Raw genomic sequence first — 144,179 nt, 5'->3', positions numbered from 1 at the left:
ATTTGAAGGAAAAATAAGAAATGGTGACAGTGTTTAAGTAGATTACATTGTATTTGGATTCTGTTAATTACTGCTACCAGTCCACAAGCTGTTGCACAGGTCCCCTGGAGATTATTTCCAATCTATTTATGGAATCTTCAGAGGAGAAGCTATGAGAATGTCTTTTTATGACATTCTCTTTAGACTTTCATTTTCAATAGCTCACAATTAGTTGCCTGGAATGAGGATGTAGATTAGGCTAAATATACAGAGGTCATAATTTTCTGACCCACTTCCTTCTTCATGTCCAAATACATTTGGAAAGAATTCTTTCCAGATTCTGTTTGTCTGTTGTATTAACTCACAATGACATCTTTTCAACTGCCTTGGCTTTAAGTGTCTGTATCTTTAAACTAGCAATTTCCTATTTGAAGGGATCCATTACCATGCCTACAAGAATGTGGGTGGATTGGAAAAGCTACTCCATGCTAGTAACTTGTGGAGAAAGCTTAGACCTGAAATGAGCAGCTAGAACAAAGATGGGAGAAAATTAATGCTGAGAAAGGAGGTGGATTGTACACGGAAGCTGGGCGTGACCATCTTGGAGAATGAACTCGTTTAGGCAGATTGCTTTCTTCAGGTTCCAGTAGAAGTTTTTGTCTCCTTTATTAGAAAATTGTAATTGATAATTCCATTTATTTACAGTTCTTCTGTAAGTAAAAAAGAAATATTTTGGCTTTATTCACCAGTTTCCACAAAGTAAAATTTTATACCTTCCTCTTTGGCACCATATGTTCATTTGAGAAGTACAGGGTTTCCTTAATTCTCTAAAATGGGCTTTGTGTATGCCAGAGGGCAGCATGCGACACTCTCCCATCTGGCATGCAAGTTGCCACTTGGCTGCCACCTGTGCTGCTACCCAGGACCCTTGCCATTCTTCCCCCATCCAGTGCTGTTGATTCTAAGTCCCCACAGCCCCTTACTGGCTACTGTCTTTTCTCCTGTGGCAGATGTTGGGGTGGGAAACGTTTTGAAGGCCAAGCATTTGCTATTACTGGCCTGGCATGGACTCAAATCTTCCTCTACTGGAAAAATATAAGAACATGAACTATGTTTGCTTCTAAGTATATGATGACGTCCCTCCTTTCTCCCTAACCCCCTTATGTTCCACACAGGTAAACCCTACTTATTTCGACTCCTTGCTCTAACTTGGAGTGTATCTGATTGGATTTACATTGCACTCTGTGCTTGCCATCCCTAGTCTTCACCGAAGAGCTCTTTTGTGAGCCCTCCCTTGGGTGGGAAGGAGTATTGACTTATGCTGTCTCTAATCAGCCGAGCTTAGGTCCTTTTTGAAGTACTCCTGGTTTTTGGACATGCACATCCCAGATCATTAAGTTTCCGCAGTCTGAATTCAATCACCTGGCTGGTGAAAGTGCCACAGAAGCCATCAGAAGAACAGGTGGAGTTGTGAATGCATTTGATCACTTTGATGATAAGAGAACAACTTTAGGGTCATAAACTCATATCATTTTTGGAACTGGAAGTAATCTTTGAAGCATTCATTTAATTTATTTTACAAATGACAGAACCAAACTGTCCTCTGGCTTGGTTAAACATTGTTGATATGTTGCTACTATTCTTATTGATATTCTATAAAAATATATGTCATGAAATTTATTGTTATAAATACCTGGGATTTATGCTCATACTCATTGTTTATTCACATACCCTTTGATAGAACCTGGGAAATCTTAGGAAAAAAGTATTTCATTGAAATGAGACCATATGAGCGCTAGGATTCCTGCCTTGGCATGGGGTTGGGACATTTTACAGACTGAGAAAATGTTATCTTTCCACTACTTGAAAGTCTAAGGGAATATAAAAAAATAAAAACAACAACAAAAAACAAAACCAGCATTCAAATCCATAACTATTCACTAATTCAACATGTATTTAATGAATATTTATTGGAAAATCTCAGGCACTAGACTAGGTCCTACAGATATAAGGGGGCACAAAACAAATAAGATTCTAGATGCTAAAAACAAATGGCTTCCATTTTTATTTAATGGGCCAGTGGATATGGCCTTATAAGCTTAGTTTTTGTTTTGTTTTTGTTTCAATTTCTTTAACATCACCATCATTACAAAGTTTTTGTTATGTATTCAAGTGTATTCGAATGTATTTAGCTATGAGTGAAAGAAAAGTCAATTACATTCAAACTGACTTAAATAATAAAGGGACTTTATTGGCTCAGTAACTTAAAAGTCCAGCTGGAAGGTGGGCTTCCAGCATGGCTTAATCAGGGCTCTGGGTCAATTGCTCTGTGACTATTCCAGCTCTGTCCAAGTCCATGCATGCATCATGTTAGTCCCTGGCAGGCTTCTCTTATGGTTGCAAGATAAATACCAGAGAAAACAGTGTTTTGATGTTCTCTTACCGATATACAAGGGAGAAAAGGTTATTTCTATCTTAGGATTTCAAACAAGATCTTAAGATTACTCTTATTGAAATTGATGAGATCATATGTATATACCTGAACCAATTTTTGTGACCTGAAAACTGAAACGTGACATTTGATTTAAACTATTCCATGGCCTAAGATTGGAATTGGAGATGAAATCAGTTTCCCTCCAGGTACTTCAGCTGGAGGGAGAATAGCAGATACTTGAACCCAATCTGAGTGCTGCTAAAAAGTGGGAGGTAGATAATGGATACCAGGTAGAAAATGATCAAATATTTACTAGGTTAATTTTGGGGCATCACATCATGGTCTATGACCTTGCTGGTCACTATTCATGGACACTTATTTAACAATTTTAAAATGAATTTATATGAAAGGCAATGATACAACCACTAAAGAAAAGATAAACAGACTAAATATTTAACTCAGTAAGCAAAACTACAATAAAACAAACCAAAGAAAATAGGAAATGGTTAAAGAAAGAAGCAGAAATTAACTGGTGAGAAAACAGAATGAAAAATTTCCCTTTGTGGTCATGGCAGACTATTTACTTTTAAACCAATGCTACACACTGGAAAAACTTAAATAATGGAAATATCAACAACAAAATCTTTTTGAAGACGTTGAAAATCTACCAAGGCAGCAAGGACTTGAGGGCCAGGATCCTGGAGAAAAGAAGAGCACAGAGAGATGAACCCTATTTTTGGCACCACTTTTCATCTTAAGGCATTTGCTGATTAGGAGCTTGGGTGAATTCTGAGAGGCTAGAAGTTTTGCAGAAAATAGTATATGAGAGCCTGAGGAGCTGAGCAGAGTTTGGGGTCTTCTGATGAGGCTGGTGACCCCAACTAGAGTTGAGAGCCCACTAAAGAAGAGTTGCCATGGGAAATACTTAAGGCTTTCAAATGGAACTCCCAAAAGGTCACACCTTAGGACTATGGGTTAACTTCATCAGCTTTCACAAGGGAAAAAGATCCCAGTTTTGAGTCAGTTCAATGAACTTTAATCAACTGGATTAAAGTGATATACCTTTGCCTTATTTCACTGCCAGAAGCAGAAGTAAATCCTCTCTGGACAAAGACAACATTATCCAGAGCTTCAAATTATGTTTCATATACAATGTCCAGCATTACATTAAAAAAAAAAAAAAAAGCTGGTCATATTGGTCAAAACCCAAAAGAAAAAAAATTAAACAGACAATAAAATCAGACTCACGGTTGATCTAGATTTTGAAATGATCAGGCACGGATATTAAAATATCTGTGATTCATTCACTAAGAAACAAAATGGAGAATTTAAGCAGGAGACTGGAAAAAGTTGAAAAGAAACTAGAGAACTGAAAAAAATGTGATAATTGCAAGTAAGAACAGAATAGGTAGGTTTCATTAAAATAGAATTAGAGAACTGGAAAATAGGAAAGAAGTCATCCAAGTTCTAGACCAAAGTATCAAGAGACAAGAGGGAAAATACATAAACAAAACAGATGGTAGTAATAAAAAATCCAAAAGTGCTTTTTTTTTAACCAGACAAAATAAACAACAACAACAAAGTGACAGAACTTTAACTGATATAATCAATGGGCGATCAAAGCTAAAATAAGAACCTGAAAATGAAATAACTATATATATAAAGGAGAGTAAAATTATAAAAATAAATCTATACTTGTAAACTCAATTTTTGTTGAAATGGATAATTTCTAGAAAAATTTAAAGTAATGACATTGACTTAAAAGAAATAGAAAACTAAATAGTCCAATAATTGTAAAGGGGAAAAAAAAAAAGAACCCACCAGAAGTTGTTGACACATTATCTCCATAAAAGCATGGCTTAGATGCTTTCATGGGTGAAATCCTATAAACTTTCAAGGAAAAGATTTTCACATTATATATAAAATTGTTTAAGATCAGAGGAAAAAAGATGTATAATTAATTTTCCAACTTACTTTCAATAATTATGATGATACAGTGATATGAACATCTGCCCCCAAATGGCATAGAAATCTATGAAAGGATCTCATTTATAAATAGAGATACCAAAAGTTTTGTAACTCACATCTGTTGGTTTATTAAAACAAAAGGGAAGTGTATTTCAGCAATACAAGAATGGTTTAATATTAGGAATAGCATATTTTATTACATCTTTGGATAAAAGAAGAAAAATTATAGTGTTGTCTATTTGGCAGTAAGCAAAAAAAAATTTTTTTTAATTGGCTCACACCTTCATTGATTCTAAAATAGAAGTAATCCATACCACCCCTCTTACCTTAGGAAAGAAGAAAGTGACAGGATTGATCAGAATCTCACGGATGTGAGAGAAGAGTCTAGTTTGAAAAAAAAAACCCATGATTGATTCTGCTATAACCTCCTATACAGTATTTTCTTTCCTTCTCCCTAAATTTTCCCCATTAAGATTACTGAAATAGAAAGTTCCAAATTTGTTTTATAAAGTTAAACATTCATCTTTAATCTTAAAACAAACAGAAACAGCAACCAACACAAAGTCTTATAAAAACAGAAGAATAGTTCGATAACTTGGTAAATAATATACATCAAGCTAAAGGCCAAGAAATATGCAATGTCACTATTATTATTTACTATTCAACATTATTCTGGACATACTGATCTGTACCATAAGGCAAGAAAAAAAAGTCACTATAAGTATTGCAAATTATCACTATTTGTAGATAAAATGAAAGTCTAATTAAACATAACAATAAATTCAACTACCATTCTGTTGAAAATTAGAGTTAAGTGTCTGGGGTAAAATAAATTATGTTTAAATAATTAATTTTCCTATATATCAGTTATAACCAGTTGAACAATATAAAACAGGGTGAAAAACTGTCCCAGTTTACCTACAACTTTCCCAAAGTTCTATGTCCTTAGAGACCTCGCAATCTAGGTAAAGTAGTCCCCATAAAAAGGGAAAAATTCACAATCATAGCAAAAACATTGATTAAAGCTCTGCAGGAACTTTATGGGGAAAGCCGTGAGACTTTACTGAGCACTGTACATAAAATTTTAAAATAATTGAGTGTTTTATGAGTTCTAGTAATAGCATGACATTAGATAGGAAAAATTCAGCATAGCAAATACATAAATTTTCCTGTATTGACTCATAATTTGAATGTAATTCTAATAAGAACTCAAATGGATTTTATTTTTAATTTAGCAAAATTACTCCAAAGTTTATATGAATGAAACAAATATAAAACAGAATAATGAAAGGAAGAGAATTTGGGTTGTGAGATAATGAAAATAATTCTGATTGTGATATATGTGTAAAAAACTAGACAGGAAACTGGAAGAAACAGAAATTCTGTGGTGTAGAAAACTAAGAAACAGGCCCAGATACAGGTAAATGCTCAGTATAAAAATAAGCATTTCAACTCAGGAGGAAAATAGATTAGTCAAAAATGGTGCTGGACTAATTGGTTATAATTTGAAATATAATACTGTGAAATTCCTACCTTAAAAGTAGCCATAAAATTAATAGCAGTTAAATTAATTAAATGTAAACAAACAACTATCTGTTTCCCTCCCTAAAAGAGAACTTAAAGTAGATCTAAATAGAACAGAATCATCTTTTAAAGTAATGAAGCATAGAAACCTCTCAATGATAACATTGAGATTATTTGATTGTATGCATAAAAATTAAGAATATCTACAGATCCCTAATAAACACCATAAGCTAAATCTAAATGCGTTTGGCCAATTAGGTATCACGAGTTAAATTAACTATGACAGTTTTTATATTCTAAATTTGAAAATAGCATTTATAATATTCTATAAGCCAATTATATACATCCCCCAAAAATTTAGACAAAGAACGTAAACTGGAAATTCACAAAAGAACAACAAATGACCAATACACTTATGGAAACATGTTCAATGTCGTTAGCAATCAAAGGAGTGGGAAATAAAGCACTGATGAGATTATATGGTTTCTATGTCTTTGATTAGGTTTGACCGTTGTGTCTAACACATTGACATAACTGAAGTGCTTTTATTGTATTTAATGTGAACATTTAACTGATAAAAGGGTATTTTAAAACGTGGCTGCTTGGTGCTGTTTGCCAACATTTTGGTTTCAGCAGTGTATCTTGTACCCATATAATAGTGCTTATAAAATTATTTGAATATTTTATCATATTTTGCTTTATTTTACAAAAATGAGTGGAAATGGAAAAATTAGCATTATTCATGTTATTGATAAAAGATATATAGCTCAACCCTGAGGCGATAGAGACAAAGATGGAAATCATTTGGCATTTTGAAAGCATTCAGTATTTAGTCTTAATTATTAATTGTTTGTTAGACTTAAGTCAGGCTGTCCAATTCAGTGTACATTTGTGAAGGGTATTATAAAAAGAATATATACCATTGAGAGAAGTGGAAAAAGCAAAGGACAATAAGGCATTTCATATTTTTTGTCTTCTTTGGAACCCATAATGATATGTTGCTTTATTATTCAATTTTTGTACATTTGAATTTTGTATTGGTCAGCAGACATGCATCATGTGGGAAAGTAATGCAGAGGATACATCCCAACTCATCATATGTGTAGATATGAAATAATTTACTCTATTTTAATAAAGTTTTAGGCAAAAAAATCCATTTAACAGATTGTTGGTGGCAGTATAAAATTGATAAAGTCTTCTTGGAGGGCAACATGGCTACATGTATCAGTTTTAAAAAATATTAAGTCCCAATGCCTTAGCAATTCCATTTCTAGGTATTAATGTCAAGGAAATAACTGTAGTGCATAAAATGTTTTATGTACCAGGATATCCTTTTCATTGAAGCATTATTATGATAGTGATAAACTGGAAACCACCTAAATGTCAACAACAGGGGATTGATTAAGTAGATTCTGATGTAACCAAGATTGGATACTACGCCTTAAAATAATATTTTAATGGCATGAAAAATAGTGGTTATGTATTGATTAAAAGATCAAGTCATAACTTTGTCAACATCCCCAAATTTATATGTGACATAAAGACAGAAAATACATAAAACAAAATCATAACAGGGATTATTTCTTTAAATAGTATAGTTGCAGGTGATTTTCATTTTTTCCTTTGGGTGTTTGTATAATTCCAAAATCTCCACAATAAACATGTCCTGTGTCTATCTATGTCTTTTAACATCAAAATCTCTGTGGTTGCTGCCTTGAACTTGGACCGTGGTCTTCAAATTCTGTAAACTGGTCACTCTACCATGTCATCTCAAAATCATTTGGTAGATTAGTTGATGTAAAAGCAACTTATTCCATTGAAATGATTTTTCTTTTCTGCAACTCTTGGCAATGAAGATTTAACTACTGGGCTCTCCCAGAACTGGCTTGGTGCTAAGCAGTCCACCCAATTAGTAATATTAAGAATTCAATGTCTTTCTGTCTCTCATGTTCCAAGGCCTAGTCTTTGCTCTGGCTGGCACTGCATCATTGGGCTGTTAACCCTTAAGTGTATGGCTTTGATTCTGGCAAAATGCATAGAACTATGGGAAGACTATTTCAACATGATTAGTAGCCATTGACATAGAAAATATTTGTAAAGATTCAAAGGACAGATTTGGAGTATGTTTTTTGTGGGGGTTGGTTTGGAGGATGGAGTAGGAAGGGAAGAATTTGAGAGGATACACTGAGGAGAGTGTTTGGGGCACAAATCTATTAAGCTTTGCAGCCAGGTGTTTTGCCTGATAGCCCTTAATAGCAGAGCTCTTTGGAATTTCTTTATATCTGTGATAATAGGAAAATAAAAAGAAAAGTATATCATTGTTTTTTGACTTAGATTCTTATCCACAATGGAGAATGTGACAGCTCCTTTGCAAATCATTTGTTCTCAACTAAAGGAGCCCCTATTGTTAATGGCTTCTGGAGCCAACTGAATACTCTAGGATTTTGCTTAAAGCCATTTGCCCTCCTGAGAGAGAAACATAAATTTAGCTTGGACCTCAAGGCAAATGTTCTAAGAAATACTGCTTTGGTGCATTTGAAAAAGCTCTTACCTCTTCTCTTTATCCTGGGTCCTTCATGGTGGAATTCAGAACAGGCTGGAGCTTCACTCTATTTCATGCCAGATACATTACTGAAAGTTAAAATGCTGCTAAAGGCAAAATGATGAGAGTACTCGCCACAGCCAAATTCTCTCAACTTGGTTGGCAAAGAAAAAAAAAATTGCAAGATATTTTAACAGCTAAATAGATTTGTCCTGGTCAGCCTCAGGTGGGAATGTGTGATCTCAGTTAGGACTTCTCATGACTATTAAGAACTAAGGAAACCAAATGATCATGTGACATTATTTAATTCATGACCATCTTGAATTTTTTCTTTGTAATTTGGGTTGTATCCAATCATGTGACAATTTAATTTTAAAGAGTTAACATTCTACCAAACTTAATTTGCTTTAAACACTTACTTTTATACTTGTGACAAACAATGAAGTAGATCCAGTTAGTTGGGAAAAATTAAAATACTTGTGTGATTATGTGTTTTGTTTTTCTCTTGGGTTGGTGATATAACATTTCTAGAATCTTCTAAGATCACGTCATCTAAGAAGAACCAATAATATGTTCCAATCTCCATTTTCTAAATACCCACAGGTTACTCTCTATCATCAGTCAAATTTCTTCTCCTAGTATTGTGGGTATTTGCTACCTAGTGATCTGTGTCTCTAGAGCTAAGCTAATAACCATGAGATGAAGGGCATTTGTTGTATTTTGTATAAAAGTATGTGTTCTCTGTTTTCAAATCATTTTTCCTCAACCATTAGAGTGTCCACGTCTGTTTCAAGTTCAAAATGACATTGCATATTCTTATACCAGTGTATAAGCCTTAAGGTTACAAATAACTTTCTTGCCCAATTACTTCAAATATTTTATTAATAATATGGCCAAGTTTCATAACATGCTCCTATGCTTTCTATGACATAAATACATGCATATTTACATAAACGGTAGGGGTAGGGTATTGGGGATTGAGTTGGTTTCAGCCCTAAAAGAACTGGTAGAGAGAGATTTTAAATTGGTGGTGTGCAAAAATAATTTATTATTTCCCCCTCTTGTTCTCTCCCTTTCTTCTACCTTCTATATATACATACACGCATACACATTTATGCACACGTCCATTCCCTCCATTGTGCCTTACATTGTGTATGTCTGATAAAATGCAAAATAAAAAAAAAAATGGTGCTGGAAAACTGCAGGATCAAGGACTAGAACTGCAAACTATCCCTTATTTTCTCATCGGAAATTGTCAACCTCTTTTCTTCTAAGGCAAATCCATTTTGGTTTTCCTTAAACAAAGTAAAAATGAGTGGTTATCTGTCATTCTTTTCATATTAGACTCATAGTTCCTCCCTCCTTGGCCTTATCTGGTTTTAACTGCTCCTTAGAATGAACATTGCTTATTTTCTTAGTCCACAAATACAGACAAAGCTCCTACTCTTCTGACTTGCCCAAGAGCAATTCGGTCTGCATCTCAGAGCAGTGCTGTAATATATTTGTATGAACAAGAGCATCCTTGGGTGAGTCACTCCACCTTCCACAGACCCCTCTGCAAACACATGTAGTTTCAGAGCCCTGGTCAAAGGAGAGAAGCCAATTCTTGCCTTGTCTGAGCTCACTGTGAACCCTGCAAACAACATCAGTGCCTGGGGTCACTTTAAACTTCAGCATTTTAGTGTCTGACTATTCTTTTTCACTACTATGAGTAATTTAACAAGGGTTAGTTTTAACAGACTAGGATATTAAAGAGCCTTTTGTATTTATGAATGAATTATTTAAAATACACTCTATCTTTAAAGCAAGCAATTATCTTTTTTCTAAAGACAATTTCCAAAGACGGAGATTTTAATGTACATTTTAACTTTTTACACTCTATAATAAGTACCATTTTAGAAACACATACTTATTTCCAAAAGGAAAAAAATAATAAGCAAAGCAAAAAGTGTTATTTCTAAAGTTTTTTTTTTTTTAGTCACCTGTTTGTTAAGAATTCCTTCCACAGAGTATTTGTACCCTCTATGAATACAGTATTAAACCCAACTTTAAGTTGTAGCATGCCCCTAAAATATATATTTGGTTTAAGGGGCTATTAATGCTTATTTCTAACAGTAACAAAATTTTTTTCATTAAAGAATGCATATCATTAAAAAATACATTTCATCAATACAAATTGGAACTATAATGTTTTCCTCTATTAACTTAAAGATAACTGTTTTTGAGGTTGTTATATTCAAGACATTGTGTTATTCATTTAGGTTTCAAAAAGCAATTACTACTATCCATGTAGTGGTGTTATTAAAAAATTAGGTTCTAGCTCTTAAAGGGCTGATGTTTTAATTGGGTACCATTAAAGTTCAGAGAAGTAAGAGCCAACTGTGTTTGGCTTTGAAAAATGGAAAGAATTGGAGAAAAAGAGGAAAGGGAGTTCAGGAAGGGGTAATAGAGTGAGCAAAAGTATGGAGACAAGAAATAGGAAGAGAGCTGTTATGGAGTGAATGTTTATACCCCCCCATCCCCCACCCCACCCGCCAAATTCATATGTTGAAGCCCTAACTCTCAATGTGGTGGTGTTAGGAAGTGGGAGGTAATTAGGGTGAGATTAGGTCATGAAAACGGAGCTCTATGATGGGATTCGTGCGCTTAGAAAAAGAGAAAGAGACGCCAGAGTTTCTCTCTCCACCATGGCGGACACAACAAGAACGCAGCTTCTGTACGCCAGGAAGAGAACCTTTACTAAGAATTAAATGTGTGTACACATTTTGGACTTCCCAGCCTCCAGAACTGTGAGAAATGTTTATTGTTTAAGCCACCCCGTTTATGGTATTTTGTGATAGCAGTCCAAGATGACTAAAACAAGAAGAAAGAAATAAATTTGACTTAAGTGGATAGTTTAAGGATTATATTACTTGTCTATTGCTGTATAACAATATCAGCACAAACATAGAAGGTTAAGAAAACACACATTTATTGTCTCACAGTTTCTGACATCCAAATTTGGGGCACAGTTTAGCTAATATCTCTTCTTGAGTGTCTCACCAGCCTGCAATCACTATTGGATGAGTTTGGGACTCACCTGACGCTTGATAAGGGGAAGATCCAATTCTAAGCTCAAGTGGTTGTTGGCAGTGGTTATTTCATTCCTTGTGGGCTGTCAGATTCCATTTCTTTGCTGGCTATTGGTCATCCTTCAACTCCTTACAACGTAGATCTTCTAAACATGGCTGCCTGCTTCCCCAAACCAGGATGGAAGGGATAGTCTCCTAGTATGAAAGGCATTACAGTTTATGGAATGTAACCACAAACATGTAATCACAAGCATCCCATCACCTTTGTTGTGTTCTATTGGTAAGACACAAGTCATAGATCCCACCTACACTCAAGTGTAGGGGACTACATACAGGTACACCAGCACCATGGGGGCAATGATCAAGGGGGGCACTTGAGGGCTTGTCCACCACAGTGATCAAAAAATACTGCCAAGAAATAAATAAGGGTCATTTTTCAAAGGGGAAATGGGTAAATGTAAATGATAATCTTCATTTTGAGTGGAAAAGCATCTGATTTCTTATCTCTTAATGATTTCCAACTTGAACTGATCACTGAGATATAGGTAAGTGATAGTACCCTGAATTTATGAATAGATACTGTCCAACTCTATGTAGGCAATTTGACAAGCAATGCTTCAGTATTTCAAGCCCTCCCTGTTATGTCATATGCCCTGCAGCCTTGGGATGTTGGGCTATGTGGAGAGGAAGTGTTGTGAAGTGTTCAAAGAGAATCTGGTGACAAGGGGAGAAAGACCATTTGGGAAAGGATTCGCTACACATGCATCTGAGCAGAGTGTGAGGGACATGAGGGCCATATTTGGGGAGAGAATAAAGAACATATTACAGAAATTACAGCAGGGAAGTGGTGGAACCAAGAGTCAAAACAAAGCAGTTTAACCCCAGAGCCTGCACTCTTAATCACGTAGGGCCTCCAAAGTACCAGGGTTGCCAGTGAGAGGGGTCCCTGTCCCACCTCATTGACGTTCAGATGAGGATGCTGAGGGGCCACAAGGGTTAAGTGTCAGCTCCAAATCATGAAAACAGTGAGTTGTCTGGCATAGCCAGTGCCAAAAGTTAAAATAAAATGAAACTCAAAGCACTGCTTTAAAACTTCCTTGGATTCTTATTTTAGAGAGGGAGGATCCTCAGAATAACATTGATCATATCTTATGGTTTCTAAAGGAGAGGCAATCCACGTAGTTGAAAGGAACTGGGTATCTGAAGAACTTCCTCAGACCTCTTCCTCTTGGGAGATTAAATGTAAGATATAAAGTAATTAGGATATAAAGTAACTCTGTGAAAGCAATGTTTTAATAGTAACAGCACCATGTCTCTGGAAAGAAGGTATATATATATATATATATCAATGATAAGCATATCATTTCTCAGCCTTTTTTCTTCTTCATCCCTCCACCTCTTCATTACAAATCCAATGTCAGGCTTTTGAAAGCAATGTGGGATGAGGGTCAGGGGAGAAGCTTAAAATATCTAATCAAGCATTCTTGTCTGCTCACTTCAAAGGGAAACCAAGCAGGAGGGACTTTTGTGAAGATTCAGCAGGCAGGAGGCTTTGAGACATCTTAAGACAGTTGGCTTGAGTATGTAGCATTTTTAAGTGTTGGGAGCATCTAATGAAGCAAGAGGAAGCCTTGGGGGAAAATAGGTACTACCAGAATCTAATCACTTAAGAGGTTCAGGTGTCTTAGTAATAATCAAATCAGTTTGATAGATTTTCTGAAAGCTCTGTGTGAAGTGTTTGTTATTCAAAACAATGATCTGATTATATCTTCATTGGTTTGAACCAGTTAATCACTGTCTCATTACCATTCATTTTCACTAGATCAATAGGTTGAGAGTTTTGGTGGCAAAGACCAGATACAGAACAGGAGATGAAAGGCTTAGGGAGAGAACATGCATTTGAATGGCAGTGCAGGTGTTTTCAATTTAATCTTCCCATCAGTCTGAGTCAGTTCGTATTTACCTCCCCTATTGATGCTCTAACCCAAAGCTCCAGTGGCCCCAGGCCCTTCCCATGTGCACAGTCTGAGGCCCAGAAAGGTGAAGTGGCGTGGCCTTAGGTCCAGATGGCTGCAAAGCCAGAACTGGTGCCCAGATCTTTAACAGTTTGCCCACCGTGTCAAGGCTCTTCGTTCCCAAGTCAGTTCATGTACATTGACTCCACAAATGAGGAAAAGAAGTAAAAATGAGGTGCTGTCCTCTACCTGAGAGGGGGAATGAACTCAGTGAACGATGTATCCCTCCCATCCAGGCACAGATCCTTAGCCTTAATGTTCTGCAACTTTTCTAAAATTTAGGAGGCTGACTTGGTACTATAAGACTTAATTACTGACTAAAATATATTTAGAAATCCTTAGATGGAAGGTAATGCATAACATTAAAGCATTCTTATTCTAGAGTAGCCGCATGGAGCCGGGGATGTGTTTGTATTGGATGTGCATCACCTGATTAACTGGCAGACAGGTTATTTCGGGAGATTGAGTCTACCTGTTGGAAAAGCAAGAACAGAGAGAGGGCAGCACTGACACTCAGTCTTCTTAGAACAAGCCCCCCCCTGGGTAAACCTGACCCAAACTTCTCCTCTCTTAATTATGTTAGTCCGTCCTTCCTTCCTTCCTTCCTTCCTTCCTTCCTTCCTTCCTTCCTTCTTTTTTGCCTTGTATTAAATATCTTTATGTTTCAAGGTTATAACAGTGTATTTGCTCTCAGCATCTTATAGTTAATAAAATGTTCATATAGATGATCTCTTTTGAGAATCTCAGTCTATAAGGTGCGCAGGTAAGTGTCACCATCCTGTTTGTGTGTATAAGTACAGGCAATTATTAGAGACGCATGTCAGAAAATGAAATTCCTTTCCAGAACAAGGCTGCTTCCCTAACTGAGGTTCAGCCCTGCACAGAGGTAACATTGATGTCATCCTAGGGCATGTTAGGGCATCACCACTGAGTGGGAGGTTGGCAGCTCCAGGAGGATTACTGAGAATTCAGGTTATCCTGGTCATAAGTGCCAGGAAGTTAAATTTCTCCCTTTTTGTTTTATCATTGTGTGTTACGAGGTTTTATGGAAGAGTTGCCTCATTCCTCTGGGCCTCAGGTCTTACCTCATCTAGGTGACTCTGTGCACTGGAGCAGAGAGAGAAAGGCACCAGGAGCAACTTCCCAGGCCTTCTGTGTGTGGTTGTGCAGGCTGCATAATACACAACTCTAGGGGCACCACTCACATCAGAGATGTTATAGATGTCCACATTTATTACATTGTTCCAAAAGATTGAAGCAAAGTGTTGAAGAAGAGGGTTTTTGCTCAAAGCAAGTAGGGCCTGAATCAGAACAAAGTTATGGGAAAAAGGTGAGACTTAAGCTAAAAAGAAAGGTTGTTAGGATTCTTATTTCATGGTCAATTCATTTAGAAGGCAATTAATAAGAATATAATCCAATTTATATTTGAGGTCAAGAAGGCAGTCAGTAAATTCTGTGTCCATCAGACAATACCGTGAATACCAAAATTTCAGGTGTCACACTTAGTTTTCAAAAAAAAAATTAGAATTACTTAGAAAATAAGTCTACATAGTTTCAGGTTTCAAGCAATTTAGGAAAAGAGGAATTCTTTCCCACTTAAGTTTCACAGGTGACTGAGGGGTCTAGTTCTACGTTTCCTAGGTCATTGGAGGAACTTCTCTGAAGGATATTTCCATTTTTTCCCCATTTCTGTAATCCCATTAAGAGCAACTTCTTTCATATCCAATATTTCCCCAAATTATGTCATAGTGAAAAACGAATCTATTCATAAAGGAGTAATAGTTTAAAATATTTTAGTTAGCTTGGATGGGACTTGATTGAACTGAACTTGACTAATAGGAGTTTGGAGTCAAAACTGAGTTAAAATTATAAACAGTAAACCAAGGAAAGCCCAGAGATACCAAGAATGAGAGTATCAAAGAGACATGAAATGATGAGCTTTGCATGTTGAATTCAACAATAAATAAATGCAGCAGAAAAGCAGCCACCAAGCACCTTTCTCCAAAATCCTATAAAATTCCTATTTTCTTTCTTTTTTTAGCTGATATATAGGTGGCATCCAGTGTTACATTAGTTTCAGGTGTACAATGCAGTTATTCGACAATTCTATATATTACGTTATGCTCAACACCGTAAGTGTAGTTACCATCTGTCACCATGTAACATTGTCACAATGCTGTACTTCTCATCCCCATGAATTATTTATTTTATAACTGGAGTTTTGTACCTTCACCTATAAGTGGAAGTTTATACCTCTTAAACCCTTTTACCTATTTTTCCCATCCTTACCAACCCCTATCCCTCTGGTAACTACCAGTTTGTTCTTTCTCTGTTTCTGTTTGTTTGTTTTCTGGATTCCACGTACAAGTGAAATCATATGGTATTTGTCTTTCTCTGACTTATTTCACTTAGTATAATACCATCTAGTTCTATCCATATTGTTCCATATGGTAAGATCTCAGTATTTTTATGGTTAAGTAATATTCCATTGCATATACATATCACATCTTCTTTATCCATTCTTCTAAAAATGGACACTTGGGTTGCTTCCGTATCTTGGCTACTGAAAATAATGTGGCAATAAACATAGGGGTGCCTATATCTTTTTGAATTACTGTTTTTGTTTTCTTTGGGTAAATAAGCAGCAGTGGAATTACTGGATTATTATGGTATTTCTATTTTAAAATTTTTGAGGAATCCCCATACTGTTTTCTACAGTGGTTGGGCCGAATTTTGGTCCCACCAACAGCGCACAAAGGTTCCTTTTTCTCCACATCCTCACCAACTTGTTATTTGTTGTCTTTTTGATACTAGCCACTCTGACAGGTGTGAGGTGACATCTCATTGTGTTTTTGATTTGTCTCCCTGACGATGAGTGATGTTGAGCATCTTTTCCTGTGTCTGTTGGCCATCTGGATGTCTTCTTTGAAAAAAAGTCTATTCAGGTCCTCTGTTTTTAAATGGGGTTTTTTAATGAAGTTGATTTTTGGTATTGAATTGTAGAAATTCTTTATATATTTTGAATATTAACCTCTTATCAAATATATCATTTGCAAATATTTTCTCCCATTCGATATGTTGCTTTTTTGTTTTGTTGAATGTTTCCTTTGCTGTGCAAATAAAATTCCCATTTTCTGATTATTTTTCCAATTGATTCCTTACGTCATTTGCAAAGGATCACAGGTATTTCTCTAAAGACTGCAGTATCAGCATTTTTCATAACCATATTTACCAAAAAAATGGCTTCAGTTGCTCACTCAAGATGAAACCTCTTCGTGAATTCCCTCAAGCCAAATGTATTCTTTTCCTTCTCAGGCTTGATGCTGTTCTAACACCACTGACCCCTTTCTCATCTTAGATGCTCCTCATTGCAAATTACTCTGCTCTTTTCATCATCTGCACACCTCTTATTTTTCCTTCATTTACATTTCCCTGGACTCTCCTAATGTCCCATCTTGTGTTCTATCTACACGCCTGCATTTTTTCATGTCCTTCCTGAGCATCATCGTCCATGCTGACTTTTTTCCAGGTTTTTTTGATCCCTTTCCCCATCCCTACGTTGTTGGACTCATCACTGTGTTGTTTTGCTTGACTTCTAGCGATCAGTACACTGTCCATCCTGTATATCTTCCCCTCAGCTGTTTCCTAAGTCCACTCTTGGCATATTTTCTTCCTACAGCCATGCGGCCTTGAGCTTGCTGCCTTCAGAAACTTCCTTGCCAATTTCCCTGCCTTTAGTCTGTCTTCATCTGATCAGCTAGCTGCATTCACACCAAAAATACCATTTTCTTTATCTTACGTGACCTCTTTTGTAGTAGTTTCTAGTGACCTATGACATCAAATTTAAGCAGCTCGTCAAGAGATTCTGGTCCTCCTATTGCCCTTTTCCTTCAAATCTCATTACCCTCTGCTCTCTGTAAGGAGTTATATATCCTGGCTTGCCCAAGATAGTCCTGGTTTATGCCTGCTGCCCCAGAGCAATTGTTAATTGTGCCCTCTTACTCTCAAAAGTGTCCTGTTTGGATATTAAATTATAGTCTCACTCTATCTATGTGGGACTTAGGTCATGACTATGCATGCCATACAAATTTACTTTGCAATTCTCTGTATTTGAGTTGCCCCTGTGCTTGTCAGTAATAATATATGCCATCTGCTTTGATTTTTTTTTTCTCATGCTCTCTTTATCATGACTCTCATGTCTATTAAACTGTGCTCAAGAGTGGTCATGTGGTCTTTCTCTCCAGAAACCCTAGTGTTTTTCATCTTCCATAGCTTATTTCATTAAGGCTGCACCCCACACAACAGTGAGGACCTGGAAGTCCTACTTTCTCTTTTTATTAATGAACCAGGGTCCTTTTTTTTTTTAAATTGGGGCTATAATCACTTCCTGTATATGACTCATTATTAAATCACTACTTGTAAAGTCCTTATAGATTAAAAATGGTGAATAGAAATAAGTAGAATACAAAGCAAAAAATGAGATTTTGATCTTACTTAATCCACTTATGCTTTAACAATACAAATATTCAGAAACCATTTTTGACCCATGTCTTAATCAACTTGTAATGTTACCTGATGTATTTCTGTGTGACATGATGTAGGTCTGAGCTCTTTTATTTCATATTTTCTGGAAAAGAGTCCTATACCTCTTACAGTTAAATAGTATCCCAGCTATAAAGAATTATAAAATAATACTGTATTTTTGCCATTTCTAATAAATACAGGAAATTAGACCGTTTCCTTTTACAAAACATAGGGTTTTAGCACCTTTAGTTTGCACACCGAAGGTCAAACATAATCTAGAAGTGGTCTTACTTCCCTCCTGGGTTCTTGCCTTTATAAAATAGCTAGGTTGCCAAGTATTCAGTTAGGATCATACAGATTTGACATTATCTACAAAGTGTTTCAGTGGAATTCAGGACAAATGTTAGTCAGCATTAGCGAGGGACAGATGACTGAAATCTACAATTTCTGTCTCTTTTCTTATTCCTAAAGGAATTCTGCAGGGCCTTATCAGTGCTGCTAGAAGAAAACAGCTGAGGACTGAGCACAGTGAACTCATTTCCTCACATCCTTTAATAAGCAGTAGTTGGTGAAAAGGAATGTAAACATTCTTATGGTAAAAAGAGTTCAAAAAGAAGCCCTAAATCCTTAAAATTAATCAACTAGTAAACCAAAACATAAAACTGCACAACTATTTGCACGGCTGATAAGAAGAAGGAAAATAATTTCAGATAGCTTTTTGAAGAAAGGAACAGTAAAATAAGTATATTAAAAGTGAAAGCAACATTGAATACTGTACAATAAGAAAAAAACAGAGAAGGCACCAAATGAAAGTAAACATGACCTTCTATTGACAGATAATGCCTCTAAGATCGATGAGTCAAGTTGTTGACTTCCTTGACTTCCTGATCCATCACCCAGAACTTCTAATTTTTTCCTTTTCTTTCTTTCCTTTTTTTTTTTTTTAAACTTCTCTTGCACCTTTCATCTTTCCCTGTTCATCAGGGCATTTCAGAAAGTTATTTTCTGAGTTACTTATTCCCTACCCACTGCACGCATGGTTACATGTTTTTCAGTTATTAGCACTCTTACTGAACCCTCAGTAGCTCGCTTCCTCCTCTTCTTTTTAAAAATGTAATCCTTTATTTTTCGAAGATGACTCAACTGATGAGCCGTCAATATTAAGTGCTTCAGGTTGATTTCTAGAAGTGCTGATGGGTCTACGTGACCCATTCATATTTTCCCAACATTGTGCCCTGGCAACTAAGGGCATTGACTGAAGTGAGCTTTTTTTCAGGGTTAGGGGTGTAGTCTAGGGTCATGGAACTGAACAGTGGTTCCTAAATTTTGCTGCATACCAGAATCATGTAAGGAATCTTGATAGCTAGGTCATACTATTTATCAATTAAATCCAAATTTTGGGGCAAAGGATCCAGAATCAGGTTTATTGTTGTTGTTTAATCTATGTTCATGAGGGATATGGGTCTGTACTTTCGTTTTCTTGTAATGTCTTTCTTTTCAAAACAGCTTTATTGAGGTGTGATTAATATGTAATAAGTTTTGATGTATGCATATTCCCATGAAACCATTACCGCAACCAAGAATGAACATATCCATGTTTCCTCATGTCCCTTTGTAAACTCTTCCTTCTGTCTCTTGCTGCCATCCCCAGGCAATCTCCAACCTGCTTTCTGTCACTGTAGTTTAGTCTGCATTTTCTATAATTACATATAAGTAGAATTGTATAGTATGTACTGGTGTCTTTTACCGGAAGGAGGTTTCATGTATCAACGACTCATTTAATAAAAAAATTAAAAAAAAACTATTATTATATTTTGCTAAATAGTATTCCATTGCATGGAAAAACTATAATTTGCCTCTCAGTTCATTTACTGATAAATATTTGATTTGAGCCGCTGTGTCTTTGTATGGGTGTATGCTTCCATTTTTCTTGCTCAAATATCTAAAAGTACGCATGGTAAATATATATTTAAGTTTTAAACATCTGACAAACTGTTTTCCAAAGTGTACGATTTCATATTTTTATCAACAGTGTATTAGAGCTCTGGTTCCTTCACATTTTTGCCAACACTTGATATGACCACTTTTTAAATTTTTAATCATTTCTAATAGATTCATAGTCATGTCTTATTGTGGCTTTAACTTGTATTTGTCTAATGACTAATGACAGTGAGCATACTTTCATCTGCTTATTTGCTAATCATATATATTCTTTTGTGGAGTGTCTGTTCAACTTTTTAAAACTGGGTCGTTTGTCCTTTTATTATTCAGTAGGAAGGTTTTTAAGATATTATAGATAAAAGTCCATTCTGTGAACTTGCCTTTTCATTTTCTTAACAGTATCTTTTGAAGAGCAAAATTTGTAATTTTGATTAAGTCAACTTATTGACTTTTCCTTTTGTGGTTTTTGCTTTTGCCAAACTCAAGGTCACTAAGATTTTCCTTGAAATTTCTTCTGGATGTTGTTTGGTTTTTGCTCTTCTGTTGAGGTCTATGATCCTTTTGAGTTAGTTATGAGGAAAGGGTCAAGATTTATATGTATTTTTCCATATAAATGTCTAATTGTTCCAGAACCCCTTGCCAAAAAGATTATCTTTTCCCCAATTGAATTATCTTGGCAACTTTGTTGAAAATAAATGAATTACAGCCATACTTTATTTTATTGCACTTTGCTTTATTGTGCTTTGCAGATATTGTGTTTTTTACAAATTGAAGCTCCGTGGCATCCTGTGGCAAACAAGTCTATTGGCACCATTTTTCTAGCAGCATTTTTGCTCACTTCATGTCTCTGTGCCACATTTTGGTAATTTTCATAACATTTTAAACATTTTCTTTACTAGTATATTTGTTATGGTGATCTGTGATCAGTGATTATGACTTGCTGAAAGCTCAGATGATGGCTAGCATCTTTTAGTAATAAAGTACTTTTAAATTATGGCATGTACGTTGTTTTTTTAGACATAATGCTATTACACACTTAAAAGACTATAGTATATGTAAACATAACTTTTATATGCATTGGGAAACCAAAAAATTCATTAAACTCCCTTTATTGTGATATTTGCTTTATTGTGGTGGTCTGGAACCAAACCTGCAGTATCTCAGAGGTATGCCTGTACACGCGTGTGGGTCTATATCTGCTCTCTATTCTATTGCATTGATCTTTTGCCTATTTTTATACCAATGCCACACTGTCTTGACTCTTGTAGCTTCACAAGCTTTACAAGTCTTTAAAGATTTTATTTATTTATTTATTTATTTATTTATTTATTTGAAAGAGAGAAAGAGAGAGTGCATGAGTGGGGTGGAGGGGTAAGGGGAGAAGGAAAAGCAGGCTCCCTGCAGGAGCCCAATGCCCTGGACCCTGGGATCATGACCTGAGCCCGAAGGCAGACGCTTAACCAACTGAGCCACCCAGGCGCCCCCAGGCTTTGCAAGTCTTAATCGGGTAGTGCTAGTTCTCTCTCTTCTTTTTCAAAAATTTTTGGCTATTTTGGTTCCTTTGAATTTCCATATAAATTTTAGAAAGTCAACAAGCTTGTCGAACAGATCATATCAACAACGCATGTATTGAAAAGACAAAAACCATTATATTAGCAGACAGACTAGGGGAAGCACATTATGAGCCAGGTTCAAAGATCACCTAGTGGTGGTTTTCAATCCTGAGTACAAATTAGAATCACCTGGGTTTGTTTCTCAGCGTCCATGGTCTCTCATGGTGATGGGTAGTAAGGAGGGCACATATTGCATGGTGCACTGGGTGTTATACGCAACTAATGAATCATCGAACTTTACATCAAAAACCAGGGATGTACTGTATGGTGACTAACATAATATAATAAAAAAACATTAAAAAAAAGAATCACCTGGGAGCTTACAAAAATTTGATCCATATGTTCATACTAACATAATTAAATAAATGAATAGTTAAACAAATGGGAGGAGAAGGGATAGTGTTTCCCTCCAGATGAATTTAATAACTGTGGAAGGAACAAGGGAAATAGAAAATTACCATTAGAACGCTATAGTAGGAATTGTTGCAGGCAAGATCCACAGATATGTGCTAAAGTCAGTTTCAATGTTTGAAGGGAAAAATTGAGGAGAAAGAGTATATTTGCAGAGTCTCAAATTATTTTCCCCAGGAATTTCATTAATTACATTGGTGAAACTAGTAGCATTGCAGGGGAGAAACGCAGAAGATACAACCTCAACCAAGTAATCAAGATTAATATCACCAGAAATAAGACATATTGACATAATGTACTGGCTGACATTATGTTCTGAGAGGGGCATGCCACTTCTGTGGTATTCTGACAAAAATGAAAAGCCTCAATCTAATAATCAGAAAATGAAATGCTCCCAAATTGGGGTGCATTCTACAAATCAACGGATCAATACTCTTCTTAAGTGGTAAGGCCGTGAAAGACCAGGAAAGAATGGGAAATGTCACAGACTGAAGGAGACTAAGGAGATGTGACAACTAAACACAATATAGGATCTGGGATTGGATCCTGGAACAGAGAAAGCACGTTCCTGCAAAGCCGGTAAAATCCACATTACCTCTGGAGTTTAGTTAAGAGTTTTGTACCAAGTTAATTTGTTAGTTTTGATAGTTGAATATGGTTTTATAAGATGTTAACATTAGGGAAGCTGGGTGAAAAGTATATAGAGGCTCTCTGCTCTATTTTTGCAACTTTTCTGTAAGTCTAAATTTATTGCAAGATAAAAAATTAAAGAGAGGTTTTTAAAAAATAGATGCCTGAGCCTCATCACAGACCAATTAAATAAGGATTTCTGGGTTGGGAGTTGGAATTTTTGAAGATCTTCAATGTGACTCAAGATTGAGAACCACTGATTTAGGGTAACAAAACAGCAATCCCTGGAAGGTTTGAAAACCCATGGTATTCGACATTCTTTTATGGAAACAATATGTACTTACACATTTTTTTTAAAGCTTCAGCAACATTGCCCTTATAAGAAAAAGAAAAAAAATAGAATAATCCAATGTTTGTTAAGCATCTTCTATGTTGTAGCCATTAGGGATGAAAAGACGGCTGAACCCTCCACTCTTGCCATTGAGTATGAAGTTTAGCAGAAGAGATAGACAAGTAAACAATGAACTGTGGAACGTGTTGTATTTGAACTTTGTACAGGACAAGTGGGACAGGAAAGATGGGATAGGTGATACCTTCCAAGTAGAAGTGAGCTTTAGAAATGCTCTAACTTGAGAGTTCCACTGGAAAGATCATGAATTCATTCACCTGAAAAGAGTTACTCAAGTGCTTTTGGTCTGCCTGACAAGAACATGATGTAAGGGGCGCCTGGGTGGCACAGCGGTTAAGCATCTGCCTTTGGCTCAGGGCGAGATCCCGGCGTTATGGGATCAAGCCCCACATCAGGCTCTTCTGCTATGAGCCTGCTTCTTCCTCTCCCACTCCCCCTGCTTGTGTTCCCTCTCGCTGGCTGTCTCTATCTCTGTCAAATAAATAAATAAAATCTTTAAAAAAAAAAAAAAAGAACATGATGTAAAAGCGAGATAACTCCAGAGCCATGAAAGAACAACATTTAAGGACCTTGTGCATTGCAAAAGGAATAGAGATGCTTTGAAGTGACCTTGACATTGTCAGGGGCCTTGGGATTCATTATTTTGTGGTTAAGAGAGTAGGGCACCTTTTGGAAAATGTGATTGTGTGGTGTCAAAATGCTAAAAACCACGGCTTAGAATCAAACTCATTGGTTGAATTGTTCATAGAGACTTCTCAGTCCCAGTGAATCAATGTTAAACCCATTTAAAAATGTTTAAATTCCATCCATACCATCCAGGTGAAAACAGACGAAATATCTTTCAACTTCCCCCCCCCAACAACCAAAAAAAATGTTTCTTTTAAACTAAATAATTAAATCCTGTACTTTCAAATGCTTTACATTTCAGCCAGGATTTTTAAAGGGTAATGTAATTACAGAAGCTTTCTTTTGTGTGCGTGGGGGGTAGTTAGTGTGCAAGATGGGGGAAGGATTGTTGTTATAATAGATGAACTGAAATCTGGCAGTTTTAAAACATGTCCTCAAATTCTATGACATTCCTCCCATAGAGAGGTGGGGTCTCTGTATGTTTTCTTATGGAATTTGGGAGAAGCACTGTAACCAGTTTGTAAGCACCAAAATGCAGGGGAAGGGACACTGGGCAGCTTCTATAGCTTGATCATAAAAAGCCACACAACTTCCTCTAGTTTTCTTGGGATCCTCACTCCAGGGAAAGCAGCTGCCATCCAGTCTCATCCTGAGATTGCCAGGCTGGAGAGGCCGTGGGCTGGCGCTCTGTTCAGCCCCAGTGGAAAGCCCAGCAATAGCCCGAGTCAACTGCCAGCCTGTGGAGACAGACACCTGGGATGACCAGCCGAGTAGACCCCTAAGTTGGCTCCAACTCTAACCCACATCCTGCTGAGACCTCCTGAGAGTCCCCAGTAGAGAACTACCAGCCGAGCCTTTCTAGTGTTCCCGATCCACAGAATACTGCCCTAAATAGTTGTTTTAAAGCCCCAAGTTTTGTGATGATTTGTGATGAAGCAAGTGTAAATAGAGGCACATCAGAAAATTTATATGAGACTAAAAAAAAAAAGAAAGAAAATTTATATGAAACTATTTACCCGTTCATTTATGTATTTTTGGACCAATTTGTGGATTTGAAGGATCCCATACGGTCCACAAAAATTGGTTTAGTATATGGACCAATTTTTGTCAAATTTAATTGTATTGTAAATTTTACATGTATTTATCTAAAAGCAGCCACTGATTAATTGTATTGTTAGTGGGAGGATTCACAGTTTAAAAAACACTCAGAAGGGCAGCGGCTGCTAGGGAGGAAATGTATTTCAATGGGCTAGAGACTTGGGCCCCGGTTTTTCTGGCTCCGGCCAGCTGTTTCAACTAAGCTACAATTGCCCGTATGCAGAGGTTCTGGAAGTTGTCATTAGGAAAGAAGAAAACCTATACTCATGTAGAAAACTCAATTTTATAGAGAGAAAAAATTTGAAGGCCCAATTTAGGGTATAGTTATGAAAGCAATTTGCAAATGAGTTAGGATTTCTTAGTGGAGAATTTTATATCCAAATGGTAAAACATTTGGCACTGCCGATTGCACTAAAAATGTGAGGTTGTGTTGAGAAAGATGCGTGGTGAGGGACAGTTTCATGAAGCTGCATTGTTGAGAGTGAGGTAGTCTGAGTAAGTCACTCTGGTGTATAAAGCTTCTGTTCTCAGGGAGTATGTCCTCCAGCAGGGCATGGAATACGGTGCTGCATACACAAGTGAGTGAATTCACTGTTGTATGAAAATGTCTCCATAACCACATGATTATAACTTCTATTCCCAATGAATCTAGAAGTTGTACTGATTTTTCTGAAACTTACATACTCTCACTTTTACTGTCTTTTTTTTTCCTTTTCCTCTAGTTAAACTAAATAGAAAAAAATAAATTAAAAATGGGATAATCTGGGAAAGGAGAAGGAAGAGGGAAGGTCAATCATTTATCTGAGAAAGAGAAAAGTTAAGGCGTGAGATTTCACTATCAATATAATTTTTAAATAACACGCGTAAGTGTTCTGAGGAGAATATAGGTAGTTTATATTATTAGGTATCCCAGTCTTTTGGGGGGGGGTGATGTTTCAATTGTTTTGTTTTTATTTTGACTTGAAATACTTAAAGTTATGTGGTTATGTAAATGATTTATTGAATGGGCTTGATCTGAGGGCATCTAAATCATGAAAAACTTATTTCCCCCACCATCTTTTAGTTTTTCCACCCCAGGACCAGAGATCCCACTGCTTTTGAAGTCACGTTTAGGTATTATAGCAATATTTTTTTTTCCTAGCTATAAAAATGTTTAATTAAAATTAAAAACACAATTACGTTGGCACTCAATTCAAAGGCATCCTCCTTCTCCCTAACTGCAGCCGAACCCAGGCACGGCTTCTGCTTCCCCAGGCGCCAGAGGCAAAGGAGCAAAAGCGCCCCTCCCTGCCTGTTGTGCACACTCCAGGGGTCAGCATTCTTTGGGGCAGATGCCCAATGCTTATTCCTCTGCCAGGTGTATTGGTGGGATCTTTGGGAAGGCCCTTCTGGGGATGTTCACACTGAGATTTCCTGACACAGGGAGGATTCCACTCGTTCACCTCTCAGAACTCTCCTCTCTTACCACAGATGCCCACCCCCCGGGGTTTCCTCCACCTGGCTAGTAGTCCCTTCTACTGGGATCCTTTTGAGCTGCCTAGAGTCTGGCTACCTTCTGCAACTTCCGCTTGACCTGAAGGAAAACTCTGGAAGAGCAGGTCATCCCCACTGCTGTCCTCTCTTCTCATCCTTTCTTAGAGTTTCCTCCAGCCAGCCTCCCATCCTCAGACTTCTCTATGGAGAGGCAGCCTCAGTGTCTATCTTCCTGCATAGCGCCAAACTCCTGGAGACACTTCACATGTCAGGTTCTGCCCAGTCTTCTCTAAAGGTGCAGGCACCCACGAGTCTGCAGCTCAGCAAATATCCATCTGGAGGCTGAGGTGTCAGTTGCATCTTCGAGAAGATGATTCCAAACTCTATGAGAGCTTCCTTCAGGGCCTTCTGTCTTAGTTTGAGGGGTGTGTGTGCATGTGTGCGTGCGTGTGTGTGTGCACACGTGTGTGTGTGTGTGTGTGTGTTTAGGAGAGGAAGCATCCCAGGAGGAGGCAAGAGAAAACATCAATGGCTTTCCATTCCTCCTAGCGCGTTTCAAAAAAAAAATCTCGTCTATTGCTTCAGCTGCTTCAGGCTGGTGTTGGCTGATTGACAGACTCGGTAGTTGAAGAAACCAGTTCAGCTACTTCTTTGTGAGTTCTGTGGGGATGTGTCTAGACCATTTTTTTAGAATGGGGAAGGGGATAATAGTGAACTTGGTTCTTAGATTAGAAGCTTTCAGATTCGAAACCAAACTTCTGAGACAGTAAGAAAAGCTTCATTCCATATCTTGTTATACATTCCATGTCTTGGACATAATTAAATAGCAACCGATAATGAGCAATACATGTAGAGAGTTCCCGATTTTTCGTTTTGAAATGATTTTTATATAATTCACGCCTGTAATTATCTATACTTCCGTTTCTACGTCCCTTTTACTATTTGAATCCTGTGAGACTCTCATTTCAGTTTATTACCACAAAAATGTAGCCCCTTCCCTTCCTTGCCTTACACTTTCTTTTTTTCTTAATTTCCTTCCTCCCTTCCTCCTGCTTCTCCCTTGATCTGTTTCCCATCTATTCTTTTTCCATTCTCTTTCTACCTGATATCTTCTTTCGGTAACAACTGAGGTATTTTACGATGCGATATAATATAAACTATAAGTAGTTGAGAAAAGAGAAAGCAAACTAGAGAGGGGGATAGCATGGAGCTAAGAACAAACCGAGTATAAAAACACATCCCATAAAAGCCTACACAGTTGGTACAAAAGGACTATGAATCTGGTACTAATTGGCATCCTAGCAGCCAGGAAGAAAGAGAAAGCTGCGTGATCACTTGTACAATTTACAGCGTCCACGGCATAAAGAGAGACTAATTGGACAGGAAAAACTAAACTATTGCTTGTATTAAGGACAGGCAGGAATTTTCCCCAGGGTAAGAATGTTATGAACAACAAGGCCAACAAACTACCTCCTCGCAGACGTAAGAATGGGTTTTGTGGGGCTTTTTCATAGGGCGGGGCTCCGTGTGAGCTGATGGCATGTGGCCAAAGCTCAGTTTAGTCACGACAAGTTGGTGAGCCTGAGTCACTACTCTGCCTCTTCTTACCTGCTGGGTAGACGAGAGCGTGACTCAAAGCGCTCAGGAGAGGAAATGAAAGCAGACAGGCTAGGTATCCTAGTTTGACCGTAAGCAAACACCTAGCCCCTCACCTACATGAAATGTAAGCCAACTAAGAGTCATAGTGTGCCCAGAGAGGAAGAAAGTATGTCTATAAAATTAATTGAGTTCCAGAGAAGATAAATCGTGGCATGACATTCTTATGTGCAGTCTTTACTAGGCGATAAATAATGCCTGGAGTGTAGTTGGCCCCTCCTAAGATGTAGAAAGGCCGGGTCCGGCCTAGAGCGCACCACTCGCTAACATTTAGATCTGAGCCTGGAAATGGTAGGAAATATAAAACTACTGTTGCCCTACATTTGAGTTCAAGAATATACTTTTAATTCAATAACATCAAGAAGACTTTCCAAGAAATAAAGTTATGTTTTCTATGGCAACTGTCAAGCAGAAAGAGTTTCGAAAATGTCTTAGGTGTTCTGTTTATTGTTAAATCTCTTTAGGATATCTCATTCCCAGGGCCTCAAATTCTTAAGGGCAGCATCTTAATCTGACATTTCATTTGCGGTCTCTGCTTCTTAGTCTTGATTGGGAAAGAGATTCTGACTTGGGCAGTGTTTTTCAAAACATCTGTGGCAAGGACCAGAGTATTTCCCTCTTCCCCCTGTCTGTCATGAACTCCTAATTTTATAAAATCTAATGAAAATGAATGACTAGAGAAATGATCATGTGGTTGGATATTGTGGTAATGTCAAATTGTTAGAAAAAATTTCTGGGGCGCCTGGGAGGCTCAGTTGGTTAAGTGACTGATTCACGGTTTTAGCTCAGGTCATGATCTCAGGGTCATGGGAAGGAGCCCTGCACTGGGCTCCACGCTCAGTGTGAGTCTGCTTGAGATGTCCTTTCCCTCTTTCTCTGCCCCCCCTCACTCAGGTGCATGCGGGCACTCTCTCTCTCTCTCTTTCAAAATTAATAAAAATTTTAAGAAAATTTCTAAATGCTTACTCTCAGTTTCTGTATTTGTCTCTCTGAGGACTCACAGTTTGCAGATGGGCTTGAAGTTTCCGGGCTCCATCCCGGAGGAGCATGGCTCCAGCTTAACTGAAACTGTTCAAAGTCAGATTCTAGTTGGTGTGTGATCAGACTGAGAGGCTGTTTGGCTTAATATCTTCTGACAGTTTTAGCTCACCTTCCTGTCCATTTAGAAGGTATTATGCGGACTAGCACATGAGAAGATGGATGTAAGGCAGCTACTAGGGCCAGTACTGGCTACATAATGTGTGGGGCTCAGTGCCAAGTGAAAACATGGGGCTCCTTATGCAAAACTATTAAGAATTTCAAGACAGTGACAACAGAGCATTAAACCAAACGTGGAGCTCTTCTGAAGGCAGGGCCTGTGCAATTGCACAGGTCATATGCATATGACGCTGCCCCTGAATGCGGTCCTCAAATTTTTCTCACTGAATTTAGCCCCTGAGCAAGATGCCAGGTGCCCGCACTGCAGACGTTGTAAGGGGCGTCCTAGTGCAACTGATCCTGGTGTCCACTTGGGCCCATGTGGTATCTAAATTCAAAGGAGCTGTTGTGGACAGAGTTGTCCCTTAACACGTGTGCATGACCTACAAAACCACAAAAATATGACCAACAGTCCTTTTCACATTGCATTCCGGTGAAGCCAGGTCTGCCTTAGGGCCTGTTTATATAATTCCAGGTTCTTAGCCCTTTTAGAGGGCACTTACTTAAAACTGGCTCTTGGTTTTCTCTGGTATCTGAATGCCAGGGCAACAGGGGTTAAAAAAAATGATTATCTTGGTGGCAAATGCCAAAATTATTTTTAGGGACCAAACTGGTTTTTTTCTTTCTTTATGAACAAAGTTAAATGGGCCATGAAGATGTAAAAAAAGGGTCCCAGTTTCAGTCTGGAAGGTTAGGACAGGGGGGAAAAAAAGAAAAAGAAAAAAAGAAGGCTTTTTACGTACACTGGCATTTCCAATTCGATTTTGAGTGTTTTAATTGCTGTAAGGCAGACTTGTTCTATCCATGTTTTCAAACCTTTAATAAAGTCAGCTACACACATACATGTCTTGTATGATAAACTTTTCTTTTTTCTTTCCTTTTTTTGGTGAATCAAATAATGGGGCCATTGTAGAGTGCATGAGGTAGACAACAGAAACAACGCATGCAGGCAGCATTAAGTCAGCAAAACGCAGTGAACAAGAACCCGGGCTCTAGAGCCAAGCTGCCTGGGCTTGAACCTCAAACCCACACTTACCAGCGCTGTTATCTTGGGAGCCTATCACTTTCTCTGTGCTTTAGTTTCCTCTGATCCTAACTCCCTAAGGTTATTGTTACTAGTTAATGAGTTACAGTTTGTAAAACGCAGGGAAAAGTGTCTAGGTCAGGGTAAGTAATATATGTGTTAGCTGTTATTATTAATCAATAAACTACCTTAATCGGATGAGGGCCATAACAACCTAAATCTCCTGGAAAGACATGGAAGTCTTGGCAGGGCATTGAGCCATGAGAATTTATAACAATCTCATCTGCATCTTAAGAGACCAGGTGACTGCAGAGGTCATTGTGATTGTTCTAGTTCAGATTTGTCCTTACTCTGTCCTTGTTGGCTCTAGAATGTCAGCATGGCCATTTTGACGAGGCCATGTTGATAAGGCAATTTTGCCATGGACGAAAACAAATCATTGAACTTCCCCACCCTTTAAACGTACAGAAGTGATGGGGCCATCTTCGATTCCTGACATTCATCCTGTCTTCCCTGATGCTCCCTCCTTTGTTTCTTTATTAACTCCTTCTGCAGAAAATATCCTGTTTGGGTCTCCATAGCTATGCCACATGGCTTACTTTTGTTTCCCTACACCGCTTATTTCTTCAGTGTTTCTTTACAACTTTTCCCTTAGCTGTTTGCCATCCATCTCCCACTTCCCCAGTAATTGAGTGCCTGTGTAAGAGCACTCTCTCCTCCTTCACCGGCTCTCAGTATCTTGTCCCATGAGGCTGGCTCATCACATCCTTTTCACACTGTGCACCTGTGAGGAGAGTTCATTACCAGTGGCCCTGTTGGGCTAGACAATGAAGAACCTATGTGTAGAGCTTACCTCGGGGTTGAAATTTTACTATCATTGCAACAAGTACAAACACTTCCCCACAAAAAGAATTTAAGAGCAGTTAACAGAATCCAAGTTCAGTTGTTCCAACATTGTTTTTAAATTATGCTCATGAACCATTTCAAAGTGCTGGTTAACTATAATGGTAGCAATGGTATTGACAATAGCGAATATTTAATAGGTGCATTTATGCCAGGCTTTGTTTGCAGTATTTTATATGTACTAAGTCATTGTCATAGCACTTGTAAATAGGTACTGCTCTCCCATTTTTAGATGATTGAACTCTTGATCCCTGCAGTTGGTCTGTGTGTGTGTGAACGACCTGGCCCGAGAATGCAGTGGCGCTATCCTCTAAACCAGTGGTCCTCAGACTTTGGTTTGTATCAGAATCACTTGGAGGGCTTATTAAAAGACAGATTTTCTGATTCAGTGGGCTTGGGTGGTGCCTAAGAATGTGCATTCCTTTTAAGTTCCTAGGAGATGCTTTTGCTGCATTGGCCTGAGCCCAGCAATGGGGAGTTGTGATGTCATTCAAGACCAGAGAAAATTAAGGCAGAAATCCATGGCTATGGGATCACTTCTCACATAAATGAGTTAAGTTGAAAGACCAGTGGTGTGTGTGTGTGTGTGTGTGTGTGTGTATGTGTGTGTGTGTGTGTGTGTGTGTGTATGTGTATATATATATATATATATATATATATATATATATATATTTCTATTTATTCTACTGGAATGAGAAAAACATTGTTTACTTCTTTGTAAAACCTAGAAGTACGTTTATTTGTGTCAATCCAGTCTGCTCTAAAAAAAAAAAAAAGGACTTTTTAGGCCAATTTTAACTTCATAGCAAAAATGAGTAGAACGTACAGAGTTCCCAGATACCTCTTGCCCACAAACACACACAGCCTCCCCCACTATCCGTATCCCCCCTTAGAATAGTACATTTGTTACAATTGATGAGCCTGACATATCATTGTTGTATCATATTGACATATCATTATCACCCACAGTCCATAGTTTATATTAGGATTGACCTTTGGTGTTGTGCATTCTGTAGGTTTTGACAAATGTATAACAACATGTATCCAAAATCCTGCTTTTTAAAAAAATAAATTATCTTTCACTACAATTAAGTGATCAGATTTTCTTTGCTTTTATGGGATATGCCGCAGTTCTTCTCAGAGGTAAAATAGTATTCGTTTTGTTGAAAGAATCCATCTGCTTCCCCCTTCCATCCTCACCCTCCCAAACACACACACACAAGCCTTTTTTTTTTGAAAGTTAAGAAAGGAGCAATAAAAAGACCTTTTGGCTAATTTAAATTTTTTTCAAAGTTAAGAAATTCCTGATAAAGGACTCTGTGCCTCAGATTTCAATGGCAAATCAGCCATGGGATTAAGTGGATTATTGTAAAAAGCTTTCTCAAAAAGAAAAAGAAATCCACTCATTTTCTTCTGAGTAAGTGTGTCTATGATTTCAGTGACCCCGACGGTACCAGTATGAAACAGCCACCACACGGAGGGATGGCAACAGCTGTTCTCTACCACCAGGGAGGACGGTGGTTGTCTGCGCAGTGCACGGCTGTGAAAGGCTTCTTGTCATTATGTAACTCCCTGTATTGTAGGTGGTGGGGATGTCCTTTCGACAAAGCCTCACTTCAGTATATTAGCCATATTTGAAAGGCAGTGTGTTATGGTGGAAAGAGCCTACATGTTTTTCAATTCAGTCAGGTCTGGGTTTGAATCTTTTTTTTTTTTTTTAGATTTTTTATTTATTTATTTGACAGAGATAGAGACAGCCAACGAGAGAGGGAACACAGCAGGGGAGTAGGAGAGGAAGAAGCAGGCTCCCAGCAGAGGAGCCTGATGTGGGGCTCGATCCCAGAACGCCGGGATCACTCCCCGAGCCAAAGGCAGACGCTTAACGACTGAGCCACCCAGGCGCCCCTGGGTTTGAATCTTAACTTCAACACTTGGGCAGGTTTTTCAGTGTCTCAGAGATCATTGAAATGGTGGCGATAAATGACAAAACCCATCTCCTCAGGTTACTGTGAACCTTAGCAACGTGCTAAAAAAAATGCCAATAAGTGAGTACTAATGTCTATCATCGTTTTTGCCAAAAGCACTTCATGAAAGCAATCATTCAGACTCCCACAAAGATAATTATTTGGGTGTTAATTTATGAATTCACTTGTTCGCTTCTTCACTCATTTATTCATTTTTATGGAGCATTTGCGTAAGAGCTCCCCACGAGGCACTGGAGCATGTCTACCGCTTCCTTCTTCATAATGATAGGAAGATATTCTTGAAGTATCAACATTAAATATTTCAAATGGTTATAAAAATATAGGCATAACATGATATTTTATTTTTAAGTTTGAAGAGTTGGAGAGAGAGAGATAAGGACCATCTCTAAATGTTGCAGTGATTTTCTAGGGAAGTGAGATTACACGTATTTTACATTCTCTTCCTTGTTTTTATTTACATTTTCTAACAGTTTTTACAATGACTGATGAATTGGGGATGAGGAAAAAAACATCAATTTTTATTAAAATTTTTGAAAAGTGGCTGAGTCTGATCATAATCATTAATGGTAATCATTGCTTGGTTCCCTCTGTGTATAGGACTTTGTTGGGGGACAGAGGGAGAGATAAGAAAGTGTTTAAGAGTCTTTTTTAAAAGTTATAAAGGGAGATAATTCTTACAAGAATTTTAAAAAAGTTATAAGGGGGGATGCTTCTCATATGCTTATAATATGGTTACAGAACCCGCATGTATAGTAACAATACAAGTTGCATTGTTATTATTTTTGTTGCTTGCCACATCTAATTTGATCAATGATATTCCACTCTCTTAATCAATTTTTAAAAGGACAAAAGATAAAGTTTAAAATTTAGAAATAAAGGACAATCAAAATTATGAGAAATATAACACATATCTTGCCTAGAGAAAAAAATCCTCTTAAAAAAATCTTAGAAACCTTCTTGATGTTCCAAAGTTAAATATTACATATGTTTGCTCTCTTAGGATAAGGAGTTTAACAAATTTAGTTTCATTTTATCCAGGTTAATGTGAACATTAATAGGCTCGTCCATTCTAAAAGTATTTACCCTGTTCCTGATGATGTCATTTACCACGTCTGAGTGATTATGGGAAGAAAGTCAAACTAGATAGGAGATGAAATCACATTGGAGCTCTCCACTATTATTAAGCTTGTGACAAATAGTGGGGGTTGTCCTTTGTATAAAATATCTTGCTATTTCCCATCACATGTCAGATGTCAATTGTTCTGAGATCACAAATATAAAAACAACATGAATTTAACAAGAACAATTTCTTAGGTATAAACCAATTCAACAGCTGGAGTTAGACTATTTTAGAATGTTGAGGTATATGCAAGGACTGGGAAGACTTAGCAGAGTTATGGGTTCTGGAGACACAATATTACAGTTGTGGTATTTGCCAATAGTTGGGAAATTTCTACCTATTCCTGCTACTGGACACCTGGGTCACTTGTTGATATTGCAAAAGCCTCAGCATTTATATTTGTAGTTTGAGACCCGAGAAAGCCTCGTAACAGCTGATACATTCTTTCCAGCAGGAAATCCAATTATACTTCAAGGGCTCATACCAGCAAAAATAATTATTTCTTTTTCAAACTTGATTCAAATCATTACCACAACTGTCAGGCCTAAAGTGGAAAAAAATGTTACATCAGGGATTATGATTATTTTTTAAAGGAAAACAAAATGTGATGAATATTATTTATTCCCCAATTCCGTATCTTTGAAGAAAAATTGTGTATAAACGGTATGATTCTTACCAACTTAAACTGGTTTTATTATGGATTTGATTAGTCAATTATAAAAAAAGAGGAAAATGTATCCTGTTGAATGCAAACATGTCTGTGGTTGATAAGAGGCAGTTTCAGGTAAAATGGCCAGCAGATGATCCGTTTAGTGGTTCATGGTGGTCAAAGGTGGGTGATATGGTGGACATCTGTGCACTTGGGCTCAGGGATGCAGCTGACAAGAGAGCAGTGATGGTTCTAACACTGGGTACCATAAAAGGTTGAGGCCCATCGACCACAATGCAACTCATTCCACAAACATCTTTTGGGCTCTCTGAGCTAGGCATCACCCTTTATTGGGTATCAAAACCCAAGGCACATCTCTATTTTGAGGAGCTGCCAGCACAGGGGGGAGATTAGATAGATATCAACACTCTGGGAGAGGGTACTGCCTTGAGTAAGGAGTGCTAAGATTCCTAAGGTGGTGAGAAGAGGGTTTTAGTTTTGTTTTGTTTCATTATTGTCTTTTTCTTATAGGAAGAAAGGGTACCGAGGCTTACAAAGGTCATATAACCAAAAAGTGACCAAGAAAGGACATGAAGCCCGTGTCCTTTCTGCATACTATGCCAACCTCTCTGAGGGTAGGAAGATCTTGCTCAGGCATTAGATGGAAGCAATGGGACAGACATGAATTGAAAGATTTTAAGAGATAAGATGGGGGACTGGTTGAATGTTGAATGTGACTTAGGGGAACAAGCCAGGATGACTCTTGGGTGGAGCTCTGGCTTGGACAACAGGGAAGATAGTGACACCATTTACCAAGGAAGGGAAACAGTGCGTAGGAAAGACAGCAGGCAGGGTAGCGATCTCAGTTTTAGATCTTAGAGCTGCTACTGCTTGTGAGTCTAGCTGATATTTGGAGCCCACAGAAGAGGCAAATGTGTTTTGGAAGTCCTCGGCATACAGGGAGTGGTTGAAGTTGTGCGTGAGGATGGCATTTCTCAAGGAGAACATGTAGAGAAAAAAGTGATATGAAGCTAAGATCCTGAGAAACACAGGAGTGGGAAGAGGAAAGTCAGCCAAAGATGAGTTAGTAAAGAGATGATCTGCAAAGAAGACAGGGAACTAAAAGTATATGGTGGTAAAGAAGTAAGAGACATTGGTTTCAAGAATGGTGATAGTTGGTAACAAAGGCTAATAGTTGCATATTGCAGGTGAAGCACTGTTCTAGACACTTTATATAATTCTTCTTTGACTCTCACAACAACTCCATGAGGTAGGTGCCATTGTTATCTTCATTTTATAGCTGTAGCTTGACAAGAGTCATGCAGTTAGAAGACTGTAAAACTGAGATTTGAACCCAGACAGTCTGGCTCCAGACCTCATGCATTACACTGCACGATACCAAGAATTTGGCCTTTAGAGTTTCCATAGAGGCTGCAAAATGGGGTGGTTTCTTTATCTTACTTTTTGCTTTTTATACTTATTTTCCCTTTCAAGGTTAACCTTGAAATTCTTTCAAGCCCATCTTTTTTTTTTTTTTCTATGAAAACTCCCATAAGAGTGACTTTTTAGAGTGCCCATTGCCCTGGGGACTGCTCGGCTTTCATCATTCTCCTGGTATAAGCTCAAATGGGAGTACTTAACACGGCATCTGGTCCATAACAAATGGTTGTTGAATGAAAAAAAAATGAAGTTGCCTCATTAGACAACTATCTGTGATGTTTTCAACACATTCGTCTAGTATCCATACCATACCATACCATACCATACCATACCATACCATACCATACCATACCATAGCCAGCGTCCAAGATAACTAAAGGGATCCTTGTTTCCTGGTATGCATGCCCTTCTCTAATCTCCTGCCCTCTGTGGTCTGAGCTTAGTATCTTGCTTCTAACAAATAGACTAAAGCAGAAGTTAGGTTGCATGCCTTGGAGATTAGGCCATAAAATGCAGGGTGGCCTCACTCTCTCTGAGGGAAGCCATGTTGTAAGCTTGCTGTGTGGAGAGGTTTACACAGCAAGGAACTGAAGCCTCCTGCCAACAACCATGTGAGTAAACTGGAAAGTGGATCCTCCAACCCCAATCGTCTTTAGAGATTACAGCCCCAAATGACACTCGATTTATGGGAACCAACTCTCTAGGGTTTCCAGGGACTTTTTCAGTTTTAGCACTGACATTCTGTTTCCTGGGAAACTCCTCTGTTTCATGAAAACTGGGAGTGTTGGTCACCCTAGCTTGATCACAAACCTCATGAGATCCCCTGAGCTAGAACCATCAGCTAAACTGCTGTCGGGTCCCTGACTTTCCAGAAACTGTATGAGATATTGTTTATTTTTTATGGTAATTTAGGGGCAATTTGTAACCAGCATTGGGTAAGTAATATACACACCATATCATCCTCTACCAAGAAGCCAGATTCTGTTCCTATCAAAAATGATGTTGAACCAGCAAAATACAGGGGAATAGGCTCTATTTTTCTACACTTCTGCTTAGATTTTTCGGATCCTATTTTCCTGTATGGCAGAGAATGTTTTGTTTTTTCCTGATACCTTAGTTTTTCTTTCAACTGCTATGAAGAAATGTTATTAGAAGAACTTCTCACTGGATTAGTAGGAATACCCTACATGAAAATTAAAGAAATTACTGCCTGGGACATCCTAAAACAAAAAGAAATGCTTAAAGCAAATAAAATATTAAGTACTGACGCTTTTTCTTCTATCTTTTGCTCTTTTTCTCTATAGCTCACGGAGAACAGCCTGGAGTAAGGGTTTCATGATAGAGTAAGCTGATTTAGTCATCAATGGGATGTTGTATTTGTTAAGTTTTACAGGTGTGTTTATAGTTTAGAAATGAAAAAGATGGCTGTTTTGCATAATTAGAGGATGAATCTAGGATTCCACAGTATAGCAATAAATGTGACTTTTTCAATACCATGCTTTCCCCCACCCATGCTAGGCTTAAAACATTTGTGGATTATACATTGTTTTATGTAGGGCTTTGGCTTCCAGTATATAAAATGACTTGGTGATACTAAATTTTAAAGATATTGTCTAAATATCTAAAGATACAGCTTTTATTAATGGTACGTAGGTACTGTGGTACTGCAAATTATTAACCCAACCCCATATAATGAACTTTTCAAGCTTAGACCAACACATTTGCATGTAATCTAAAAGAATATGTGCATTTATTTTTTCTATTTTTTTCATCTACTCTCTCTACCTATAATTGTCTACTTGTATAAGCTTTATTCTATTATGGAAACTTGAGTCTTTAGAAACTGTTATTTAAGAAACTTATGGCACTCTGAATGACCGAGTCAAATGCCTTTGGAGGAAGGGCATGGAAAATGAAGAGCACACTGAGTCCTTGAGGTAGCTGAAGGGATCCATGAGTCTGGAGGGTTTTAGGGTTGGGTTTCACGAGGGTGTTTGGATTGGAGGCTCCCCAGTGGATGAAAGTGGAATGTAAATCTCCAAATGCTAATATTGCAAAATTAGAAAATAAACCAGTGTAGGTGGAAGAATGTATTGAGTTCTATCTAATCTAGAATAAAATATTCAAGGCAATTTTAAAATTCTTTATTTTTAAAGTTTAAGTGAACATTAGTGATATGTAACATAAGATTTAACAAAGGAAGTATTATGCAGGTACAGAACTAAAGACTTTCTTGTCTATAAAACTGGAAAACTTTTTGACAAAAACGACTATTATTCTCCCTTCCAGTATTTCCTTGTTCCCCATCATCTCCCAAAGGATGTTAGATGCATCATCCAAGGTTGCTGCTGCATTCCTTCCGGCCTTTTTTTTTTTTTTAAGTTAAAAACTCTGTCTCTTAATTTTTCCCTTTCTGTCATTTTTAACACAGTGGGTAGTAATTATCTGACTTGTTGTGTTTTTATTTCTTGAAGGCTCTTGGTTTCTTTTTCAGATCTCTTCCGAGAGTTCTTCCGTTGTCTATGCTTCTTTGCTCTTGTCTTAAAAATTATTCACATCCTATTCCCTGAAACTTCCAGTTTCCACATGCTTAATCACTGCCTGTGAAACCTGCCTGTTGTAACCTTTCTCGCCTCTGACCTGCAGCGCCCAGATGCTTCCTGTGAGACAAAGCCCAGGCGCTGACTTGTGAGTTACAGGAAGCACTGTTCTTTTTTCTGGAGTTGAAAATGCTAAAATAGTGTAAAAATGCACTATGTTATCTCTTGATTATTGGAAGGGTGGTTCCCATGCTTTTAGATTTTCCTTCTTTCCTTTCTGGTGGCCAACTTTAACCAAGTTTCACATCAGTTACCACCCCTGTACCGGGGCGGGAGAGAAAGTAGACAGACAGGTGAAACTCGTCCTACTTGTTGGTGTCTCCTATGGAAAAAGTGTAACAGAAGGACATGAAAACTATAGGCGACCTCTGACTGTGTCCTCTCCTGTCACACCATTTCCACAATGGGAGCTATTTTAAAATTATTACTTTTGAAACACAATTTGAGGGCCACATTTAGATCTGGATGCATTTGATATTCTGCAAGTCTATAACATTTCAAACAAAATCATGAGGCTGAACTGTTAAAAGGAAATGTGACAAAATCATTTGTCATATTCCTCTCTGCCTTCTCTACAATGGAAAGAAAGGACATCATATCTTAGACTGATACAATGCTAAAAGCCCAGTCAGCCGGAAGCCAACCTGTTGTTCCACACTCATTCATTCAACAAGTACCCATGAGAGCCAGTTCTTGTCAGGTATGATGCTGAAGACTGAGGATGAGTATGCAAATGGAGATAAACAAGACATCTAAGGTCTTGGAGGAGAGAAGTTCAACTACCCTGCAGTGCAAAGGAGGGTGTTGCTGTCAGAATAGTTTTAGGAGATTACAATGAGCTCATTCTCAAAGGATGAGTAGAAGCTAGGCATAGGGGGTGTTGGCCAAGGTGAGGGGAAGATAAGAAGAGATAGGAATGGAGACAGCTTAAACAAATATGAAGGCAAGAAATTGAACGCTGTGTGGGAAATGACAGACATTTTGAATTTTCTGAAATATGAAGTGTGAGATGGAGTGGTAAAAAAATTAAAGGTGTGAAATCGAGTGGCAAGAAATGAAGGCATGGAGGTGGGCAAGGGGCTCTGTTCTATGTAAAAGAGCTTGGTCTTCAATGTGAGGAGATAGGGAGCCATTACAGAGAGAGATATTGTAGATCTAATTCTGGTGGCTAGTGGAAGGTGAGAAGAACGTCAGTGAGATGGTTGAGGAGGTTAGCACACTGTGTAGGAGGAGACAAGAGCCTTAGTATTAATACTAGCAATCAGGATAATAATGGATACATTTTAGAAGTAAAATCATCATAATTTTGTGATTTTAATGATTACATGTGAGGGTTGAGGGAGGGGACAGTCAAGAATGATACACAGGTTTCTAGTCTAAAGATTTGTTTCAATGGCAATCCCATAACAACGAAATAGAAAATAAAAGAAGAGGAACAAATTTAAGGGAGAAATAGATAATTTCAGCTTTGGACATGTTGAATTGAAAGTTCTGTTGTATATTCTGATGGAGTTATGCAGCCTATAGTTCAGCGTAAGAATCTCAATCTTCAGTGCGAGATTTGGAAGCTATTAGCAGACATATAACCCTTGAACTACATGGGTAGATAAAACCACAGAGGGACAGAACATAGACGGAAAATGGTGAGATAAAGCTCTATATGCCTGGGCAATACTGAATGGTTGTGCAGAGAAAACAGGCTAAAGGAAGACTCACAGAAATATCAGGAAAACCGGGAAGATGCAGGAGCACGGAGGCCAAGGGCATAGAGTTTTAAGAAGCAAGAGGAAACAACAGTATTAAAATCCAGTTGCCTTCTACAGGTGAAGACTGAAAAATATCCTTTGGGTGTAGTAACTTAGAAGTTGCTTGTAACGTTAGGAGGAACAATAGAGCAATTTCAATCAAGTAATGAAGCAGATGTCAGATTTCACTTGCATTCTTAAGCAAATGGGAGTGTGGGTTGCACTTCTGATAAATTTGGAAAAAGGAATAAAAGATTTGAATGGTAGTCCATGAGATAGAATGGGGGCAAAGGAGAATTTTTTTTGTTTTTGTTTTTTTTAATGATTATGGGAGAGTTTTTTGGTTTTTTTTTAAGATTTTATTTATTTATTTGACAGAGGGAGAGAGAGAGCACAAGTAGGGGGAGTGGGAGAGGGAGAAGCAGGCTCCTTGCTGAACAGGAAGCACGATTTGAGCGAGACTCGATCCCAGGACCCTGAGATCATGACCTGAGCCAAAGGCAGATGCTTAACTGACTGAGCCACCCAGGGTCCACTATGGGAGTCTTATACATGTTTAAAAACTATTGGAAGAGAGAGGTAGAGAGGAAGAAGCCAGAAATGAACTTAAGCTTCCAGTGTTTCTAATACACTGCCCTAACCTAGCAGAGCTGTGCTGAGTACAGAAATTCAGAAACCTGGGCCTTGGCAGTGCAGAATCTGGTTAATCCAGTTCTGCAAACCACTGTTAACTCACTAAGGAAATACGTTGTCTTTCTGGTTAGCACATTGCTTGGGGGTGAGTTGGGTAATTAGATGGATTATTTGTGGAGGTGTGATTTAACTCCTTTGTGTTTATGGAACACTGCTGGGGTCTTAGGAAACAAAAATTGAATGGAAATTTAGGAAAGAGAATTGGTGAAGGTATTAAAAAGAAATGAAAAGCAATACTTATCATGAATGAATTGCTTGAAAAGTTGAATGTAGTATCTAAAATAAAAGTTTTTGGATTAAGTAAACTAATCTTGCCCCTTATTAACATGGATTATTGAGGGCTGTTTCTACTCTACTTTCATCCTATTTTCAAAATAAATGTTTAATAAATAAATGCTTAAACTTACGACTTCCTCTAGGCAGTGGTTTCTTACTTTTACCTATAAGAAAGAGGGTTTATCTAGGGGCGCCTGGGTGGCACAGCGGTTAAGCGTCTGCCTTCGGCTCAGGGCGTGATCCCGGCGTTGTGGGATCGAGCCCCACATCAGGCTCTTCTGCTATGAGCCTGCTTCTTCCTCTCCCACTCCCCCTGCTTGTGTTCCCTCTCTCGCTGGCTGTCTCTCTCTCTGTTGAATAAATAAATAAAATCTTAAAAAAAAAAAAAAGAAAGAGGGTTTATCTTAAAAACAAAAACAAAACAAAAATAAATGATTCTGGATACATCAGGTGTCAAGTCCAAACAACTAGAATGCGAAAGACAGTGGAGTGGCCGTGCCATGTTTGGATAGAGCTTTAACAAGACTTGGGAAAAAATGAGGCCATTTTCTTCTTTTGGTATTTTTTCTTATGCTTTTCAAGCAGGCCTTTTAAATTTTTTTTAACAATATTTACTTATTTCCTTCAGAGAGAGAGAGACAGAATGCATGAGCAAGAGGGGCAGAGGGAGAGGAAAGAGCATCTCAAGCAGACCTCCCACTGAGCACAGAGCCCAATGTAGGGCTCGATCTCATGACCCTGAGATCACGACCCTGAGATCACAATCCTGAGATCACAATCCGAGAGGAAGCCAAGTTGGTGGCTTAACAGACTGCACCACCCAGGCGCCCCAGCAGGCCTTTAAACTTTTAAGGATATTCTTCCTGCACTCTTCTTATGCAGGAATACCCCACTTTACCTGTGATAGATGTGTTCCTGAAAATTGGCAAATAAAATCTCATTCAAATGCAGTAAAAGACCTATTTGAAGAAATCGTGTAGCAAATCTTTTCATAAACCCAAGGAGCCTTTTTAAATGGATCCGTTTAAAAGGTAGGCATTTTTGTGAATCAGGCTTTGTCAGGTGGGTGTGTAGCAATGTCTATAGCAGACAAAATCCTACTGTAGACAAAGCCGGAGAACTTTAACCAGAGTCATCTCCAAATTCACTCCCATGACTGATGTTCTGATCAGCAATAATTGATCCTGAAGATCAGGACCCAGGTCTTTTTCACCCAAGTGTAATTCTGCTGAGCTGTCGGAGGACAAAGAGAGCAGGATGCCCCCTGGAATGTTAGTAAGGTGAACTGAACTAAGACAAATAGAGTCCAGAGCACAGATGAGCCTCGCCTGCATGTGGATGAGAAACAACTGTGGTTCACAGAGCATTCTAAAGCACAATCACTAGGGTGATCTTGGGCCAAAGGTTCCAAGTGATTTCACAACACAAGGACCTGAGACAGGTTCTGCAAAGAACCTCTGAAAAGAGCATTGACATAGTTCTTTGATTTATACAATTCCTAAATATCACTTCATATGCATCTTGGAGAAGTTAGATACCATATACTCATAATGGCTTTACTGCTACATTTGATGAGCACAATTATATTTCATTTGTTATCATCTCTACCGACTCCTCCGTTTTCCCAGTTTTTCTAGTTGACCTTTCTTTTCTCTGCCTTTACCCTTAGCTTCAGTAACACCTTCCGTCAAGTATCATCGTGACATACGTTTTGTCAACACACACTCTTTTGGACATGGTTTATCTTATTTTTTACCCCCTGACATGAAATATAGAGCAATTTGAGAGAAATACCACACATCGTATTCACATATTCAGATGCAGACATTTAGTGATATCCTGCTCTCTGCACTCATTTCGGCTTTTCTGTTTTTAAGGATAACAAAAAATATTTTGCCATGCCTTAAAATTAATAAAGGACTTTCACATTCACTAGTCTATTCACTTTTCATAACCATCCCAAGAGAAAATATTACGAATTTTATTTTTCAGAGAAAACGGATGCTCTCAGAGGTCAAGCAACTCTGAGTGGGTGGACCAAGAACCTGTATGTGTCCTGAATATTCTCCTAGGGAATCAATGAGGCTATTCCCCCAAGTAGATTTAAGAAATTCCCATTGTTACTTTGAGATAACAACAAGGAAGTTTGGAAAGCAAGTGACTTAAGGAAGAATCAAAATCATTGTCAGCAGCAGTCACAGCTGCATGTTGGGCCACCAACAAGCTCCCGGGACAAATGCCTGTTGACTGCAAGGTATTTAGAACTCAGAGAAGATAAAAAATTAATCCAGGGACTATATTGGTCAAATCAGGCCTTAATTAGCTTTGAACGCAACTAATATAAAAACGGCAGAGTAAAAGGAAACCTAGGATGCATTTCTTGGGTAGATGAAGATTTCCAGTGGAGGGCTGGTGTCCATTTGATTAATTATGAAACAAATTCTCAAGAAATTATTCCCTCCCTAAGTGTCAGCACCTTCCAACTGTGGATTTGGGCCTGGGTCCGGTTGGTTGTGAGAGACCTAGCTGAGGTGAAGGGCACATGACAGTTGCGTCATCGACATTGTTGCACATTTGAGGTGTGTTGAGGAGCTGTGGGGGCTCAAGTGACTACCTCTCTGGGTGGGGCATCTCTTTGGCTCTGATTCTGGTGCTGACCTGGCACATAGTTTCAGTTCAGGCCCAACAGTGGGCCTCATGCCAGGGGCCTCCTGTGGGCAACCTCATTACCGTGGCTACTTCTGTTGCTCAACTCCCAGTGCCGGCCATGAAGGTCCAGACAGGGTGATAACACTTTATCTCCCTAACTGTTATGGGCTGCAGTGAGAGAGCCAGTGAGGGTGTGAAATCACAAAATACCCTTCAAGCGTGAGGGATTCTGAAAATGAGCAATCAAGTAATAAAAACGTCAAGCGAAATGAAAAACTTTTCCTTCAGGCATGCACAACAGTAGCAGCCCACATAGAAAAATTCCATTTGGATAAAGGATTCCAAGCTTTTGTGGTAAATTCTTTTTCTGATATCTGAAAAGGAAAATCTATCTTGAGCTTCTAGTGTTTAGAAGCCTATAGGCATATAAAAATCATCATCGTACAAATAAAATGTTCTCTGTCAATTATATCTCAATTAAAAAAAATCGTTGTTTAACCTGAACACAGGAACTAAGTTATGCTCGCCATAGGACTAGATTTGATTGGCTCATGGACTTTCAGGAATTCACTGGGAAGACAATGAAATACCACCACATACTTTTCTGTATGTGGAACAACTGGCACTTATCTACTGTTGGCAGGAATATAAAATGGTACCTCATTTTGTAAAACCATTTGGCAGGGTCTAATAAAAAGATGTTTACACTATGGCTTATCCATTTCATTTTTAGATATACATCCATAAAAAGACTTTTACAAAAATATTCATGGTAGCATTATCTATAATAGGCCTCTGATGAAAACAACGCAAATGTCCATTGACAGAAGAATGAAGAAACCGGGGTGGGGAGGGATGGGGTAACTGGGTGATGGACATTGGGGAGGGTATGTGCTATAATGAGCACTGGTTATTATATAAGACTGATGAATCATAGACCTCTATCCCTGAAACAAATAAATACATTATATGTTAATTAATTGAATTTAAATGTAAAAAATAAATTTAAAAAAATTTTTAAAAAGAATGGATAAGCCAGCTGTAGCATATATATACATATATATGATTATTATTCAGCTAATGCATTCAAAAATGTTTTGAGCAAAAGAATCTTGATACAAAAAGTAGGTGTATGATTCTATTTACATAAAATTCAAGAATAGGTCAAACTCCTCTATGGTTATAGAATTTCGAATAGTGCTTACCTATAGAGGTGAGAGGAATATGGGAATTATTGATTGTGAAAGGACTGAAGAAACTTTCTGGAGTTGTGGAAATATTTTCGATCTTGACCAGGCTACATTGAAATTTACACAATTCATCAGGCTGTAGACCTAAGGTTTTTATTATACTGCATGTAAATTACACTTCTATAGAGCACTATGAGCATAAATTAAAGAAAACTCTTAAGTAAAGAAATATTTGTAAGAGTGACAGGGGAAATTCGTGTTGGTCCTCAATGAGGACGACCTGAATAAGTGGTTTAGCTGGTGATGAGTTTAACCCATGTTACGGTTTTTGTGGGAGACAGCTTTTTCATCATTCCTAGGAGGGTTGGGAGGATAGAAATAAAGATAGTTTATGGTGGCATATTGATTCAGATCCCTAGCTTAGAAAGGATGGAACACAGCCATATTTCAGTGTCTTGAGGGCCATATAATTTCAATACATGAAGAGACAACACCTTTATCAAGACAGTGTCATCTAGAAGGAGTGGAAATAACAGTGGAGACAGGCGATGTTCCTGAGCATGCTGGTTTTCCACTAGAAGCCTGGGAAGGATTATCCTATGCCCAGTGGATTAAACTTGTTCCAGAATGCACAGGAGATCGTTGCTGGGGATACTTCCCAACTACATCTTGGGGACAGGGATGTCGTGTTAAAGAAGGCTGAAATTTTGCATGAAAAAGGGAGAGAGAAGTTAGAGACACTGACTTCAGCTATACTCAAGGCTGATGAGCAACCAGGGGCTAACACAGGGGCACTAGGCTGCCTTAAAAAAGGAGATAGTACATACACGTGTTCGTATTCATGTGTGTGCTCTTGGGACCCAAGGTCAAAACTTAATGAGTTTGACAAGGATTGATTGTCAATTTAATTCTATAACGTTGAGTGGTTAGAAACTAACTTTTAGTTTCCAGACTTTCAAAATAGTAAAGGTGAGCTTGCCAGGAATTTTCTAAAATCCTATAGAAAGTCCAGTAGGATCTGCCAAGGGTTAGAGTCTCCATGGCGGCAAATAGCTATGCCCAGTAGGAGAGGATCCCCATTTCTTTAGAAATGGCTTGCTGATAGGTCTGAGCCATCTCGAGTGCTAGGACTGAGAGCTTCCCACCCATGGCGTGCCGAGGCAAAAGCAGAAGGCTTAAAAAAGACTATTTCCTTATCCACAGAAATGGTTCACAGATAGGAAGTGGCACATACCCACGAGCTCAATTAATCTTCCCAAAGCAAAAAGGCAGGGGATTCACTTTATTATGGGTTTTCTATCTGAACACTCAGGTGATAGAGCTAATCTAACACATGAAATCTTTGCGAGGTGTCCATCAGGAGGCACGAGTGACAATTTCCAGGGTATTAGATTAAATCTTTGAAATTACTTGTCTTATAACAGGAGATACAGGGATCATGGTGAGACAAAATACTAGACATTTCAGTTTTGCATTTAGAAAACATCCCTGATCCGCAGGAGCTATTGTTTTATTAAACATTCTGGCTCAGCGTAAAAATAAATTTCATCAAAAAAACTGAAAAATTAAGGAGAGTGAAGTCATGAAAAGAGCATGGATGTTGGAGCCAAACAGACTTGGGTTTGCGTGTTGTCCTCGCCGGTTGCTAGTGAGTCTTAGTGAGCAGAGGTTAGGTTAGGATATGCAGCTGCCCGGTCTCAGTAGTTTCCAACAGAGATTTATTGCTCGCTCACGTTACATGTTTTATTGGGTTGGCTATGTCTTTGCTCTATGGTTTCTTTATTCCAGAAACCAAAATAAAGACACAGCCTGTATCTTGTTATTGAGGACGTTGTTGGCCTCATGGGAGAGGAAGAAAAGAGGACTCGTGGTGAACAATGTGATGTTTCTGCTCATTGGCTTAAACAAGGCCCAACGCCAAGCCTGGGTCAATGATGGATTGTGGAACTTCACGTAGGGAAGGGCCCAACTGGAAGCAGAGCATTTGGAGAGTACTTGGAATATAATTGACTTCAGTGATGTCAGCGAAGTTACTTTTCTAAATCTTAACACCCTCCAACTGTAAAGCAAGGTTAACTATCCCTGCCTCATACAATAGTTCCTAGTAAATAAATGTAAATTAACTGACGTTTAACACACTGAACAAATCTAGCTCTGTTCTTTCTTCCTTTGTAATGTCTATACATGAGCACCGATTTGCATTACTGTGAATTTCAAAAATTAATCCTCGTAAATCATAATTTCTTGACAACTGTCTATTGGCCATGTGCCCTGGAATTCAGTAATCTGAAAGAAATATAAGACATTGTCATTTTTTCTTTAAAATGTCACTAACCTGTGGAGGAAACTAATACTAACAATTAGAGTGTGGAGTGTAATAGTGTTTCCGTTGAGCTTTATGCAGGAGAACATGGGAGGGGAAACAGTCTTATTAGTTCTGTTTTATAGTTAAACTAGTTCGATAACATTTTTTAAAAATTCATCAGTTTACTAATTAGCAAAATTTTAAGACATTTTTCTTCTGATTATTAAGCAGTCATGAATGTACATTACAAAAAGTGAAAATATAGAAGAGTATTTAAAAGAAAAATAATCATGCATAATCTCACTCCAAAAATATTCCTGGTTAACATTTCACTATATTTTCAGTCTTTTGTGTGTGTATGTGTATGTGTGTGTGTTTATAATGTTGTACTACTGGAATCATAATGCATACAGCTTTTTAAAACTTGATTTCTTCACTTAGTAGTATGTTTTACTTCCCTGTCCATAGAAACATCATTTTATAAGAATGCTTAATATCCTTCCATCATATATCATATATTTGTGTACGTAAATCTTCTACATTGGCTATTTCGTGAATCACTCAGCCCTCTGCTCTTGATTCTTTGTGTTGTTTCATTGTTTTGACTTGGTTTTTTGTTTTTTGGTTTTGTTCTGTTTTGCAACTGTACTAGATTGAACATTTATGCACATATATTCTTGTTTGCATTTGGAATTAGTTATTAAGATTAGGGTTCTAAAAGAATAATTTGTTCAAAGAATATGTTTCTTTTTAAAGCACTTGATACATATGACCACTTTGTTTTCCAGAAAGTTTTGGGGGAATATTTTAACAAACATTTTTTATTTTTTAACTACATGCCTAATAGTGAAGGGGTGGGTTTGGGAGTAGGGAGGGATGAGGAGTTGGGGAGGAAGATGAGATGTAGACATGAATAAGACCTGGCCTAGGAAGATCTGGCTTAAGGGGGGAAAATTATAAACAAATAATAAGGGGTACTGTGGGGAAAAAAAAACTGAATGTGGGCTAAATCTAAGAGCAGCCAATGTCAAGGTACTAAATAGGAAGAAGAGCAGCATTTTAAGATCCTACTCGGAAAGAATGGTTTTGAGGCCTAGTTGGTTTGGAGGGCAGGAGACAGATGAGTCAGCAGAGTGGGATGTATAGTTGTTCCCCAATGTCACAAAGGTAGTTAATGACCCAGGATCTGGGTGTTTGCACCACACCACACTGCCTTTCAAGAGGAAGCACACGCATGTACGTTAGAGTCAAATTATTGCAGCAGGTGTGGTGCAATTAAATAACGAAAGGTACACCAGAAACACGTGCTTCCTGACCCAGTGGTTCTCTATCCAGGGACTCAGAGTTGGGTCAGCTGGATTTCAAAACAATTGCTAAAAATTTATTCTGTCTTAGTCCCCATGACTTCCTACAAATTGGCTGTTTTCTGCTAACCTTAACTCTGACCCAAATCATCCCTCTGGGGATTCTAACGGCTGCTATCTTCTCCAAATTGGTATTTCTCTTGATGTTCCCATCCCCCGTCCTCCAACAAATATTTTGGCTATACCTCCTCATGTTTCGTGGACAGCTTAGTATTTATCATTATTAGTTAATATTTAACAATGAGCATACCTCTGCACCAGCACTGTTCCAGCTCCGGAAGTGGAGCTGTGAACAAGAAAGACACAGCTGCTCTTCAGAGGGTGTTTACATTTTCGTGAGGGGAGACAGACAAAAACCAAAAAAGCTAACCAATGCAATAACTTTAGAGGGTAATATATGTTATAAAGAAAGCCAAAATAGGATGTTGTGATAGTGATGGGGCATTGGCCTTGTTTAGTTTCATGGATGGGGAGATACTCTCTGAGGCGATGTCTTTGACTTAAGACCAGAAGGGCAAGAAGGCACCAACCTTATGACGACAGAGGTAGAGTATTCTGTACAGAAGGAATATCCATGGCAAAGTCTCCCAAATCAGGAACAAGCTTGGAATGTTCAAGAAATGGTAAGAAGGTCTGTGTAGCTATAAGTGAGTGAGGGTGAGAAAAGGAAAAGAGGATCTTAGACACAGAAAAGGATCCGCTCCTGTGGGGTCAGGTAAGCTATGGTAGGTTTTGATTTTGTATTAGTCTCAGTAGGAAGTTATTAGAATGCTTAACAGACCACAATGAATGTGCCTGCTTAAAACGAATAGTCATTATAGTAACGGCAGCAGCAGCAGCGAAAAAATAATGAAAAATAATTTGTGTCTTCTGTCTGTATCCCTCCCCCTCTTCCATACGAGATGGGGAGGTAGAGTGAGTGCCAGGGAGGGAGGATACCAGCAAAGGAGCAGAGACCTAGGTAGGGCCCTGAGCATGGGCAGGCTCTGGCCAGGTGGCCAGCAAGGGGCTAGTTGTGCAGTCAGCAACAGAGGGAGTCTGGAAGAGCAGCAGGCTCCGGATGATGGAGATGGAGGATTCATTTTGGACATTTCAGGTGTGGGACAGCTATGGAGTGAGTACCCTGGTGGATTTTTCAGTAGATTTCGGCTGGACAGTCTGAAACTATGATGAAGAATTTGAGACCGAGCTGTAGATTTGGGAGCCCTAAGCATATGTAGTAATCAGCATACACTTTTTATAGGTTGTGGATTAAATGTGGTTTTCAAAAATGTTCAGCAGAGTATTTATTGAAAAAACGCAATTTCCGTGAAGTAATATTTTAGAAGATATTTATCATCTGGAGGCTGCAACAGCTTACACAGTGGTTACTACAGTTTGGGGACCCCTCTTTCTTACCAAACAGACATGAGGCTACAAAGCTGGCCAGGGAGAGCTGTCATTCTGTGGGTGTGAACGCAAATTGCAAATGATGTTTTTTGAGGACAGAAAGTTTTGTTGTTTTGTTTTTTTGGTTTTTTTTTTTTTTAATGAGTATTTTGACTCTACCATCTGTGAGCTGTGAGAGAAAAAAAAACATTACCATGTGGGAAGAAGGAAAATGGCAGTGTGGGAAAAGGCAATGGCAGTGAAGGGCAGGGGCCAACCAGCAAAAATGAGATGAGCCATGGACACGAGCTTTGTGATGGGAGCAGTCACCGGACCATTTAAAAGGTACAGAGGAGAATGTGTTCAGAGTGAGAAGGATTGTGTGTCATCTTTGTTTTCATATCGGGGCAAAGGAAGAGCTCAGCTCTGACAGACAGTAATATGAGGACGACAGCTTTGAAATTTTTGACCAATTTTCTTTAAATAATGTAATTTTAAACCACTGCCCTTGCATTAAGACTTCTGAATGATGTCTGTAGAATGATATATGTGTCTCTGAATATTTCAAGTGAGTCTTTCTAAATAAATGGGCTTTAAAACTATTTTGCAGTATATTTTGTCTATTCATATTCTCTCTACGACTTGATCATCCAGGATTTTCTTCCCCTCTTGCGCTGGCTAACCCAACATTGACAACGGATAGTAAGCAGTTCTGGAAGTGGACAGACTTACACAAGACAACTCTATAGAGCAGTGGTTCTTTGCTATAGTTGTGCACCAGAATCACCGGTGAGACTTATTTTTATTTTACTTTTTTAAGATTAATTAATTAATTAATTTAGGGAGAGAGAGAGCACGAATGGGATGGGCAGGAGGAGAGGGAGAGAGACTCTCAAGCGGACTCCCCACTGAGCTCAGAGCCCACATGGGGCTCCATCTCACAACCCTGAGATCATGATCTCAGTGCTGAAACCAAGAGTCAGACAGACGCTTAACCAACTGCACCACCCAGGCATCCCTATTTTATTTCAATATTGATGGATGAACAACTCCAGATCAAATGAATGAAAATCTCTGGGAAGGAGGACTAGGCATTAATAATTACAAATAAGTCTCTGAGGTGATTCCAACATGCAATCAGGGTTGGAAACTATATAATACAAAGGGAAGAGAATCGAGGAAATGATCCTTAGAAATATCTCGGAGGAACAAGATGGGGCCTAAAATAGGATGGCCAGAGAGACAGACAAAAAACCAGAAGGGGTGGGTTCCTGGAAACCAGGAGACAGACAGAGAATAGCCAACAGCATTAGATACCGAAATCAGGAAAGGCAAAGACTAAATATTCCTCCGGATGTCATTGGTGCCATTTGCATGAGCCACTCCAATGGGACACAGGGTTTTCAAGTGTGTTTGCAGTGATACACAGTAAATATGGGAGTAAAGAAATTGGAGAGAGTGTGTATAGACCACTTTTTCATGTAGCATGGCCATAAGTGGATACAAATATGTGCCCATAGATGAATGAGACATAGAATCAAGGGAGAGCTTCATTTTCTTCTTTTTAAAAAAATATGGACACCTTAGAGCATGTTCATAAGTTTAGGGAGAAGAGTGGTAGAGAGTGAGGAGTTGATGATATGGGAAGGAGGGAGAAAAAGAACAAGGTTCTTGAGGAAGCAGAGGACGATGATATATAACATGAAATATATAACATGATTAACTCTGGTTGAAAAGGAAATCATTCATCTGGATTGAAGAAAAGCAGGAACATAGGAATAAATAGATTTATTCAGAGAAGGGAGGCCCGATGTTATAGGAGGTGAGGCTAAATAACTTCTATTTTCTTTGTGAATTAGAAGGTGAACCTCTCCTATGAGTGAGAAGAGTATTGGTGGAGCTAGTGCCTAGAGGAGAGTGGAAACATTTTGGAAAGGTTGTAGTGTGGAGTGGGAAAAATGGGTGACAGGGTCAAATGGAAAGATGGCAGTGCATCGTTGTGACAGGAGACCCCAGTGCTGATGTTTGGGGGATGTTAGCAATCTGGACACAGTAGTGGAGGTGAATGATGGCTGGATGGATTGAAGCCATGCATTTTCTTGGGTGGACGACTTTGAACAAGAAGGAAGCTGATAATGTTGACAACATTATGGTCTAAGAGGTGGACCATGTGATCCAGATTGTCTAGAAAAGGAAACAAAAGGAAGTGACTGATAGATTGAGAGAAAATGCAGGGAAGGATGAGTCAAAAAGGATGAAAGAGGAGAACATTTGTGGTGGGAAGAAAGGGAAGAGAACACGGATACAGAGAGGATTGTTTGCCAGGGATGGAAACTTTGGAGATGGTATTACAGAGTAGTGATGGGAAGGAGGGGGCACACAGAAGTGTAGGAAGGGATTTTAGCTATATTGAGTTTACAAATCAAATTGGAGGCTAGACAAAAAATTTTAAAAAATATAATAAAGCTGCTGTTTGCAGGTACTGGAAGAGTGATCTGAGCAATGCCTGCTCTGGAGGTTCCGGTAAGACATCATTATAAGGAAGGGCTCCCAGTGACTTCACGGAGAAGAAGAAATACCATCTGTGTCTTGAGGGTGAATATGATACAGAAAAATATGAGCGGGGAAGGGATTTTAGGCAAGGTAGAGTAGGTTTTAATACAGAAGGAAATAAAATTGTATTTGAATAGACCAGTTTGACTAGAGAAGGACTCTTATAGATAAAGTTGAATAAAGGGAAATGACACTGACAGGCTTAGGAGGGCCTTAAATGTATAGCTAACAAGTTTTGATAATGTTATAATATTCCTTATCAATACCTTAGGTAAATAGAACTTCTGCCAAAATGAATACAGAAAGTCCTACCTAATGGTTAGCTCTTCAATTACTATTGACAGACACAGAAAACCAGAAAATTGCCTTCCATTTTAAATGGCTCTAAATTTAATTTTCATGACAAGTATTTAACTTCCAGCAAGATAAATTCTAAAATTCTTTCAGTGTGTAGTACTCAGTGCTGGGTGACATGGATGAATGTGTTTCTACAAGAGCCTTCTTCTTCACCTGATTAGTTAAATTAGGATTCATTTTTTCCGGAAATTGCTTGGAACTCTGACACTCTTTGGGACCCAGTGTTTCTGGGAGGTAACTTCCTTCTGTCTCCTCCATCCTGTCCTCCTATTGCCACAGTTGCCACCTTCCAGATAAATCATTTGGTATTTCCTAGTGGAGTCTCATCCCCACACAGTGAAGTTCACCATTGAAGTTATTCAGAACAAAGGGGATCCTTTAGCAGCTCTGGCCCCACAAGGTTGTGCCTTTTAATTATTAGCCTCTGGTCACAAGGTTGTTACATTCCTCGTGTCACCCAAGGAAGAGATTGCAACAGTGGGGCCTTCAAGATGCTCCGCTTCATAAGATGACTCAGACCATAGAGAAAATTGGTGATGCAGGAGAAGGCCTTCAACTTCCTGTCCCTTCCCCCAAATACATTAACATTTGCATCCACTCAATGCTTTTCCCTCCCCCTCTTAGGAGAAGCAGTGTCCTTCTCTCTGTTTAACTCCAAATCCGTTCCCTACACATTCTTCTCCCATTCTGTACAGCCTTCTCAGAAACCTCACCTATTTATTATTTCCTCTGGCTTATGCTTTCCAATCTTTATTTTAGTGCCTCTTTCCTCTAGGGAGATAAACAACTTCTCTCACAAAACAGTAAAATAAAAACTACCTTGGTGTCGCCTCATTTCTCTTCTGGTGGCATCCATGCTGTCTCCTCTCTTGTGGTCTAGCTTCATAGTCCACATTCATTGCCTCTGCCCTTAATTCACTATTCTAGACTAATCTGGCGGCTGCCCATATGTAATGCTGAAATTCTCTTCTGAAGTTCCTAATGAACTCCTTGTTGCTATTTTTAAGGAACACTCTTCAGTCCTTGCTTCTCCCCCAAACTATCCCAATTTATTCTCCTCTGTGGGTGGTTTTCATTTACTTCTCCCTTGAATGTTGGCTTTCCTCAGAGTTCTGTTCTCAGGCTACCTCCATGCTCACTGGACAACTTTCCAGATTGATCTTATTCTCTCTCACATCTTCACTTGCCACCTGTATGCAGAAGTTTCCCGACATCGCCAGCCCTCAGCTGTCTTCTCAGTCCAGATTGACATCCCCCTACCCAATGGAAACCTCTACTGGAGGTTCCACAGGTGCCTAAACTTAACATGAAAAAACTGAACTCAGCACCTTCCCTTTCTCCCCACCTTCCTCCACCTCTTTACTTCTTTCTGTTATATTAGGTGGAGGTACCACCCTCTGTGTTGTTTCTCCAACTGGAAAATTACCAGTCATCCCTGATTCCTCTTTTCTTTGCATCCTCCACCTAAAATTCGTCACCTCAAATCTCAAACTCATCCCCTCCTTATTCCTGCTGGCACTCCCCCTTTGTGGACCTTTATCATGGCTCTCTATGACACAGATAGTCTTCTAACCTTTTCCTTAACTTCAGATTTCTTCACCTGAATTCATTCTCACATTATCACTGGAGGGGTGGTTCTTTTTTGGGGGGGAGGGACAGAGAGAGAGAGAGAGAATTTCAAGCAGGCTCCACACTCAACGTGGAGCCTGATGCAGGGCTTGATCTCACAACCCCAAGATCATGACCTGAGCCAAAATCGAGAGCTGGCCTCTCAACTGACAGAGCCACCCAGGTGCCCGTTGAGGGCTGGTTCTGAAATGCAGTCTGACTGTGCCCATTTAATGTTCAAGCAACATGCAGAAAAGTCTTTGCAAAGCAAGTAAACCCCTCCTTATTTCTAACTACACTCTTCTCCTGTCTTCATGTTCCTCTCTCTTTATCCCTCCTCATATTTGCTTTCTCTGAAGCCACCCAGAGCTACTCTTCCCAGATTTGCCATGCCTGTTTTTGCACTTGCATTAACATTTCCTTCTGCCATGCACACCTGGTCTTTCTTTCCTACTCTTTATGTCTCTTTCAATGCCCCTGCTGTCATGAGAGATGGAGCTGGCTGACCTCCCTGTACTCCCAGCACTCTGCACCTGCAATGATTACAGCTTCTGGCACACACGTAGCATTTCTTACATGTCCAGCTCCCTCGCTGATATGGTAGCTCTAGGAGGTAGGATCTGAGTCTGATTTATCACTCTATTTCCAGAATTAGGATGAGGGCAGTGCTGGGCACAGAAGATGTGTTCTATGAACAGGAGAAAGAGTCCCATTGTGGGAGATTCATTTGAGCTGGAGGGGCCTTGAGGTACTTCTGAGCTTTCCTCTGATTTGGAGGGCGGTGACAACTCCACAGTCTCAAGAAATCTACTCAAAAAACTATTGTAGTATCAGTCATGGTTTACATGGGAAGATACTAAAAATCTCCCTAGTACAAAGGTTCTGTCTAGACATAGAAAAGGTTAAATAAATATTTAGTAAATTAATGATTGAACAATTTAGTGACTGTAATATTAATTTTTTCTATTCCAAAATAGCCTTGTCAAGGAGAGTACTTTATTAAAGAATGAAACATCACTTTTATTCTCTAGGGCAAAGGAGGAGTCTATTTTTTTCAAGTTTTTTTCTTACAGCAGTCAGAATTTATTTGATGTTTGGAGATTGTTTCCATTCCATTCCATAATAGCTTGCTTAAACACTTCTCAGGAGACTTTACATACTGATCCTAAATGCATTGTGTGTGTGTGTGTGTGTGTGTGTGCTCGTGCACACGCACACACACATGCAAGCCTGATGCTTATTTATTCTTTTATGTTTGTGGAAAGGAAATACTGTATTTACATCTCACTTCAGCTTTCTCAGCACTCCCTTCCTTTAGTCCAGGGAATATGCATCATGCTGAGGTTAACTCTTTCTTGACAAACCCAGAGCGCATGTTCACATGGACAAAGAAGTCAGAATGACAACATTATTCAAGGTAAACACGTCTGCACTGACATATTATTTCCTCAGAATTCAGGGGTTTTTTGTTGCTAATGTTATCACATCTAAATGGATGGACTTTCAAAAATTAAAGTATTGGCTAAATGAATCTAAGAAAAATGCTCTGAGAAAAATTAAGACTAAAGCAGATTATTGATTCATAAAATTAAGAAGCTGATCAAATATAATGTAGTGATCTATTAGAAAATTCATCACAAAGGGAGCAGATGTGCTAGATTTAATTGATACTGACTTACCATCACCACATTTAAAACAATTCTCGAGATTTATTGAACAAAAAATCAATGACTGAAGATATATGAAGGATGCCTTCATTCTTATTGTGACTAGGATGTTATATGAAAGTTGAAAAGTTATGACTAGTTCTCTGAAACTGGCAGAATAAGGAGGGTGCAACTTGTATATATTATGAAAACCATAATTCTTGTCAAATGAAATGCATCTCTTCTGCATAAAACACTCAAATATGTTAGTGAATGTGATGTTTCTTTTTCCTCCCATATTTTAGTGTCAGCCAATAAAGGTGGTATTTTGTGGATGTGTATTCCCAAATCAAGATCTCTCTTGGCATGTAGATATATAAGAATTTTGATTAGTATTTAAGGAAACTACCATATCCAAGTCAGAAGAGAAGGAGGAACCAAAAACAAGGGGAGTTCTAAAAATACAAATTCATGAACCTAAGTCAAGACCACAGGAGTGGGCCCAGGTCTATATTTTTTTGAGTTCTCCAGGTAATGTTGAAGCATAGCCAGGTTTGGGAAGCACTAGCCAGAACCCAGTTCTCTCTGCCTGGAATTAATTTTCCCATCTGTCAGAATGCCCTACTGTACTAGGTATGGGTGTGAAACAGTGTTCCTAGCTGGTGGCAAGGGAAAGGGAGCAGGTGTTTCCCTGTTCTTTCCCTTATGTGGTAGTTAAGTATGTCTATGGTAGGTGCATTAGCTGGCTGCAACGCCTACCTTCTGCTTGGAATCATAGATTAATGGAGCTGGTGGGAAACATGGAGATTACTTTAGTATAATTTATCATTTTACAGGTGAGGACACATTTATATAGATATTAAATTACTCGGTAAGATCCCATAGGTAATTCCAGAAAGATTTGGGAATAGAACTCGGGTCTTCTGAGACCACATGCAGTACTTTTCTCATTAAAAAGAGAAGAAGAAGAAGAAGGAGGAGGAGGAGGAGGAGGAAAGCTCTTTATAATCAGACCCAAACTAATTTTCCATTCTCATTTCCTATCACTTTACTTTAGACACGCTGTTAACTTTTTCTCAGAACTCTGGGCATTTCATAATACAGTAGACATCAGTTGTAATGCCAACCCAGTGCCCCTTCTTCCTTATTTTGGTAAAAGTACTTGACTTGTCATTGTGAAACCACTTATCCGTCACTCTCATCTGGTTTGAGCGGGTTCACACCAGCCCCTGGCCTGAGGAACAGGATATGACTTAAGACAGGGCAATTGAAGGCTGAGCGATTGGTTTGAGAAGGGCAGCAATTCATCCAGGGCGGTGAGAGTCAGTCAGGGAACTCTATTGGAACCACTGGGAAAGAGTGGCTTTCTCCACTGTGGTCCTCATGAGCAGGAAGGAAGCTATTGCTGCTGGTGGCCAGGTCTGGCAGCAGTTAGGGAGTCCCTGCCTGAGTCACATGGTAGAGAGAGACTGATTCTTGGGGTTACAACTAGAGTATCTAGATCTAGTAATACCATTTCCAATTCTTGGATTTTTCACTTGTACAGTCAACAAATCCCTTTTTTTCAAAAATTTATTTATTTATCTGAGAGACAGAGCACGTAGGAGCAGGGCAGAGGGAGAGGGACAGAGAGAGAGAAGCAGACTCCCCACTGAGTGTGGAGTGGGTGGTGGGGCTTGAACCCACAATCCTGAGATCCTGACCTGAACTGAAATCAAGAGTCACACACTTTAAGTGACTGAGCGACCCAAGTGTCCCAGTAAATCACCTTTGGACTTAAGCTGGTTTGATGGGTTTTTGTTCCTGCAGATGAGAGAGATCCTCCTGAGATACTTGATTCTGTCACTTGACAGCTACCCTACCATTTCACGGCAACACCCATTTTCTATTTTTCTTCCTATAAACGTATTTACCAGAAAAGGCATGAAAGTAAAGTTTAACTGTTAAAAATATAAATAAGAAAAGGCATGAAACAGTTACCTGCAGCTGTTCTATCCTTTGCACAAAACAATTGCCTGGTCAGTAGCCTTGACTTGATATTCATTAGGGCAAGCATGTGGGAAATTGTTTTCATTACTTTTAAAACACTGGCCTAGGCCTATGAAATGGCGTTGAACAAAGATTCATGCTTTTGTGGGGTTTATCTTTTCATGCAGGGAGAGATCATTTAAAACACACACACACACAAACTAAACATGTAAAGTGTTCTGTGGGTTAGTAGGTGATAAGTGCTAAGATAAAAATGCTACCAACAACAAAAAAATCAGAGTAGGTTTTTTGTTTGTTTGTTTGTTTGTTTTTTAGGATTTCTGGACTTCATTGCAATGTGGGGGGAGATTCCCGCCAACAAAACACCAAGCAATTCTTGGACACCCTGCTGGTGTCAACTCATTTTTGATACTATCTACCTGGAGATAGCATTAGCTTCCACAGATTAAGGGTTCAATCCTATAAGACCGCCTGCATCCCTCTTCCCATTTCAGAAACCGCTCACAAGCCCCAGGCTGTTACCTGCACTTCTAACCAACCAGCTATAGTTGGGAGGTTCCAAAGACCTCCTCCTTAGGTTCCTTTAACTTGCTAAAGCAGCTCACAGAGCTCAGGGAAATACCTATGTTTACCGTTTTACTAAAGGATATGATAAAGGATATAAATCAACAGCCAGATGAAGAGATAGAGAGGGCAAGGTATGTGGAAAGGGTGCAGAGCTGTCATGACCTCTCTAGGCACACTCTCCCTGTATCTGAAGTGTTCACCAACCCGGAAGCTCTCCAAACACTGTCCTTTTGAACTTTTATGGAAGCTTCATTACATTGGCACGATTGATGAACTAATTGACCATTGGCTAATTCAACATCCAGCCCCTCTCTGATCCTTGGAGATTGGGGATGAGGGGAGCAGAACCGAAAATTTCAACCCTTTAATCACGTGGTTGGTTCTGGCAGCTAGCCCATACCCTTGGGTGGGGTCCAAGAGTCACCTCATTAACATAATAAAGACCTTCATCACTCCTATCACAGGAAATTCCAAGGGTTTTAGGAGCTGTGAATGAAGAACTAGGGATAAAGACCAATACACAGAAGATACGCATTTTGGTATCTGACTCAGACAGGATCTCTTAAGATCACAATATGGCGCAGGTACTAGAAATGAATTTCATTAGAAAAGTAACAACTAAGCAAAGACGTAGTGGCGAGGATGACCACCTGGGGAAAGAGTGTTTTAGGCTTTTAGAACAACCAGTGCCAAGGGCAAAAGGGAGCTAGAGGTTCCAGGAACACGAAGCTGGGGTTGCTGCCACAGAGCTAAGTCAGAAAGACCACAGATGTTAGATCCCATTCCATTTGTAGCCATCTGTGAGCACTTTGTCTTTTACTCAGTGAAACAGAGAGCAAATAAAGTTTGTTTTATTTTATTCTATTCTAGCAGAGGAGTGACATCTGATTTGCATTTTTTAAAGCATCCCTCTGGGTGCCATGTTGAGAGTAATCAAGGGGATAGGGTGGAAGCAGGAAGACGAGTTAGGCTGTGGCAGAGAGTGTCCACAGATGCTCAGCTCCACGCTTGGGCTTCTAAACTCTCCTTTGTGTATCATGAGTCTGGAAGCTTTGGGCCAATATTCCTAGACTCTCCTGCCAGCTGGTTTCCACATAGAATCTGCCAATGGAGAGGATGGTAGGAGGATGAATGTAGGAAGAAGAGAAGTCATTAATTCTGCTTCTGATGGCACCTGCAGTCTCGTGGTTGTAGGAGCAGCGGGTGACTGAGCACCTAGAGGACAGGAAAGCCATGAACTGATAGGGAGATGAGTACAGGTGGGGCGTGCTGGCGGTAGAAGTGGGTATGCGAGTAGGCGGGAGAGTAGGAGTTCAATTTTGGACACAGGAAGTTTGAGATGCCTAGTAGTTGTGTGAATGGGGATATCAAAAAGTGACTGGACAGTCTGGAATGGGCTGTGGAAATAAATCTGGAAGTTCGTGATGTCATTAAAGACATGAGATTGGGTGAGCTCATTGAAGAATAGAAAAAAAAAAAAAGCACCCCTTAGATCCAGGCTCTCTGACATTAAAACTCAGGGAGGAGAAGAGAAACTAAAAAAAGGGATTAAGAAAGAGTGACCAGTATTGTAGGATGAAGATCTCAGAGAAGAGAGCATGACCAACTTTGTCAAGTAGGCTGATGAGTCAAAAAGATGAGGACACCCAACGGACAGCTGGCTTCTGCACCATGGAGGTAATTGGGGACCCTGACAAAAGCAGTTTTTATAGGGTGTGGGAGTGAAAATCTGGGCACTAGTTTATTCATTCACTAATTCATTTAAAAATATTTATTGAGCTCCTGCTTTGTGCCAATCACTGGGGACTTGAGGTCAATAAGAAAGACGCCGCCATTGTCCTGTTGAAGTTTAGAGTGTTCTACTGTAATGACAGGCTATGATCTGATGCAGAGACAAACTTCAAAACAGATTCTTCTTATATGTGTGTGTGTGCACATACACATACACACACTTGGAGGACTGAAGAAAGGAAGAAGGATGCAGGCTAAGGAAGTTTGCTGTCAGGGCCAAAGGACCCACTGGAACAGACACTGCCTCTGAGCGGGGACTTGCTAAATGCTGTTTATCTTGTGAGCTGAAGCACCTGGCATCTTTAAAAAGGGATTATCGACTCTTTTTGTTTTTATTTGGACAAGTGTTTGACCAGGTGCCATAATTTGATTTTAATCTGATTTTATCTTTGTAGTACTTAGATAGTTTAATTGCTGGTTTGATCCAGTACCTAGAATATGAATTGGAAAATTAACACCTTGCATTCTTATAGTCAGAATTCTCTTTTGAATACAGTGGTTATTCATAACTCTTCAGGGAGTAGGACGTGAAAAACAGTATTTTGATCATCTAAATATTGTTTGATAGAACATATCTGAAACCCCAATATTTTCTGGAATAAATTTTGGCATGAGGTCCTGTGCAAATTAAAATAACGGCAACTGAAACAAAACTTATTTGCCTGATGCTCTAATGCGCGTTTCGTTCTGAAACCTAAATATTAGCCTCCTGTAATTCTCAACAGCAAAGTAATCACTAGTAAGACAGTAAAAATGTTAGTATAGTTTGGAAGTTTTTCCTTCATAAACAAGAGACCTCTTGTAAACTATAGAGAAACTTTACTCTTGCAAATATAAAGTACATCAATATCTTGAGTTTTCTATTTGAATTCTCTAAAGACAGTTAGTAACCTATGTACAAGTGCTCTCAGGCCATGACAAAGTCACACTGTGATAAAGCATATGTATTTTGTTAATTCAGGCAATGCAGTTGTCCTGTAAAGAATTTCCTTTCACAAGCATTGATATGATCCATTTTGAACTAATCCTAGGAATATTAACAAGTAGCTGGATATAACTTACACTCACATTCGGAAATCTGAAATGTAAATAAACTATTTGTACACTAAACATGGGCATTTCGAGAAAAAGATTCCATCGTTGGGAACTTTTATCAGAAGATGGGTGAATAAATGAAAAATTACTGTGCTAACAAGAAAAGAAAAAAAAAAGAAAAAGAAAAACAGAAAAGAAAAAGCTATTAAATATTTCATTTTGACAGGAGCCCTGATGAACTTCATGGTCTGGTTTTGGCTCAGAGGATTTGAAATAATTAGCCATGGCGCCCCATGGTCAAGGTGTTTTCTTAGATTTCAGTAATGAAGCCCATGGAACTAGTGGCTAGAATAAAAACTTCTTAGTATTTTGTTTTTAGTTCTGTTGACTTGTCCTTATGGATTTGTTTAATTTTTTCATGTCCTTTATGATGTGGGAAGCAAAGAGAAAAGAAAAATCAAATTTCTTTACTTCTTAAGGCCCACTGACAAGTCCTTGAAACAGGCAGGGTGACATTCCTCTAGGAACTCAGCTGCCTAGATGTTAATACTTTGCTAAGGGCAAAAGGCATTCTTAGCCTGTTGCCCCAGGATCCTGTAAGTTTCCTTTAACATATAAAAATTCCTTTGGAAACTTTCTTTATCTCTACCCCCCAAGATACACATTAGCAATCATTCCCCAAGCATATGACCCACTGATATACATCTGAAGGGTCTCATGACTAAGGTTTTATTAGACAGTAATAAATGACCTTTACCTAATAATAGTTAGCCCCCTCGAGGTACTGGAAATCTTGCTTCCAAATTCCTTAGAGACTTACACTATCCCTAACCCACTCCCAATGTGAAAGTATAAAATCAGCCACTCCTCAGACCCCAATGCAGCTCTTTCTGCCCACGGGTGCTGTCCCTATGCTTTAATAAAACCACCTTTTTGTACCGAAGACGCCTCAAGAATTCTTTCTTGGTTGTTGGCTCCAAACCCCACCACTTCAAACCACATCACTCTATTCTTGAAATGAAGATAAAAAGTTGTTTCCAGGAGCATTAGGCATAATTTGACATCATTTCTATCCCTAAATGCAATTTCAATCTAGATAGTTTATTAGCTAATGAGACATAATGTTATTCCATTTGTCAAGATTAGATTTGTGGGGAAGAATCACAGAAATATCCTCCCCTTTTACCCTTTGCATTAAAGTGATTATCAATTCCCACTTGGCAGGGTGTTCAGCAAGGTCAGAAGCTCTCTGAGAACAGACTGGGAAATGGCTCTGTGCTCACTTGTTCACTTAGCTGTCAAGATGGATGTAACTCAGGACTTGAAGAGGACTTTTGATTATGTAAGTGGGAGAGAGTAATTTTCACTGGTTGTCTTTGACTGCTTAGGAAGCATAACATATTTTAATTTTAAAGATTTTATTTATTTATTTGAGATGGGGAGGGAGAGAGAGAGGGAGAGAGAAGGCGCACATGGTGGGGGGGGGCGGAGGAGCAGAGGGAGAAGCAGACTCCCTGCTGAGCAAGGAGCCAGATGCAGGGCTCCAATCCCAGGACCCTGGGATCATGACCTGAGCCGAAGACAGATGCTTAACCAACTAAGCCACCCTGGCGCCCCTGATCTCTCAGAATTAAGGAACTCCCACGAAGTGAGGTGTGGAAAGAAAAAAGGACACTTGGATGCTTTTCCTGGGCCCTCACTTCCAACTTTAACCAAAGCAGCTCTCCCCTTCAGCTCTTTAATTTATTTCAAGAAACTGGAACAGCAACAGAGGGACAGGCCTAACCCACTGACAAGGAAGGAGTTGACCAAGATTAGAGCAGAAATCAATGAATTAGAGACCAGAACCACAGTAGAGCAGATCAACAGGACTAGAAGCTGGTTCTTTGAGAGAATCCATAAAATTGATAGACCACTGGCAAAACTTGTCCAAAAACAAAGAGAAAGGACTGAGATTATTAAAATTATGACTGAAAAGGGAGAGGTCACGACCAGCACCATTGAAATTGCAAGGATTATTAGAAACTTTTATCAACAGCTATATGCCAAAAAACTAAACAATCTGGAAGAGATGGAGGCCTTCCTGGAAACCTATAAACTACCAAGACTGAAACAGGAAGAAATAGATTTCTTAAATAGGCCAATTAACTATGAAGAAATTGAGTCAGTGATAAACAACCTTCCAAATAATAAAACTCCAGGCCCAGACGGTTTTCCTGGGGAATTCTACCAAACATTCAAAGAAGAAATAATACCTATTCTCCTAAAGCTATTTCAAAAAATAGAAACAGAAGGAAAGCTACCAAACTCATTCTATGAGGCTAATATTACCTTGATCCCCAAACCAGGCAAAGACCCCCTCAAAAAGGAGAATTACAGACCGATTTCTCTAATGAATATGGATGCCAAAATCCTCAACAAGATCCTTGCTAATAGAATCCAACAGTACATTAAAAGGATTATCCATCATGACCAAGTGGGATTCATACCTGGGATGCAAGCATGGTTCAACACTCGCAAATCAATCAATGTGATACATCATATCAACAAGAAAAGACTCAAGAACCATATGATCCTCTCAATTGATGCAGAAAAAGCATTTGACAAAATACAGCATCCTTTCCTGATTAAAACCCTTCAGAGTGTAGGAATAGAGGGTACATTTCTCAATCTCATAAAAGCCATCTATGAAAAGCCTACTGCAAGCATTATTCTCAATGGGGAAAAGCTGGAAGCCTTTCCCTTAAGATCAGGAACACGACAAGGATGCCCACTCTCGCCACTATTATTCAACATAGTACTAGAAGTCCTTGCAACAGCAATCAGACAACGAAAAGGGATAAAAGGTATCCAAATCGGCAAAGAAGAAGTCAAACTGTCTCTCTTTGCAGATGACATGATACTCTATATGGAAAACCCAAAGGAATCCACTCCCAAACTATTAGAAGTTATAGAACAATTCAGTAAGGTGGCAGGATACAAAATCAATGCCCAGAAATCAGTTGCATTTCTATACACGAATAACGAGACTGAAGAAAGAGAAATTAGGGAATCCATCCCATTTACAATAGCACCAAAAACCATACGTTACCTTGGAATTAACTTAACCAGAGACGTAAAGGATCTATATTCTAGAAACTATAAATCACTCTTGAAAGACATTGAGGAAGACACAAAAAGATGGAAAAATATTCCATGCTCATGGATCGGAAGAATTAACATAGTTAAAATGTCCATGCTACCCAGAGCAATCTACACTTTCAATGCTATCCCGATCAAAATACCGATGACATTTTTCGAAGAACTGGAACAAATAGTCTTTAAATTTGTATGGAACCAGAAAAGGCCCAGAATCTCCAAGGAACTGTTGAAAAGGAAAAACAAAGCTGGGGGCATCACAATGCCGGATTTGGAGCTGTACTACAAAGCTGTGATCACAAAGACAGCATGGTACTGGCACAAAAACAAACACATAGACCTTCAGCTCTTTTAAATCGTAATAATGTTCCATTTGAAAACAATACTACAAAATGGATTAGTTGCTGCAAAAATTGATTTGACACCTGGAGAGGGAGGTCTTGTTAAATGAAGAGAACAGCATAATGAGGAGTGGGGATCTGGAACCAGCTGTGGTAGAGTTTGCTAATGGTTCCCACAAATGCATTCTCCCCTTTTTCTTTTTAATAATAAAGCCCTGAACTCCTGCTCTCCTCTGATTGTAGCTGGTACAAGGCCCCCCAAGTAGAAGCCATATTTTCCGGCTTTCCTTGAGCTAGCCCTGAGTCACATGACTGAGTCCAGAACAATGAGGTATGAGTAGAGGTGACCTGTGTACATTCTGTGTCAATTCTTTGCAAAAAAGAAGCTGATTGCCCTGTCTTTCTTTTTTCCCCTTTGCAATGACTGGGAATAGCCACCTTAGTCTCTAAGACAGAAGCAAGGCCTGATGATGATGTCAGAGCCACCCCACCAGACCTTGACTGCTATTTTTGAACTATGATATAGGTGAAAAATAAAATTCCATGTAGTCGAGTCCCTGCATTTTGAGGCATTTTTTTGTTTTTTTTGTTTTTGTTTTTTGGTTTCTAATAGTCGCTCAGCTTGTACCCACAGTAATACAACAAAGGTCGTACAAAGAGTTGTGAGGTCAGTCTCATTAGAAATGCTGACTTTAAAGAATTTAATCTTCGATGTAATTGAGTTTAATGTCATGTTTACTATGAAATAACATGGTATGGAAGTATATCACTCCAATTAGTGCTGTATAGGCCAAAACAGGCAGATTCCAGTCATTATTGTCCTTATTATTTGAGACAGCAGGAAAGAAAAGCAGGATTAAAGGCAAAGACGCATCTAAACAAATAAACATGGTCAGAAATTAAGAAGTGGGGGTAGTATTACAACACAAATGCCTGGCGGCCAGTGTGAAAGCATGACATGAAGAGAAATTTGGGAAAAGTGGCAGCTGGGAGAAATGTTCTCATTATTTATTTTGCACTTATGATCTATTTTGCCCTATAAAAGGCTTCTGAGACTTTACCAAATAATAACAGTTATCTTACGAACACCCTGATGATTCAGTTTCCACAGCTTCACAGAGATCTTAGTGTGGTCTCTTTTCCAAGGGTTTCTCCATACTTATGATACACCTGCCTTCATATGTCCTGCCATTGCCCCCAAATAAACACATTAAAACTTGAACTCCCTTTCTGTCCATAGAGATTGCTTCCTTGTCTGTTGTCTGCTTGCCAGTTTTCTTTTCTTTTTCTTTTCTTTTCTTTTCTTTTCTTTTCTTTTCTTTTCTTTTCTTTTCTTTTCTTTTCTTTCTCTCTCTCTTTCTTTCTTTCTTTCTTTCTTTCTTTCTTTCTTTCTTTCTTTCTTTCTTTGCCATTTCCCTCTAAGACTTTTTTTGACTTTTCTTCCCCCTTCATTTGGTTAGCCAATGTCAACATGTCCTCCTTTTCTTCCTTTAGACTGGTTTTTAGACTTACCCATTGTCCTCTGTTCTCACACCCACCACTTGGTCTCAGAACAGAACACGTCAAACCCTGGATATGGCCCACAATATTCTACTGGGTCCAACTGACTTGGTCATAACCAAATTCTGTTTGTTCCCCCAGGTCAAGACCTGAGAAATTGCTCTAACAGCTGTTGTTAGCATTTCACTTCCTTCCTCAAGAACCCATGAGGGTGGGCTGCATTTGCCTATTGCTGATAAACCCTATTTACCTTCTTGCCAGGCCTCCCATAAAATGCCCCTAATGAAATCATTCTGGGGTAGTAGCTAAGAGCACAGGTTTTGGAGTCCTCATGAACTGGCTTCAAATTTCAGTTGCACTACTTACAGGCTCTGTGGTATGGCCTCAATTGATGATCTGCAACTGATGGTAATGCCCCCTGGCAAGGCCTTGCGAGGTGTCTAAAATTGGGTAGCCTCTATGTGATGCGTAGAATAGTATACAACCCACAGTGGGCATTCAGTTCATTTACTTACTGTAATTGTGCAGCCGTGCTCCCTCTTCTCCTGTCCTCTGGAACATTCCTTGCTTTCCTGCACAGCATCTCCCCTCCTCTTTCTCTGGTACTTTAGTGTCTGTCACCCTCCCTTCCCAGTAGAAGTCCTATTTTCCTCATGCAGTCTTCTCTGAATTCCCATTGTTTCTCTAACTGATTAATATGTTTTCATTTATTTTCTTCAGCTACAGATGAAGTGTACCCTGAGGGATAGGAATCATTATTGTTCTCTTTTTTTACTCTCTTCAGCATCTGGCTAATACTGGTCACATATCATCTGCTCAACATCTAGTAATGAAGGTATTAAAATAGATGGATTCACAAATATTCTGAAATAACAAATTCTTCAAAATCACTATTCTAGGAAAAATTTTGGAACACATGTCCTAAAGTCGTCTTGATGTTGTTATGATCCCACTTTGCCCCTGCTTTATACAATTTCCTGTGTAACATGACTAAACTTGAGACTAATTCATAATATGGTGAAGCAGCTCTTGGGAAGGCTATTAGGTGAATGGGATTGAGAGAGGAAGTTGAATCTGAGAGTTAAAGGGAGAAGGGGGCAAAGGGAAAAAGGAAAAGATACAAAACTGAGAGCAAGAAAGGAAGGTAACATGAGTAAGGCTAACATCAGACTAATGCAACATTATGCTGAAACCTTGGTATGAGTGGTCTCATCAAACTCAAATCAGAAGCTTGAACAACAGGTGTTAACAAACTTTGCAGAAGTGGGATATAAGACACTTATGAAAGGGTACATTAAGTCTAAAAGCTTGCATTATGAGTGAACATTTATTGAGCCATCCTTGTCCCAGAGGCATAGTGGGGATACCCAAAGCACTGCTGGTCTGTGGAATGGCTGGGTGACTTTCAGGTCCCCTCATCCTGAGGATAGAGAGTTCTAGGTTGGACTGGTGGTGGTTTACCAGAGTCCCCAGCTTTGGTAAACTCTGGGCTTTAACTTTTCCCTCTGAGTCTCTACAACTGTCAAAACTCAGCTCAGTTTTGCTACTATTTTATTTTTTCTAGATCAGCAAATAACTTCAGAACAAAAGTGGCTTTACTTCTTTGGAATCCTGTCTTTCAGACTTCGGTTCGGTAATTCCTCAGTATCTTATTATCTCTTTGATGTTTTTAAGAAGCAATTATTATTATTATCATTATCATAAATAATTTGTCCAGCAAGTTTCACTTGTTCTCAATAAAAGCGTAGGTCTCAATTACTTCGATTGTAATTATTAGAAGGAAGCATGTCATTGCATTTAATGGATATAGAAATTGAAATTTAAAGAGTTATCCCTCCAACAGAACCAGAATTTGAATCCAATTTGTTCTTGTCTTAAACCTGCTCATTTTCCTCTGTCATATAGGCTGGCAAGTGAATTTGGTAAAATTTGGCTACCAGGTTAATGTAGTGAATAAAAATTATAGGAAGCAGCTCTCTGCCTTTATCTCACTTTTAGCCTTGGTTCATAACACTCCCTCCTCCAATAGCATTAGTTACTAAAGAGATAAAAGAAAGAAGATTAATAAAGGCTGCTGGCTATTGCTGACTCTATACTTCCTGCCTCAAAGAAAACTATTTTTTTTTCTTTTTTTATCATGCACCCAGGTGGTGAAATGATGGAATCTATCTCCGAAGGGCTTAGAGCGCTTAACCAATGTGATCTCATTAATCCTCACAACACGATCTTAATGTCTCTGTTTTATAATGGGTGCAATTTACCAGTAGGAAGAAATTAACTCGACTCAAATCTTGATTTTAAAAACTCTTCTTTTTGGATCCCCTGATTGTTAAGCACATGTCCTGGGCTGCCTCTCCATATTGCGTACTTTGAGGTTTATCTAGTGTGACATTTAAAAGTAAGGCTTTTTGTGAACACTTTGTAAGACCCAAGGTAAATGATGTTAAACGGGTGGAGTTAAAAAGATGCGTTAAAGGGATGGTGTTAAGGGGTGGTTCTGGGGCTGGGGTAGACATTTCTCCTCGTCTGATATGAAATGAAACATAGACTTGGAGGCAACTCAACCATGAATCAGGCCAACAGCACAACATTATCTTCGATAAATGTAGAAAATTGTGATTAAGGATCTTCTCCTTCGACTCTATGGACAATTATCCTAATTCTATGCTGTCACTTTTCAGCAATAAGCAAATGGCACTGTTACACATTTCTGTGCAGTATGCTTTGAAACTGAAGAATGTGGCACTTTAATATTGTTTCTTATAACCATACCAAGGAGATGAGATGCTCATCAAATATTGACAGAGTGCACCTGAGGGCAAAGACTTTTTCACACACCTTTAAAAAAGGTCAATAAAAATATTTTCTTCAAAGTTTAAAAGTCACCCACTCTCTTGTTCAAAACTTGCTTACGTGCCTGGTATCTACACACCAGAAATGACGCATACCGGAATCAGAACTTTATCCCTGACCCCCCCTGAACTTCGGACGGGAAAGGTCACATATCCAAAGCATGAAGAAGCAGGAAGCTCAGATCGCCTTTTTGCCACATCCTGGTAGTTTGCAGAGTGACGTTTTTGTTAGAAGAGCTGCAAGGTCACAATGGGGCAGCGCGTTAACTTGGTCATGCTTATGTAGCAAGAAAAAATTACCGCTGGTCTGGCTGAGGACACCTCTAACAAAGCTGACCTGGAGTTAAATATAAGGAAAACAATTAGGATAGCGTGAACCATATTAGCCAGACATTTTCTACGGCCAGAGTCCAGGAAAATCATATGCTTTTATGACAGGCTACGTCAGAGCAAGGCCTCATGGTGAGATGGGGGTTTAACCAGCCGATTAAGGGGGCTCAAGTTTGTATTGGGCAATTACTCCTTTTGTTTCTGTTGTCAGGGTTATGAGCTATTTCTATTTCTCAGAAATACCTATGTTGCTACAGGACATTTCAGAATTCAGATAATGGCCACTCAAAGCAGCACACAGACAGAAAAGATGACTTCATGTCAAGACAAGGCTTTGGGAATAAGGTGAAATCACTGGATGTCTGCATATTAATGAGGGGGAGCAGGTGAACATTACTAAATGGAAGCACAGAGGGTGGCTGGAGAAATCGCTAGGGGCTGTGCAGGCCCAAATGACTCACTATTAAGTACAAGCTAATGGACTGATGTTTCAGATTCTACCAGGCACAAAGGATCCATAGGAAGCGAAGAGCTAGGGGGCCTCATTTCCTTTCCTCTTTATAGTATAATATTTCAGCTGGCAATATAATAGTAATCAGAGATGGGGTTATTACCTAGAAGTAGTGTTAATTTCAGCATAAAGCAGAACAGTGAGGAGTTACTGAGATACTAAGAAGTATTTTGATTTTAATGTAGTTCTGGGTCAGAATGGCGTCGTCAAGAGGGTGTTACAGCAGGCTGTGGAGTCAAACGGCCTGGGTTCAAGTTGGTCACTACTATATGCTAGCCCTGGGACTTTGGGGAAGTTACTCACTTGTCCTTTCGGAGGTTCAGTTTCCTGTAACATGGGGGCAATACAGTATTCCCATCATTGTTACAGTATAATCTGACATAGGTGATTTAGTATTTTAAGCAAAATGGATAGATAAAAATCTGTGTTAAAAAAGTAATTTTTTGCCGGAAGACTTTTAGTTTCTGTCTTTCAAGTAGCAGTAATCTTTTTCTTTTTTTTTTTAAGATTTTATTTATTTATTTATTTGACAGAGAGACAGCCAGCAAGAAAGGGAGCATAAGCAGGGGGAGTGGGAGAGGAAGAAGCAGGCTCCTAGCAGAGGAGCCTGATGTGGGGCTCGATCCCAGAATGAGGGGATCACGCCCTGAGCCGAAAGCAGACGCTTAACGACTGAGCCACCCAGGGGCCTCAAGTAGCGGTATTCTGGTATATTTAAATATGCTCTGATTTATGCAAATCTTGACTTAGACACATTCCAGAAAGCCTTCTGTATTGGTAAGTATTTGCCCTGTCCCCATGCTCTAGACTTTGTCCTCTTTTTTTGTCCTTTCCAGAAGCCTTAGCTCAGAACTGGGAGTCCCTAAAGGGAGACTCAGTCGCTGTGGCAGAAAAGTGAATTTAGGCAGGGGAAATTCTTCAGTTCCTTTCTGTTGGCTCCAGGCAAGTCAACATGGGAACAGTGTTACTCTAAGGGTGTTGGTCAAGAATGCAGATGAAACTATAAGGTAGACATTGCAAACTTGAGTAGTGTCTGTAGAAATTTAATCAATTTCCCATTCTCCGATACAAAACTGTGGCTCAGTCGGTTAAGCATCTGCCTTCAGCTCAGGTCATGATCTCAGGGTCCCGGGATTGAGCCCCATGTTGTGCTCGCCACTCAGCGGGGAGTCTGCCTCTCCCTCTGCCCCTCCCTCTGCTTATGCTCTCTCTCTCTCTCAAATGAGCAAATAAAATCTTTAAAAAGAAGAATCTGGTTGGGGCGCCTGGGTGGCACAGCGGTTAAGCGTCTGCCTTCGGCTCAGGGCGTGATCCTGGCATTATGGGATCGTGCCCCACATCAGGCTCCTCTGCTATGAGCCTGCTTCTTCCTCTCCCTCTCCCCCTGCTTGTGTTCCCTCTCTCGCTGGCTGTCTCTATTTCTGTCAAATAAATAGTAAAATCTTTAAAAAAAAAAAAAAAAAAGAAGAATCTGGTTAAAAAAATCATGTGCATGTATTTTAAGGTAGAACTCAAAATTCGCGTAAAGACTTCAAAGTAATTTGACATTGGAGGTGGGCATAATGTAAAACATAAAACGTAGCAGTATTCCTCTCTGACATTAAAGTACTGTGAGGCAATTACAGAGAAAGACCGTTAGCTCTGTATTCCCAAGTTCGGCTTCCACCCTACCCCAAATAGAGGACAACTCTTAGTTTCATTGGATTCTTATGAGACTCATCTTAAGGAAGGAAATAGTTTTTGTCTGACTACTTTTTCCAATGAAAAAGAGATAAGTTTTTGCCTTCACTTGTGCTTTTTAAACTAACCCGGTCAGCGGAATTATTATTAATTACTGGTGTTTATGCTTGTTAATTTAGTGGTTATAATATTATATACACATTTTTCTCATTCTGCTCCTCCTTCTCCTTTTTCATAACCAAACCAAGAATTAACATTATTTTGGTGTTTATGGGAAATACAGAATTAGCCATCTAAGGCTATCTGAGGTAACTACTGTCTTTCAATATATATTTCTTGAATTTTAGACAAATAAAGAAGAACATTTTCTATTTTTGAAGCTACGTAATTTTAATTAGACACTACAATAATTTTCTTAAGTCTACTTTCTTCTTTTTGAGATAGAAAAAGAAAAGAAAAACTGACAAGTAAGTCATCCCTTTGACTTGATACCTTGGATTACATTTTTACAACATAAAATTTTTATCACATTTGAACCATCACCTTATTGAGCTACTTTTAAACAAACAGGAGTCTTGACTTCTAAATCTATGTTTAAAAAAAAGGATTGATTTTAATGGATATAAATTGACAAAAGCAGGGATTGGCAAATTTACAGCCTTTGGGCTAAATCTGGGTATACGGCTTGTTCGCTTGTTCGCGCACAGTCTGAGTTAAAAATGGCTTTTACATTTTAAAGTGTTGTAAGAAAAACAAAGGGCGTCTACAAAGCTCTAAGTATCCATTATTTGGCTTTTTTACGAAGGTTTGCTGACCCCAGGTCTAAAGGATTACATGATATATTGTCTTTTAATTCCTACTAATGCTGTCCTCATCCTTTCCAGGACTCACTGCTGTTTGATGGTCCAACCTCTTCATTGAGGATGGCTTCTGTTACCAAACATGATAGCTCAGTTCCCATAGAAAAAGCTGTGGCTTTTCCTGATTTTTTTCATGGCTTACTACAGTAACATCTTAAATTCATTCTCTGACCTTTATGCTAACTAGAATTACCCTTCCCTAAGCTTGAGTAGAATCTTGTTTTCTGGCCTAAATTATTCAAGAATAATTCTCATTAGTGGGTGGTAAAGGAAAGCAAGGAGACTGAAGCTTAGAATACTAACCAGTCTTCAAACTATATAAACGCATGTTGCAAAGAGATCTTCTTTCATAATGAGAAAGAAGACAGAAGCTCAGGCATTAACCAGTTATAGAAAAAGGGCTTTTGCTTTTAAAATGGAGATAAAGAAGGACAATCCTGTGTTTTGGGAAATTGCAAACTGCTACTTGTATTGTTTTTCTCTAAAGTGGAAATGTACATGTGAAAAACACCATTCTCTTCCTGCAGGAAAACAGAAAACCAATTCTCAGTTACTTTCTCTTTTTTGTGACCAGTGGTGATTTACCCCTCGCAGGCCAGAACATGGGCTCCTGCTGACATTCTGGCCCCAGATATCTGACCTTCGTTTGTACCATTTCATGCACAGAATTCCTTCCATTAACTTAAGAATCGCAAACAATCCAGTACAGAGTAAAAGCAGTAACTAAAGAAAATATGATCTAGTGCAAGGAGATTTGGAAACAAAGAAAAACAATTAAAAAAAAGATCAGATTAACATTGTAAACTGATATCAGACAAACATCAGGTCTGTGAAAGATTATTCCTGGAAGTTTTCTGAGAATTTTCTTGTTTGTTTTCAAAAAACTAAAAATAATTTTACAAATGTGTAGTATTAAATATTAAGTTTTATTCAATAATTGGTTAAATCTCAGTTGATTCCATTTGCAGTTCTCCTAACTGCCCAATTCTGTTCTCATTTAGACATTGGTCTTGATGCAGAAACGAAGAAACAAAGGATTAGATTAATCGTTTTTATGTAGACAGGCAGAATTTGGGCAGGTTCCTTAAAATTCCCTTCAGACCTTGTGGGAACGGTACAATCAACCGCAAAGCCATTCCTGGAATATTTACTCTTGCTCGGCTCTGGAAGATTTTTGGTTGTCACATGGCCTTGGAGAAATGCATGATCTCGCTTCCTTGCTAGGGGGTCCCTTCCCATGGCGCTGGCTGTAGCCCTGTGCTGACCTTTGATGGAGGGTGACAGCCACTTCCTGGCTGCCAGCAAGCAACATCCTTGATCCTTTCTTCAAGAAAGCAAATCTCTGGGAGTGGATAACCAGGCGAAGGAAGTCAGGAAGAAAGGCAGACTGTAACACAATGAAAAAATAAAGTGGTTTTGGTAACTTCGGGAAGAATACCATCAAGCTGCCAGTTCCGATCTATCCCATTTAGTATCAGATAAATTTTCAGATACGAATATTGCTAGGGAATGTGTGATTAACTAACCAGCCATTCATTTTCTTTGGCATACAATGCCACATCACAATTGGCAAAGTGCTGGACTTGGAATCAAGAGATTTGGATCTGAACCATTTAGTAGTTGTTTAAATGATAGAACATCTGTCGGAAGATGTGTGGGGTAGTCTGTTCTCTCGACTTTAAGCTCCCTCTTTTTATCCTCTTTTAAACTTGCTGCTGTATCTTCTAGACTTCTTTGTTGCAGACATTGATGAGAAATTAGAAGTTTGGACGTGGTGGGAGAGGGAGAAGCTGCATCACCCAAATTTTGCCCCTGAACTACACATCTGGGCGTGTGTGTGTGTGTGTGCACACAGACACAGACAGACAGACATAGACACACACACACACACACACACACACACACACGCACACATACACACACAGAGAGAGCTCTGGCAGCCCCTCCAGCATTACCTTCTTACAACTGTGTTTAGAATAGTACCTGCATCATGGAACGTGCTCAGTGGTGGTTAGCTATTATTATTGTTGTTGTTTTATGCACAAAAAGCTTCCAGCTCTGATTTGGAAAAGCTGCAGCCTCCCTGTCTTCCCTGAGATTTACAATTAAAGTGCTAGAGTCCTTTGTTTCAGAATCCTGTTTAATTTTAGTGATTTCAGCATTCTCTAAACCTCTTTGAATACCAAACTCCCGTTCTGCAAATACCTCAAATATCATCTTGTAGAATTGGGGTTCTACAGAAGATATTTTAGAAAATGCTGGCGTAGTGGGACATCTGTGGAACCTTAGCCAGAACAGACCTTAATCCTAGAACTGCCTCTGTACTTGTCGTATGACCTAAGTGTGCTTTTAAGCTTCACTGAATCTCTTTTTGGTTTCTCTAGAACATGGTTGGTTACTATAGCAAAGATGCCTTAGGGTGACCCTCAGTGATCCGTGCCCTTGTGTGATCTCCTCCTCTGGAACATGACCAGTGTCTAACCAATAGAATGTGGCAAGGTGAATACTTACTCAAAGGAGTCTGCTGCAACCATGTGAGCAGTTTTGAGAGGACCACATGGCTGGGCACAGTGGGCAGTGTATAGGATCCGGGCCCTCAGTGGTACAGTAGGCGCTTGCTCCTGGGGGCCCACCTGGTTAACGCTGATGTCACAGAGAAGCAGGGCAGCCTGGTGGATTTTGAAGGAAGAGTCTGCTCAGTTCCATCTGTCAAACTCACAGACAGAGCACTCACTCTTCCTCCCAAATAGGGGACTAAACAGAGCTGGGACTGGGGTGAAGCAAGGGCAGGGCCAGATTCTGTCTTGATGGAAAATTTTGATATTTTGTTCATTACAGGTGCCCTTCTTTTTGCATTCATTTTGATTTAAAAAATTTTTGCATTAAAATGTGTTTTTTGATTATTGAGTTTTTTGGCACCTCCGAAGGTGAGTGACTCACGAGCTTTGCCCTAGTCCCAGCCTGGCAAGAAACTCAAAGGGTCACATGAATGAAGTCTTTTCCAGATAGAAATATCAGGAACAGGGGATATATTTCTACCTGGCTGGATATTTAGCAGCTTAATCAATCATACCCTCTTGCAATTGTGCTGCTAGTCTGGGAAACATTTATTTCTTTAGTCAATGTGTTGGATTTCTGGTGTTGCAAAAGGAAAAACAAAATGGGTATCAAGGGTCCGTCCTAGAAAGTGACTGTAATATTCAGTGAAGCTACGAAAGAAGGTTGGTTCTAATGGTCTTCAGATCCGAGCTGTTCTTTGCAAAAAATACTTGCTATGCCTCAGTATTTTCCTTACTTACAGGCCAGAAAATATCTGGATATATTCAAAAATATGAAAAATGTAAGCACAGATTTTGATTTGTGAAGCTTAATGCATGAATGTATCCGACTAAGTCTTGAGGTTATTACGTCCATCAGAATTACCTGTTCTTTGACAAGTGTGAGCCTGCCTTTGGAATTCACAACACATTCCAGGAAAATCATATTCTAACAGATTTGTTGTTTACCCCGAAGAGGATATTTTTGTGCCTCATTTTTCAACTCTTTAGTTTGCTTACATTGAAGCAAAACATTCTCACACAGGAAGAGACTAGATACTCTTTCTCAATGGAGGGAGGCTTCTCTTTTCAGGGTCAGCAACTTCACGTCTTCAAATTTAATTATCACGAGATTGTAGACCAGTCCTTCCGGCTCCATGTCTGTGTCTCTGACCTTCCAAGGGCACAGTGCCACTAGACATACCACAAGATAGGCAAAGGACAGAGTCGAACTTGGATAACCCTGTTAACTTGTTTTCTGATGCTGATATCGAGATTCTCACCATAACTCATTTTGGTGCATTTGAGAGAGCTCAGTTCAAAAGGTCAAATTGTCTAGCATCAACAACCTTACCCAATTAACTGTGACACCTTAAATTCTCCCAGCCAGACCTGTAATGGAAAGCCTTTTACATTTAGACAAGACCTAAGCAAGTCATTGGACCAAGTTTATCAATTTTGTAACTTTGCAAGCTTTGACAAATCATTAAAAAAACATTATTTCTGATTTATAGCTTACCTTTAAGCAAAATCTAATATCATGGCCATTGGGCAAGTTTCAATCCATTACAAAAGCTGAACAATTCAAAAGAATTTTTCTAAGTCTATAGTTCTGTTCTGGATGGCTTTCACTAACTGACCATCTGGACCTGTGCTGTTTAATGTGGCAGCCATTAGCCACATGTGACTACTGAGCCCTGGCAATGTGGCTCTTCTGAATGGAGATGTGCTATAAGTGTAAAATGCACGTGAGATTTTAAAGACAGTTAAAATAATATTTTGGATAAGAAGGACTAGATAAAAACATGTTATCAAAATTTACTTCACCTGTGTTTCTTTTTACTTTCTTAAATGGTGCCACTAGAAGATTAAAAATTGCACATGCAGCTCACATTCTATTTCTGTTAGACAGTGCTGTCTCGGTGCCTTGGAAGTAAACATGATGGAGAGAGACTCTGGTATACTTTGTGCATTTGTACTTCCTTTGAAGTACTCCAAGAGCAGCATTAATTTACACAAAACCCCCATGAGGAGGATAGAAAAATGCCTCTTACTAACATTTCAAGGAAAATGACTTCAAAGGATATTGTCATCATGACTTAGATTCATAAGTCAAAGAAAAACTTTGGGTTCACGCTTCAGGGAATAAAGCATTCAGGGTCAGCTGTTTCCCTCACTGCTAACTCTTCCCCAGGTCCAGTTTGAAACCAGAAAAATCTTGGGGTGCGAGTGGGGAGTGGTATGAATTTGGGGAATTATGGGTAGGCAGTAATTTTCACGGAATACCTCACAGAGAGTAGGTTTTTAAGAAATGTTTGTTACATTGAGAAAAGGAGACTTATGAATTTAGATTTAAAGCCTCATGTTACCAAATTACGACTGGCTGTACGGAAGGCCACTGTGCCATACGACGATTCAATGCCTTGTTGCGGTGCCAGCGGTTCCTGTTCCTCAGTGGCATGGCCTGGATGGGTCTAGCGACAGCCGGAGAGTATGCGGTCACTGGACAAATGCCAGGCATGTAGAAATAGTACAGAGATGTAGGGTTCAGGGGACTAGAAAAGGTGAGAGGTCAGAGGTCTAAATATATCTAGAAAGCCTGAAAAACGCATGTTGTGACGAGAATTCAAAGTGTTTCAAGCCAGCGTGCTTTGGATTACTGAGAGGACTCCACCCAGAGGCCCATGTAGGTACAGTACTGAACCTGACAGGAGAGTACGTAGTGGTGCGGTGGGTGAAGCCAAGTGCCCCTGATGTACTTCCTGCCTGAGCAGTGACTGGTTCCAGGTCATGTGTAGGTCTGAATGTTTCAGTGCCAATAGGAGCGCCGTCACTGAGTTGCAAATGGGACAAGATAGTAGCTGAACGTAGGTTCTGGTTCTGACAAATCTTCTGAGCTCAGAGTTTTGCCATTTAAAATGTGAACCAAGCTCCTTTGGTTGCTCAGTGTGGTTCTGGGTTGGAAGAAAAGAGACAGAAATGAGGGATTTTGATACTATCGTGGCTCCTTTCACCACTGTTTAAGAAAACAAAATTCTCCTCTTCCAACATTACCACAGACACTAGGCACAAGCTACTAGGTGATCTAGACATATGGTTAAATATTTCTTTTTTCTTTATGTTCTTCACCTTGTTGGAGGAACAGAAATAAAATTAAACGTTTGGCATATAGGAAGTTCTCATATGTAAGGACTATTTGCTTTCACTGTAATAATCTATTAAATAAGCTTAATTGAAATGATCTTGTCTCAAAACGATTGCAGGATATCAAACTTGAAAGCTGGTCTTTTTAACCTTGATATTATAATGTATAGACGATGCCCAGCCGAGTAAATGTCTTATGATCCTGTAATCCTAACCTGGGTTGAAATAATGGTTTTGGTGCCTTACTGATTTTGACCAAATGGCAAAACTATCAGTTTAAGTAACAGTTGCTTAAGAGATGGGATCACTCTGTTGCTCTGGGGGAACTCATGCAGTCTTTGTGCTATTATTATTGTTTGAAATGAAATTGATGACCTATATGTAGGCTGACAGCTGCTCTGAGACCGTCACGAATGTTTTAGTGATGGAGTCCAAATTATAAATGCAATGTTTTGTTTCCTCCAAGAATCCAAATCATACCTTTTTCTTAAATAGCTTCTGGACAGAATTGGTATCTCTTAAAAGATGAGCTTTTCTTCACCCCATTACTAGTGATGTGGTGAATTATAAAAATAGATACAACTCTTAGATCTGACAATTTAATACTTTTCCTCCTCAGTACTGGATTTACTTAGAAAATGAACATCTTCAAGTTCTTGGTTATGGAACATCTGAACAAGCACAAATACTTCTACAACCCATAATTGCCAGTTTGAACCAAAAAAAAAAAAAAAAAGCATGGCTTTTTGTGGATTAAAGACTTAGATTTCAAGCACTGACTCCCCCCATCTCCCACTACCAAATCCAGCAGTCTTATAAATACAACATAAATTTGCATGCACTATAATTACTGTGGTCAATTATGCTACAGCAAGCACATAGTTTTTCCTCAAACATTTTCATAAGCAACAAAGAAACTGCCTTTGTGACTCATTTTTAGAGATGGGCCAACAAATTCGGGTCATGTGAGAGCTGACTCGCTTTTTTTTTTCCCCTCCACGTTTAAGATGTGTTCATGTTTAGGGGAATCTAACTAAGTCAACTTTCTATTACTTTGATTGGGTCCAGATGAAAAGTAACTAAAAAATAGGTCAGAGTTTTTAAATGCTGAGGCTATCTTTATAATAATCAGACGTCTTGCTTACAAAGTAGTTTACGACCATATACTTTCTAATGTAATGAATTGTTTAAAAAAACCAGCGTTGTGGGAGTATAGTTTACATACTGTAACATTCACCTATAGTAAATACAGAATCCAAAGATTTCTAAATTTATATAGCAGTGCAAGCATTACTATATTGCAGTTTTAAGACATTTCCATTACCCTTAAAATTTCCCTTGTGCCCTTATATAGGTCATCCGCTTCTATCTCTAACCGCAAGCAAACATTGATTTGCATTTTCTCTCTACAATTTTGCTTTTCCTGGACATTTCATATAAATGAGTTGTACAGTAATTATGCCTCTTGTGCCTTCTTTTTGGGATTCGTCTATGTTATAGCATGTATCAGTTGTACCAGCCTTTGATTGCTGAATAATATTCCATTTTATAGGTATGTCACATTTAAAAAATCCACTTACCAGTTGATAAACATTTTTTTTAAAGATTTTATTTATTTATTTGAGAGAGAGAGGGGGCATGAGCGTGGGGAGGGGCAGAGGGAGAAACGGACTCTCCTCTGAGCAAGGAGCCCAAGGCAAGGCTCCATTCCAGGATGCAGAGATCATGACCTGGGCTGAAGGCAGGCGCTTAACCAACTGAGCCACCCAGGTGACCAAGACATTTAAATTGTTTTCAGTTTGGGGCCATTATGAATAGGGCCACTATGAACATTCACTTACATGTCTTTGTGTGGACATATGCTTTTGTTTGTCTTGCATAGGTTCCTGAGAATTGAATTGCTTTGTTACATAGTGAGTTTATGTTTAAATTTTCAAGAAGCTATCAAATGTTTTCCAGAGTATCTGTGCCATTTTACATTCCCACCAACAATATATGAGGGTTCTCCTTCCTCCACGTCATCGCCAGCATTTGGTACTGTTTGTCTTTTTGATTATAGTGACGCTAGTAGATGTAAAGTGGTTGTCATTATGGTTTTAATTTGCATTTTCATATTGACGAATGATGTTTAACATCTTTTCATGTGCTTAATCAACTCTTTGCATTTCTTCTTTGGTGACATGACTCAAAATCTTTTGCCCATTTTTAATTGGGACGTTTGTCTTCTTATTACTGACTTGTAAGCATTCTTTACATATTCCGGGTACAAGTCCTTAATCAAACACATAATTTGCAAATATTTTCTTTTGTTCTGTGGCTTGTTTTTTTTTATTTTCAAAAATGAAGTGCAATGTCTGTAACTTTTTGATGCAGTGAAAATATTCCAAATTTTGGTGAAGTCCAATTTATCAGTTTATCAGCTTAAAATTATTCATGGGCTCCCCATAAGCCATAAGAACATAGTCCATAATCCATAGTATGACAGACAAAGTCAGACAAAGACAAACCAAGTCAGATCTGACTTTTGTGCATCACCGTACAGCTTTAGCCCTTGGCCGGATTTTGTCTCTCGTTCCGTGTCTTCATCACAATGTTATCTCCTAAGCTCTCTTTATTAAAAAATATTTATTTATTTATTTATTTATTTATTTATTTATTTATTTATTTATTTTAGAGAGAGAGAGAGCACAAGTGAGGGGAGCTGCAGAGGGAGATGGAGAGAGAGAATCTCCAGCAGACGCCCCACTGAGTGCAAAGCCCTTTGCAGACTCAGTCTCCGGACCCTGAGACGATGATCTGAGCAGAAATCAAGAGTTGGATGCTTAACCAACTAAGCCACCCAGGCGCCCCTCTCCTGTACTCTCTTAATGGACCATGACGTTTCTGCTCCCCGTGCCTTTGCTCAGTTTGCTCCGTCCCCTCGGAACAACATCCTGCTTTCCTTTCCCTCTCTGGCTAAGTTCTTTCTCCCTCTGTCTAACTCCTTTGTAACTAAGATCCTCTGGAAAACCTTGCCTACCCTCCCTTTGGCCCAGGCTGAATCAGGTGCTCTTCCTATATGCCTATTTCAGTCTTAGCACATCTCATATTATTCTGTAATTTTTTATTATATTATCTATTCTCCTTATCCAAGAATAAAGTTCAGTAGATAAAGGGCTGTATTTTAGTTTTTCTTTGTATTTCTAGTGCCTATGGCATAACTACTGTTTTATTATAAGTACTTAATAAATATTGATTCAATATATGCTATGTTTCAAAAGTAATCAAGAGCCGGACTTATAAGAAAGCCATTCTACTTAGTGGATTACAGATAATTAGAGATAGGCATTTCTCAAACCTACATATTCAGAGGAATAAGAAGGATTCCAGATTCAGCATCAAATCATTCACTCAGTTTTTATTCTGGAAAGACAATGAACTATGTGCTTTATAAGCATTTTCTCTAATATTCAAAACATCCTCGTGTAAGAGAGGAAATTTGATGTCCCTGTTTTATAGGAAAGGAAACTCAGACTAAATGCTTTGACTGAGGCCACCTAGCCATTTGTAATGGGAAAGAATACAGGTCATTTATAAACTTAGCATGATAAGAAATCCTGGCTTTGAGGAATGCATTTAACAAACGTTCAGTGAACACACACTATGTGCCCAACAACATTCAAGGAGCTATGAATTTAGAAGGAAAAGAAGAGACAGCTGTTTCCACAGTCATGGAGTTTATATTCTAGGTGGTCATGGATACAATGGATGCTACTCTTAACCAACCTTCTAAAAGAGAACAAGCCTGAGCATTCAACTCATTTGAGATAGTAAAGTTAGGAAAAGATAGAAAAATCAGACATGAGAATGCTTGTTTTATCCTTCTTCTTTCTCTCTCTCTTTTTTCCTAAGTGTTAATTGAGAAACAGGAACAGATTTTCATATACACAGGGCTTTGCCAGCAATATGGACATCATAACTGCCCTGGCCCTGGGCCCTGGAGTAGCCAACTGTTTGGCCATGATATTTGTTAGAGAGACCAAGCAGTGCCCCTGTGTGCAGTGGCATGCTTAGGAAGGAGTCAGAAGGGAAGGGAAAATTGGAAAAGGCAGGATGCGGTAGGAAAATTGAAAATGCAGCGGGGAAGAGAAGCAACAAGGACACAATCACTGGCAAGCCTACCACCGGTGGATCCTCTCTCTGCATCCTGAGGGTAGGGCCTTGCCCATGCTGATCATTATTGTATGACTTAGCACCTAGCACAATGCCTATCACTTAGTTGGTGTTCACTAAGTGTATCAGAAAGATGATTTATTGAAATGAGTCTATTCATTAAATCAAAAAATATTTGTTGATTGCTCTGATATCCTGACCATAGTGTGAGGTCTCCGTCTCTACCCTCAAGGGATACACCCAATATCTGGGGAGAAAAACATAATCAGATTATTGAAAGGAAAGTGTAATACATACTATAACAGAGAGGTGAATAAAGTGCCATGAAAATGCTAAAAAGAGATACTTGCTTTGTCTCAGGACGAGGGGAGGCTTCAGGGAGAGTATGGCATTTGAACTAGGAAGTCTATTTAAGGCGGTCTGGAGAAACTTTCCTGTTCAGAATATAATGAGAATGTCACAGTGGCTAGAAACAAAACACACGGACAGAAGAGGCTGGGGACACAAGAAATTTGCAAGGCCAGGCTAAACATTTTTATTATAGCCTGGAGTGTCATTACTGGCAGGCAGTAGGGCCACACATTAGTTCACCCTCTGCTTTGCCATCAGAGCTATCTTCTTAAAAATATGTTTTATGATGTTAATACCCTTCTCAAAGCCACAAAGCCACTCAACCATCACAAAGTATTATGTAATACGGGTTTCCACATGCTGATGAGGCCTCTAGATAGACATGAACATGAATGTCCCATTGTGGAAGCACGAGTCCACATAGGTCGTTGAACTTTCATGGCCTTAGCCCCACTTCCTGGTATCCTTGCCCTGGTATAATCCTCACCTTCGCTGAGTGAGTGTAGGTCTGTGTAACCAACAGAACGCAGAGGGAATGATGGTATGCCACTTCTAAGGTGAGATCAGAAAATGTATTGGGGCATCTGTTTTGTTCTCTCTTGGCTTATTTGCTCTGCGGAAAGTCAATCACTGTGTTTTAAGGACACTCAAGTAGCCTATGGATTGCCCCACGCAGGCAAGGAACTGAAGCCTCCTGGGAACAGCTATGTGAGGAAGCCATCTTGGGGGCAATCCCTCCAGCCCTGGGCAAGCTTTCTGAGGGCAGCAGCCTCAGCAGGAATCCTGACTCCAGCCTCCTGAGCCACCAGCTAAGCCCCTCCCAAATACCAGACCCATCCAAGTTTTTAGATAATAAATGTTTGTTGTTTAAAGCCACTACATTTTAGGATAATTTGTTAGGCAGTGATTGATAATTCAAACATCATTGATCATATAAAGTCAGAGTTAAAAGGAACTCCAGAGACTGAGTAGGGCAGGCACTGATAACTGCGTTCAACATTTACCACTGAAGCTTGAAGAGATTTGATCAGAGTTGGCACACGTTTAGATCCTTTTTTGTCCCCGATTCCAAGAGATGTAGGGCTTGGTCCGAGCTTGCATGACTAATTAAGCGTTAAGAACTCCATTTCTTGATTGCAAGTCCGGGTCTCTTGCCACTATGTTGTGCTATGATCCATAAAAATTACTTTACTTAACCTTTTTTGTTTATAGGAGATACCCACCCACTTACTGCAGATCAGTCACTCAGTTTGTTCAGAATTACTCATCTGGGAAGAAGATACTATATAGTGTTTCAGAGAGTGGAAGATAGTTCGAATGCTCATTGTGGTGGGTTGGATAGCACCCTCCAGAGATATCCAGGTCCCAATCCCTGGAATCTAGGCATGCCACCCCTATATGGTAAAAGTGATTTTGCAGATGTAATTAAGTTGAGGATCTTGAGGCGGAGAGATTATCCTGGATTATCTGGGTAGAATAGAATCTAAATGTAATCACAAATGTCCTCATAAGAGGGAAGCAGAAAGCAATTTGATAAAGAAGGAGAAGGCAGCGTGATGCAGGGCAAGGAGAGAAAAGATGATGTGATGCAGGGCCGTGAGCCAAGGAATGAGGGCAGCACCCATTCTGGAAAAGACAAAGAAACAGATTCTCCCCTAGAGCCTCCAGAAGGGGCCAGCCCAGCCTACCCTTTGATTTTACCCCACTGAGACTGATTTCAGATTTCTGACCTCCAGACCGTAAAAGAATCAATTTGTGTACCGATACACAGAATATTGGTTCCAATATATTCTAGTGCTGTTAGTTTGTGTGAGACAATCTTTCCAAAACTCTCTTTTGTCCTCTGTAAAATGGGAACAATAAAATGTCTATTTCACGGGGCTGCTGTTAGGTTGAGTAGGATCATTCATACAAAATGCTCTGCAGAGGATTTGGCACATGGAAAGTTCTTTATAAAGTTGGCTGCTGATTTGGTCTAGACAGGAAGATTACAAAATTTTTTTTTGCCTTCTTTTGAAAACTCAAGTGGAGTACTAAGTATCTCTTGGAATATGTAAAGTGTTGAATATTTATTAACTGTTCTATTGTTACTATCCTATCAGGCAACCCTACCCTATTTGCTTCATCCTCCCTGATTGTCCTTTCTCAAGAGTCGACTGCAAGATGCAGAAAAGGCCAATGGATGGGATGACTAGAAAATAACCCATGAATGAGAAAACTAAAGAGGATTTTGAAAGGATTTCTTTACCTATTTTCTGCTTTTAAGGAAAACCACACAAAACAGTTGAAAAGTTATCCTATTCATAAAGATCTCTAGAGAGGGAGCGCCTACAAACTTTCCTAGTAATTTCCCTTGGTACATATGAAGACGGCTCTTGATTTTCTTTCTTTCTTTTTTTTTTTTTTAAAAGACTTTATTTATTTGTCAGAGAGAGAGAGAGAGCACAAGCAGGGGAGAAGCAGGCAGAGGGAGAAGAAGGCTTCCTGCTTAGCAAGGAGCCCGATGTGGGACTCGATCCCAGGATCTCAGGATCATGACCTGAGCTAAAGGCAGACGCTTAACCGACTGAGACACCCAGGTGTCCTGCCCTTGATTTTCAAGAAGACTTCACTGATGGCTGTAATTATTCTGTGTATAAAAAAAAAAAATAATAGAACGGTTTTATTTTTGAAAGCTGCTTGTTACCCAATGCTGCCTGCAAGAGTCCATCCTGAAAGCAACCACGTGTTAGCTTCTCTAGTTCAGCTTCGGGACCCCTGAAGGTAAGAAGCAGCACAGTCGTGCGAACCTTTTCTTTTCAATTTCAAAATTTCACTGTTTAAAAAAATACATATATTTTAATTAGGTACAACTCTATTTTCTGTAGATGCTGGTATTTTCTCCTTTTTATGGATTTGGTATTTGTATTTTGTTGTTTATATGTACTGATTACATTTGCATAGATGAAGTGCCCTGTGGTTTCTGTCACCAGCCCTCGTGGGCAGGAACGGCTCTTGTACCATTCTCTCCTATGGTGCTTGGGGGAACTTCTTGTGCCCCATGATTGTTTTATGATGATAGAGATGACACTAGAAGATGAAGCCAAGGGAACATTTTTAAAATAGGCTCTGATGCTGTTGGGTCTTCCGTGGGTGTCTCTCCATTTCTAGAGTAAAGAACTGAGGAATAACCACTCTATCATCATGACAAACAGCCGTGGCCAGATAGCAAAGACTAGTGATTTTCTAAATCTCTACAAAATCCTGGTCCGGTTAGCTAGAGAGGATTGTGGAAACAAATGAACCTGGTTCACTGACTTGGCCTCTAATCCCAGACTGAGGTTTACCCGAAGGGCGACAGACCAAGTTCCCTTCTATCTCTGAACATGTCTCTAGCCCGGACGCCGTCCATCTCCATCACCGAATCCCACGCTTGCCCACCACCGTGGCCAGCAGTTCATTAGAGGGGGTGCGTTTTTCCTCCTTTAGCCCGGATGGGCTGATACTTGTGGAGCTAACAAGGTGTGGTTCCTGGTACGGGAACAAAGTCAGTCTGAAGTCAGCTGACCAGAATATCTTTCCCTCCAATGCAGACCCAACTACTTAAATTGGAAATGGAGGCGGACGTCTCTTAATTGAAGTGGCCTTGTTTAGCGGACAGATTGACGGCCGAGGCAGAGCTCACCACCACCAGGAGGAAGTTTACTGCCTCACAGGTGCCATCTGATGGTAGCAGCTGAACGGAACCTTAGTAGGTCTTTTGTGACAGCTTTGAGCGCCACTGAAAATAAGCCTCGCACAAATTAGTTTTTCTTAGTTCGATGCTCGGGGTTGTCCAAGGTAGGTGAGGAATGAACAAAGGCACTTCTAGAAGGTGATGCTTGACCTCTCTTGAGATAAGAAGCTCACACTAGTCTTTTGCTTTCGTGGGGAATCAAAATTTAACATATCATCTAAAATCCTCTCTGCTTTATGGAGCTTAGTTCACAGGTTCTAGGAGAGAAGATGAAACTCACTTATCTTTACCCTACACATGGAGAGATACTGTGCATAATTGCTTCAACCAAACGCTCGTTTTTTGATTTTGATGCATTTTATCTGTTTACACAAGATCGACTCCCACCATAAACACTGAATTCTGTTTATAACAGAGGGCAGTTTCTGTGGGTAGCCTAAGCAGAGCGCTCCAGGCTCTTTTTTTCTCTTTTCACAGAGACTCCAGAGGACTGTGCCTTTGCACCCGCTCACCAGCTCTCTAGTATCCCTAAATCATGATTAATTTAAAGCTCTTTCTCTCCTTGGTTAGGCCTGACACAAGCAACTGCTTTGCTGTCACATTGATTTTTCTGTCCTTGCAGATTCAAAGCCAGGGTTGAGTCCTCCTAACAGGGTGAGTTCTCTGACAAGGAAGTTTTGCAATCGAATTTACAGCTGGAGTCAAGCTTGTCAGTGAGGGCCAGAGGGGAACTGTCGCAATCCACTGGTTAAGTATGCATTTAATAGTGTTTATCCAAGCAAGTTTGTGATTTCTTCACTCTCCCCAACAAATATGTTATTTGTAATACCTATCTTCTCTAATCTAGGTGTTTGAAAAATGTCTCTAACGTGTGTGGGCTAGAATGCATTTTGTTTTTCTGTGGGTATATTCATTGAACAAGGGCAGTCTTTGAGGAACTATCAAAAACTGCTTGTCATCTTTCCAAATCATCTCTCTTTGCAGTGACCATGACTTAATCCTGAAGGAAAACAAGGTAATCTTTTCAAATAAACATTCTCAAGGATGTTTAGAGAGAACCCAATTGCTAGTATGCAGAACCCTCCCTGCGACTGAAAATAGTTATATCGAAGGAGTCCAATTACAGTAAGTTGGAGTGTTTGTAAGCATTTGGTATTTTCAGATGATTAACAATAATAAGGTAAATTGCAAGCAAAGATGTGTGTGTGTGTGTGTGTGTGTGTGTGTGTGTGTTCGAGAGTCACTTAGGATCCTGTTCCTCAATGCTGTTGGTGGAAAATGAGGCACAGAGTAGTTAACCACTTTCAGTGGTAAGGGAGTTGGTGAGCAACATTGGCAATATTTGGAACCTAGGCCCATTAGCTTTCACGGGGCTAACCTGCTTCTGGTAAGAGTAACTAAGAGAGGAAGAAACATTTGATCTTCAAGTAAAAAGGGAGCCCTGAAACCAAAGCGATTGGTTGTATGCAATTTAGTGCACTTTTCCTAGTCTCAGGGAACTGGGAGTGCAATAAAAGGAGAAAATGTAGAGTATAGATTGAATACACAAAACTTACTTGGATAATAGAATTAATTAAATCAATACAGACCATGGACAGTTTATCGTATCACTGACAATTTTATTTTGTATTACATTTTTGCCCCCCAGTCTCTTCCATTCTGGTCTCTGGGCTATTGAAGGACAGACCTCTCTTGTTATTTGGGACTGAAGTCCCTGGACTTAAGGCTGATCCTGGCACAGATGAGGACAGGAAGCAGTGAATGAATACATTTGGTCTCGAATTTGTTTGGGGCCTGATGTTCTCTAATTTATCATTTGTTGTTTAAGATGCCATACATTCAGGGGCACCTGGGTGGCTCAGTCAGTTAGGCTGCTGACTCTTTTTTTTTTTTTTTATATTATTTATTTGAGAGAGAGAGAGAGATAGTGAGAGAGAGCTCGAGCAAGGAGCAGGGGGGAGAATGACCTGAGGAGAAGGCAGATGCTTAACCGACTGAATTACCCAGGCATCCCGGCCGCTGACTCTTAATTTCATCTTCAGGTCATGATCTCAGGGTCCTGAGATCGAGCCCCATTGCGCTCTGTGCTCAGCAGGGAGTCTGCTTGAGATTCTCTCTCTCCCTCTCCCTCTACCCCTCCCCGCTGCTTATGCTCTCCCTCTGTCAAATAAATGAATCAATCTTAAAAAAAGATGCCATGCATTCAAAGCATCTTTTTAAATATGACCCCACTTACATGTGACATAAATACACTATTACCTTGTTAAAACATATAGCATTGCCAGGCAACGGAAATACAATGTGAGCCATGTGCATAATTTTAATTTTTCTAATAACCACATTAAAAAAGTAAAAAAAAAATAGTATATTTTATTTAACTCAGCATACCTAGAGCATTGCCATTTCAACAAGTAAATTAATATTATTAATTAACAAAATTACTAATAAGATACCTTGCATTCTTGGGGCGCCTGGGTAGCGCAGTCGTTGCGTCTGCCTTCGGCTCAGGGTGTGATCCCGGCATTATGAGATCGAGCCCCACATGGGGCTCCTCTGCTGGAAGCCTGCTTCTTCCTCTCCCACTCCCCCTGCTTGTGTTCCCTCTCTCGCTGGCTGTCTCTCTGTCAAATAAATAAATAAAATCTTAAAAAAAAAAAAAGATACCTTGCATTCTTTCTCTCATACTAAGTTTTTAAAATCCAGTGTGCATTTTACACTTAATGGGCTTCTCAGTTCAGACCTGCTTTCAACTACAAGGTAGACAACCACATTGCAAGTGATCAATGGGTACGTGTAGGTGCTGTATTGTTCAGCACAGCTCTACAGTTCACATGTGGGCATAGGGAACATTTCCCCCGCCTAACACTCAACCCCTGCTATTATGCACACTCTCAATGCCCATAGTTCGGAAATAATCCCATCCTCAGTACTTCATGAAAACTGGAAGACCAACCATCCTGATTGACCCAAGGGTTTTCTGGGACACGGGACTTAGTCTCAAGAAAACAGAATGGCTGGTCATCCCCACATGTAAACCATACCTGTCCCATCAACACATCTTATCCTCTTGGCCACAGTGAGTGGATCAGACTTAGAGCACATAAACCTGTTGCCAGTCATGGGATTTTGTGGGAACCACTGGGAAAAAGAACTCATTTGCTGCTGTAGTTATTCTCTCGAGCTTTAGCTAACCTTCTTTACATCATGAGGAGAGAGCCTCGTTGACGGTAATTCCCACTTCAGAGAAAACCAGAGATAGGGAAAAATTGAGTCTTAGTGACTTTTTCTTTCTTTTTTTTTTTTTTTTAGTTTCTGGATCCAGTCTTGCATGAAGCTACTCTGCCCTTGAACTTTTCAGTAAGCCAATAAATTCTTTACATCTACCTTTGTTTAGTTTCTTGTTTGTTTAAACCGTTCAGGTTAGATTTCCATCACTTGAAACTGGAAGAGTCTTAGCTAATAAAACAGGCTAAAAAAAATAAAGAAGTGCAAGAAATCTACTTGGAATTCTACAGGCTCGTAAGAAACATAATCAGAGATTGTCTATTTTTTCTTTTACATAACCTTCTTGAGCTACTCTGGGGTGGGTGGGTGCGCGCACACGCATATGAATATATATGAGTGTGTGTACGTGTGCAAGAGTGAGTGTGTATGTCTTCTCTCTTATGCGGCCTAGCAACATGGGATCTCTTTGTGATAAAGGGGTTGAAGGCAGTGAAATAACTCCATGCTGGCAATAACCTGTGAATTGGTGGAGATATTTTAAAGTAGGAAGGATATTTTAAAGTAGAAAGTAGGAAGTAGATGGGGCGCCTGGGTGGCACAGCGGTTAAGCGTCTGCCTTTGGCTCAGGGCGTGATCCCGGCGTTATGGGATCAAGCCCCACATCAGGCTCTTCTGCTATGAGCCTGCTTCTTCCTCTCCCACTCCCCCTGCTTGTGTTCCCTCTCTCGCTAGCTGTCTCTATCTCTGTCAAATAAATAAATAAAATCTTTTAAAAAAAAAAAAAAGGAAGTAGGAATGATTTTTTGTTTTTTGTTTTCCTTTCTTGTCTCATTTTCTCTTGCTCTCAGACCTCTGCACTTTGTTCATGTTGTGGTTCTTTGCTCCATTGTAGTGACTTTCATGATGGATCAAAGTCTCATTTAGGTATTGGAACGATCTAAACCATGAGATTTTCAGTGTGTGCACTAGAGTCCCCAGGGAGATTATAGAGTTGTGAAATCGGGCATCTGAAAATCCATCCATCCATTTATTTCTTCTTAATCAATGAATGCTAAAAGTGAAACCATTAGCATGTGGAAGGATTATAACACTTTTTGACAGCTCCAGGAGAAGAGTGAGTAGGTATTCAATAGATGTCATTGAGCTACTAATACACAACTTGACAAGGTTAAATGCCCTATGTGAAGCATTTAACATATGTTATAGCTTAATACTTAGACTTCATTATTATCCTTGTTGTTTTGAAATAGAAATATACATATAGATATTCTTTATTCACTATTCTATTAACAAATTTATTTTTTAAATGATTATGTTCTTGATGAATTTAACATCTAGTGGAGAAAATAGGCTTACAAACACACGACTGCAAAACCCTGTGTAAGTATATAAAGAACTGAGAAACACAACTGCAGAGGGGAGGAAGAGGAGCACCTGAGGGCAGAGGTGGGGATGGGTGGGGAAGGGGCTTCCAGACAATCAGAGAAGCTCCCCACAAACAGGGTGCCTGATGACTGACACAGTGAAGTGTATCTGCTCTATTGCAAATTTCTCTATCTTTTTCAGATGAGAGTTCCATTATTTTACAATGACAGATTTTACTTTGTTTTTCTGCGTCATAGTGACATAAGTGACAGAACCTTGAATTGTGAAGCAGGAGTTAGGTTCTTTTTTTTTTTTTCATGTGATACTGAATTATTTTATTTTTTTTTATTTTTTTTATTTTTTTATTTTTTTTTAAAGATTTTATTATTTATTTATTTGACAGAGATAGAGACAGTCAGCGAGAGAGGGAACACAAGCAGGGGGAGTGGGAGAGGAAGAAGCAGGCTCATAGTGAAAGAGCCTGATGTGGGGCTCGATCCCCTAACGCCGGGATCACGCCCTGAGCCGAAGGCAGACGCTTAACCGCTGTGCCACCCAGGCGCCCCTGAATTATTTTATTTTTATTATTATGTTCAACTAGCCAGCATATAGTACATCATTAGTTTTTGATGTAGTGTTCAACGATTCATTAGTTGCGTTTAACACCCAGTGCTCATCCCAACATGTGCCCTCTTAACTGGATTTGCTGGGTTTGCTACTGATAATGCCTGTGGGCAAAATCTCTTAAGTGTTTGGGGCTGGAGTTTCCTCACCTATGAAGTAAGGCAGATCTACCAATTCATCCAGAATAGTGTCCTTTTTGAAGTTCAGACACTACAGAGCCTTCCCATAGTGGCCTCTGTTTCGACCTTTACCGTCCTTCTGTTAAGAGTCAGTACCTGGAAACCACAGTCCAGAAGCAAGACACTGCAACTAGGCATCAAGGGAACTCAGCCTACAAGGGAAAATTTTCATCTCATTTTATTTTTACCAAAGTCAAAAGATCATCCCATCGTAGCTGCAGGATTTCCTCACTTAAATATAGCCTAGGACAGACTACCGAAGACTTGACAAATCAGGTTAATGATGAAAGAAAGAGTCTCACCAAATGCCTCAATCTAGCATTCCTGGATTCACAAATGAAGAAAAATGAGTTTCATCCCAACATTTAATAAATATCCCAAACTTTTCCTATCTAGAAACAAAACCAAATTAAATAAAAAACAACAAACATTTTTGTATAGACATAATTTGGGAGCATATCAAATTCTTAATTTTAGAATTAAGATTTTTTTAAGAAATTGGCTTTTTTGTTATGTTTAATTTTATTGTGCCTGGGAATGCATTTGTATATGTAGTTATGAAGTCAAGTAGAGAGAGAAAGAGAGAGAAACAGAGGTGGGAAGAGGCTGTCTGTTATGTTGTGTTCCCCAGAGTTTAGTGTAGGTCTGCAGCTTAAAGATCAAAATCATTTTTAAGATTTTATGAGAAAATGAGAAGAAAGAAAGGGAAGAGCATTTATTTATCACATTGGTACACTTAGCCTCTGACACTGGATTTTTTGTTTTGAAAACATTTTTTTTTATATTTGTTTCATTTTTTGATGTTAATGAAAATATCTCATTATGTTTTATGAATGTATATGGCAGTTCACACACATTGCATCTTAGTAAACAAAGCAATACACATTCACTTTAAAATCCACAGAAGACTCTAACTGGCTTTTACAAAATGAATGCTTTTCCTCACTGTGGGTTGAAATTGATATTTTACTTCTCTGCAACTAAGCATGTGATAGTTGTGGTGACACGGTAACTCAACAGAAGGGCCATCTACTGGCTCTTATGATGCTCTTCCAGATTTAACTGTTCCTTAAAAGGGCACTGCTGCAGGATTACACCCCAAATACTCAACGTGGTGCATCTGAAGAGTTGTCCTATTCATGATATCAGAGTCACAGACCTTGTGACCCTCATCCAAAGCCACCGTATCAAACATCTGTGTTTACTCATTATTGGGTAACACTCTCGTGAGAATCTCTGGGATTTTCCACCTAACCTCTGCTACTTTAAATATGGCCAGCCCACCTTCATACTGCACTGTGATGGGCATATAAAAGCCAATGGAAGGTATCATCAAGCATCAAAAAGAACTGTCACCAACAACTTCCTGTTTGGTGTGACTGTGACTCCTGACCATTGATTAAGAACTCAAAGCCTTCGCTGTATCAGAAGCAGGTGTGTCTCTAAGTTTGACTATCTCTCCATCTCTTGGCTCCCCTTTGGTGTCCCTTCTCGCCTCCCCACCCCCATAGCTTTGGCTTTACTCGCTCAGGCTGTGACTGTTGCTTCAAGGGGGCCCATTTTTATCTGGCTGTAAGGCCAAGCAAACTAATCTTGCAAAACAGTTCTGCAACACGTTTTAGCCTCTTCCTGCTTGGAGTTTATATATTAACAACCTGCAAAGCCTTTGAAGCTGAGCTTTTGCACAAAGCTGCACCCAGAATGTACTGCTAAGTTGCCACCCCACGTCACCTCCCTGTCACCTAACCCACACGGCAGTAAGTAACCTGCAGTTAGAATTTTAGGTTGCTTTCTTCCTTCAGCTAAAGTAAAATACCAGACTGGTGTGTAAAAAAATGTGGTTTGGATGTCTTGTAGTATGAACCATGGCGTTATTGGCTATGGAGATCCTGCTGCAAATCCTTTAGGACATTTATCTCTTCTACATTTTGTCTGTTCTCTCTTGAATACTTTCTGCCCTCCAGCACATCAATTCTGCATAACTGGAGAAGTGATGATATTTGAACCAACGAACGGCCATGCTGTTTAGTTCCCTCATCTGGAGGCTGGTACAGAGGGAAAAGTCAAGCTAATCCTGAGCTCTGCTCTGTCAGTTCCCGTCCTTCAACCCACCGTCCAACAGCTCACCCTGACCCCTTTCTTAAGCAACATGGCAAGAGAGAGCAGGAAACCCTCCTTTGTTTGTCTGTCATTCATTCATTTGGGGTAAACTGCAGACCTCCTAGCTGCAAAGCACTGAGTTTCACTGTGAGGCTCATGAAGGACCAGAACATCTCCTGCTCTGAGAGGGTCGCCTCTGCTCACGCAATTCCAGCATGCCCCCAGCCCCCCGCCCCGACTAACAATCTAATAGACAAGTTGCAGAATGGCCTTTCTCCTTTAGAAATCTCTACTGAATTATAAAAACTGGAGGAATTGGAATTTAACACCTTTTCTAGATTTGCTTTCTTTTGTCCCCCTAAACACCCTCAAGTGGCAACCAAACTGTACTGTTTAGCACCTCCTGAACCCAGCCTGCCTTTGTCAGCCTGCACAACTCATCAAAGGACTGCCATCTACACCCAGCACCCTACTCTGCCCCTTATCATTGGGAAACACATCCTCCTTTTTCAAAGGTATATTTCAGGGGCGCCTGGGTGGCTCAGTTGTTAAGCGTCTGCCTTTGGCCCAGGGCGTGATCCCAGCATTCTGGGATCAAGCCCCACATCAGGCTCCACCACTGGAAGCTTGCTTCTTCCTCTCCCACTCCCCCTGCTTGTGTTCCCTCTCTCGCTGGCTGTCTCTCTCTCTGTCAAATAAATAAATAAAATCTTTTTTTAAAAAAAAGGTATATTTCAAATATGTCTTCCTTTCATCTGGGTAAAATTTTCTTTTGCCTGTGGACTCAGAGAAAATGATAGAGAAAACAATAAATTTGGAGTCCAAAGGATCTCCTTCTGCTCTTGGGCTCTGCTGCTTATGAACTATATCCCATGGGAAAAGTTACTGGGGCTTTCTGGCCTCAGTTTCCTCATCTGCAAAAAGGGAGATGATGATACTGCGAGAGAATGATGGCTTTTTTATGGGAGTCATTCACATAAATATCTAGCACTCAGCATCTGGCACTTAGTGGGCACTCACCAAATATCAGTCAGCATTCCTTCTTGGAAACCTCCACTATGAAATTTCTGTTTCAATAGATGTTTGCAGGATTATATCCTGCATTAGATTCCAAGTCACTTAAGAACAGGCACTATGACTTATTGGTGTGGGGTTCCCTGCAGCCTCACACCATGCTTCGTTCCTATCAGATGCTCAGGCACTTTGGATACACCAATGCATTACTGTAAAAATATAAACGATCATAGGTCTGTGAAGAGCCAGGCTCAGTGGGTGAAAAGCAGGACTGGATGCAAAGCCCAGTTTCTTGAAAGCCTTTGCTGAGCTTGGCAAAGTTCTTAAGGGTAGGATAGCTGCAGAAAGAAAGTGGCGGTCTCTGTGTGTAGGCTCATATTTTTTAGGGCCCCAGGGTGACCTCTCACTGGGATCATGAACAAGATGAATCAGGAGAAGAGAGAACAGAGATGGGGCCAGCTGTTCTCAGATCCTGAGACATTCCAAACATGAGGGAGAGACTCAGTTTTTCCTGATTAATCTTTGGTGATTTATTCTTTGAACATCATTTAAAAGGAGCATTTTAAAGTAAATTAATTGAACTCCCATGACCTTTTACCCTACTTGTATCATCAAAAGAAACTAGATCTTGAAATTAAAAAAAAAAATACTTGATTTATTTTCTGTGACTTATAAAGTACTGAGGAATGTCAGTCTTTTTAAAGTTATAAATAAAAACTCCAGCCTTTCCAGCAGCAAGTTGAAATATCCCAAGTTTGAAACATCCCAATTTTAGCAAATGAGTGTTGAGTGAAGGGTGTCATATACATGGATGAATGGTGAATGCATAAACTAAGACACACAAAAATGAGAAAGTATTAGCCGTCTTTAAAACAGTCATTTCCCCTTTCACCATACTGACCTGATAATATTCTTGAGTTCACCTGTCTCCAGCAATACTTGAGTAAATTCTCATTAGTACAAGCCAGTGTTTTTAAAAGTGCCAGTAGCAGTCTATTAGGGAGTTACAAAATCAATTTGGTGTTTTGTTTGTTTGTTTGTTTTTATTAATGGAATGGCGTAGTATAGAGAATAAAATGGAATAGAAAGTATCTGAATGTGTTGCTCAGTAAGGATGAATTTTATTTTATAAAGCTTCCAGTTGCATTTTATATATGCATTATGAAATGTATTTATGCATGTAGTGAGTTGGGGTGTACAATGTAATTTTCACTGTGGACATATCTCAAAGATGTTGGAAGCTGCTGAATCTGTCTGGCTTCATGGTGCTTTGTTTACAAGTTGTTTGGTGATAGTGTTAAAACTCTGGCCAATGAGATGTCAAGGGAGGTCTGGTGGGAAAGATAGGGTTTGGGAAAAGATTCTTCACTCAAAATATGGTGCCCCGTGGAGCTACTGTCCTTTCTTTCATTGGATATTGTTGTATCTGTATGTGCTTTCTAGAACTGTGGTGCCATCTTGCAACCACAAAGGGAGCTCATATGAGATCATGTTGAACAGAGCAAAGTGGAAAGAAGATGGAGGGAATCTGAGTCTTAGATTTACTGTTGAGCTGTAAAATTAAATACTTCTGGAAATAGTCTACCTTTTGGCTTGTTACATGAGATAGTAAACCCCCTAACTGTTTAAAGCCTTGAGTTAGTATTTCATGACTCAGAGCTGAAAGAACCCTAAAGGATAAAGAAAGCTTATGTTAGGAAGTGCAGGTAAATCAAACACCGGTGTTTAGGTGTGGCAGAAAGAAAGCGTGGGAAGGTCTTGGGGGGTCAGATCATGAAGGATGTTGAATTTTAGGACCAAACATTGATACGGAGACTGTACAGGCTTGTAGTTATGAGTATAGACTCAGCAATAGACTGTCCAGGCTCAAACCTGTGTCCTACTTATTAGCTGGGTTGCCTTGGGAAAGTAATTGTTTTGAGCGGTGGGTTGGAATATTAATCAGGTGCCATTGTCCAGAGTGGATTGAAGGCTGAGAGAAATTGGAGGCGATGAAACTGAGAAGAAGGCTGTGGTGAGAAGCCAGCAGTGAGCCATGAAGGATGTGCTCTGGATGTGGAAAGAAAACCCACAGGAAGGAGGAAGTAAAGCAGGAGGACTTGATAGGCTATGTATGGGAGATGGGGCTGGGGAAGGACTCCGGTCTGGTGCTGATTTCAGTGCTGGAATCCTCATGTGGGGGAGGGATGTGTGTGTGGTGGGGTGGGAGTCAGGAGTGGGCAGCGAGTAGCTTCTCATGATCCCCTTTAGGGGACAGCACCATATGTATTTTAATTTCCTCTTCCCAAGCTTCATTTTATGGATGGTGTGCCAAAGTTCTGAGAAGTTAAGATCTTCTCCTGAATGATATAGTAAATGGCAGAGCTCAGATGAAATCCCAGGCCATTTTTACTTCCAATCTCTTGAGAGTTACCCAGGATCAGGACAAGAAATAGGAAAATCATTAGGAGGTGAACAAGTTTTAGTGAGAAGACAGAGTTTAAACTATAGATCCATAATACAGATAAGTAAATAAAGGAGGGAGAGTGAATGGGGCTTGAAGACAGATCTTTCTAAAATGTTGTTTTTTGGGGGGAGGTGCCTGGGTGGCACAGTCGTTAAGCGTCTGCCTTTGGCTCAGGGCGTGATCCCGGCATTATGGAATCGAGCCCCATATCAGGCTCCTCCGCTATGAGCCTGCTTCTTCCTCTCCCACTCCCCCTGCTTGTGTTCCCTCTCTAGCTGGTGTCTCTCTCTCTGTCAAATAAATAAATAAAATCTTTAAAAAAAATAAAAATAAAAAAATAAAATGTTTTTTTTTTTTTTAATTGGGAAAGAAGTCAGGTGAGAAAACAGAGATGACTATTAGTGGAATGCTTGTGAGGAGAATAGATGTAGTGAGCTCCAAGGGAGAGCGTGCAGTGAGAGATGGGGCCTCTGATGTCACCGCTTGAGAGATGAAGGGACTTAGGGGCGGAAAAAAGGGTACCAAATACAATAATAAGTGGTTTCCTGGTGGCTTTGAAGCAAGAAATCCCAATAAGCTGGGCAAACATATGTGCTAGATTATAGGATATGGGAGTGAGTGGAGAGAGATTGTGGACCATTAATGAAAAGTCACTATGAAAAGTAAAGATTTGACATGAAAGGGAAGATCTTTCCTTGTTTAGAATTTTAAAAAAAGAAATAATCTGAAAGTACTTTAGAAAAGGGGAATAACTGATGGAACAGAAATCTAGAGAAAGATGGCGGGAGGGAAGGAGAAAGAGAGACAGAGGAAGAGGAGGAAGAAGAGGAAGAGGAGAAAGAAGAAGGAGGAGGAAGAGGAGGGAGGGAGAAGGAGGAGGAGAAGGAGGAGGAAGTTGTCCCCAGAAAATGGGGAGAAATTTATTTGTGTATCAACTGCTTTGTAATTTAGAAGAGGTGAGTATGAGTAAAAGAACTGTGGAGTAGTATCTAGGGGTCAGGAGAAAGTACAGGCTGTGACTTGATCCTGTAACACCTAATGCCTTCAAGAGAAGGTGAGGAGAAAATAGATACTCAGCAGGGGATGTGGAGTTTGCAACCAATGACTTAAGAAAATGCCACAAGGGTATAGTGACGCAACACTGAAGTGATGTCAGCATCCACTCTCTGCAGCAAGTTCTGATGTTGTTGGTGGAAAGAGCTCAGGATTCCAGTCATGACTCTGCTGTAATTAGTTGGAAAATCTTATATTTTAAAAATATGTAAATACTTAAATATTCATTCATTCATTCATTCATGCATTCTGTTAAGGGACTTAGTTTCTTTTATTTATATAATAGAACACGTTGCCCACAGCTCCGTACTGTTTTGTTGTGGGAATTCACTAAGAAGACACAGGTGCTGATGACAAAGATGAAGATGATGATGACGGCAGCAAATAACAGCACGAGTAACGGTAATAGCATCTGAAGATTATTCGGCTCTTCCTGTGTTGGGCCACTTGGTGTTCTAGCTTTCTACGTATGTTACTCATTTAACCCTCCCATCAGTTCTATGAGATTCTTAAAATTGCCCCCTTCCCCCTCCGGTTTATAGAAGAAAGTCAGGTATAGTGAATTTTATTGCCTAATTTTGACAACTAAAAAGTGACAGAGCCAGGATTCAGCCTCAGTAGCCTGGCTCCAGATAAAGAATTTTGGAAATATAAAGCCTTCTATTTTGCCAAGTTATCATTACAAAAGAAATAAATGATTATATTCTTAAAACACAGGCTGAACGATTTTCAACAAAGGTCATTTTTTAAATTAATTAATTTATTTTGATTACCTAAGGTATCTGTTTTCCTAATCCCATTAGCTCTTGATGACGTTGCATTTCCGTGATTCTGTTTTGCTCATCTTTCTGTGGTTTCCTAAGAAAGCTGAGCCTCTGAGGGTGTTTCGCGGTTTCGTACCTACGAGCAGCAGCATCGTTGCTCCGGGAAGGATGCGCCCGTCTGATGGCTCGCTCCGAAGCCCCAGGTACAGCCGCTGCCGCCTCGAGCTCCCCGGCCGACGCTGAGCCACTGGGTGTATCAGGCAAAGATGACAGAATTGAAAGGAATATAGCTATTTAAAAGCTAGAGAACATTCTTTACCCTACCATAAAAATGTGGAATCAAATTTTAAACGGATTTCCTCCGAGCGTCACTTTAATGACTGTGCCTCAAGTAGTCACTGAGCACGATTCCCAGCAAACTGTGCTGGGCGCGTGATATTTTACACCAAGAGCTGTGGGCACCAACGCGGACTCCAGACGGTTAATCAAGCCTTGTAAGGCTGCTCCAAGCAGCCCCCCGGACCTGGTAGGACATCATTTCTTTCAATACGGCGATACGGCGGCGGCTGTAGAAGCTTGTTCGTCGTGTCTTCAAACCCAATTGGCCGAAGCTTGGAATTGCTAAAGCTACCTGAGAATTTAGTCAAAGAAAGGTTACAGGGGCGCCTGGGTGGCACAGCGGTTGGGCGTCTGCCTTAAGCTCAGGGCGTGATCCCGGCGTTATGGGATCGAGCCCCACATCAGGCTCCTCTGCTATGAGCCTGCTTCTTCCTCTCCCACTCCCCCTGCTTGTGTTCCCTCTCTCGCTGGCTGACTCTATCTCTGTCAAATAAATAAATAAAATCTTTAAAAAAAAAAAAACAAAGAAAGGTTACAGAAGTGAAGTCGGGGTGACACCCTCTGTTAGCATCGGCGAAGAAAGCCCCAGAAACACAGCAGCATCCCTGTGTGGCCCGTGACTCCCTCAGGGGAGGGGCGGGGACAGGAGAGAGTCCACAAACGACAAGCTGGGGGCTCTGGGTCCCTGGGTTTTGTGACTCCTGTAAGTGCCGTCAGGAGATGTGCTTTTTCAGTTTCCACGCGTGCCCTCATTCACGGCCCCTCCCGGCTGGGTGTTCTACAGGCGGAGCGAGAGCATGTCGGGATTCAGCAACAGCACTTTCTCTTTCTAGCCTGGCTCCTCTGTTTTTAAGGGAAGCTGCAGTCACAAAAAAGAAGTTATTGATTTAGAGCCGCAGGAACTAGAGGGTACACAGTACTGAGTGTGTCGAATCCAGGCAGCAAGGCCAGTGAGGCTGACATCGGCCTACACAGCGGTCTCGCAGATGGGTTAGGCACCTCGTGCTGGGTCTTCAGTGAGGACAATTCAGGCTCAACTGGAAGCAAGTCGACTGCAACCCCAAAGGGTCCCTGTGGTCTGATCACAGGGCCCGACTCTCCAGGCAGCTGTGCTCCCTCCCGCCTAGGGTTTAGTCTGCTTATGTAACGTATTCGTTTGAAATCTATTTCCACACTTTTTTGCCTAGGGTTGACTGCACATTTTTGTAAAAAAAAAAAAAAAAGAAAAGAAAAGAAAAAGAAAGAAAGAAAAGAAAAGAAAAGAAAAGAGAAAAAAGAAATATTACATCAGATTTGGCAAAGAAAAAAAAAACATCTCTAATGTGAGACAGGCTGTAAACATACAAAGGATTTGATCTTAGCTCTGGCAGATCTTACTCAGAATTGGTGGGAATGCTATGGGCTTGCTCTTTTTGGTATTTCAGGGGTTCTGCTGACTTTTCTTAGATGTTAGATTTCCTTAGATGTCAGCTAATTTTAGATATGGAGTATACTTAGGAATGCCATGTGTTTTCATGCTCTGAAATTCAGGCTAAGCTTAGTGTGTTATGTATTCTGTATAATGTATTTACGCTCTATTTCTGCCCCTACCCCCAGACTTCGGCAATGGCCGTAGGCCCAAAGAGTTGAAGTTGTGACTAAAAGCTCTAACTTTCACCTTGTTTTCATACAGAATATGCCAGATCCTACTTCCATGCTGAATAGACTTTAAGTTGTTCCAACCCTAAAATGGATCTTCTAAAATTTTCTAGTCTTATTTTTTGTTAGTAAAAAATCTGAAGTAAACACATATTTGTACAACAGCCACTCTTTTTTTTTCCCCTTCTATAATTTAGTGCTTTTGCTTTTCAGCATTATTACTATTTTATTTTAAGTTCCCTTTGAAGGCAGAGGCTTATCTTGGTTATTAATGTCTCCTTGATTTTTAAAAAAATATTAATCAGATTGTGGCACTTCTCTGCTTAAAACAATGTGTTGGTTTCTCATTACACTGGGTAAAAGAACTCGTTCTGTCCTTGGGCCTAAGGACCTCCACGATGTAGACTTCACCTCATTGGAGGCCTACAGTCCTGGTCCATTGGTCTCCATTCAAGCAGGCCTCTTTAAAGTTCCGCAAGCTCTTTCCCACCTCAGGCTCTTCACACTTGCTTGTCCCTCAATCTGGAATGCTCTTTTCCAGGGATGACCACCTCTTATTCGAATGTTGCATCTTCAGCTATGTCTTCTCCAGCTATCATATTTAACTAGATCACTTCCGGCCTTCCACAAGCCCATCCCCATTTCTGTATTCAGCAGCAATTTTGTTTCCTTAGAGTGCTGTCACAGTTCATTTAGTTTCTTGTTTATTGCCTGTCTTCTCCACTTAGTCATCAGCTCTATGAGGTCAGGAACCATATGCCTATGAGATTCCTGGAGCTGAACAGAGTCCGTGCACACTGTAGGGATTCAACAACTAATCTTTGAATGGATACATGTGCCTGGGGGGTTCATGATGATAAATGTGCCACATATTTATCGTCTTCAATGTAGCAGGTTAGAAAAACAACATTAAGAAGGTGACTTGCGTCCAGATTATAGAAGCCCTCAATAGTATTCTGTAGTAGGTCACCATCAGTAAGCCGTTTTTGAGTGGGGGACTAATGTCACCTGGCCTGTGTTTTAGAAAGATTGATCTGGCAAAAAAAATATAGCCTGCTTGGTTGTAGTAGAAAAATAGCCTTGGGAAGAACAACAGTAGGGAGAGGATTGACACTAAGGGAGGGGCTTTAGATCCCGGTCAGAGTTGCCGGAAAACTGATAAACTAAAGCAGATAGATAAGAGAAAACTCCTTTTGATGGCTGCTTCATTCGAAATACGTGTTTTGGAAGGTTGTTAGGGAAAACAGAATAAAGAGTTACTTCCTGCCCCAACTCTCCATCCTGAGGGTTACTTTCAAAGACACAGCTTGATAATTTGGCATCCTTGGGTATTTTGTTCTTTACTGGGTCTTCAGGTCAAGTCTGCGGCAAGAAAGTTAAACAGTTGTTTTGTTGTTGCTGTTGTCTTTGAGATCTTCTGTATCTTCCAGTACAGAGCCATATTAATTGAGATGCATTTGATTTTGGAATGCTTTTTTTATGGAGTATTGTGGGAAAAGAGGGCTAGGCTGCATTCCTTTAGGAATAGCAGTCTCAGTAGATGGAATATAGAATTTTGAGTCGGGTCTCTGAGGCTCGGGCCCTGGCTCTAGCCTGCACTAGCTGACTAAAATTGGACAAGCCATTTAACCCCTCAGAACCCCATTTTCTGATCTACAAAATGGAAATAAACCATACCCTAACTCACAGTAAGTACTTTAAATCTCTAAGCTGCTCCACAAACCCCAGTGACTGGGATTCACGAACACTGTGCAGCTCCATCTAGTTACACGTCAACATCTTAATTTCTGTTTATCCAGAAATCAGTGAAATGGGATTTATGGATATGAAGGATAAGGAGAAAGAAAAGGAGAAAGAGAACAGTATGTCCAGATAATGGAAGAGCTGTGGTACAGGGTTCATGGGGTGCACAACTTCCTTTACAAATAAAATCATCAGGAAATGAGCAGCAACCAGACATAAATTATCAAATACTGTAATTTGTAAACCTGTTTTTTTTTCTCTTTAGTGAATTTGTGAGGGCATGGTGGGTAGCGAAGGAGGCAGAGGGTTTTTCTGTCATGCCGTCACTGCTATTGACAACACTATTATCACTGTAAGGCAATGGTTTCTGAACTCTGTTGAGTCAGGGACTCTTCGGGGTCTCTGTTGAGAGGGAAAGATGCTAGAAAAATTCCCGTGTACATCTTTGCCTCCAATTGTGCTTATAAATCACCTGAAACCCCGTCTAGACAGGTGGCCATTCCTGGACCCCAGGTTAAGAGATCTAGCCATAAGACAGCAATTGAATTTTCTCTTCATATTTCAGTCTGTTTTCTGTTTTGTTTTGCTTTGTTTGGTTTTAATTTAATTTTCAGTGGGATTATTCCCTTGGTTCATAAGCATCATGAATGCCTGGCATCATATTAGGAACTTCCTCAATCTTTAACCCTTTTAGTCCTTTCAGTAATCTGACTGGGTAATGGGGTTTATTGTTGTTTACGTAGCATTGGCTAAATGACCAAGCCAAATGTTTTGGATTGCTCATGGGTGAACCTGGGGAGCCTGAGAATGCATTCTCTCAGAAGACCATTAGCTAACTTATGCTTTCGCCACAGAGCAAAAGTATCCCTTGGGTGAGGCTGTCCTTTTCTATCTGGGGTACACCACGGCACCAACCCTGGAAAAGTCCACGCAAAGTAAAGGAAGAAATATTATGCCTAGAGTACTCTCACATCTGGGGTATCTTACAATATGTCAGACCACCGTTTAAACCCAAGGAGTTTGTGTGTGTATGTATTTTAAAAAATACAAAGAGTTCTGCTATTCAAATATTCAAGTTGGAAGAACAACAGAATGCCTAAGTTTTATTGAGATCAGAACAAATTTCTGAAAAATTTGTTTTTCTAGGTCATTAGAATTTCTATTCCTGACCTAGAAAAGAGATGTAAATATCTATATTTATTCTGGTACCTCTTACAATAATAGATGTTTAACTCTGATAACACCTGTAATCAATTCTCAGGAAGCAAGCTGTTTCTAGAACATCAGAAAGTGCACAGGTATTCTTTAAGCTAAGTGTATAAATGGTTGAAATGTTAAAATTGAGGGATTCTGCATTTTTGATTAATGCTGATATTTGAAGCAACTTTACAGAAACGTATACAAATGAAAACGCGATTTATTTGGGTAAAATCAAAGTATTTATCAATAAATTCCTCTGAGATGCTCAGAGGAAAGGCATTGTAGAGGTATAAAATATCATTATTATGATTATCATCACCATTAACAGCTAGTCTAGTACTTAATGATTTTCTTCAAGTAGCTTTATTGGTATTACTGGCATTGACTTTTTTTGTCTTGGTTGCAGTTAGGGCATTACAAACTGCTGATTTGTGTTAACTCTGGGAATAAAAAGAAAACAAACCAACCAAGTACTACCAAATCAGAAACTCTCCAAGAGGAGCAAATTTTCATGCCTCAAGGATACTTTCATATTTATTTCTAAATGTACCATTTCATATACATTAACATCCCAGAAAGGAAAGTTGGTCATATCAGAGAAAAACAGAAATTATGCTAGATCTCCTAATATGAAATAACTCTAGGTAGTTATGGGTAATGACCATAGTTCAGGCTGCATTAAATTTGAATTTCAGTAAATTGTGTCAATAGAAATGACATTATCTTGTTCAAAGTCAGAAAACCCAGTGACTCTGAAATTGGTTTTCTGGAATGTGTCCATATGGTTAGTTAATGTGATTTGATACTATCTGGGTGGTGTTCTGGAAAGCAAACTTGCTTTTTCTGCAAAGAAAAAACAGATTCCAAATACTTGCCTAGTTCTTTTACTGCACATTGATACTTTGTTCTACTTTCAATCCTTTATGGACATAGACATTTTGAACGATGGCATGTTTAGATAAAGTGATAGTATCCTGAAAGAATGATTATACCACCTAGTGAAAATCCAACTTGGAAAAAAAAAAAAAGGAAACGGTCAGCAAAATAAAGTCAGGGAATATGACTTAGAGGAAAATTTTTCGTCACACATACACATACAAAGAAAGAAAGAAAGAAAAGAAAAAGAAAGAAAGAAAGAAAGAAAGAAAGAAAGAAAGAAAGAAAGAAGGAAGGAAAGATCCTATTAGTTACAAACTGATTTAAAAAAAAACCTGTTAGGAGAAGTACAAAATAATTATAGAATGTTCCAAGTGTTACAAAGAACTCCCTTGTTATCAGGTCTTGGAGGGATGATTTTACTACTTAGAAACTGAATTACAAGTCTTGGCAAGTAGGGGGGAAACTCTTGGCAAATGGAGAGTATTGATAAACTAAAATTTCAAAATAAACAAAATTTTAAGGGGAAAAAACTCCTTTAATTAAAAAATTACTTTATAAAAACTTCTAAAAATAAACCAAAAACAACAACAACAAAATTTTACCATTTCTACCTTGGAAAATAAAACCAGTTTAATCAAGAGTTTCTTTGATAATTGAAATGTCCCAAAATATCTAAGGGTCATTATTTTTAAAAAATTTAAAAAATTAAAAATAAATTTAATGTTTAAGACAATAGATCTATGACAGCATTTTTTTTCAAATTGAAATATTCTGGTATTTTCTTCAGTGTGTGCTAGTTCTATGAGAATTTTTTCTTATTTAGTGTTTTCATTTCACTGAATTAAACAACATATATGTATTGTGGGTCAGATCACCTGGAGCTGCTGTAGAGACCTAGGGTCTCTATTTGTGTTCCTATTGTATCAATGCCGAGTTAGTATTTAATTCTTAATGATTTTTGTGCAGTTTAACGTCAAAACAACATTTGTCTCAAGATAGCCATTGAGATGGATTTCTTTTGCCAGTTGTAATGACAGAAATGTTCTTAAGTTATATAAGGAATTGAGATTTTGATTGGACACCATAAAAGTACAATTGAGTACTTATTGTTACAGAGTAGTGTGGAAAATAATAGGAGTGGTCTTATCACATAAATAAATTATGTTTTTGCTATGTGGAGGCAAATGATATCATGGAGTACCATGCAAAAGATGGTATTACCATAATTGTTTAGAGAGAAGTAATGGGAGTTTTGGACCTTCCCTTGGCACATAGGGCAGAAGTTCAACTGAAAAGAGCCTGTGAGGAACCACTTAGCCTCATACAGTATTCAGGCTGTGAGCAAATGTCAGGTGTGGATCTTTTTGCTTGTGAACAACAAGCTTGTAAAAGTTCAATAGAAATAAATGCAGAAGCAAATATAAGGGAAAGATTTTTAAAATTCACTGATATACTTTTTTTGACTTATTTTATTTTAGGGTTCACTGTTGAATTTTATTGATAATGGATTGATGGTAAAGGTAAGTTCATCACCAAAATTGTCCCTTTTGAAGGTGGCAGTACAATACTGAACCTTGAGGAAGACTGATAGGAATTAAACTTAATTTAGACTCATTAGGAGAACAAACTGTCAAAGTTGTTGGAAATAAACAAGCATCCTTAATAACAGCGTACTCTTTTCCTTCCTTCATTCCTTTGTTCCTTTGTTCAGTCATTCCTCCCTTCTTCCCTTTCTCCCTCCTTCCTTCCCTCTCTCCCCATCTCTTTTCTCTTTCTTTCTCTCTTTCCCACCCCTTCGTCCTGAAGCTGAGAAGAGCAAGATAACACACAGTTGTAAATTTTGAATAATCAAGATGTGAATCATCAAACTGAGAGAATTTCTAACACAAATGTAAAATATGTTTTATTTTTCCTTGAGTGTTTAAGTATTAAGAATGGTTTGAGTTTCAGGACATTGGGCCACTGTTTTGGTCTTTGTTTTTCCTACTGATTTATTCAGATTCTGCTCATGTAAAGACTCAGAAAGTTGATATGAAATTAGAATTCATAACTTTTCAAAGATCCAGGTGTTTTTGGAAACAAGTTCCACTGGTAAAAGTAAGTCTTTAAAGACATAAATTCAGTTCAGTTCAATAAATAATATTTGGGATCTTGCTATATGCAAGACACAACACTAAGCCCTGGGGGTAAAAAGATAAGTTGGATGTTATTTCAGTGCTGAGGAACTTAGAATCTAGTGTGGGAAACTAGCAGGGAAGGTGAAAATATTTTCCAAATTTTCAAAAACGTATTTGTGCATTTTGTGCTAATCTACTCTTGTCTTTTACTACTTTTTATAAAAGCTTTCTAGCATTTTTTTTAACTAGAGTTTTAAGCTTATGAAACAGATATTTCTATGTTCTCTAATTTCACAAAGTGAGAGGAGAGGTATCGTTATTACATATATTTTTTGCAAGATGAAAATATCCTCAGGCTGGGACTAATGGATAATAGCAAAAGCAAAATAAGTAAAAAGTGAAACACTGATGAAAGAGGGACTGAATGTCACACAGACACATTAGCTGGTGTTGAATGACAAATGATAACAGTGTTGGCTTGGTTTCAGGGATAGTGGCAGGGGGTAGAAATGAGGAGCCCAGATAGCCATGGGTGGCGTGAGCCACTAAGGAGATTTTCCTGAAACTTTTCTTTTTCTTTGCATTAAAAATAAATACATAAACCTAAATAGTGAAGATTTAAAAAAAGAGAGAAAAGTATAAGCCTTAAAATAACATGGTCTTTAATTACTTTGCTTTGATTTAAAAAAATGCTCAATATTAATAGAAGGAGGACTATTTAAGTCATGCTTAAGAAAACAGGACACATGACTTAGTACAACAGCTATTCAGAGCCAAAACAAAACAAACAAAGAACAATTAAAAAAAAAAAAACTACCTCCCTGCAATGTCTACTTATGCAATAAGATGTGTATAAGGGCAAGAATATTTGTGAGGTGGGTGATAGAATGACAGTGGTGAGCCAAGAATGTCCTCTTTAGATCTGAGTTCATAAATTGTCTTGATAGATGCTAGTATCATGGGGAAGACATCTGCGGTCAAATAAGTTTCAAGGACATTGAGATAAATAACTTAACAGACTTGTTTACTGTAGGACTTACTTTAGACTTTAATATGCCGATATGGCCTGTAACTGGCCAGGAGAGGACTATATTACCAACATTCCCAAATGCATTCAACTATAGAATACTTTTAGAAGAGCTCCTAGGGGAAATAGATCCTTGGGACATAGTTTTAGAAATTTCTATGTTAGTACTAAGCATGTAGAAATCACCATTACTGACCTTCATTTTAAGAGAAAAGAAATGAAGCCAAATTAATTATCTCTTGGGTCCAACATGGAGTTAGGGTGTATATATTGTCTTGATATGTGTTGTCTGGTTTATCTTGATCTCTGTGATGTATCATAGCTCTTCCTTGGCCATGTACCCTACCGCTGTTCCCAACTGGTAGATTAGGAAACAGTATCCGAGAGGATAAATATAGGGTCTTGGTAAACTGGTAAGATTTAGTCAGGGATTAAAATTTAGAGGTGTTTTAAAGCTTGATTTTGGAAAACAAATTACAACTGAAATAAGTTACATAAGACCCAGATTGGATCACATGTCCGATTCATTGCTAAATTCAAGGGACGTCTACCTGTGAAGTTCTGGTAGCACAGATGATGAAGGAGATGTGGCTCCTTCTTAGGAACTTAAAATTCAGTGGGAAAGGCAGAACCATGAACAAGTAATCTCAATGCAATATGGTAAGTGATTAAAAGAAGTACATACATCTCTTTGCTTTTGTTCACGTTATTATCTCTCCTCTAAGTACAGTAAACCTGAGCCCTCATCAGCACCCTTTCACACATATCAGATGTTTTAAGATTGAATTCCAATGCATGTTGTCTGGGAAACATTTTCTAGACACCTTGCCCCCTTCCTAGTTGGAAATAATTATTCTCTACACTATGTTCCCATTATGTTAAATTTACCATTGTTTAAAAGTCATTAATAACCTAAACTAGAGCATTAAGAACATTTTTGAGATTTAATTTTCTAAGTAATCTCTATACCCACTGTGGGGCTTGAATTTATAATCCTGTGATCAAGAATAACATGTCTTACTGACTGAGCCAGCCAGGCAGCCCCACGAAAATTTTTAGAGGCAAAAAAGGGTAGAATGTTCTCCTATTTGATTTAATTTAATTTATTTATTTTGTAATTTTATTTTGTATTTCTCCCCCCTCTGTTTTCTCATTAAGTCATAGAATATGAGAACAAGTCAGAGGAAATAGGGCATGGCCTATCTAGCTCATTAGGAAACCCATAAGAGCCTTCTCACGAACTAATAGTCCAGTTCGATTACCAGGCAATTTTAGCAATTACGGAGAGAGAACGAAGGCTAAAAGGAAGTCCCTTACAGAGCCTTTAGCACCAGTCTTTTTTGAAAACTTGAGTTGTAGACGAGTCCCAGGGTGTCTGAGTCAAGCCTGGAAAAAATAAGAATATTTTAATCAGTAATAATTAAATCGGCAAGAATAAAGGCATTTATTTCTGTCAAATCTTGTTCAGACTTTGTGGACTTTGAAAGAGATTTAAGTATATGAAAGGATCTTTCTTATCTGTTTATCATTTGAAATTAGTTGGTTATTTAAAGAGGAAAAAACAGTTGAAGTAGGGAATCATAACAACACTACACGTGACCCTTACACATTTAGGATGACGGCAAGCCTAGTTATTTGGGGTTCGTAAATTATCCAAACTACATAATGCAAGACAAGTTTAAAAATGTAAATATATGGCCTCATATTTTTAGCCTTTAAAAAGGCGGTAGAAATGTCTCAGGGTAAGTACAGGGATAAATACATAACCAATTTTCTTTCAAAGAAAACATTTCAGGACTAGAAAGGTTTGTCAAACCTGTAACCGTTCTGGATTTCCTTAAGCCAGATTTTAAATCTAGATAATCTCTGAGAGAATTATTTAAAGCAGGGGTGAGCCCAATTTTTCTGCCAAGAGTCAGACAGTGGACGCAGGCTCTGTCGGCACCACAGTCTTTCTAGCAACTATTTAATTCTGCCATTCAGGGCCCAGATAGCCATAGATCACACATAAATGAATGTGCCTGGTTGTATGCAATAAAACTTTATTTATTACAAAAGCAGGCAGTGGGCCTGGTGGAAAGCATCGATACTGCTATACATCAAAATGACCTGTGGGAAGTAATCGAACGTAGGAGTAGACAACTTTGGTTTTGTATGCTCAGAGGAGCAGTCTCCCCCTTCTGAGAAATGCTCACCTGCACTCACACTGTGGTACAGGGGTTTGGGCTTGCACACTCTCATTTGATTGAGAGTCTTCTTTTCTTGAGTCAACTCTCTTTCACTGAGTCAATAAATTTGTCTTTGGCCTAGGGTGGTGTGAGCTGTACTTCTGTGTCTTGCTCCCCAAATGTACAAATGAATGGGCACCAGCTTACAGAGTCAGAGATGAGGCTGGAAAGGGGGTGGGAAGAGCAGTTGCTTCTGGGTTTAGCTTGTCACGCCAAGGTCAAGACCCCAGACATCTTCCTGAGGGAAGCTTCCTGAGGTTGCACAGCTGGTTAAAGGAGAGACCCTCCCAGATGGAGGTGATTGTAGAGGAATCATCTTTCCCTTGTAGAATCCCCCAAAGAGCTCTCCGGATAATGCCACTCTTGGGGAGCTATTTGGCATGTTTGCCCTACGTCCAGACCACAGGTTGTAAACTTGATCACTTCTCCATGCTGTGCTGGAATCTACACGGGCTTACCTATTGTCCAAGTGTCATAAACACCCTAATCCCTTCGGAAATCTTTTGTGAGGAAGAATATTTTGTTTCTCATAATAATCATCGGTCCCCTTGCACAATCCTGAGCAGCGTGGTCTTTGGAAAAATTTCAGCAAAAAGGAGCAGAAGGCCCCTCAGATGCGCCTGTTTTTTCTTGTCACTTAAATCATTGTCTGCTCCTACCTGCTGGGAGTCCTCATCCTCTCTCCTGTGCGGGTGTATTTCTGTTTCAAGTGAAGCTTTGAGCAATTGGAGTCCCTCCGTGATTGCAGGAGAATATTGTGACTGCATTATGCCCGGGTGGACCCCCACATAGGATATTCTTGGTCAACATTCACCCATTCCTACATGCACACAGCTCAGCACACGGTGTATTTATTGAAACAACTCTGTTTGTCAAACTGCAGCGAAGCTGATGTTGACTATTTCACTGGGCACTCCCACTGAAAACAAAAACTGTGGGCTGACAGCACGGCGACAAGTGACTAATAGGCATCCAAGACGGTGACTAAAGGCAAGTCGAAATACAAGCTGGAAAGAGCTCTAATTATTTGTAGGTCTTCTGTATGATTATTTAAACTTGTTCCAGTTAATGAGATATGTCAATGCTGATTGGGTTCGTGGTTGGAAAAAAAAAAAAAAAAAGATGACAGACCTGAATCTGAATCTGAATTGTGCCATGTAATAACAGACGGTGATTTATTAAGTGATTTCCAAGTGGGAGTATTAAAATAGGCTTCTTATTTGATCCTTACAACGATCCATCTTGCAACGAGGAAAACCGAGGCTTAGGAAGGTCAGATAACAAGTTCTTGGCCACGCCAGTGGCAAGCGATGCAGCCTGGAACAAAACCTGTGGAGGCGCCAGAAGCAATCCTTACTCCCTGACAAGAATAGATGGATCCTCAACTTACTGACCTTTTTCCGGTGGGAACCAGGGTTATTTTGTCCTCATGAATTTTGCATCTTTGCTGAATGCATTTGCAAATGCACAATACAGAGTTTATCTGAGAACCCTCATCAATGTTTTCTCCTCTAGAGCAGCAGATTCTAATCAGCAGCAATTTCCCACACCCCCTCCCTCTCCAGGGAGAGACCTGTTTGGTTATCTCCGCCGGGTGGAAGCTGCTACCGGCATGTTGTGCCCCAAGGTGAGCGTTGCCCGTTGCTGCTGAACATCCGACGATGTACAGAACAGTCTTCTCTCAGTAAAGAATTCATCTCCCCAAATGTCAGTAGTGCCAAGTGTGAGAAACCCTATTCTAGACGCTCTGGATACGAACACCAAACCCTTGGAAAGATTGAGAACTTGGACAAGCAGTGCTATACGTCTCATCTCCTCAGAGAATTTTGCCTTATCTCCAGCGGCTCTCACTTATCAGCCCCTCTAGTACATACCCCCAGCAGGACTAGTCTGGGATGTCCCTGAATATTATCAAAAAGCTAATCTGCTGTCAAAGTGGTGCTCCAGTGCTCAGAGAAGTGAACTTCAGTGCCCGTGTTTCTTTTTCTTCTTCCATGTTCCTTGGCAGCCATGTTCTTTTTTTCACTCTTACACTGAACACTTTTTCCAGAAACTGGCAACTTCCTAAACTATGCCTCTTCTTTTGAAACACAGCATTTGCTTGTTTAAGTGCTCCATGTAGCCAGAGTTCCAAACGCAGGGCTTTTCACATTTGTTTCTCATCATTTTTGACAATTAGCCTCCCTTATTTCGATAAACATCTCACTCTTAAAGAGTAGTTCTTAAGTACCATTTATCTTTTCCTGGGTGGAGTAAAGATTTCCCATGAACAAGCATTTCACATTTTTCTTTGCAAAATGTTTTTCCAAGTGTTTAACTCCGTGGGTAAACCTACCGGGCAGACAAAAAAAGGATGTTTTGAGAGTTGAAAGTCTTCTCTAAGGTCTTAAATGCTAATTCTTTAGTTTTCACATTAAGAAAAGCCCCCGGCCTCTGAAAACAGTCTTGACTTAACACTGGGGATACAGCTTCCCTTCAACACAGGCTAATACCAACATTCTTGTTGGTAATTATCCAGGAAATAAAATATCTTAACCTATTTCTATGAATATGTGAGTTCAATAGCGTTTCACTATAGGAACGATTTCAGAAAATAAAGACAAAACAAGAAAATGTGAAAATGATTAACTTAAAAATTTTATTAGAAACAAGTTAACAATGGCTGGTGTACTGTTCCTTTTAGCGACCAATAAATTCAATCAAATAATGTCATTTCTAAGTCAAGGAAAAGTATGGAAATAGCTGATTATTTTAAATGAGTTTTAAAAGTCATGGCTGGGAATGCCCCCTAGATTATGAAATTACCATTTTAAGGGCACCCCTACATCGGTGTTTGAGAGACTGCTTCTAAGGCAGAAGGGAATTGGCTTACCAGGAGACAAAGTACTCGGGTCTACAAGTAGACAATGAAACCGGCCTACCCACTTCATCCTAACGTCATCAGAATAAGACAAAGCCATAATGTTGAGTCTTTCTCCTTCCCAGGTCTTCACTGCCCCATTTTAGGGATGACTTTTATATCTATATTCCTGTTCAAGAGAAAGGAATTCCAACATTCAAAATACTATGTTAACCTGATCTCATTATGAATGGGCTTGCAGAACAATACTTGCCTAGGGCTTTACCCCCAGAGTTGGCCCTGACTATAACAAGTGAAGGAAATCCCTTTAAGCTTCTAAGTTTAGGAGGTTGGTTTAGACTGAGTGGTAATCTTCAGCCCCATTGCCCTGACAGCCGAGAATCAGGGTTCCTATGTTTATGTTGTGTTCCTTACTAAATCAAGGTTGTAGATGTGGGTGTGTGTCTATAAAATGTATAATTGTGTGGCTTAGAGGCAAACTCAGGAAAGAAGTATAATATGTACCATAGCTGGATATACCATTTATTTGCTCTCCAAGGAACTTCTCATTGAAAACTAATTTTTAATTTTCTCAGTCTACCTCGTAAAGCTGCTGCTGCCCCCCTCCCCTTCCTTCTGTTCTTCCCCTTCCTCCTCTTCTTTCTCCTTCTTCTTCTTCTTCTCCTCCTCTTCTCCTTCCCCTTCCCCTCCCTCTTCTTCTTTCCTCCTGTCCTCCCCCCCTCCTCCTCCTTCTTTTTCTCTTTTTCTTCTCTTTCTTCCTCTTCCTCCTCTTTCTTCTTCTTCATCTTCTTCTTCTTTTTATTGGCAATCAAAGTAAGGAGATTTAAGGATAGATCTAGTCCTTTCCTCCATTACAGTGTGAACTTTATGAAGAGGTACTTTATAGTCTGGATTTCTTGGTTTGTGATTTTATTGGCTTGCACAGCAGGCTGCTCCTCTCTGGAGAAATTAAGTCTTCAGACTTCTGGTTGGCAAGGTCTTTGAGTCCCTCTGCTGGGCTCCCCTTGGGGGATGGAAATGTCTCAGGTTGGTCTACAATGACTTCTCTCACTGAGCAATGTACTACTGTTCCAGGGGAAACTGCCAACTGGCAACCAGACATGAGTGGTCTGGACAATTAGCAGGCTTCTGTTCAGTCCTTGGTCCTATTGACTGCAAAGCAAGCATGTCACTTGGATGAGATAGGAATTCAGGCATGTGAAGTAACTGGCCTGGATCCAGTGACAACACCAAAGGTAGCTGGGGGCAGTGCTTTAGTTCCCTACCCCAATCTCCATAACATACCCTCCGAACATACCAAATGCATAAAAATCTAAATCAAAACAAACAGTGAGCTTGCTATGCATGCAAATTCAAGACAAACATGTAGTCCTTTTCTTCCAAAATGGATTTTTGCCTGTTAGCTCTTTTTATATGGTAATGCTGAAACTACTCATGATAATAGCTGAGAAGGGAATATTTTCCAGATTAAAAAAGAAAGAAGAATTATGGTTGTTAAGCTTGTTCACTGATCTTTCCTTAGTCATATTCAGCCTTCTTGGATTATGTAACTCCTGAATAAAAATGTTTCCAAACGTGAAAAATCTACAGAAGTCTTATAGTTTTGAGGGTTATAAGAAGCTGAGCAAACAATTTGACAAGAGGCGTCTTGGATAACCAGAAGAGACATTTAGGATTAAACTAGATTATTAACAGATGGTTGGTAAGCATGTAGAAAAAGAAGCCGTGATTGTTCAGAAATTCCATGGGTTTGTTGAAAACAAATCATACCAAAGAAACACCATTTCCTATTTAAATGAGCTTTGTTGAGTAGTAGATAAAAAAATGCTAAAGGTACAGTGTTTTATTTCAGTAGGACACTTGATAGAGTTTCCATTGAGGTGGTTGTTATATAATAAAAACAATCATTGGATTTAGAATAAAAAAACTGACCTGATTCTTCTATTTATCAGTTCTATAAGTTTCACAAGTCACACAGTTTTTTGGAAGCTAGGTTTCTTCATCTCTAAAATAAGCATATTTATTTATGTATTTTCAATCTCATTCCAAAATTACTGGTTTCTTGAGAACAAGATTAAGAACTGTGGATTGGATAAAACTCTAGTTAAATGGATTCACAGTAAGATAAAAAATGAGACTATGTCAATTATGCCTCAATTATTAAAAAAATGATAATTAGGCACAACGACCTTTGGTCATAGATCAATGTCAAGTTTATATAAGGGTCCTAGTGGGTGTCCCACACAATTCTAAATTCTATCCTGCTCCATATATTATCAATACATGTTGTAGAAATATAGAAGTGATAATACTTAAAGCCACACATAAGTATGGGAGGATAGCTTCCAATTATAGAAGCCAATCATCAAAATATTTTAGATCTGTAAAACTGAGCTAAAACACAATACCAGGTTTATTGTACATAAACATATTATTATGCACAGACATATTCTTCAAATTATAAAGTATCAGTAACATTATTACAAGATAGGAGGTGACTATAATAACAGTTCAACAAACAAAGCACTGAGGAATGTAATTGAATACAAGCCAAATGGGTGAAAAATTCAGATGATTTTCTGAGTTCTTTTCTTCCTCCACTTGTGCAAATATTTCACTTATTTCAATTAAACAAACACTCATTGAATTTTCCCGGTCCCTGCCCTTGCAAGACTCACTCAGAGCTGGAAGGAATTATACTACAATGCAACCCACATTATAATAAAGATATGTAAAAGGGACTGTTGGAGCTGAGAAAAGGAAGAGTGAGACTTTTGCCGGTGTGTGCATATGTTTAGGTGTGGGTGTACCTCGACAGGTCAGCAGAAGCTATAGAGGCAGGTTACGCTGAGTTGGGCCCTGAGGAATTAATTGGAGTTATCTAGTTGGACCGTGTGGGGAAAGACATCTCAGATAAAGGAGACAATGGCCTGGCAATGAAGGCATGTTTTAGGAATATTAAAAGATTGACATGGCCAAAGCATAGATTGGTGAGTTGTGTTTAGGCAGGTTGCAAAAAGCTTTACAAACAAAATGTTCGAACTTCATCTTGTGGGTGATGGGAAAGCATTACAAATTTTAAATAGGTGGCGTCACTAGATTTATGGTTGAGAAAAACAATTCGAAGGGCTCAGTGCTACACTGACTGAAGCAGGGAAACGTGCTGAGAAGTAGGTGAGTTGGATGTCTTTGGTTGCAAGGGACAGAAATTTAACTTGATCTAGTTTGAACATCACAGAGAATTGACTGGATCCTATACCCAAGGTAGATGCACACCGCCCTTAACAATGACTCCGTAAGGATCAGTGCCCTGAGTGTCATTTGGATTTTCTCCATCTCTTGCCTTTTCTTTATGTCAGCTTCCTTCTCTCATACAAGTTTCTTTATTAGGTTTCATCTGTGACTAGAGGCAGCTGTCTTGCTAGAGAGTTTCAAAAATCTTGTGTAAGGACTCTGTTGGCTGGGTTTGGGTCATGTGCTCATCGACAGAAAAATCACTGAGGCCACAGGATGGGATGTTGACAGGCATGGGGCTCACCTGCCTATCTAATACCTAGTTTCTGCTTCTTAATTGGTAACAGAACCCTCAGTTTGTTAGGGATGTAGTGGGCCCAGCATCATGCAATTAGTTTAAGCTAAGCGTTACAATCTTATTCTGTTTTTTCAACCTTATTATTTTTTTATTTTATTTTATTTTATTTTATTTTATTTTATTTTATTTTATTTTATTGCCACTGGAGGTATCTTCAAAACCTATTTCATTCCAATGTGATTCTTGTGTTGTAGGAGTTTCTAAAAACTCATTGCCTGCCCCCCCCCATTGGCTCTCTTGGTGAAAGGGGTTGGACTTGAAAGGGGGCCGCTTTCCTCCTGCTTTTCTTCTTAGCCTTAGAACAGATATAATGCTTTGAGCCATAGTAGCCAACTAGTGACCATGAATTGCTATTTATGTGGAAATGCCAAGGGAATTGCCATAACTATAGGTCTTAATTTTTCGAGCCACTATAATTAATGGAGCTACTACGTACCTCCAGCATTCTTCTTGTGTGAGAAAAACAAACTTGGTTTCCTTAAGCTACTATTAAACGGTTTTGGTTACTTGCAGCCAAATGCCTTTCTAAGTGTTATGCAGTACTTCTAGTCGAATACTGTGACCAGAGAGCTAAGGTCAAGCAAGAAATCGGCATCTGCTATTCAGAACATGTGTACAATAGGATGGGACCCTTTCCACCAAAGGAGAGAGCGGGTATATCATAGAAAGAGTCGCTATGTGAATCACTGTAAATGGGACAGACACCCCAATCTGAATTTGCCACAGGAATATTGGGATGAATGATGGCCTTAATCCAGCCATAGATTCTGGACAGGGACAGAGGAAAGGGGGCTAGAGAGAAAAGGGAGTTTATGAAGGGCATGCACAAGGGGAAATCAAAGGGACCTAATGTAGTTTAGGTGTGTAGTCGCTTAGTGGTAAAGAACACATGAAAGTAGAGGACAGTGATGACAGAAAACTAGAAGCAGGTGACATTTTAGTCAACAGTGATGGAACCATATTATCAAATTTAAGGAATGTTAAAGAATCTGCTCTCTCTCATTGTCATTTGTCGTCTAGTTTGCTAGATATCAAGTTAATTATCTCTCCTCCAGATCTCACTTTTAACAAGATATAAGTAATTCACAAAGAAGTATACATTATTACGAGATAAAATAAGTGCAAAAAATCAATAAAAATTAAAGCAAAGGGGAGATCAGTACAGAACAATAAGAGGAAATGTACATAGAACATGCCTGACATATATGACCTGTATGCATCTTGGGCAGACCAGTAGGGATAGCTGAATAAGGTATGGCGAGGAGGGACTGCTGAATAATGGTTTATATTTTCCATCAGCAAGCTAGGACACGAATCACTTATGCTAGTTGTAATGTTCATGTTATTAAAGCAAGCTAGGTATCTACAAGAGGCATCACTATTCCTTATATGCAGCCAGAGAGTGGTTTCTCCCAGGCATCCCCAGAAAGGCTTTCATGGAAATATACTTATGGAAATCTGGACACAGGTTTTGCAGAAGTGTTTATCATAGTATTCCCCGTATGGGATGAGGGCACAATATCAAGTACGGTTCAATATAAATTGACCCTCGGGTTTGGAACCAGGTAGACGAACAGCTCTGTGCTACTCCACGATAGTCAAGTGTGATGGGGAGGTATGTTCAGTTCTGGGACATGTTCTATGAAGAAAATTACCATTTGCACAGAACCCGGTACATATTATAGTCTTTGTAGATGCTTCTTGAACGAATACATGTTTGAACGAATGCGTGAACATTTGTAGAAACAGGATCTATTTCACTTGTTTAAGAGAGGCTGTTTTTCCCCCTCCCTATGCAATTGGATGTCAATTATCTATCTTTTGATCAAAATGTGAGTTCCACGTGGGGCAGGAATTTTGTCTTGTCTTTATAGTCCCAATCATGTAGAGTGTCTGGCATAGAAAGGTAGTCAAATAATAGTTTATTGAAGAAATACATGAATGAATGAACATGTCTCAGATACACACAGAACTGTGTATGGGAGGAAACCAGACTGATTTATAATCTTATCTCAGTATAATTTTATCTCAAGTTAAGGCAGAAATATAAAGCAATCCTAAAGTTTTGAGGCAAGATTCTTATCACTGGAAAACCTCCAGGAAGAAATGTTTAGAGGGAATTTGTGCTTATTTTTGTGGCATGTAGAACTATGTTCTTTCAGGTGTAATAAATAGGGTTAAGCAGCCCATATTCTTTTCCTGCCCTTCAAACTATTATTAGGACAGGTGTGGGGCGTTCCTCCACGTGACGCCGTCTCCCTGTGTACTGGAGTAGAGGATGCTCCTTTGGTGCTGTTGTTAGAGGGGAATGTATGCATCCAGATTCCTTGTCACCTTGATTACTGATCTTCCCAAAGGAAGATTTAATGAAAAGAAAGAAAACTTGCATTTTCCAAGTCTTTCAACTTATTCTCTATCTTTGGAGACAGCACACATTTGTGGTGGACAGTACGGGCTCTGGGGCCACGGGATCTGAGTTCAAATTTTGACTTCATCCCTTATGTATTGTGTGCCACTGCGCCAACTACGTAACTATTTGTGCCTCACCTTGCCCATCGGTAAAGGAGAAATAATAATAACAGCCACGTCAAAGGGTTGTTTTGAGGATTAAATAAGTTAATTCATGCAAAGCAGTTAAAAATGACTGTCACATAGTCCTTAAGAGATATTAGCTAATATCATTGTTCATGGATGCTTTCTTTTTGTTGACTTTTGCCATGTTTAATATAAAAATATTTATAATTAAAAATAAAATCAAAATATTATCACGTATCTAGTATGTTCAAGACATTATCAGACTATATAGGAAATAGTAACATTCCCTCTAAGATCTTCCAATCTACTTGTTGAGCAAAGTACAAAACTCATAGGAAATAGGAGCACATACAAATAGAAGTAGGAATATGTACCACAGGGCAAGCAATATCATGTGGTGTAACTTACTGCTTGGCAAATCACATACATATATAGACAATGTCTAGATAGATAGATAGATAGACAGACAATGGGTTTTTAAAATGCCTGTTTACTGAATGAGTTTGTGAAAAAAGTTGGTAACATTTAAGATTGTTTATTTTGATACTCCTTTATAGTATATGCTGGGAGAGCAGGCAACTGAAAAGAAAAAAAAACAAATATGAAAAACAGAACAAGCAGAGATTAAGGTAGACCTGAAGTCTCCAAAGGTATGAAAAATTACAGATTATGTGGGCCATTAATAAATGAGTAAAACATAAAGCAGGCTTCCAGCATTTGTGAAGAATTACTCTTGGAAGCAGATAGGATGAAAATGTGGTATGAGTTTATGAGGAGTTTATGTATGTATCTGATCCTGGGCCAGGAACAGATTCCAAGCATATCCACAGAGTTGGTTGCACATGTGAATGTCCTGGAAAACTCAGCCATAATTCTATTTCCCCAAGTTGCTCAGGCCCTGACTAAAATGTTCTTGGAAACATAAATATGCAGAACACCGAAGAAATCAGAACGAGTTATAGGATTGTTTTTCTACAAAGAAGTGTTTTAATCTTTGTAGCAAACAGAGTTAGGATTTCCCAAGATTTGTTCACCATATTCTGATTAAAATCCTAATAGTATTAAGAATCATTTACCTTACGACTTAAACAATTTAATGGCTTCCATTTCATGCAAAATTATAGTTTGTTTTACATATAAAGGAAATAGAAAGAAAATGGAAAGCGCCAGGCATTAAGAGAGTTAAACTGGAAAGCCCAGGCACAAAATTCCAAGTATTTTAATAGATGTTCTTGGTTTTCCCTGAGTTTTAAGGAAAATTTTGCTACTTTTGCAACAGAAATCACATTAGTTTTTACAGGCTAGCCTATTTAGAATCAGAGGTTCACAAAACCTTTAGGCAAGAAGAAGCTTTTGAAATCCCACCTGTACAGAAATCTTTCCCACAGCCTGTCTGACAGTTTATCGAATTTCTAGCTGAGTCCTTCCAGTGATTTAGTGAGTACGTGATTAGTGCACAAGTCAGCCCATTCTATTGTTGAATACATCGGATGGCAAAAAAATGTTCTTCCTTATATAATTCAAATGCCATTCACCTTTTCAGCCTCGGAAAATTTGTAAGATTATGTTTCCATTAAAACCCAAATTATGCTGACTTTGGGTCCCTATAGGCCCTTGTAAGAAATTGAGGGTTTTTTTGTTTTGTTTGTTTTGTTTTAGTATGCTTCTCAAAATTTTTTTTTTCATTTCCCCCAGGATGTTGATTCACACAAGACCTCCGTTCCAGCCCAGTTCTTCACTCTGGTCTTCTTATCAAATCTGCCATGCTACTGGCTTAACCCCAGATGGTCCTTGTAAGGTGGCGGCTCTACTGAGCCCAGCTGGCTGTTACTGACGGTTACTACTTTGGAGCTACAATTCTTCCATTCGTCATCCATCCCAGGTGTAGAACAACATACCTGTGTAATTCTCTAAAGCACCGGCTGTAGCTTTCCTCAAGATTTATCAAGGATTCTAGGATTTTTGCTATATGTTTGTCCTTGAAGCCTGAAAACCATGGAGCTCTCACAAAGCACACCCCGTATAGTCCCTGGTTTTCTTCCTGTGGTGGCCACAATTCACCGCCCAAGGATCCTGGGGTCCAAAATTCACTAGGCCGAAGGAGAGAAAGATATTAACCCCACCAATCTCAGGTCTACATAAATCTATCCTCAAACCTGCTTTTTTTCTATGTGATTATCTTCTGACATTCAAGAGCAATTATGTTACTGTGTTAAGACCCAATATCAAGAATTTCCTGAAATGTGGGTTTTTCAGTTTTAGGAAATGCTAAGTAAAGGACCTTCTATTAGGAAAAGTTCCTGCAGGAACTAACAGAACGCAACTGTGGTTAACTTAAACAGAAAAGAAGTTTGTTGGAAGGAGTGCAGGTGGCTTCCAGAATCAGGCTTAGAAAAGAGACGGTGACCTGTCGTAATTAGGCTAAAGGAACAGCTGAGGTCTAGCTGCAGCAGGGATCTGGCTAAGAAGGTGCCCCTGGAACAGCCACCTCTAGACATTTGCATCAGCCATCACTACCAGACCCTCTGTTCCTTTTACCTTTAGATCTGAAACTAGTTCTGTACAGTAGACATTTCCATTACAATGAAAGTGTATCTTTAGGGGCGCCTGGGTGGCTCAGTCATCAAGCGTCTGCCTTTGGCTCAGGGCGTGATCCCAGCATTCCAGGATCAAGCCCCACATCAGGCTCCTCCGCTGGAAGCCTGCTTCTTCCTCTCCCACTCCCCCTGCTTCTGTTCCCTCTCTCACTGTCTGTCTCTATCTCTGTCAGATAAATAAATAAATAATCTTTAAAAAAAAAAAGTGTATCTTTACTACTCAACAAGTAACCCCTAGTCACATGTGGCTATTGAGCATTTGAAGTGTGTCTGAAGAACTAAATTTTTTATCTTATTTATGTTTAATTAAAATGAACTTAAATAGCCACATGTGACTATTTTTTACTATATTGGATGGTACAGATCTAATCTCTCAGAGCCCATTTTTTTGGGATTGCTAGTTGAAATTTTCCCAGGAATCACTTTTCCAGGTGTAAAAAGTGCCCCCCCCCACTTCTTTCCCTGGTTCCTAAATCTCTATATTTAGCCTATGTGAGAAATGACATGATATAGGTCAATGGGTCAGTATAGAGAGTGTCCTCCCCAAAAGCGTTGTCCATCAACCATCACCCTACGCTGGCTTCAGTGGGTCCTTCCATCATGTGTCAAGGCCAGTAGCACCTAGTGACAGGGGTAATGATAACAGCAGTGGATTGATCCATGTCCACAGGGTCTCAGTTAAGTGTTAGGGCCCTAAAGACAGACTTCCTAGATTAGAATTCTGGCTTCACCATTTACCGGTTCAGTGACCTTAAGTAAGTTATTTAACTAAGGCATTTGTGCCTCAGTATCCTTGATCTGATGAGATCACCTAACTCTAACAGTGATAGATAAATTTGTATAAAGCACAGGAGAGCACCTGGTACATAGTCAGCTCTCAATGAATATTGGCTATTATTGTCATCAATGCCAGAGACACACAAACGATTTGCAATAAAAGATCCAGTGGATACTAATGAGTTTTCCTATGAAAACATGAATGAGTATGTCTACCAAAGTACTATGAGTCATAATATAAACTCAAAAAGGTAAAGATGCCAAAAGACATTGTGAACTCTGGTGGCCTGACTCCTAGGGGGCAATACTTACCTTCTTAAATAGTTGAGAATCAAGACTGCATTGTAAAATACTGCCTTCTGAAAACAAGCAGCAAAATACATAATGATGAAACTTCTACTCTGTATGTTGAAAGATTAAAAAAACGTTAAAGTCTGCAGATTTAGGGTTGAGAGTGTGGAAACACACACGATGAGGGCAACAGTGCCAATGAGACTAATGTGTGCTGACTCCGAAAAACACATTAGTGGCTTCAGGAATTATTCCTCTCATTATATTGAGGGTTTTTATTTTTATAAAAACAGAAACCAAAAATGCAGAAAAGAACTCCAGCGTTCAGATTAATACATGGAGCATTGCAGTGGTGAAAGAAACTATGCTTGTCTTGTGTTTAGACATTTATTTCAGTCTTGAACTCTGCTTAGACCTCACTGTGGGCCCTCAGCAGCTAGCATTTGGCAGCATAAAGTCTTGTCTCAGGCAAGCTTTCTCTTTTTCCTTTGCAAAAAGGAAGAAAGAAAAAAAATACTCACTCATCCTAATCCTCAAAAAATAATTTCCTTTCTTCTAAAAAGATTTTAAAAAATAGAAATCTTTGCTTTCTTTCTAAAATAATTTCAACAAAATAGAAATCTTTGCTATACTTTTTTGTGTGTTTCTAGAAGATGTATTATCTGGCAGCACAATTTTCCATCTGGCTTTAAAAACAAATATTTTATTTTACTTTTCTACCATGTATGCTATAGGCAGCAAATGAGAGAATTCTATAATATGACTTACTCCACAGAAAACGTCAACCTAGAGATTCCACTTCCTCATATGAGATCAATAAAAGTGCCCTCACTTGCATGTGTATATAAATTTTGCAAGTCTTTTACACATGTGTTTCTCAAATGCCACTAACTCATAGAAAATAACAAATCCCCTACTTTTCTAGAGACCAAATCAATAAGACATGGAATCTTCATCAGTCAAGAGCCAAGTACTTTGAAGTATTCATGTATACCAGCTGCAAGAAACATACCACTGCTACACGTAAAGCTAAACACGTGGACCGCATGATCTTTCTGCTAAATTGGATTTATTAAGGTTCACAATTTCTTGGAGGCAACTATATGTATTTAGGCAATTTCTAGGATGATAGAAAGTAAAAAAAAAGGAGGATATCTAAACTGATGCTTTCATTTTTTTTAGTAATTGATTTTCTAAAAGGATAGGACTTACTATATTTTTAAACTAGGATGTATGTTTTGAGTAGATTTTCTGATAATGGAGATGAGTTTTCCTCAATACATGTGTGTAATGGTTCTATGAATAACAGCACACATTGGCGAGACAGCTGGCCAGGGCGAGAAGAGTGTTTATTCACGTAAAGGTAACATGGTCAGATCACAATGAACTTACAGAAAGTTCACAGCAGCACCGTGTTATGCCCAAACCATATGAATAAATCTGAATGTGGAATAATTATACTCAACTGTGTTTTTCATGATCCTCTTTTGAGATGAAGAAATCCAGAAATATCTACCTTTATACACAGAATTTTCTGCTTTGAAATAGTAATTACAACAGCCAAAAAAGAGTGCTGTAATGGGGTCAATTCATCCTTGTCTAAGAGGGCAAATAGTCAAGGGAGGTAGTGGAGAAGAAACTGAGGAGACTTATTTCTCCATCCTCCTCCACTGAGCAGCATTGCGGAACCTTCCCATCCTGCTTTGTGTTGGAGAAATAGGGTTGCTTATCTCATTAGGGTACCTTTAAAAGACGTTGGGCAATGCACTGAGATCACAGCAACTGATGGCTCTTCTTCCCTAGATTTCTCTCGACATAAACCCTGAACATAACCCTTAAAACAAACAAAAAAAAGTAATCCCCTGTGAAACTGCTTCTTCAATTTACCTACGAATATCTTCTTCCCTCCCCTGTTCCACTTCTCACAAACACTACATTGCTAGGACAGTCTCTTGTTACTAAAGGAAGGGAATGGGATATAATTCAAATGAATTAATATTCTTTGATAAATGAGAAAGAAAATCTCAGAGATTAATAAAGACCTTGGGGGCCATTTTCTCTTGTTTTGGAAATAAATTAATAAGACACATTATCAAGGAGAATTATATAAGCATACATTATATAAAAACACAAGGGAGCTGGTAGAAATGCAACCAAAAAAAGAATCTTCTAAGTGAACAGCAAGTTGGGGGCTGGAGGACCAAGTCTAAATAGCTTTTCAAAGCACACAATCAGAGTCTCTTCATAAGATATATTTATATAATGCTTTAACAATTATTTGGAGAGTAAAAGTTTTAACTGGTTAGGTGGTTGTTTCCTTTATAAAACCACAAGTAGATTGCTCTGCTTGAATGTCTAATTGACTAATTTCTCTCCTTTTATAACTCATGTTCTCATATACACATGCAAACCAACAAAAATAAAGGCCACCCAACTTGGTATGGTATTGATGTCACACTTGAACGTGAATAACTAATTTTGGCAATCATTTTGTCATCTGATCACAGTGATGTCTTAATCCAGAGGTTTTGTTTTGTTTTGTTTTGTTGGTTTTTGTTTTTGCTTTTTTTTTTTTAAGATTTTATTTATTTATTCGACAGAGATAGAGACAGCCATCGAGAGAGGGAACACAAGCAGGGGGAGTGGGAGAGGAAGAAGCAGGCTCATAGCAGAGGAGCCTGATGTGGGGCTCGATCCCGTAACGCCGGGATCACGCCCTGAGCCAAAGGCAGACGCTTAACTGCTGTGCCACCCAGGCGCCCCGGTTTTTGTTTTTTTTTTTAAACACGGACATTTAATATCAGGTTTAACCATTACGTATTCTTGAGTAGGAACAAAATGCAAGTAGTTCTTCAAAACAGTTCTAAGTGTCTGACCTACCCTAGAAATATCCTCGTACTCTAAAGAAAAGTACAGTCAAAATATTAAACCCATTCTTCAGAAGGTCACTGGGGATTTATGTTCTATCTTTTCCTCCCGTGAAAATCTCTGGTGCCTGATGCCTCATGCTGAGGACCAGTAGACAAAAGCATGGTGATGGATCAAAGTTGCAGTTCAAGCCCTGAAAGAGAATTTTTATTAAAACGGACAACAGATGTGAACAAAGAAAAGAAATAGATCAAAGATGTGAACTCCATTCGTGAGCTTATTTGCAAACACAAAGCATGTAGGTTTTTGTTATTTTTAACTTTCATCAATGCAACCTTTTGAGTGGAGGAGGAAATAACACCACAAAAAATTAATTAATTAATTAAAGAAAAAGAAAGAAAGAAAGAAAGAAAGAAAGAAAGAAAGAAAGAAAGAAAGAGAAAGAAAGAAAGACAGGAATGAGTTGTTATGGAATAGAAAGGGTTGTATCTGTGGAATGGAATAGGATTTAAAAGAAAGCAATTCCACACACATTTTTGAGCACCTTATTTATGTAGCCCCTGGGGGTGGGGTGGGGACTCTGAGCCTAGACAATACAACATACCATGATCTCCACATTGGGAAGCCCAGAGTAAAGAGGGAATTTAGAAAAATTCAAATTACACAATTAATATAAGAGAAATGAGAGAATTCCAGAGGATACAAAGTCAAATTTCTCATTATCTATGTTGATAAAAATCGCTGGTATCCTTTCCAAAATATTTGAATTCCTTTTATAATGAAAGAATCTGAGCAATGGTTAGCTGTTGCATACAAATTGAAACAATTTGGAAACAACACAAGCAATTGTTGCCTCTTATTTACTCTGCTCTTGTGCTAGCGAGTGGGAGCAGTTCTGTGGAAGAAGTAGTGGGGGCCACAGACGGTGAATTTGGAGCGTGTGATTTTCAGTACTTTGCTGGATTGCTGCTTAGGGTTGGTCATTTCCTACAACTTTGAACTTCACCACATCTCTCATTTCTTACTGACCAATTAACATTCACACCACAGCTCACAGTGCCTTTTATTTGCTATTTGGCATTCCCAACCCCAAGTAAATACTCACAAATTAGCACTACTTAGTCCAGCTTTTACAATTCTATGGGTGCAATTTTAAAATTTCTTTTGAAAAGACAGAGTGGTTATTGAATACTTATTTATAAAGCTTTCATTTTTCCAATGAAGTGTTAAGGTCAGTGACAACTGTCAACCATGACTCAAAATGGCCTTAGGGTGGCTAAGAATGAATAGGGTAACAGCACTTACAATTTTCTGATGGTTATTAAGCAGAATAAGTTATTAAAAGTTATTAAGCGGATATCACACCCCTGCAGATATCAAGAAACTTCAGGTGAGAAACGTTACCTGAGGTAGTGGAAGAAAATGGGGAAAGCATTGGCTTTGTCCTTACTTTAAAAAACTCTTTTTTTATTTTAAGAAATGTCAACTAGATCAACAGTAAAATTACCAACTACTTGTTTCAGGCCCTTGAAAATGTTTTAAGGTCTATGGGACAATTGTGAAAGTGTCTTCTTTTGATGAGGACATTTGTAGAAGCAAAAGGAAGACTATAATTCAAACTTTCCTGGACAATGATCTCAAATGGGGGGGACACCCAAATCCAGTCCAGAAGCTATTCCAGATTCTGAATCAGAAAACAAAAAAATTATTTTAAGTATTTAAGTAATGAATAGTTATAGCTATTCTATTGTTTGTCAATAGAATTGAATTTTTATGTGTCAATTTCTTTTTTATAGCAAGCATTTACATCAATTTTATTCAGTGAAGAGAATTGCCTTAGAAGGTGAAATGATTGTGGGGGCATCTCGGTGGCTCAGTCAGTTAAGTGTTGGACTCTTGATTTTGGCTCAGGTCATGTTCTCACAGTGGTGGGATCAAGTCCCACGTTGAGCCCTGCGCTGGGCTCCGTGATTAGCGTGGAGTCTGCTTATTCCTCTCCCTCTGCTCCTTCCCCTGCTCTCTCTCTCTCTCTCTCAAATAATAAATAAATAAAATCTTTAAAAAAACTATTTAGAGGTTGCCTCTAAAATATTACTTGCCCAAAGTATGTTCACAAAATGAAAGATAAATTTATTTACGACTCCTCTTATTCTGAGTAGCTAGAGCCAGTAAAAACAGATACCTAAGCAAATGAAGGAAATTAAAACAAAAAACACATCTCTTTATTTAAATGTATTTCTATAAAAAAAAAGTGGGTTCCATTTTTAAATAATCTGGTTTTTGATACAGCTTCCGGGAACATATTGTGTTAAAAGGTATGCTTGCACCTTTAAGTAATGTAACTTCATGGATAAACACATTAATAACTGGAAACACATTAGTAACACCAAGTTTCCTATCCTGATGAAATGGAAAAAGGACATAAAGTAAAAGTGAATCAATAGCACTTCAGAGTGATCAAATTATTTTCACAGTAAGTGAATGGGTTCATGGACAAAGTGAATTTTAAAAGGAGAATCAAAAAAAAAAAAATGAAAGGAGAGTCAGAACATAAGAAGCAGACAGCTATTTAAAGCCCATAGGCTTATGAAAAGAAGTTAGAATACAAATTCAAGCTAACAATGTAGTGATTTTGATTATTGCTGAAAAACATATTTAAATGAAAAATATAGAAAGAAAGCCCATGTTTCTTTTTCTAGTAACCTTCAACTTGTATCTTCCCACTATATTTTTCTATATTTTTAAGGTTTGTTTGTTTAATTATTTGAGTACAGATGATGCACAATGTTATGTTAGTTTTAGGTGTACAACGTGGTGATTTAACAACTCTACACCTTCTGCTATGCTCACAAGTGTAGCTGCCATCTGTCACCATACTTAGGCCAGTATCATTGACTATATTCCCTATACTTCCATCTCCATGACTTATTCATTTCATAACTGGAAGCCCATATCCCCCAATGCTCTTTGCCCATTTTGTCCATCCCCCCACCCCTGTCCCCAACCCCTCCTTCAGCATCCTTCAATTTGTCTGTATTTGTTTTTAAATGCCATCTGCCTATGTGTAATAAAATTATCCAATGTCAGTGTAACCTGTTCTTTTTATCCTCTTGGCCTCATGAATATAGCAATAGATCAGAGAAGGACTTAGTTTGAAGGAGAGAAGCAACATTCTGGAATAACACCTGAGTGGATGATCAGTTCTTGAGAAATTAAGGACTCATGGTCATACTTACAAAGGAGACTTTAGGGTGACAGGAATAACAGAAACATTTAAAGACCATAAGAAAAAGCTCATGCACAATGGCGGAGTGTTGCATAGTAGATTGGATATCAATGAAATGGGGTGGTTTTGTGCCTGCCTCCCATATGTTCATAAATGAAACAAAGCACACATAAGAAAACAAATTGCTTTATCTCTCAGGGGACATCACGGGTCCAGCTCCTTGGTTTGTAAAGTGAACTTCCCGCCCTTGCAGTTCCCTTTTTTGTCATGACCTGTCTAATACTTTACCCTTCAGAAGCACCAAAGTGTTCATTGTGTCCTCACTCCTCCTACCCTTTCCTCCAGCACATACTTAGGCCATGCTATTCCTTAAGATGTTCTCTCTCCATGCAAAAATTTCCCTTATTTTGTCGCTACTCATTCATCTTTTAATAGATGTAGTTCAGACATTATCTTCTCTAGGAACACTTCCCTGAGCCTCTGTTTGAACTGTGCTGCATCTCTGGATACTCTAAGTAAAACACCACACGATTACATATATAAAAATACCATCTGAGGCGCCTGGGTAGCGCAGTCCTTAAGCGTCAGCCTTCGGTTCAGGGCGTGATCCCGGCGTTCCCGAATCGAGTCCCACATCGGGCTCCTCCGCTGGGAGCCTGCTTCTTCCTCTCCCACTCCCCTGCTGTATTCCCTCTCTCGCTGGCTGTCTCTCTGTCACATAAATAAATAAAATCTTAAAAAAAAAATACCATCTAATTCTTTGTCTCCTTAAGTAGACTTTTAACATCTCCAGTATACATACATGCTTTAACCACCTTCCACTCATAGCAGGGCGCAGTGCTCAATAAATCCAACAAAACTGAAAGCCGGACTAGACCAGTGTTAGTCAAATGCGGTCCACCAAATGGTACCAGCTTGCAAATGGTGTGTCTGATGTTCTGCAATGAGATATATACAGAAGTTCAGAATAAGCATTCCGGAACTTGTACTGCAACTTAATATTGTTGTGATATTCAAGCTCCTGACTTGTCTATGAACAGAGTGTAAGCCAGTTGGACCACCGTCAAACTCATATGGTGTCATATGCAGCACGAGGTGCATGAGAATTACGCACAGTAAGAATACTTTACAACATGTGCTATTTTCAGGTTGTTGAACTGTAACCCAGACGTGTAAAGATAAGAAAAAACATAAGCATTTGTTTATTCTTATAACTTGTAATTTTCCAATCATTATCCTTTTTTTCTTTCTTAAGGAAGGAGAGAGAGGGGAGGGACAGAAGGAAAGGGAAAGAGCGAATCTCAAGCAGGCTTCACACCCAGCACAGAGCCTGATGGGGGGGCTCCATCTCACAACCCTCAGATCATGACCTGAGCCAAAATAGAGTCAGACGCTTAACCGACTGAGCCACCCAGGCACCTTCCCCCAATCATTATCTTTTAATCAAATTAAATTTATAACTTAATATTATTAGTTAAACAACAGACATAACATGTATCATTTATTTCCATCTCTAATTAATACAGGCAAAATAAGTTCCACTGGATTATTTTTGGTTAATAACTGTGGATACAGAAGTAAACAAAATGCTGATGATGGTAACGATGATTCCAAAAAAATAAAGAACAAAGGAGTTTGTCCTGCCTGTATTGGAATTATGATCGTTCATACAGCAAGTTCTGCTTTGTAGCCATAATTGATGGCGGGGTATTAAAATCACAGTTGGGTATTAACTAAGAGGTACTGGCTAGTGAAGTAAAGATACCATTAAAAGCTAAGAGTAATTTATGTACAAATCATAGACCACAGGTTTAAAAAAGAAGAGTCTACCAGTAAGACTATTAAATTCAAAAGCTAGCAGAAGAAGGAGTTTCATATTTCACATATAAATATTAGTAATTATCAGTCTTTTTGTAAAGTAGCACTTTGGGTTGTTAAGAAGAAGATATCCTCCAATGCTGAAGCACCAGTGAAAGGCTGGATCAAAGATGCTTTGCTAGAAATACCGGAAAGCCTGCAGAGGAGAAAATTATGCATCTGTTTCCAACGACACGATAGTTTGATGTTTTCAAGAACTGGCTAGTTCTACAGAAGACCTATGCAAAGAACAAGCAAAACTAGCAGGATGTTTTTTATGGCACTTGACAAATGCACATATATCATTACCATTCTTTTCATGTATGTGCAGTATGAACATGAGGAGGTATAGGAAGAATGATTGTTTTGACCTAGCTGACAATGAATGCTAGCTCTGAACTGTATAAAAGGAAGAAAACTGAAGGATGACACTATCAACGGATTTAGTTTGGGGTTTAATTTTTGGGCAGGAGCATGGTCTGATGGTGTGTGACGTGTTCTGATGCTGGCTGTGACAGAAGAATGTTCTGGAGTAGTTATCTAGGTTGAGGAAGTCGGGTTAGGATGCAAGCAAAGCACTGCTTTCCTCAACAAGGAAGCCTTGCTATTAAAACAAAAAGACAGCAGCACTAAGCAGCGCCCCCAGCAATATAGTAGAAATTATGAATTATGTAAAGTCTGATGCATTAAATTAGAGGTTATTTTCTTTTTTATGAGATAATACAGAAACTGATTATCGACTACTATTATTACATGCTGGGGCAAGAGGGTGAAAATGTCTGTCAAGAAGGTTTAAACTATGAAAGACGTTCTTTGTGCATCTGCAAAATAAGAAGCAGTTTGGTCCCAAACTGTTTGAAGATGGGAATTGGTTCCTGGACTTTCTTGTCCTTCTAATATATTTGTTTCTGTTTTTTGAATGATTTTAATACTTGCATGCATTCAGGGAAAGTATGCAGCCTGTTTCCAATGGCACATAAAATTGAGAAACAAAAATAAAAGTTAGAAGCTTGAAAGACTAGAGTTCCTATAGGTTATGATAGATTACATAATGAAACAACAATTTTCAGTAAAGCGGGTGACAATCTTGATATTGCACATTTATGAAAAGTTATCACCAAACACCTTACAAATTTGATAGAATGCTCTTTTGTCTGTGTACAATAAAAAATCATAGTTGTAGTAGTTTGTATGCCTTTGTATCTTTTATTTCATTATTCTAGTAATTTATTTTTATTATAGTTCACAAAAATATAGATTGTAAAGAGATCACTAATAAAACCCAGAGATAATTTGAGAAAACTGCTCCAGTTCTGTGCTTCTCAAACTTTAATATGCATAATGAATCATCTCAGGGTCTTGTTAAGCCCAGATTCTGATTCATAGGATCTAGGACAGGGCCAGAGAGGCTGTCCTTCTAACATCTCCTGAGTGAGGCTAATGTCGCTGGCCTGGGGATGACACTTTGAATAACAAGTTTCCAGTTAATGGTTCCTGTCGTTCTTCAGATAACATTTTTAGTTATTAAAGTCACTACGCTCTTATTTTATAGAAAAACAGTCTTTACAGATAAATCATTCAAAGAGCACAAAAAAGCACGTAGGAACATCACAGGGACAAGGTAATTTCCCTGCAGTGACCACTATGCCGGGTTTGCTCCACCTTCCGACGAGTGCCGCGCCTGGAGGGAGGGGATGCTGGTCTGAGTGGTGAGGAATCTCAAAGACTGCTTTGAGGAAAAGGAGGCCAGTGTAACTTTGCAATTTGTCAATAATAGTTCCCTGGAGACTTAAGCCATATTGTTTTTAAGTGAAGATATCCGGCTCTTTAATAGAACATCTTCCCTGATTTTTTGGTGTGGTTCAAGTCAATGGGGTGAGTCCCTCCATACTGCGTTCCCACTGAAGGTAAACTGGGTCAGTGTTTTCCCATAGAATCGTTGGTTTTAAAATTATAAGTATCAGTACAGACTTGGAAATTGAAGGCCCTGTTTTCTGATGCTTTACTCACTTTTTTTGAGGCTAATGTATGATAAAAACCAGAAACATAATAAGTTCTTTATGAACAGTAATTTCATCTAATAAGCCTGGGTGAGGGGCGCCTGGGTGGCGCAGCGGTTGAGCGTCTGCCTTCGGCTCAGAGCGTGATCCCAGCGTTATGGGATCGAGCCCCACATCAGGCTCCTCCGCTATGAGCCTGCTTCTTCCTCTCCCACTCCCCCTGCTTGTGTTCCCTCTCTTGCTGGCTGTCTCTATCTCTATTGAATAAATAAATAAATCTTTAAAAAAAAAAAAAAAGCCTGGGTGAGATTCTGATGTTGAACTAACATAAATATGTCTCTTCAGGGCCAGATAATTTGCAGACCATTCGTGTTCATATTAGGTATGTTCAGTTAAATATAAAAACACAACCAAGAACCTTGGAGGTGAGATGAAATGAAATGAAAGTGGAAGTCTACAAAATCTGCCAATTGGTAGTTTAAAGAATAGTGCTTATTGACTGCAAACGCAGTATAAGCAGAGCTATGTGGGTAGATCGTGACTTTGAATATAACCCAAGAAATAAATGCAGATATAAAAGCTATCCTGACAAAGCTTAATTTTGATTCCATCAAAGAAATGTAATTTCTCAGTGTTATGCCAATTTCTGTACATTATCTTGTTCTATAAAACATATCATTATTATTCCATCCTCATACTGATTTCCAGTAGTGTTTATTTTAGAAAGGAAATCTTGTGCATTAATAGAAAAACACTAATCATTTTAAAAATTGTAATTTCATTTAAAATATTTGAAGAAAAAATATTGATACTGTGAAGTAAAATGTTTTCCTTTTACTTATCTTTCCCAAAGAGCATTCTTCACATGTGTATACATCATAAAGCTCAACTTAAATGCTCATATGAATGAATTATGGTATATTACAGTAACTACCAACTCTCAAAGCAAATTTAAGAATAAACGATGGCATGAAAATTCATTTAAGTATGCATAAATATTGAAAAAACTTACTTGATTCATAGAAATTATATGCTGTCATTTGAAGAGGACTTTTAAAATAATAATGATAATGATAGAAGTTCTAGTACCTTTATTTATCTGTTGACTATAAAGTATATCAAGAATCCTCATTCAACAATGTAACACTTATCAAAATTTCCAAGATGAACACATGACATTATTTTTCCACCTCTCTGAAGATGTCATTTGAAGTTTTCTTTTGTTTTCCAAAATGTTTAAGATAAAATATCTTTTTAGTTCACATCATTTCTTATTCTTTCCAATGATAGTAAAATCTGATTATTAGCAAAATGAGAGTATTTTCTGGCAATTAACTGTCACAGATTCATATTGGGATTTAGAGAAAAGAAAGAGTTTGCAAATCAAGAAAATAAAGCCACCAACCTCTTGCCTACGATATATTCATGGGGTATTTTGAAACAGAGGAGCCAGAACAAAATTGCATTTGTGAACAGATGAAGAGAATATCTTTTAAAACTTTTACTTTCTTATGAACTGAAGTGATATACAAAGCAAAGTAAAACCCAGGAATATTACACTAACTTTGGTCTAAGATTTTAAAATCTCTCTTTAAAAAAAAAGAATAATTTATTGGATTGAGTGAATAATCATAGTAGATTATTTTCAAATAACCAACCATACACTACCTTTGTGTGTGTGTGTGTTCTTTCATAGAGTTGAGTAATCACATCCCTTGTTCTTAGGTAGCCTGTAGATATTTTCATGATTTCATATTAAAATATGGCTTTCAGAGATCTCTGTTTTTATTAGGATTTATTTTTTTCACATATTTTATTCTTTTAAAAATTTTAATTCCAGCATAGTTAACATACAGTGTTATATTAATTTTGGGTGTATGATATAGTGATTCAACAATTCTGTACATTACTCAGTGTTCATCATGGCAAATGTACTCTTTAATCCCCTTCACCTATTTGACCTGTCACCCTACCAACCTCCTCTCTGATAACCATCAGTTTGTTCTCTACATTTAAGAGTCTGTTTTCTGGTTGATTTCATTTTTCTTTGTTTTTTGATTCCACATATGATTGAAATCATATGGTATTTGTCTTTCTCTGACTGACTTATTTCACTTGGCATTGTACCCTCTAGATCCAGTTATGTTGTTGCAAATGGCAAGATTTCATTCTTTTTTATGGCTGAGTAATATTTCACTGTATATATATCCCACTTCCTTTTTACCATTCATCTATCAACGGACACTTGGGCTGCTTCCATAACTTGGATATTGTAAATAATGGTGTAACAAACATAGGGGTGCATATATATTTTTTAATTAGAGTTTTTGTATTTTTCAGGTAAATACCCAGTAGTGGAATAACCGATAACATGATAATTCTGTTTTTTAATTTTTGAGGAATTTCAAAATTTCCACAGTGTCTGCACCGGTTTGCATTCCCACCAGCAGTGCACAAGGGTTCCTTTTTCTCCACATCCTCACCAACACTTGTTACTTGTGTTTGATTTTAGCCATTCTGACAGGTGTGAGATAATATCTTATTGTGGTTCTGATTTGCATTTCCCCAATGACAAGTGATGTTGAACATCTTTTCATGCATCTGTTGACCATCTGTATATCTTCTTTGCAAAAATGTCTGTTTATGTCTTCTGCCCATTTTTAAATGGGATTATTTGGGTTTTTCTGGTGCTGACTTGTAGAAGTTCTTTATATATTTTGGATACTAACCTTTTATCAGATATGTCATTTTCAATTATCTTCTTCCATTCAGTAGGCTGTTTTTTAGTTTTGTTGATTGTTTACTTCACTGTGCAGAAGCTTTTTATTTTGATGTAGTCCCAATAGTTTCTTTTCCCTTTTGTTTCCTTTGCCTCTGGAGACATATCTAGAAAAATCTAGCTATGGTTGATGTCAGAGAAATTATTCCCTGCCTGTGCTCTCTTCTACGATTTTTATGGTTTCAGGTCTCACATTTAAGTCCTTAATCCATTTGAGTTTATTTTTGTGCATGGTGTAAGAAAGTGGTCCAGTTTCATTCTTTTACATGTAGCTGTTTGGTTTTCCCAACACCATTTCTTTAAGAGACTTTCTTTTTCCCATTGCATATTCTTGCCTCCTTTGTTCAAGATTAATTGACCATATAAGTGTGGGTTTATTTTTGGGCTTTCTATTCTGTTCCATTGATCCATGTGTCTATTTTTGTGCCAGTGCCATACGTTTTGATTGCTACATCTTTGTAGTTTATCTTGAAATCTGGGGTTGTGATACCTCCAGTTTTATTCTTCTTTTTTAAGAGTTCTTTAGCTACTTGGGGTCTTTTGTGGTTTATCAGGATTTATTCTTAATTTCTGAAAAAAAATTGCTTTGATTTAAAGTCACCCAATTCAGGTTGTTGTGCCTGTACCAGTTTATATCTGCTGGGATCCGCTACTGGATTGTTAAGTCATTGCAAATGCAGTCATTTTTTGAGGAAATGATGGGATATCTTTGTAAGAATGCTGTTCTATGGTGACAAAGCTTGGTGATGTTTTCTGATTCTTTTTCCAATCTGACTTTAAAGTCTCAATTTTTATTAACCTAATGCCTTGGAATTTATAACCGCCATGAAAAAGACGGCAGAGGAAAAGATGACAATGCATAATTAGATAGATAATAACATGGAGGAATAAGAGTTTCTTATGAAATTTAAACATGCCAACAAATGTTTTATTTACCAGTTAACTGACTTTTCCTATACCAAGATCTCTAAAATGGAACTGAGGTTAACTGAGGAGAGTCTTTCAGACACAAATACTATGAAAATAATTTTAAGCCCCAATTTTTTTTGAGACTTTATTATTTGTTAGAGAGAGAGTGAGCAAGCAGGAGGGAGAGGTAGAGAGAATCTGAAGCAGACTCTGCATTGAGCACAGGGTATTCGGTCCCATGACCCAAGATCATGACCTGAGCTGAAACCAAGAGTCAGACACTTAACCGACTGAGCCACCCAGATGCCCCAAGCTTCAACTTTCTGCTAATTTCATGATTTTAAATAGTATTTGTGTCTATTAGGAATAATTCAAGTCTACTGTTTATGAGTGTTTGCCACAAAACATGCACTAAAGGAATAAATTGGACTAGTACTATATATTGTGACTTTTCTCCATGATTTAATTTTTAAGCTACTGTGGTATATGCACTTATTTTGAATGAAATAATAAACATGGGTAAGCATTTCACTTATACAAGATGGTCGTGATTTGGGACTCCATATCCACTGGTGGTAAACATTTACATTGTTAAACAGACCTTCCCCAATATTGGAGAGGTAAGAGCAAGAATAAAATAATATATTAGATACACACTCTATGTCTAAATATTTAAAAGATATCAACCGAGATATCACACTTTTGATTAAATTTGTTCAACCCTCCTACTTTTTCAAATATACTTTCATACCAAAAGAGAATTTGTTCAAGGCTCTGATTTTTATATATTGAAAGTTGAGAAAATATGAAAGACAACTGAATTTAATTAGTTTTGCACATGTTTAAGTATTTTATTTATGAATCAGTTTTTTTGATGGGTAATAAGTACATAAGTTATTTATTTCAGAACATTTCTGTTCTAATTATATTGCTATAATCAAAATTTTTAAGCTGTTTTTGTGTATTGACAGTAATGATCTAAAGGATTAGAAGTATACACATTGAATACATTGTACTCAGGATGTAAATGAAAGTAAATGTAAAGTATTAAAAGTAGTTATCATATACGATTTTAAGAAAGTCTATTTTTCCTCTAAAATATTAAGTTTATCTAATTAAAATTAAAGGCAAATGCACATTTTAAATTTATACATATGAAATGTATTAATAAAATTATTTAACTATTTTACATTTTATTTTTAAAATTCATTTAAAAAAGTTAATTGAAGCTTGCTAAATATTTTTTTGTTGTTAAAATATTCAAGCATTCAGTACCCATCTAGTTTCCAATATAAAGACTCAATATTATGCCTTAGGCATATTATCTGACCACATATATACACACTTAAGGGTAATAGGAATTATTTAATATTGTTAAATTACTGCAAAAGTTACCACACACAACTTTTGTGTATAGTAACCTAATCTGCAAGTACCTTAAAACCACAAATTGGGACACAAAAGAAGCACAAAAGGATGCTATCAGCACACTGGGAAATAATATTTCATTATGCAAAAATTCATTGCATTTATGCTGAGAGGAAGGATTTGGTAAGTTAATTCATTTGTCTTTTTTCTTACTAAATTTGTTTGCCTCTGAATCATCTCTGTACTTTGAAGCAGTGTGTACCTCTCATGGCACACTTCATGGACCTTTGAGGATACGGAGCGAAAGATGTGATGTTTCCCTGGGGCTTAAAGTGGTATTCAGGAAAGCAGGTGTTTAGGGTTTCAGGTGTAGCTCAAATTTTGGAACTGAGCTCAGCATCCTGAGTGACTTAGGCATCAGGTTTTCCTTTACGCATTTTTGTTTTTTGTTTGTAATATGCAGAGTCTTTAAAATATAGGGCCCAAGGCAGGGGCCCTTCATGCTCAGGTTTCAGGCCTGAGTTTTGTTTTTCTTGTTTTGTTTGTTATTAAACATGATGCAGAGGGCTTAAGAAATCAGTTTTGGTATCCAACATACAGTCATATTCAGTCGAGACATATATTAATGATGGAAAAGGTCAAACTCACTGAAACTTGGATTTCCTTTAGGGAGAAAAAGGAATTTTGGTTTGCTTCGTAGATGTAATTATATGATTTGCATTTACGTAAAGTAAAATTGAAATGTTTTGGAGGTAAATGGGGTTTGTGCATGGAACGCGGACATTTATAATTAATATTTGTAGATCAATACTGCACGCCTTCTTGCTGAAGCTTACCCTATGTGATCTTGAGAGAATTCTCCTGAAAGAATTCTGTGCGCTTTGCAAAAATTTTGTAAAGTCATGTTTTGATTTAATTACTGATAATTAACAGGATGCTAATTATATCTATGAATTATAATTCTGCTGAGGGGAAAAACATATTTTTGTGTGAAGGACAAAAAAAGGAAAGAGGAAAAAAATAGAAAGCATGCTAGCAAGCCAAATGGCAAAAGTCTGGCGACTTATAAATCTGCCAAATATGTCCTGCTGCTTTACAGTGTGGCCACCTGCCAAATAGCTCTGCCTTGCATCCTCAGTAGGTTTGACAAGAGGAAGTGCAAAGGGACTTCACTGCAATGCTATGGCTCAATTAATAAACATTCGTTCAGAAAACCTTTAATTGTTTAAATTGAGTATCCTGTCTGGTGGAATGTGTAGTCTCGTAGCTTAACAAGAACAGAGCTAATTCTGATGAGACATCTTTAAATACCTGCTTTAAAAACATCTCTTATTTATTAATGATGTGCTTAGGACCCATATTTTAGACAAAGGGCAAATAAAGTACAAGTCCTGGAGGGTTGGGTTAGTAATAAATAGAGCATAAGCACACAGTCTTCTGTTCCGTATTTGAAAATTTATGGTTTTGGGTTTAAACCAAATGAATTTTTCAGGAGTAATGCTTCCATCAGAGTCCAGTGTGCTTCCATTATTCCTTAAATCAGTTACATATAAGGTTATCCAAATGTCCAAAGTAAACCATATTGTTCTCTTGTTTTCATAATCATAAATTAAGAGACATCCTAAATGAGAGGGAATAAAAGCTTTACAGAATTAAACACTGGAGGGGGAAAAAAGCAAGAAAAAATATACAACATATCCAAAGGAAATGCACAGGACAATAGAAATGTTTAACCTAGAATCATGAAGTATTTGTGATGGGCGTTAACTTGGAGATGATTTAATCCAACTCTTAATTTTAGATACAAACTAAATGAGGGCTTAGTGATTTTAGTCTGGTGCTGTTTTTAGTGCAGTTTGTAAACTCTTATGCTCATTAGAAACATCTAGAGAACATGTTAAAACATTGGTTTAGAGTCCCAGTGATTCATGTGTTTGGGGTGGAGTAGGAGGAAGCTATATTTTCAACGGGTGTCCTAGGTGACTCTCGGGCATGTGGTCCATAAGCCTCACATTTAGAAACCTTTCAGAACCCCATGTAACTCCACTACTTAGTAGATGGTACCGAAGGTCATGCAGGCTAGGAGGAAGATGGCTGACTAGTAAAAGTAGACAGGCAAGAAAATAAGCATATTAATGTTACTCAACTGCCACACCCTGGGAAAAAGGAGTGAAGATCAGTAACTCCATATATGACCTTTGACGTGGGACACTTCCATTTCCAATTCACACTCAGCACCATTCCCAATGGCCCCTTTATTTATCACTTTCTATGTGTATTAGTGAGTGTGTGTTAATATCTGGCTCTCCCTCAACATCGTGGACTCGACATCATGGGCTCCTTTCAAGGAAGCAACTGTCTTACTTTTTCACCTGTTCTTCACTTCTATCCCCTCACTCCCAGAACAGTTTACAGAAAGGTGTTTCATAAATAACATACTATGGAGAAGACCTGTTCCCAGAATTTGTCTTTCAGCATGTCTTGGAACCAAAAAATCAGATACCTTTCATGTTGAAATCGAACAGAACTAAATACACCCACATTCTGGTGGTATGGGAAATAGTTCTAAAAGCAGGGTTTTGAAAGCCTCCACCAAAAAATCTCTAGAACAGATACAGGAATTCAGCAACATTGCAGGATATAAAATCAATGCACAGAGGTCTGTTGCTTTTCTATACACCGATAATGAAGCAGCAGAAAGAAAAATCAAAGAATCAATCCCATTTTTGATCGCACCAAAAACCATAAGACACCTAGGAATAAACTTAATCAAAGAGGTAAAAGATCTGAACTCTTAAAACTATAGAACACTTATGAAAGAAATTGAGGAAGACACAAAGAAATGGAAAAACTTTGCAAGCTCAAGGACGAATATTGTTAAAATGTCTGTACTATCCAAAGCAATGTACACATTCAATGCAATCCCTATCAAAATAACACCAGCATTTTTCACAGAGCTAGAACAAATAATTCTAAAATTTGTATAGAACTGGAAAAGACCCTGATTAGCCAAAGGAATTTTGAAAAAGAAAACCAAACCTGGTGGCATCACAATTCCAGATTTCAAGATGTATTACAAAGCTATAATGATCAGGACAGTATGGTACTGGCACAAAAACAGACACATAAATCATTGGAACAGAATTGGGAGCCCAGAAATGGACCCATAACTGCATGGTCAACTAATCTTTGACAAAGCAGAAAATAGTATCCAGTAGAAAAAAAGACAGTCTCCTCAACAGATGGTGTTGGGAAAATTGGACAGCCGCATGCAGAAGAATGAAACTGGACCACCTTCTTACACCATACAAAAATAAGTCCAAAATGGATGAAAGACCTAAAGGTGAGACAGGAATCCAACAAAATCCTAGAGGAGAACACAGGCAGCAACCTCTTTGACCTCAGCTATAACAACTTCTTGCTAGACAAGGGAAACAAAAGCAAAAATGAACTTTTGGGACTTCATCGAGCTAAAAAACTTCTGCACAGTAAAGGAAACAATCAACAGAACTAAAAGGCAACTAATGGAATGGGAGAAGATACTTGCAAATGACATGTTGGATGAAGAGCTAGTATCCAAAATCTATAAAGAACTTATCAAACTCAACATCCAAAAAATAAAAAATCCAGTTAAGAAATGGGCAGAAGACATGAACAGACATTTCTCCAAAGAAGACATGCAGATGACCAACAGACACATGAAAAAATGTTCAACATCACTTGGCATCAGGGAAATACAAATCAAACCACAATGAGGTGTCACCTCATGCCAGTCAGAATGGCTAAAATGAACAACTCAGGAAAAGACAGATGTTGGCAAGGATGCAGAGAAAGGGGAACCTTCTTACATTGTTGGTGGGAATGCAAACTGGTGCAGCCAGTCTGGAAAACGGTATGGAGGTTCCCCAAAAATTTTGAAATAGAACTGAACTACCCTACAACCCAGTAATTGCACTACTAAGTATTTATCCAAAGGATTCAAAAATAGTGATTTGAAGGGGCACCTGTACCCCAATGTTTATAGCAACGGTATCCACAATAGCCAAACTATGGAATGAACCCAAATGTCCATCAACTGGTGAATGGATGAAGAAGATGTGGTATGTGTGTATATACAATGGAATATTATTCAGCCACAGTAAAGAATGAAATCTTGCCATTTGCAGCAATGTGGGTGGAGCTAGAGTGTATTATGTTAAGCAAGATAAGTCAGTCAGAGAAAGACAAATACCATATGATTTTACTCATATGTGGAATTTAAGAAACGAAACAGATGAACAGAGGGGAAGAGAAGGAAAAATAAAATAAGATAAAAGCAGAGAGGGAGGCAAACTGTAGGAGACTTTTAATAATAGGGAACAGACTGAGGGTTGTTGGAGGGGAGTGGGCGGGGGGATGGGGTAAATGGGTGATGGGTATTAAGGAGGGCATTTGTTGTAATGAACACTGGGCGTTATATGCAAGTGATGAATCACTAAATTCTACCCCGAAACTAAGACCACACCGTATGTTAACTAAAAGAATTTAAATAAAACCTTGGAAGGAAAAAAAAATAAAAGTAGTTCATACGTGAGAAGATAGCAGTGAATGTTGAGGTGAATGATCAAGGCTGAAATAACTTGTAGTTCAACGCTTCCGGGTGGGATTTGAGGGCAACTAGTGAGGCCTTCCATCCGAATGCATAGCCTCTAATATTTGCGTCAATGCCTAATATTCATTACTTTGAGTTAAGGCATTTCCCTTGTCAAAATCCAAATAATCTTGGGAAAGAGAACACTTATCACCGGTAATGATATATGGTATGTGATCGCCAGTCACAGAAACCTGTTGGTGCATCAATAGTAGGTAATAGATGGGTAAGAGTAATAGCAGGTAATAAATATATACCAGTAAATGATGAATAAGTAAACAAATGTTTGCTGAGGGCAACTGAAGTTTCCCAGTTTTTAGAAGACTAAAGATTAAATCCAACAGGCTGTTGTTTTGATTCCATGCTGCAGCCTAAGGAAGATGTCTCAGCATGGGGGAGTGGAGGAAGAGCTCAGTAAGGTGGCGTAGAGGCGGGGTGTGCTGTTCTCAGCACTTTTCTACCAGCATATAATTAATGATAGTTACCCAGTTAAGGATACAGATAAGTGAATAATGTCAATTTGGACTTTACATTATCTCTAGAAAAATGTCACCCACACAGCAGGCACCTGCATGGTCCTTCCACGTCTTCTGGGAGGAGCCCCAGGTGAGCGGAATTCATGGGGATGGGTGGGTATCCATGAAAACAACTCTGCATTCATTTGAATACATGCTCTCTGATTTATTTATAGCACCGCATCTCTCTGTTAGCAGGAGGAAAAGAGCTATCTCAATACATTTTTGTTTAGGGTAACAGAGAAGTCGAAACAATGTAACAACAGTTATGTTTACATTTTCCGTTTTGTAGAAGTATCCCAGTAATGGAATGGCCACAATAAATGATCTTTCTATGCTCAGGTACTGCCCAAA

The 144,179-nt window shown here is 38.8% G+C and overlaps 2 long non-coding RNA genes across 2 annotated transcripts; both read left to right on the top strand.

The window, feature by feature from the left end:
• The first annotated feature begins 36,774 nt into the window (after positions 1–36,774).
• Positions 36,775–82,001, top strand: LOC117803964. The gene is made up of 9 exons (XR_004628092.1): positions 36,775–36,844; positions 37,538–37,576; positions 51,078–51,212; positions 52,903–53,018; positions 56,260–56,358; positions 58,892–60,820; positions 63,194–63,311; positions 68,513–68,581; positions 81,537–82,001. It is a non-coding gene; the product is annotated as an uncharacterized LOC117803964 (long non-coding RNA).
• Positions 82,002–86,180: 4,179 nt separating this feature from the next.
• Positions 86,181–122,677, top strand: LOC117803965. Its single transcript, XR_004628093.1, has 4 exons — positions 86,181–88,095; positions 90,390–90,437; positions 107,128–107,169; positions 121,704–122,677. It is a non-coding gene; the product is annotated as an uncharacterized LOC117803965 (long non-coding RNA).
• The last annotated feature ends 21,502 nt before the right edge of the window (positions 122,678–144,179 follow it).

The sequence above is a fragment of the Ailuropoda melanoleuca genome, chromosome 10 (genome assembly GCF_002007445.2).
Source record: "Ailuropoda melanoleuca isolate Jingjing chromosome 10, ASM200744v2, whole genome shotgun sequence".
Taxonomy (NCBI): domain Eukaryota; kingdom Metazoa; phylum Chordata; class Mammalia; order Carnivora; family Ursidae; genus Ailuropoda; species Ailuropoda melanoleuca.
Note: the sequence above shows the minus strand (reverse complement) of the source record. Positions and strands in the feature narration are given on the sequence as shown.